The 123,282-nt window shown below is 43.5% G+C and overlaps 2 protein-coding genes and 2 long non-coding RNA genes across 5 annotated transcripts; 1 reads left to right on the forward strand and 3 right to left on the reverse strand.

The window, feature by feature from the left end:
* Window positions 1-53,381: 53,381 nt before the first annotated feature.
* Window positions 53,382-92,345, reverse strand: MTX2 (metaxin 2). The gene is made up of 10 exons (XM_081898958.1): window positions 92,134-92,345; window positions 77,669-77,716; window positions 76,540-76,586; window positions 64,449-64,521; window positions 61,123-61,199; window positions 58,315-58,407; window positions 57,879-57,917; window positions 57,400-57,525; window positions 55,573-55,649; window positions 53,382-53,895 (listed from the first exon to the last, which is right to left on the reverse strand). The coding sequence occupies exons 1-10, from the start codon at window positions 92,171-92,173 to the stop codon at window positions 53,685-53,687; spliced, it is 831 nt and encodes a 276-aa protein (XP_081755084.1). The 5' UTR covers window positions 92,174-92,345; the 3' UTR covers window positions 53,382-53,684.
* LOC309363829 lies at window positions 72,054-73,771 on the reverse strand. The gene is made up of 2 exons (XR_014165603.1): window positions 73,404-73,771; window positions 72,054-72,907 (listed from the first exon to the last, which is right to left on the reverse strand). It is a non-coding gene; the product is annotated as an uncharacterized lncRNA (long non-coding RNA).
* A 14,514-nt stretch (window positions 92,346-106,859) lies between the features above and the next one.
* Window positions 106,860-110,503, forward strand: LOC309363848. Its single transcript, XR_014165609.1, has 2 exons — window positions 106,860-106,917; window positions 110,146-110,503. It is a non-coding gene; the product is annotated as an uncharacterized lncRNA (long non-coding RNA).
* Window positions 110,504-110,586: 83 nt separating this feature from the next.
* On the reverse strand, window positions 110,587-113,417 carry HOXD1 (homeobox D1). Of its 2 annotated transcripts, none has more exons than XM_081898924.1 (2): window positions 112,707-113,417; window positions 110,587-111,725 (listed from the first exon to the last, which is right to left on the reverse strand). In XM_081898924.1, the coding sequence occupies exons 1-2, from the start codon at window positions 113,233-113,235 to the stop codon at window positions 111,394-111,396; spliced, it is 861 nt and encodes a 286-aa protein (XP_081755050.1). In that variant the 5' UTR covers window positions 113,236-113,417; the 3' UTR covers window positions 110,587-111,393. The 2 variants fall into 2 exon arrangements, with proteins under 2 accessions (XP_081755050.1, XP_081755049.1); XM_081898923.1 differs by having other exon boundaries at window positions 110,587-111,728; window positions 112,707-113,410.
* Between the last annotated feature and the right edge of the window lie 9,865 nt (window positions 113,418-123,282).

The raw sequence follows: 123,282 nt of genomic DNA on the forward strand, positions 1-123,282 counted from the left end.
TACTAGAGCTTGGGGCCAGCCCATGAAGCCGAATATTAGAAGATTCAGGGGAGACGAAAGAAAGTCCTCCTTCGCACAGTATGTTGCTAAATTACAGAACTCGCTCCCACAAGATGTAGCGATGGCCACCAGTCTGGATGGCTTTTAAGAAGAATTTACAAAAATTCAGTGGCTGCTGGTCATGATGGTTATGTTCTATCTCAATGGTGTGAGCCAGTATGCCTCTGAAAACAATTTCCTGGGAATCACAACTGAGGAAAGTGCTGCTGCCCTCAGGTTCTGCTTGTCGGCTTCCTGGTTGGCCACTGTGAGAACAGGATGCTGGGCTAGTTGAGTCTTTGGTCTGATCCAGCAGGACGCTCCTTAGGTTACATTGACGACCGATCCACGTAGCAAGCATCAACAAATAGCATATTTGAGTAGCACCTGCCCTGTACACCCACCCCACACACACCTTAATTGGCACTCCAGACTAATGAGTGCCAATGGCTAGGTTGAGGAGCTGCCATTTTAATTTCTCACAATGCCCTCCAATGAAGCATTGCTCCGGATCATTCTATGAAATCAAAATGGCGACAGTTCTGCTGCTGCCAGGTACTGTAAGCCTGTGGCTGCGGGGGTCCTTGACATATTATGTAAAGTGGGCGGGTGTGAAGGGAGATAAACGGAGAAAACCTGTAGCTAAGAGAACTTTGTAAATCCTTTTTTTGCTCAGCAGAAAACCAAACAAGTGAATTTAGCTGTAGATAATGTCAGTTTGCCAACAATATAATTAGCTTGTTCATTTATAGGAACTTTTTTAAAAAAAAACTGTTTTATGATGTGGTTGCAGGTTATCTTTTTTATGGGACATGCATTACTATAAAAACCTTTCTCAATTTAGGGAGCTTTGCATTGGCAAAGCATGTGAGGCATTTTGTTTCCCAGCTTTGTTAACTTTCCCATCAATTACACTTATAAATGCCTGTCATATTAGAATCCAGAGCCCTGGGCCATTCAGCTGAAAGATTTCAGTATCTCTTGAACATGGTTCTTCCTTTTGATCTGATTGTACATTGAGTTCTTCAAACAGGAGGAACGTTCCCACTTTATAGAGCAATCCGGAGACGGAAAGCTTTTACTAATGTGTCTGTGTAAAACAAGAACACCCTTTCTCACCAGCAAACAGTGTTTCAGTCTCTCTTGTGTGACTCTGTTGAAGAGAGCCATTTTCTTGCTACATCCCATAAAGCAGGTGTAGGGAACCTTTAATTCTCCACATGTTGCTGAACTCCAATTCCCATCATCCCCAGCCATTGGCCCTGCTCGCTGGGGTTGATGGCTGTTGTAGTTCGGTAATATCTAGAGCCACATAAAGCTTTATAGGTCAAAACCAGCACTTTGAATTGAGCCTGGAAACCAGGGTTGGAAAATATCTGGTTTTCAACATTGTAATATTTCACCAGCAAAAAATAATGACATACCAATATATCACGATGTCTGAAATAAGGGTGGAGCTGCATAGAGCCATTGGCTGGCTTCACGTTTTTTCCTGCATCGTGATCTTTGCTAGTCTTGTGATTCACTGACTCCTTAGGAGGAAGGGAAGAGCTGAGTCGGCAGTTAACAAGGGCTGCAGGAATCGAAAGAAGCATTGGCTGGATTTTCCCCACATTGTGATTTCTGCGTGGCACATACACACACACACACACACCATGATCCATTATATATCGCCAGGTTAAAAATTATGAAACCGATATAACTCTATGGACCTCAAACTGGTTTTGGGCGATATACCCATTTATTGCCCAGCCCTACTGAAAACTACAGTAGTTGGAGCTGCACCAAAATTGGTATTTATATATTCAGACCATCTTGCCCTGGTCAACGACCTGGCGGCTAAATTCTGCATCAGCTGCGATTTCCTAACCCCTGAGAGAGGAAAGGGGACGTTCCCTCACCCTTCTGCACTTGAATGAAAGTGGGACAAGTCAACATAAAGAATAATGTCTCTGGGTATTTGTAGATTGACTTTCGCTCACTACTTACTAATAAATCTACCCATCGTGGTTTCTCAAGTGCTGATGGAACTGTAACATTTTGAGGGTAGATGTCTTCCGAATAAGAACATTGTGGTATGAGGGCATTTTTATGTGTCATGCTCCTGTGATATGTATGAATTTGACATTTGGGTTCTGTGAACATGGCAAACTCACTAGTCCTCTCTGAGTTTGATAGATTCACATTGTTCCCTGATTGTTGAAGTCTACCTGGTGTGCTCCTCAGTACTGCGCTAGTTGCTCAGAAACTGCTCTCTCAGACTCAGAGTGCCTTTCCACCACATTAACATATCACGATTAATCCATATTTTATTATGTTTTGGTGTGAGAGATCACAATTATTTACAGATCGTAATAAAGACAGCCATCAGCTTAATAGGTGCTTTTGAATAACGGACAATCTTAAAATCAAGATCGAGAAAAGCCACACGATGGGAACAGTAAAAATGAAACTGCTGAACCCAGGAAAAAGGTTTATGCCAGCACTGTAGGAATTGATAGCTTCAGTGAGGGCATAAAGATATCTCTGGCATTTTCCCAAAAAGCACACACATCCTTGCAATGCGGTATTACAATGCCACTATGCCAAGAGTGTCCATACTATTTATATAATCTAGGCTATGAAAGCAATACTCACCAACTGTTGCTATTGATGTATCCAGTTTTCAAAGAGTCACGCATGGCAATGCTTTAATGAACTCTAAAATTACTCTGGCAATGTGAAAGCACAGTGCTTTGGAAAATGACCTTCTTGGCATGCATTTATTACATTTCCAGATGTTCTTCTATGCTAGAGAAAAATTTCGACTACAGTTGTACCTTGGAAGCCAAACACCTTGGCACTTGTATGTTTTGGCTTCCAAACACCGCAAACCCGGAAATGAGTGTTCTGGTTTGCGAATGTTCTTTGGAAGCCAAACGTCCGATGTGGCTTCTGCAGCTTCCAATTGGCTGCAGGAGCTTCCTGCAGCCAATCAGAAGCCATGCATTGGTTTCTGAACATTTTGGAATTATTATTATTATTATTAGTATTAGTAGTAGTAGTGTTTCTACCCCGCCCATCTGGCTGGGTTTCCCCAGTCACTCTGGGCGGCTTCCAACAAAAGATTAAAAATACATTAAAACATCAGTCATTAAAAACTTCCCTAACCAGGGCTGCCTTCAGATGTCAATGGAAGGTCATATAGTTGTTTATTTCTTTGACATCTGATAGGAGGGTGTTCCACAGGGCAGGCGCCACTACTGAGAAGGCCCTCTGCCTGGTTCCCTGCAACCCCACTTTTCGCAGTGAGGGAACCGCCAGAAGGCCCTCAGAGCTGGACCTCAGTGTCCGGGCTGAATGATGGGGGTGGAAATGCTCCTTCAGGTATACTGGGCTGAGGCCATTTAGGTCTTTAAGGGTCAACACCAACACTTTGAATTGTGCTTGGAAACATACTGGAAGTTGAACAGACTTCTAGAACGGATTCCGTTCAGCTTCCAAGGTGCGACTGTACTCCTGACCACTAAGAGATATTGCTACTCTTCTGGCCAGCAAATAATGGTGGTGGTGGTTTGCATTAGCTCTGTGAGTACCCCAAGTTATGAAATGAATTGTGATAATTCAGAGAAGATTCTCCCATTTTCCAGGTACATCGAGCTGCTGTTATATTAAGTATCAGTCAGATCAGGAAGTAATCTTCTTTCTTTGTTATTTATTTTTGCTGAAAAATGGAACCAAGCAGACTAGAAATACCCAGAGCTTAAGAAGGGAAGCAACGGAGAGGTGTTGTTTTGATGGGCACATCTAGATTTTATCATACTGAATGATTACCTCAGTGCACTCCATTCACAGAGATTTGGTAGAGGGGTTAAAAAATGTTTTTTTGCATGAACCTTCGCCTATGCAACTCAAAAGAGAGATATTTATTGCATCCCTACCCCTCAATTTGTAGTTTGAGCAGAATCCTACCCACCAACACAAATCCTTGGAGCAACAGGGTTCTTGCCTGGGGGTGGCATTCCCCACCCCTGGGAATTTTATGCTATATTGCCACCACCCTCTTTCCCTAGGCACATGAATATTGCTGAGGGAGAAGAGGCTGTAGCCAAAAACTCATGGTGGGGGACAGAAGCCTAGTCTCCAACAATGACCCTTGGGAGTAAAAAAAGGTAAAGGTAAAGGACCCCTGGATGGTTAAGTCCAATCAAAGGCAACTATGGGGTTGCGGCGCTCATCTCGCTCTCAGGCCGAAGGAGCCAGTGTTTGTCCACAGACAGCTTTCCATGACCAGCATGATTAAACCGCTTCTGGCACAATGGAACACCGTGATGGAAACCAGAGCACATGGATGGTGATGGAAACCAGAGCACACGTTTACCTTCCCGCTGCAGTGGTACCTATTTATCTACTTGTGCCGGTATGCTTTCGAAGTGCTAGGTTGGCAGAAGCTGGGACACAGCAACGGGAGGTCCCCCCGTTGCGGGGATTCAAACCGCCAACCTTCCGATTGGCAAACCCTAGAGGCTCAGTGGTTTAGACAATAGCACTACCCGTGTCCCTACCCTTGGGAGTAACAGGGTCATTGCTGGAGGATGACATTTCCCCTGCTTCAGTGCTCCTAAGAGATCCATGCACTACTCTCTATGATTCCCACAGGCACTGGGAAGAAAGCAAGGAACAATGGGAGGAGAAACCTTCATGTGGGTGCAGCCTCCATGCAAAGGGCAGGTCTGGCCAGGAAGGCTCTCCTCCATCCCCCTCCATCCCTCCCTCATTTCCCCCCATTTTCTCTTCCTTTATTTTTTTTATTTTTGTTCACCCCCCTTTTTAAAATTTCTATTTCAAATACGTGTGTGTGCATGGGTTTAGCCCGGATTTTTCTTAGGGGGACAGGCTTTTGTTGGGGGAGGGGCAGAACCTCAGATTTGTATTGATTTGTATTTACTCTTATTGGTTTGGGGGGGCAGTTGCCCCTGCCCCCACCCCTTGGCTATACCCGTGTGTCTGTGCTCTTTTTTGCTCTTCAAAATATGGCAACCCTAACAATGATCGACTGTCGTATTTATATATCAATGAGGCACATCTGGTGTGGTTGGAAGTTATTCTCTGGTCCTTATCTCTCCTCTAGTAAAATACCATTAAGAATCAGTGTATTGGGGTGGTAGACCTGGATCCTTTTCCCAACTAAAAAAAAAGGGGGGAGAAATTAGTTCACATCTGGGAACAATTTGACTCCTTGCTTAGCTTTAATCAGGAAGGATTAATGATCGCAGTCTGGAATTTAGTTGGGTTCATTTAATGGAAAAGTTGGTGGTTAGGCTTCTAAAATCAAAGATGTCCTTAGAAGTATTCAGATTAAAGGTGGTGGCAGCGGGAGAGGGAGAAGAGATAGATACCATAAGCTTCATCTAACAGAAACGTCACTATAGTTCAATCATCTATAGATATATATAATATGCTAACTGACCTGATGATCTGAAATGTGTTGCAGCTGGTACATGCGACTCTTCCCATTGTGGCTGCACAAGAGTTGGCAAGCTGCACCTTGCTTCCCCTTACTATGGGATGGGGGGATGCTGTCTGGAGTAGCACACAGTAACTGCAATCCAATGGGTGCTAGCCTGGGCCTCCCTCTTTAGTCACAGCAGGGCCTGATGCTGACATGAGCGAAGGCAGGCGCTATATAACCCAAGGGGAAACAAACAATTTAGGAGAAGAGAACCCTGTCCAATACAAGGTGGACAGAGTCCCCTCACTCTGAGACACTGGTGAGGAGCCTTGAAAGAAAAGTTCAGCTAGCGGGAGCCTGTAAGTCCTCCACACCCAGCATGAAGGCATGTCCCCAGGCCCCACTTTCCTAACCATAGCTGTCAACCGTCCCTTATTTGGCGGGAAACTCCCTTATCCCAGCGCCGTGTCCCGCTGCTGTCCCTTATTGATGATGTCCCTTAAATTTCCTGGGTTTCATGCTCACCCAGCTCGGGAGGGAAGCAGCAGCTCAGGGTTCTCTGCTGCGAGAGAGAGCGTGCGCTGGTGCCGTCGTCCTGGCGCGAGGTGTTCCATCGGCCCTTCCCCGCCCGAGAGAGAGGGGGAGGGAGAGAGACTCTCACCCACACCGCCTGTGAGCCCAGAGGCGGTGGTGGCAGCCGAGGAGGCGGCCTGAGGGAGGAGGAAGAGGAGGGATTGGGGAGGGACGCAGAAGGGCGGCGCTTCAGCAGCCGTGGCGGCGCTGCAACCACCTTATGCCGGATTGACAGTATCTGTCAATCCTACCAATGTATGTAACTCTTTACAATAGCAAAATCCCTTATTTTGGCTGCTGATCCCTTATTTTCGAGGCTGCTGGTCCCTTATTTTCAAATCTGTAAGTTGTTCCTAACTGCTGGTCTGCTTCTCCCGATAGTTGTTTCCTTCTGACTATCAGAGGGAAACAGCCCAGCAGTGGAGACAGCTCCTGCTGAATCAGCTCCCCGTGGAGAAGATGACCCTCTTCCTCCATGTTCAGCTCTCCCAGATGTGTACGTTTTTCAGCATGCAGAATAGAAAGGGGGAGGATTGAGCTCCCCTTTAAGTTTTGTGCACACACACCCATTTCTGAAATGCAGCCCTCCAAAAACCTCCCAAGGGAAAGTGGTCTTCTGCAGGGTGAGGATTCCCTCCCTCTGCTTCAGAAACTGCTAGAGATCCTTGACTTTCTTCCTGCACTCCCCCTTTGGGGCTTTCTAAAGGGTTCTCCCCTGGTGACGCTTGAGGGTGGGGTGCAGCATCTGGACAGAGGAGACGAAAGGCCCCTGTCTCCTGGTGGCCTCTCCCAGCACAGAAACCATCTGACTTTGCTCCAGATGGCACTGGGTTACCATTTCTCAAAAGGAAAGCCATGCTTGTCTTCCTCGTGTTTTCCTAGCTAGGCTGCCTATACTGACAAAGAGACATTAGAAGGGAAGTCCACGCCCTCCTCTTCCTGAAGTCTCCCACAACCTCCATTCATCTTCCGAGCCAAACAGAGTTCAATGGCCAACTCTGACTCTGCACTAAGAGCTGCAAGGCATTCCTCTGAAAGGAATCAGTGGGTCCTATAAGGGTCCTATAGCGGCCTTGATCTGGGTAGTATCAAAGTCCCAATGTCAGGTGTTTGTCACCATGCCACGTCGTATAATCTAAGGCACACTGGAAGAATTTGTACATTTGTACATTTCCCCCACCAAGCAGGGGCGTGAAGCACACCCCAAAATGATTAAACTGCTCTCATACGATCTAAGAAGCTGGTGTTTTGTATATACCAAGCCTGCTTCCGACAACCTGTTTGTTCAGTATTCATACTGATTTGTTTACCCATGGTTTGTGGGGCAGTTAAATGATGCTGCATCAAGCATCTGCTATCCCAAGCTTTCCAGCTCATTTCCCCATCACTTTCCTTACAGCAAAATTGTCCACTTTTTGGGGTGGAAGCATGTTTCTTGTGCAAGGGTGCTAGATCCACTTTAATTTACACAATCTGAATTTGCCAATATGCACTGAATGCCACCCTGAAAACAGTGGCAGTCGAGAAGCACCCAGTGTCAAGAAGAAGAAGAAGAAGAAGAAGAAGAAGAAGAAGAAGAAGAAGAAGAAGAAGAGGAATTTGATATCCCGTTTTATCACTACCCTAAGGAGTCTCAAAGCGACTAACAATCTCCTTTCCCTTCCTCCCTCACAACAAACACTCTGTGAAGTGAGTGGGGCTGAGAGGCTTCTAAGAAGTGTGACTGGCCCAAGGTCACCCAGCAGCTGCATGCATGTGCAGGTCAAGAAGGCTCCCTGATTACTACGAATGTCTGAAAAGAATCAGGGCCTTTGTAGAGTTAATGGTTAAAATGCAGGATGCACTGCAGGGCAGTCTGCCAGCCCATCAAGCCAAGCCATACATGGGAGAGAATGTTGTTGAGCTGTGGGAGTTCCGCTGCTCCTTTGCACATTTGGATTCACCTTTGGGGAATTTCCAGAAGCAGCTGAGGAACGCAGACCGACTCTGTGTTCTTTGCCAGTAGCGATAAAAGTCAGATGCAAATCCTGTGGGAAAATGGATGTTTTGCGAGCCAAATATTAAATGAACAGAGAAGCAAACAAACAAAAAAGGGGATTTTTAAAGATCTCGTGTATTAGAATTCTAAACATTATTCGGTCAGCCTGTTTCAGCAGTTCTGCACTTCCCACCCACCCATATCAATACAAGAAAGCATAGACAGCTGGTACAGATATCTGGGTGGTATTGCACTCTTGCCTCTAGCTCATCCAGCTCTCCATTCACAAAGAGGTTTGCTTTCCATGTTTATTTTTCACATATATATATATATATATATTCTTACTGCTTGATACGTATCAAGAATATAACATCTAGTGTAACAGACAGAACAGAGCAATATACAGATATGATTTAAGATTCATCAGAGAATATGTATTTTTAATCACATTTTTCAACCTCTGCCTTAATAATCAAAATGGATATGGCTATTTGCATTTTTCCACTATAATCATAAATGATTTCCTACTTATTTTAATTTCTATCCTGTCCCATACTGGTGACTATGTTCTAACTCTTTGTGGCACATATTTATATCTACATCTAGGTACCTGCCCACATTTATTTACACATCTCCACACACACACACATATTTGAATATGCAACTGCCTTCTACTTTTATATATTGCTTTCCCTCCAGGAAGTTCACAGCAGTACACTTAGTGTTCATTTACTGACACAACAGCCCTTTGAGGTATATTTGGCTAAAAGGTTATGTCCTGCTCAAAACCAGCCAGCTTCCTAGCTGAGTTGAGACTTGAACCCGTCTTCTAGCCATGAAAGATACTCTAAGAAACCTTCTCTTCTGTCAAGCTCCTTTCTAAAAAAACAAACAAACTAAAAAAACCCCATTGAGCTCATTTGATTTATTGAAACCTGCTAGTATTGTTTGATTTTACATTGTGCCAAGCAGGAGCTGGTCACTGTACAAATATCTTTCTCACATCTAGCCAGCCCACACTCCTTCAAGGGATGTGGAACAGTGGAAACGTTTCCGAAACGTACGTTTCCAAGCACAATTCAAAGTGTTGGTGCTGACCTTTAAAGCCCTAAACAACCTCGGTCCAGTATATCTGAAGGAGCGTCTCCACCCCCATCATTCTGCCTGGACACTGAGGTCCAGCTCTGAGGGCCTTCTGGCAGTTCCCTCACTACGAGAAGCCAAGTTACAGGGAACTAGGCAGAGGGCCTTCTCGGTAGTGGCACCCGCCCTGTGGAATGCCCTCCCACCAGATGTTAAAGAGAACAACTACCAGACTTTTAGAAAACATCTGAAGGCAGCCCTGTTTAGGGAAGCTTTTAATGTTTGATGTATTACAGTATTTTAATATTTTTTTTGGAAGCCGCCCAGAGTGGCTGGGGAAGCCCAGCCAGATGGGCGGGGTATAAATAATAAATTATTATTATTATTCATTACTAAGAAAATGCTAAGTAACCCTGGAATGGATCTACCTTTTATCTGATGTTCTGGGGTACAAAGAGCTGCTGTAAGCAACGATAGCTCTGACCAGGGAGGCAAAGCCAGAGAAGCGATGACTACAAGGAAAGGAACTCTTTATTTCCGACAGGTCTTCTTCAATTGGAGGTGTCCCAGTTTTCACAACCTCCAAGGCCACGTACATCTTGGACGGCTTCCCTACGTTTAAACCCCTCTTTAAGTTAACGACTAATCAGAAATACCCATTTTGAAGTTCTCTTGTAAATCCAAGGTCGGATTTCTCTCCAAGGTTTTAATGAACAGCACCAGAAAAGGTGAGGGAGAACAGTTCATCATTTCTTTTCCAAAGCCCAAGCTAATCACACTGAAGAGCAAAACCTTTTTAATGGCTGCGACCAGAGACTCATTAAATGCGAGGACTATATGATGAACAAACTGCGAGCTGTGTGTGGTTCTTGGCTGCAGTCCACACTCTATTGAAAAGGAACATATATATTCCTTACTCTCCTAACAATCAGCTTTAACATTTGAGTCTTTGGCTCATCTACTTTCTTGAATGGCAAACTCTTTGTTTCCTTAACTTCTGAATTTTAGAAAAGGGAGTAAAAACTTTCTCCAGAGGACCGAGCATCCTTTTGTCTGAAGCAGAATTTTAATAAATACGTACAATGTATAATTGATGCTTCCATGAGAGTCTTCAAGGAATTTAAAACAGTCTTGGATTTAATAGCAACCAACAGAATTGAGACAGAGTGAAACTATTGCAGCTGAGCACAGAGAAAAGGAGGTTTTAAATTGATGCTGTGTATTATTCATTTTGACAACTGCAAACTCGCAGGAAAGATAGCAGAGAGTCAGGAAGCATCAGCTACACAGGGTAATCCTAATTTATGACTAATACAAAAACTGATCTGAAGTTAAGCACATATTGCCCAGCCAAAAAGGAAAGGGAGGGAGAGAGAAAGAACCCAGCAGAGCAGTCTCCACGTAGCAGCGTTGCAGGGACACTGCTAAATGCTTTGGGTGCAGCATAAATTTGCATAAAATTTGCATGGGCTGATTTATACATATAGCCTCTGTGAAATGAACATGGTGATTGGCTTGAGTTTTACTAGCACTGTGCTTGTAGTGCCCTCACTGCAGTGCCCTAAACAATGGGTAAAAAATTAAAAGGGGGAAAGAGATCTGGAGCCCATCGTAAAGCAATTTGGGCTTCCTGGGCCACCTACCATACTTGAAGGAATGCCTCTCCCTGTGTTAAGATCTTTCAAGAGACCCTTTCCAACATAGCACCTCTACCAGGAATGGTGCATTTTACAGTGATGCATGAAAGCACCTTCTCTGTGATGGCTCCTCACTTACGAAATGCCCTCCCCTCTGAAATATGATTGGCACATACCTTACTTTCCTTTTGGGAACCAACTTAAAATGGGATGTTGATAACTGGTTGATGCCCAGGATGGAACCAGCATAGCATGAAGAAGTGTTTCAATATGAATGGTGTTTTTAATGCTGTATTTTAGCTGCTCTGTTTAGCTGTGGTTTTTATCTTACATTTGATATTGTAGCTTGCCCTGGGCTTGGGAACGACAAAATGCGGGTTAGAAATTTCACAAACAACTTTTTAAAAATTCAGTTAACTTACTAGAGAAATGCATTTGCTTTGGGGGTAGGAGTTGTGTGCCATACCCAAATTTCATCAGCCAGCCTCTCCTAATGGCCTGTCAATATGAGATTCCACAATCTCTTAGATTTTCCAGAGGCAGTCCAAACAAAGTTCTAAAAGGGCATGAAGTATGGGTCCTATAATAAGTGTACTGTATTTAAATATGTGTTTTGTTCATGTAGCCCTAGAACTTGGTACCACAGGAGGTTTTTTTAAATTAAACTTTATTAAATCTCAAGGACATACAGTAATTACCAAATAACTCTCTCTCTCTCTCTCTCTCTCTCTCTCTCTCTCTCTCTCTCTCTCTGTGTGTGTGTGTGTGTGTGTGTGTGTGACATGGAGCAGCTATTATATTTGTCAATGTTTGTGTTGCTTTGGACTATAACTCCCATCATGGCTAAACTAGCTGGGGCTGATGGGAATTGTATTCCAAAATGCACCAAATTGGCAAAGGTTGATCCAGCTCTGCTATCTACAGTGGTGCCTCGGGTTAAGTACGGTACTTAATTCGTTCCGGAGGTCTGTACTTAACCTGAAACTGTTCTTAGCCTGAAGCACCACTTTAGCTAATGGGGCCTCCTCTTGCTGATGCTGCGCCGCCGGAGCACGATTTCTGTTCTTATCCTGAATCAAAGTTCTTAACCTGAAGCACTATTTCTGGGTTAATGGAATGTGTAACCTGAAGCGTATGTAACCTGAAGTGTATGTAACCTGAGGTACCACTGTACTTACACTCAGTGGCGTAGCGTGGGGGGTGCCAGGGGTGCCGGCCGCACCGGGCGCAACATCCGGGGGGGCGCGAGTCCAGAGGGAAGGGACAAGTTCCTTCCTCCACCGGGCTCCCCGCCGCCACCGCCAGCCTTGCGCCCTAGCGCGCGCGCGCCCCCCGCCGCCGCCGCGCTCCACTCACTGCTCGCAGGAGGAGCAGCCGCTGCAGCAGCGCAGACGCCGCCACCAACGCCTGGCCGGGCACGGGCAGCCTCCGCACCCCGACGCCGACGCCATCCCCTCGGCCGAGCCACAGGCGGCGGCTGCTTCTGCCGACTGGGAGGGAGGAGAGCTCCGGGGGGCCTCATCGCGCCCTGCGCTCCCCAAAACCCTCCGAGAGGAAGCCGGCGGGCGGGTGAGGGTCTCCCGGCGGAAGGGGGCGCCTCTGGCTCCGGCTCTCAGCGCAAGTCTTAGCCGCGGGGGGGGCGGGCGAGGACGGAGCGCGGCTGGAAGCCCCCGTACCCGGCCGGGAGGAGGTGAGGCGCTCGCCAAGCCCGGATCTGGAGCGCCTCGGAGCGCGGACTCCACCTACAGCCCAAGGACAGGAGGGGGCGGGGAGGCGCCCGAGGGGAGGGGGCTTCGGCTGCCTCGGCTCGCGGGGGCTCCGCAAATAATAAATTTAATAAATTCCTGCTGAGCCTTAAGGGGGGTCCTTGGCTCCTTCGCTCGCCCCCAGCCCCAGTGGCGTAGCGTGGAGGGGGGTGCAGGAGGGCCGGCCGCAACATCTGGGGGGGGCGCGCTCGCACTCGAGTGCTAAAATCCACGGGTTAGGGGGCGCAAATTACTTGCCTTGCCCCGGGTGCTGACAACCCATGCTACGCCACTGCTTACACTGACAGGGTCTCTCCAAAGTCTCCAGGTGAGATTTTTTCAGAGATAACATTTAACTTCACGACAAACAGAAATTCAAGAGTTGATAGGGATAGATGAATCGGTCGATTTCAGTTTCCTGTCAGGTTCCCTCATGGGGAAAAAAATCCTCAAGAAAATACATTAGCATTTTGGTGCAAATTTCTCCCAAGAGACACATCTTTGGATACAGTTTTACCTCATAAACATGTTTTTACAAAGCAATTTTGCCTACCACTGCACATTTTTGTATGTTACATTTGCATATATGTGCATGTTTGTGCAAACTTTAGTATACACGTTTTTGCAAAACACGACACCGCTGGAAAACATGACCACAAAAATTCAGAGAAACGCCAATTTCAAAGGATAGTTGTGTTCCAGTCTGCTTATTGCGCCAGCAAATCCACGTCAACAGATGATGCCCTTCCTACCTTTTACACGACTGTTAGAAAGCTGGAAACAAAAGAGACCACCCTCTACCCTACAGTGTTTAAGGGAAAAGTGCAGTCAGGGTGGGCCAAGATGGAGGTGCAAAACATCAAAGTCGCTGTCCCCCCCCCTCCCCAAGCCACTTTAGAGGTAGAATCGTTCCCTCACTGTAAAAACATCCCTTGGAATATTGCCTCTAGTTGAGAACTTTAATGATCAGAACAGAATGTAGGTGTGTATGTGCGGATTTCTTGTGTGCCTCATCCTTTAACTTCAAAGGGCACAGGGAAACACAGCCAAAGCATCTGCAAACATTAGCAGCCAGCTTTTAGCAGGCACCAGATTACATCCATATAAGCATGTGCCTTTAATTTTATCTGGGGGAAATGTTCTGGCAAAGGGCTGTATTAAGTAAAGACAGTCAGCAGCTGGCCTGAATTGTGTTCTACTCCGTCTCCTTGACCTTGCGATTCACTGAGATACCACTAAGGGGAGCCCTCTTTGCAGTAAACTTGGAAGCCCTTGACTGCGTTGATCAAAAGCTTGGCCATAAAGATAATGTGACATTTTGATTTCCCCCAAATTGTGTTTAATCAGAAGGCAACCAGAGATAAGCAGTTTAAAATGAAATCTGAATCACAATCCCGGGTTTCCACATTTTAATACCTTTTGATTAGACGGAAGGAGAAATGTAAATGGGTCTGAATATCAAAAGCTTGGACGGGCTTAAATAAAAACTAAAAAAATAAATTGGGTTAAAGCTGGAGGTTTGAAAGTAAAATACTGTGTTACAGGGGGAAACTGCCAAACGAATCATCCTGTTAACTTAACCTCTTTTTATTTCACATTTCGAAAAAGGTAAAACCACAGTTCTTGTAAGATAGGCACATAGGAAGAATTTCACCCATAACAAAATCTGTTGCTTTTCATTTAGCGCAAGACACGTGAGTTTGTGAACTTGCAAACAGAACATTTGTGTAATTGATAGCTGGGTAAATAACAATGCAAGCCTCATTAACGGTTATTCCTTTTTTTGGATCTCTTGTTAGTGTAAACTTGGAAATATGAATTTATAAATGTTGAAAATACTTTGGTAATTAATAGCCCTGGGTAAATAAAAAAGATAAGCCTCATTACAAATAGGATTAATTCAGGGTATAAGTTATTATAGTCTAGGGCCCATAATTAACCCCTTTCTTGCACTGTAGATACTTGATTTATTGCTGAAGTTGTTCTCTCTGCGGCTCTAGAATGGTACACTGGACACATTCCAAACTATGAAAGTTTAACACAGTGGAATAGGCATTATATAAATTTTAGTGACCTGAATGTACACAAGGGATGGTGCTTGGGGAGTATAGAGCAGAAGCAATATACAGCAAAGCACATATTGCAGTAAATAATACACTTATAAGCTCAGGCTGTATTCCTGGGCACACAGCTAGGCAACTTAAATCTCACTGAAGTAGATGGGATTTTTGCAGCCTCATGGTTTCAAAATGTGAGTTCTCACAATGGCTACAGCTCCCCAGGGTATCAAGAAAAATCTTTCCCTTAAGAGCAAGGAGGAAGCTCAAGAACGGAGGGGCTAGGTGAGCTCTTAGGAACCCAACCTAGGAGAATTCACATGAAAATGTGACTTGGCCACACTGCATTGTCCCTGAAAATGCTTGCCACTGAGAATAAAGGCAGGCCACAGCCTCGGGGCAACACTGCAACCATGATGCTCCATTCTTGTTCAGATCCATGTGGATCGTGAGAGTCCTCACACAAAGACCAGGGAAGAAATGGTTCCCTAGTACAATGCTCCACATTTGTTGTTGTTGTTTAGTCGTTTAGTTGTGTCCGACTCTTCGTGACCCCATGGATCAGAGCACGCCAGGCACTCCTGTCTTCCACTGCCTCCCGCCATTTGGTCAGACTCACGTTGGTAGCTTTGAGAACACTGTCCAACCATCTCGTCCTCTGTCATCCCCTTCTCCTTGTGTCCTCCATCTTTCCCAACATCAGGGTCTTTTCCAGGGAGTCTTCTCTTCTCATGAGGTGGCCAAAGTATTGGAGCCTCAGCTTCAGGATCTGTCCTTCCAGTGAGCACGCAGGGCTGATTTCCTTCAGAATGGATAGGTTTGATCTTCTTGCAGTCCATGGGACTCTCAAGAGTCTCCTCCAGCACCATAATTCAAAAGTATCAATTCTTTGGCGATCAGCCTTCTTTATGGTCCAGCTCTCATAGCAGAATAAAATTAAATCAGGGGCGAGAACCCTTCAGCTTCCAGCATCCCTAACTACTACCATGCTAATGGGAATTGGAGTCCAACAACAGATGGAGGGCCACTGGTTTTCTGACCCTGATTTAGCAGGTCATGAAGGAGTCCTTAGACTTGTGTGCTTCCCCCCTCCCTTCTACTCTTCTTCCATAAGCTTTTTGTTTCCAGTTTGCTTAACCACAGTCCAATGCTTAGTTCCAACAGACATACTGTGGCTATCATCAATGATGGTTTGTTCGAAGTCAGCCATTTTGACCCCATGGTTTTGTGTGACATACAAATGTGGCTACTTAATACTTAACCTGTCCACAGCTTTACACAGGATCACTGCCAGTTTCATATACAGTGGTACCTCGGTTTATGAACTAAATCCATTCCGTAAGTCTGTTCTTAAACCAAAACCATTCTTAAGGCGCGCTTTCCCTAATGAGACCTCCCGCCGCCGGTGCCCTTCCACTGTTTGGATTCTGTTCTTAGACCGAAGTAAAGTTCGCAAACCGGGACACTACTCCCAGTTTTGCGGAGTTCGTAAACCGAATTGTTCGTAAACAGGACTGTTCTTAAACTGAGGTACCACTGTACTCGCAGGAGGGCCACAAGCTCCCCCCCCCCCCGGCTGAAATTGGTCCTGTCTCAATATTTCAGCACAAAAAGATGTCTTACACCTGACCTGACTGTAGACCAGGGTGGTCCAACATGCAGCCTGCATGTAGCCCTCGAGGCCTTTTTCAGTGGCCCTCAGCCTGCCCCCAGCCCTCACACTCAGTGGCATAGCGTGGTTTGCCAATGCTCGGGGGCCACACAGAGGGTGGGGTGGGAGGGAGGGAAACAGACAGAGTACGCATGTGTATTCCACTGCATAACGGCATCAACATCACCCAGAAGGCTGCAGGCACAGAGATAAGAAGAGTTGTTCCAAATGGAATCACACAGCTGTATTGAGGCAGCACCGGGTGTTGAAATTTTGTGCCCCTAACAATTTTGCGCCCAGGGCAACTGCCCCTGTAGTCACCCCACCGCAGCCCCAATGCTACACTACTACTCATGCTGCCTTCCCAAAGCTACGAAAGTGAGGTGCTGGGCTTTGGGAAAGAGGCAAAGGGGGTCTGACAGGGCCCAAAGCCTAGTTAGCATTTTCCTAGAGGGAGATGCTCCGCGTGCTGCCATCCAGAGTGTTCTTATGTCACCAGGGATGTTGGGATCTGTAACCCCTGTTCATTAGAGAAGACAACACTGCACATCTTGCCTAGGACAGGATCCAAATACCGACCCTGTCATGCCTCCAAGAGCCCCTGAACCCTGCTCCTCTCCCATTCCAATTTACATAGCTGAGGCACGCATTCCCTTCGAAGTTCCACATAACTCCGTAATGGCAGCATTCAAGGCACCAGCAATCCTAGAAGAGGCACATTTTCCCATAGTACATGAGCGCTGGGTGTAAACACAGACACCTTGAAAATTTGGGGGGCATGGGATGATCGAACTAGAGATGTATTGTAGAGGTAAAGGCATGCATATTCTGAACACAGGTGCCAGAGTCACCATTAGCATAGCATAGTTATTCAAGAACCGCCTGCAGCCCTCACTCCTGTTCCTATTCTCAGAGTAGCAACATTCAAACCAAAATGCCCTTACAAAACATTCCAGGATCTCTCTTCTAACAATCCCAAAGGAACATCTCCATTTGTTTAAACAGTTTCACTTGAAAATATATGCTAGCAAAGAGATTCATGATGTTAATAACATCTACATGTGAACATCCCAGTTGATACCTGGAACTCGTGAGTCTACAGCTATTTCTTTGAGCATTCTTCCTTTTGTGTTGTAATGAGGAAAGCAGCCTTGCTTAAGCTTTTGAAGCCACCATCCTATAGACTAACGCTATACTCAGTTCTAGTTACAGGTTGGTCTGCCATAGCCGAAACAAAATATTTTTAAAAATCCTTCCAGTAGCACCTTGTTGTTGTTGTTGTTGTTTAGTAGTTTAGTCATGTCCGACTCTTCATGACCCCATGGACTAGAGCACGCCAGGCACTTCTGTTCTCCACTGCCTCCCACAGTTTGGTCAAACTCATGCTGGTAGCTTCGAGAACACCATCCAACCATCTCGTCCTCTTTCGTTCCCTTCTCCTTGTGCCCTCCATCTTTCCCAACATCAGGGTCTTTTCCAGGGAGTCTTCGCTTCTCATGAGGTGGCCAAAGTATTGGAGCCTCAGCTTCACGATCTGTCCTTCCAGTGACCACTCAGGGCTGATTTGCTTCAGAATGGATAGAGTAGCACCTTAGAGACCAACTAAGTTTGTTATTGGTATGAACTTTTGTGTGCACGCTCATACCAATAACAAACTTAGTTGGTCTGTAAGGTGCTACTGGAAGATATACTCAGTGACCAAGGGTGGATCCTTATGTAGCCACGCAAAAGAGGGTGATGTTAGCAGACTCAAGGTTTGCAAGAATTCTAAACTTAAGGGAGGAAATGCTAAAGTGAGAGGGGCCACAAAAGCCGAGTGTGCTGAATTGGCAGGGATGCTGCGTGACCAGGGTCAAGGGAAAACAGAATGGAGTTGTGTGGAGAAGAGCACGCCTGCCTGTTCAGCACCTTGATCAGGAGCACTTGGCAGTGCAACCTTTTATTGCAACTCCTACTTGTAAATGTTCTGTACACAGACTGATGGTGCATTAATAGCAATTAATAATTCACAACTCTATCTGAATGCCCTCCCAGAAATGAAAAAGGAAACAGAGATTCAGGTTGTTTGGTGTGTGGCTTCCTTTAAAAATAAAAATCGAAGGCTGCTTTTATCTGTTCTTGCAGAATCTGCAAATGTTCGTGAGAGGGGATGATGATCTTGTTCATTATTCTAAGCACTGAGGTGCTACACACACAGAGAGAGTGCAGGTTTGTTCCATAAAACGTACAGTTGCTTTAAACTAAAGCCACCTTTAAAATGAACTGTGTTTTATTGATGAGTAGGTTAAGTAAATGGGCGATTTGTCTTTTAGTCACCATCTGGTCAGGAAGCAGTAAGCCTTCCTATTTTTATTCTTGCATTCCTCCGTTCAAGATGAGACTACTTAAGGAAGAGTATACATAGCATGTGTTCGTAAGCCTGTTGGAACCTCAGGGCAATGTTAGTGCAGAATGTACGCACGCAGACACAAACTGGCCCTACCCCAGTGTGAAACCTCCTCTCCCATCTTAGTACTGCTACAACTGGAGCACCCAGGCCCAATCAGCTATTTTGCTAGGAGTTGCAGGCCTAGGTATATGGTGGTTGCTGGGTAGTCACAGAGTACAATCTCTTTCCCTCAACTATTTTTAGGCCAAGGTTGAGGAGTGCAGTCCCTCCAAGTGTCGCTATTTTCCAGGGACAGTCCTGGATTTACAGAAGCCATCCCAGTTTCTGATTTGATACTAGAATGTCCTGCTTTTCCTTAGGATGTCCCTGGTTTCATCAGAGAAATGTTGGAGGCAGTGCCGGATTTACGCATAAGCTAAACAAGCTATAGCTTAGGACCACACTCTCTTGGGGGCTGCAAAAAAAGGGGAAAAAACTGGATATACATTTCAAAATATAAGATACAAAACAAATAAAATAAAATCTACATACAGCAACAGTGTTTTGTGTTGTGTATGGACCTGTTAGGTCCATGAATGACCATATAGCATATATTCAACACAAAAAACAGCGACAATTTGTTGTTGACAAAGGACAGCGGGACATATAAAGGGCCCCATTACCTTCAGTAGCTTAGGGCCTCATCAAACCTAAATCCAGCCTTGGTTGGAGGGCATGGAGTTATACAACCCAGCCCCCGAACCAAGGAAATAAGTAACTATACAACCTTTAGAAGACTTCTGAAGGCAGCCCTGTTTAGGGTATTTGCATGCCATTCATACAAATAAATCCGCAATCACAAAATAAATTAGAATCATAGATATATAGAATCGCAGAGTTGGAAGGGACACTGGGGTCATCTGGCCCAACCCCCTGCAATGCAGGAATCTCAGCTAAAGCATCCATGACAGATGGCCATCCAGCCTCTGCTTCAAAACCTCCAGTGAAGGAGAGTCCACAATCTCCCGAGGGAGACTGTTCCACTGTCGAACAGCTCTTACTGTCAGAAGGCTTTTTTTCGTATGTTTAGTCAGAATCTCCTTTCTTGTAACTTGAAGCCATTGGTTTGAGTCCTCCCATCCAGAGCAGGAGAAAACAAACTTGCTCCCTCTTCGACGTGACAGCCCTTGAAAGATTTGAAGATGACTATCATATCTCCTCTTTTTCCAAGCTAAACATACCCAGCTCCTTCAAGCATTCCTCGTAATTATAATTAGGCTACTAAAATGTTGCTAAAATGGCGCACGTTTTAAACCAAAGCACTTTCCAAAATTGCGGCAATTTCGAAACCATTTTAGACAGCAGAATGGATGACCCCAATTACAGCGTTTAAAATATAACTTCCTTTCCCAGCTGATCTAAAAAAAATTCGTTTTGGAGGGAGATGCTGACCTTGTAACTGCCCTGGAACCAGTTTTGATGAAGGGCGGTCTAAAAGGTTTTAAACCAGCCTTCCCCCAACTGGTACCTTCCACATAATTTGGACTTCAGCTGTCATCATTTTGGTCATGGGGGCTGGGGTTATGGGAGTTGTAGTTCAAAACATCTGGAGAGCACCATGTTGGGCAAGACTGATTTAAACAAACACATACATATTTATATACATACAATGAATGCTTACCATCTAATGCTGGCAAACATAATATAGCAGTCTACATCCCCTAGGGCAGGCTTCCTCAAATTCGGCCCTCCAGATGTGTTGAGACTACAACTCCCATCATCCTTGTCCACTGATTCTGCTAGCTAGGGATCATGGGAGTTGTAGGCCATAAACATCTGGAGGGCCGAGTTTGAGGAAGCCTGCCCTTTGTTGTTGTTGTTTAGTCGTGTCTGACTCCTTAGGGAACCAGAATTTCATCAGGGAGAAAGTCAGTAATAGCAGAGAAACACCCAAGAAAGGCATTGTAAATGACTCTAGCATGCTTTTACCATATCAACTAACAGCAAGGTCTACTGTGAAATACCAGCTTATGTCAACTATCAAATGTTATCAGATATCTACTGTCAGATAATGGATACTGAAGTCAAATATGTTTGGGTGGCCCAATACCTATATCAGACAGTGGGAGCATATTTGGCAAATATGTGAGCATTCACAGAACATCTGGAAAACACTCAACATCAAAAGCAGCAAAAGAGAATTTTGAGGAGGAAATTCATTTCAGCTCCTCCTGCCACAAATGTGCCATCTGCGGACAGGATGTGGTCTGCTGTGATTGTTGCCCTTGTATTGTAGGCACTCTAATAAGCTTTTAATATTTTTGTCCGAATTGCTCTGGACAGCATATGAAAGCAGAGGACAGAAAGAGTAAGATCAAAGTCGCTTTCATCGTTTTTTTCATGGCTGTTCAGAAAAACGGTGGGTTCTGTGTTGAAGTAAGGGTACTGAAATCGCTGCTAAGAAGCTCAAATCATATATATGACTGACACCCTTCTTTGGAAATTAAACCAATGTCCAGATTTTAACGCACAAAAACTTTACTTGCAGAAACTTATAGATGAATTAAAACATAATATTTACAGTCTCATGCTTATCCAAGCATGGGCTTCCAGTCTCTTCCTCTAACTTCCAAACAGCTATATTTTCCTCTCTTTCCAGAGCTCAGCACTCAGCCTTCTATATCTCAGTTAGGCCATGCCTTGCAGCTCCTATGAGAGATTTCCACTTTTACCTTCTCCTGCAGCTTTGCACTCTTTATTTCAAGCAAAGAAGAAGCACTCAGTCTATTCAACTTAGCAGTGTTCACAGTGGATTCTAAAAACACAGTCATGTTGCTTTGCATGAAATGGAGTCTCTCCTTCATTAGATACTTCCCATGTGACCAACATTAGCCAATTACACAAGAACTACTAGAGGACTCTCTAGAATTCAGTTACCAACCAATCAAATGTAAACGCGTAGTAATACATACAAACAGTTACAATTTCAGTGAATTAAATTACTATACTTAGCATTACATACCGTCACCAACTTTTTATCAGGCAAAATTGGGGGGTGTATGTGTGTGTGTGTGTTGCATTTCTTTATATAGGATGGTTTCTAAGAGCTTATTACCTGCAAACAGACACTCCAGTTGTCTGAGAACATTTGAAGTCCTTCTTGATTCCAGCAAATGTTTTAAACCTTTGCCTGTATAGACCATTCAAATGGTGATTTACATGTACAGCCAGCCCCACCACCCAGCAAAATAGAGTAATCCAGGTGACATCGCTTTCAAGAGTGTCAGTGTCAGTGGCATAGCATGGGTTGTCAGCACCCGGTGCAAGGCAAGTAATTTGCGCCCCCTAACCCGTGGATTTTAGCAGGGGGCAGAGAGCTGCGAGTGCGAGCGCGCCCCCCCCCAGATGTTGCACTCGGTGCGGCCGGCCCCCCCTGCACCCCCCACGCTACGCCACTGGGCAGTGTAGCACCTTGGTTCTGGCAGAAGTGTCCTGTGAGGCAAAACCTGTACAGCATTCGGATACATTGCATGAAGAGGTGGAGGTGAAAGCATTTAGGCAGACTAGGTACTAGCACTGGTAGAAAGCTGAACTGTATGCACCATCACTGAGTCTAGAATTCACACCAGTTTCTGGCCTGGTGGCCCCAGCAGTTCAGAAAGGCCCTTCAATTGCCTTATCTGGCTGTTCTATCACTTATTGCCCTCTTCATGAGGCCCCCAGACTGCCATTTTAATGGCATAACCTCCAATGTTTCTCTGATGAAAATAGTTCTAAGAAAAAGTGGGACATTCTGGGATCAGATCATAAATGATGGTGTTCTCTTCCTGCAAGAAATAAGTTCTTGATTCCATTATACATGGGTGGTGTTTGGTTGTTGTGTTTTTTTGTTTTGTTTTATTGGTTTTTTAAATCCTTTTAATATTATCATGGAATTGGCGATTGACATGATACTTCAAATCATGCCAGATTTGTGTTAAAGATCTCCTTCTTAATGTCTTTATACTATATCCCTGCAGAGCAGTTACCATATATCATGCAAACGTTCCCCATTTAATATTATCTGCGTACTGCAGATTGGCAAGAGACCATACTACAGTTTAAAAGAGGAATTGTGGAATTGCATTTGCGAGGTCGGGCAGAGCTTTTAGGTTAATGGATTGTGTTTCTTTTCCCCTGCCCCACAAACTCCCTCCGATTTCTTCCCTCCCCACTACTCACGTTCTCTAATTGCTTCCTTGCTCTCAGCATCAAATGCCTTCCTAATTTGAAATAAGAACACAAGACTTGTCTTGCTGCATCAGACCAGCCCATGCATCTAGTCCAGAATGTTTTCCCAGGATATCAACTTTCCCCAGCCTGGTGCCCTCCAGGTTATCACTGGACTGCAACTCCCATAACTGTTTATCAGTGGCTATGCTGGGGATGATGGGAGTTGTAGTGCAACAATATCTGGAGTGCCAGATTGGGGAAGGGAGAGTTCAATGTTTCTGGAGTCTTACAGATGGGGATGACCATCTCACGTGGTCACCAGCATTCACACTCAGAGGTATAGACATTCTCTGTATAAAATGCTGTCAGGGGCTGGACTGAGGAGGAATGGTGGGAACCGCCCTCCCCCCTCTCCTGAACCTTCTCCAAAACAGGAGGACAGTATAGATTTAGAACAGTGGTTTGCAGAAGGGCATAGTTCAGAGGCTGCAGAGGGCAGAAGCTAGGAAATATTGGAAGAGGAACAGCAAGAAGAAGAAGAAGAAGCACCAGGGGAGAGACAGCTGACAGATTCAGTGTCCTTGGAAAGCATTCCTGACCTCCCCTCCCCCAAGACCAGGTGGGCAATGAGAGTAGCAGAACAGAGAGCTCAGAGGCAGAAAGCTCAGATTAGCTGATGCACGGGTGATGTTGAATAGGGTAGACGTAGGGGTTGGGACTTTACTTGGAGCAATGCCATTATTTAGGGAAGGCTGCATTCCTTTGTCACTCTCTGTGAATTAGTGAATAAATTGCTTGGTAAGAACTTTTATCATTTCTCTGATTCTTGGCTGCCACCATGGGTGGGATCTGATTCTCCAAAGCTGACAGATGCTTCAGCTTCCTGAACATGGCTAATAATCGCTGATACCTCTATCTTCCATGACACCTCTAACCCAGCACCCTTAACAAACTACAACTCCCAGGATGCCCAGGGAGGACACCATTTTCTGCTTCGCCTCAAGCAGCCAAGAGTCTTGGGCAGGCCCTGAGTGAGATAGTATGAGAGTTCTGGCTGACTGCAGCATTGCTTCTGTCCTAGATTCAAGAGTTTGTTAGAATGCACTGGATTGGAACAGGAGATGTGAAATCTTCTGTCAAAGCAGCTCAAGCCATATTTATATTTAAAGGAACAGATTGCCAGCAAGTAAAAGAGGAAATGAACTCCAATTCCCATCCTCCCCAGTCAGCGTGATCCATGACCAGGGATGATAGGAATTGTAGTCACGGAAAATTCGGAGGGACGCCAGGTTTCTTCTCTCTCTTTTTTGTATATAATTTTTATTAAAATTTCTGTTTTACAATTTAAAATACTCATTTTTACATCCTTAAGATATCAATGACTTCCCTTCTTCTCTTTCCATGTTTCATTTTACATATCATAAACCCCTGCATATTTTACAAAAACTAAATCATTCAGTATTCCATTATTGCATCCATCAAAACTTATTTACACTGTTGAATTTATCTTAATGCTGGCAGCGCTTTCAGCTGTACAAAATTATTTCCCATATATTCAATAAACGTTCTCCAATCTTCTCTAAATGTATGTTCTTCTTGTTCTCTTATTCTATATGTTAAGTCTGCAAGCTGCACATATTCTGCCAACTTAAGCTGCCATTCTTCTTTGGTTGGGACCTCGCTCGTTTTTCATTTTGGGGCTAACAAAGTATGGGCTGCAGTTGTAGCATACATAAATAACCTTTTTTTTTTTGACACCCGGGAATTTCAGTCTGAATTATCCCCAACAGAAAGGACTTTTTTTGGGGGGGAAGTACTTTTAAACATGTTTTTCAATTCATTATAGATCATTTCCCAATACTCTTTTACCCTTTTACAAGTCCACCACACGTGAAGGAACGTTCCCTCCACCTCTTTGTATCTGCGGCACTTAACGGATTCAGTCTTATACATCTTAGGAAGCCTTCTTGGAGTTAAATACCATATGTAAATCATATTCAAGTACAGGTTTCTCACCCCTTATAATGAACTGCCTTTGTGTTAGGAATTAGATGGAACACACATAGCTGAGTCCTCCAAAAATAAAAGGGCTAGAAACCTGAAATATTCAGTCCCCTGGCTCAACTCTTTCTACTTAGGAGTCAGCTAGATTGGTAAATAAAAAGTGTTGTGTATGCATTATTACGCTGTGACACCAAATGGCGCTGTGGAAGTTCCGTTTTTGCCAATGCAATTTCTCATAACAAAGTTTAAAACACATTTAACTGAAATGCTTCTTTGATGTTTCTAGATGCAGCTTTGATGTCATTAAAAAAAACCCTAAGTGCCGCATATTGATGATCTTCATTAACCACATTCTTGTTGCATAATTATGGGTCACATAAGTGCTTTGAGGACTAAGGCACATACTTGAGAATCAGGAAGTAGCCGGCTGTTTTGGTAGAGGTGATCAGGAAGTTGGAAGTGTTTGCTTTGACTGTCACTGCTTCCATTTTTAGTTGGAATAATTCTCTCCGCAATATTGGTGCAGCACAGCACGTTTCCCCGGCCGAATTAATTAGCTACAGACAAATCTGCAATGCTAATGTTGTGTGCTATAAGGACACAGTTGGCAACTAATTCTTAACAGAAAGGAAAGTATTTCTTGGGTGGGGTTTCACAGATAGTATCTATCTGTACTACCTCACTGCTGCTAGCTACCTTATTTTACTTGTCATGTTAGTTTTCAAAATAGTTTGATTGTTTTATGGTATAGTATCTGCTATTGTTGGAAGCTGCCCCATGCTTCAGATTGGAGGAAGCGGGGAATATAAAGCTATTCAATAAATAAATAAAACGTAAGTGTTTGTATAGGATTACAGCCTAAGAATATTTAAGAGACAGCCGCCAAGAGGTACTTATTACACGGAACAGATTCATTTCTGGCCAACAGTATCCCATCAAATGTTAATGCATTGTTTAAAGACAGTTAATATTGTGCTTTTTCTTCTTTCGTCAGTAAATATTCCTCAGCGTAGCTAACTTGGGTTGTGAACACCACATGATGCGCTGAGCATGTCTCCGGCAGCCAGAGGACAGCATCTAAACAAATTCAAGAATTCAAACTCAATGGAAACGTAGATGATGAGGGGAAATTTATATTTTGCCAGTACAAATGTTGTGAGGTTAGGCACTGTTTCACTGGATAGCCATCCGAGACAAAGAAGTGTGCAGGAGATTTCGAAGATCAACAAAAGGAACCTGAGCAAATTAATAATCCTCTCCTTCAGAAAATTAAACTTCACTCTGCTAAATTAGTTGACCTTCAACGTTTGCCCCGAGGGACTGGTGCAAGATTGGAGAGCTTATCTGAACAAAACTAGTCTGAAGCAAGAAGGCTAGTGGACTGGATAGTTCCGGGGATGTTTATTTAGACCTCTTTAATGAGAGCACAATGAACAGTGGAGTTAAAGTCAGCTCTTAACGCTGTGTACTAGCTTTTTTTTGTTTAGCCACGGGCAAGGCAGTGTCTCGGATAAGGACTATGGATTTAAATCGGTGCGAAAGGGAAGGCTAAAGAGCAATGCAAGCCATGCTGCATTGACTTAAAATGCATCAAAGTCATTCTTTATTTTCATTTCAGACAGAAGATTGTTTGCGGGAAACACGGTATTTCCAAAGAAACAGCAGGGTAGGTACAGGATTGCTATGGGTTAGCAGTGTGTGTACACCGCTTCCCAAACCAGTCCTGAGAGTGCACTGGATCTACAGTAAACACTGTGTACACAGCCTGAGAAAACCTCCTGCGTTGACTCAGGGAACCTTTGCTTTACACGGACTTACAGACTTTTGTTTTTAAATAAAGTTGGTATAAAAATTGTCCGGTAAAATCTGAGTTCTGCCTCTTTTTATCCTTAACAAATATTCCAGCACGCTGCTCCAAACTGTACCCACTAACCTGATCCTAAGCATGAGTAACCAGAAATAAGTCACACTAAGTTTGCAACTCTGTGACAGCTTACTTGAGGGTAAGCCTCATAAACGTTTCTGGTTGAAGGCATCTCCCTCTGAAGCTGCTGTTTGCTCTGTTGTAATGGAATACAGGTCCATGGACTGAATCTGCAGCTATCTGTAAAAAGGAAAAGGAAAAGAATGAGACGTAATATGCAATTTGGCCCCACGTGTCTTTAGGACTGCATCATGGCCTTGAACATTTTGCTATGGTGCAAATTTAATTTCAAATTTGTTTGCTTCCGATGAAGGCTGCAACCCTAAGCAATTTTATTCTACTTGTTACCTGGAAATATCACCCAGGTGATCTTGATCTGATGTCACCCTACGGTGGCCACTTAGGCTGCGAAACAAGGAGATGCACCATCAACAAGGCCAAAGTGTCTTTGCATAAAATTTGCATATGGTCCATACATATGGCACCAATTTGGAGTTATCATGTAAATGGAAATACAATGTATTGCAGCATGCGGGGAGGGATGGTGTAACTAGGTGACCTGTCTGCATGCTCCTTCTGCTCTCCGACTGAACTTCCAGACACCTTTCAGGCCCCTGTTGCTCTCCCTTCTTAGGGTTCTGGAACTTAGCATCCTGCCAGATAGGGGACTCCTTCAAGTAGAGGCCTCTCCTCTGTAAAGTAGGACACATGCCTCCCATTGGGAGGGGGGAATTGCTCTGGAAGAGAAATGTAAACATTGGCATACTCTAAAAGCCCATGTCAGTTTCCCCAAGTAGCTCTTAAGGCTCTGGGTATCATATTTCATTTACATGGAGCTGCTGAAAGTTTTATGGATGGGGGGGCAGGAGGCAAGAATATAATGCCCCCAGGGTGCCTGGAAAATGCTATGTGTGAACACATCTCCATGAGATGTGTTGCGGGCATTAACTCCCCATCTTGTAACGAATAACAGGCCTCAAGTGCTTGCCACAAATGGGAAGCTTCATCATTTCATAAATCCTTCACTAGCTTATGTAAATGTGGTTCCCTGGCTTTTGCTGAATGTGCAATAGCAGCCCGTTGTTTTCTAAATAAGAAGCTGCTTCCCCGTCATTTGCTCAGCCTTTAGCAATTATATCAAAGGCAACACACAGGACTAGTAGCCTGCAAGTAATAATGACGACAGTGGGTTGCATTCAATGAAGTTTCACTTAGAGCAGAACCGTTGCAATTCATGGACCTAACTGAGTCTTGTTTGTTAATTTTGGAGGGTCTACTCTGAGTCAGACTTAGCTGAATGGCACCCATGTAGGAATATAAGCCATGTTCCTTGTGCCCCACTGTGTATTGTCATTAACCCTTGAAAGTGCTCCAAGAAGGTCTCTGTACACAGAAAAGCCTTTTGCATATTTTAGTCAACATCAGAGTGCTGGTTAGTCATGACTAAGGCCAAGGCTACCCAACATTGTGCAAGGGGGATTTTCCAGACCCTCCAGTGTCCCTATTTTCAAGGGACAGTCCTGGATTTACAAAAGCCATCCTGGTTTCTGATTTGATCCTGGAATGTACTGCTTTTTCTTAGTATGTCCCTGTTTTCATCAGAGAAATGATGGAGGGTATGGTATGATAGGCTTATTGGGACTGCTTCTGCTGCCCAGCATAGAGTGCTTCTTTCTCTTTTAAATTGCTTTAAATTTTTTTTTATATCCTCTTAATTTTATTTTTTTTACTGTTTTAACCGTTTTTAATTGGGTTGTAAGGGCACTTGGCGGGATGTGCCTGGGAGGAGAGGAGCGGGAGAGAGTAGGGGGAGGTCCAATTACAGTGGTTCTGTGTAGGGGGAGGTATGGCGTGGGAGGTGGGGCAGGCTGGGTAAGGGGCACACGGCACAGGCTGTTAGTGACTGTGTCGTGTGCCAGCCTCTCCTCCAACCTTGGGAATTGTGGTTGTCCTCTCAGCAAGCCCTCGAGTCTGTGACTGCTGCTGTTGAATGCCATGTCAGCCCAGAATAAAATCTCCCTCATCCATGATCTGATTATGGATGAGGAGGCTGATTTGGCGCGTATCACTGAAACCTGGGTGGGTGAACATGCTGGCATTGGGCAATCGGGACAGGGAAGATGTTGAAAGCTAAAGTCAAAACTGAAAGAAGAATGTCAACAGCTCTATGAACTCAAAAACCATCTCACACCCGACACCAGAAGCTGATATTAGCTATCAATTGACATCTGGCAACTTATTCTCTGGTGCCAACCTTGATTCTGAAGGAGGCATAATCCAATATGTCTAGTTACACTTTGTGGCCTCTTCCCTTTGCTCCCAACTGCCATGAGAAATGTGGGAAGAATTGTATTCATTATTCACACCGATAACATGAGAGCTTCCAAAGGCATTGTTTGCGAAATTTCTGAATCAATATGTCAAGTAGCCCTGTTTTGTGTCATGTTATGTGATGTTATGTCCTAATCTGACATGATAAGATTACACGATGCATTTGATCTTGAGGCAAGAATTCCTTTGAAATGTTTGGCATAACTTAACAACCCATCAGGTCTTGTTTTTATTTTATTATGGACACGTAGGTCAAAATCTGTAAGCAATTTAATGGCCATACATCTCTTGTCAACCTAGTCCTCCCAGCAAGAGTGCTACAGGAAGTGCTCTCAATGGTTTAGTTCTTCCAGATGCTGAGCACTCACCATTGGTTTCAGAGGGCTGCCTGGGCGGGTCAGCATCCTGGAGCTTTTAACCTGAACTAGCTTCTGCTTTTTTTTACTCTCTCAAAAACAGGTATAACATCTTTGTTTCTTGTACAAGTGTGCAAGATGAAGCAGAACTTTCAATGATCTATCGTTGAAATCTGAGGTGGACCTATGAAACACAACAGGAAAACAGCTCCAGATGTTCCTCAGCTCTCATTGATTCTTTTATCTGAAAGCGCTGGGCTCCGTTCTCCAGAGAGAAAGAAAATTCAGTTTGCTCATTAGCACTTCGTATGTTTTAGGGATGGGCTAACTGTTAATTTTGGCTTCCCTCCATTTCTCATTTTTCAAGCCTGCATTTCAGTTCTTCACATTTCTATATCAGTTTGCTAAAACACTGATTATATTAAAAAGTCCTCATGAAAATTCTTCAGCCTTTTAGTGCAAAATTCTATGAATATACACATTTTTGCAAAAGAGTGTTCTCTAATAGAGTGCCTTTTTGCAGGTTATTTTCACTAATGTATGCATTTTTATGCAAGCTTTACCTTGGTATATGCACTTATCTATAAATTACTTGGCTGGAAAAAAGCACTACAAAATTCAAAGACGTGCAAATTTCGAAAGATGGCTGTGTTTCAATTTGTATGTTCCTTTGGAAAGTGTGGATTAGGTAGGTTCATCTTGAAATGTGAATAGTTTTGGACCCCCCCCCCATTCTGTGTGTGTGTGTGTGTGTGTGTGAGAGAGAGAGAGAGAGAGAGAGAGAGAGAGAGAGAGAGAGAGAGAGAGAGAGAGAAAGAGAGACAACCCAAGACTGACATTAAGCTCACTAGTAACAAGAAAATGGAATGCAACTAAAGAAACAACAGGAAACCAGACTTGACAGATGAAAAAGACAATGTAAATATATCTTACTGATTAGACAGCTTATTGTGGGGCCAGCCCTATATTTAGTCAAGGTGAGGTGACTGTCTCAGGTGACAAATGCCTTGGAGATGACAGCACAAGCAGCTCTCCATCAGCTTTTTGTGAGGCCCACACACAACCATATGTATCTCTGCTGCCCTCCTGTTCCCCTATAACTAACTTACTGTCCTCAGAGGGGGTGGTTGACAGTATCCCACTGCCTGTAGTGAAGTTGGTACCTGGGTATGGAATTGTTGGAGGAGGCATCCTCTTGTCCTTTACATCTCAGGCATCAAAATGTTTTGGTTAGCAACAAGGTTGAATAAACCCAGGGAGCTTGGTTTTGATGCTACTACCTAGAAAGTCTTCTTGCTCTCTTTATGGGAAAGCGACACAGACTCAGGGATGCAGCTTGCAAAAGGTCCCATCTACAATCTGGAACATCAGGTAGCAAGTAATAAAAGAGGGTTTCAAGTTGCAGGTGGTAGGAAAAGCCTCTGGCTGAGACTCTGGAGTCAATATTAGCTAAAGCAGGTATGGGGCTACCCTTTGTTAAGTATAGTAATTTAATTCACTGACATTGCAAATGCTTTGTATGCATTTACTATGTGTTCGAATTTGATTGGTTGGTAACTAAATTCTAGTGAGTTCTCTAGTAGTTCTCATGTGATTGGCTAATGTTGGTCACATGGGAGGTATCTGTTGAAAGAGAGACTCCATTTTATATGAAGCAAGATGACTTTTTTAGAATCCACTGTGAACACTGCTAAGTTGAATAGAGTGTTGGAGTGTTTCTTCTCTGCCTGAAAGAAAGAGTGCAAAGCTGCAGGAGAAGGTAAAAGTGGAAATCTCTCATAGGAGCTACAAGGCTTAACAGAGATACAGAAGGCTGAGCTCTGGAAAGAGAGGAAAATACAGTTGTTTAGAAGTTAGAAGAAGAGACTGTAAGCCCTTGCTTGGATGAGCATGTGACTGTAAATACCGTATTTTTTGCTCCATATAACACACTTTTTTCTTCCTAAAAAGTAAGGGGAAATGTCTGTGTGTCTTATGGAGCTAATGCGTGATCCCTGGGGCCAAATTGCCCAGGGGCGAAATGCAGATCATGCTCTCTCTTTTTCGAAAGAGGGCATATAACGCACTTTTTTCTTCCTAAAAAGTAAGGGGAAATGTCTGTGTGTCTTATGGAGCTAATGCGTGATCCCTGGGGCCAAATTGCCCAGGGGCGAAAAGCAGATCATGCTCTCTCTTTTTCGAAAGAGGGAAGTGGGTGCTGAAACAAAGCCGCTGATCGCAAGCGATCGGAAGCTAGATAAGGGACACTAGCAATAAAGGAGGCTGCCTGGGAGGGGGGAAGTAAAGACAGCAAACTTGCAAGGAGAGGAGACAGGAAGACTAAATCAATGAGGAGAGAAATTAGAAGAAAAGGAGGAGCAAAAAACTAAGCTAAGGAAAAGACACTAAGGCAAACAAGAGGGAAGGGAGTGTTGAAAGGAAGCAGCTGATCAGTGGAATTGGGAGAGAGATAAGGGACACTAGCAGAGGCTGCCTGGGAGGGGGGAGGTAAAAGCCCATGGATCCTCAGGATTTTTACATTGGGTCACCCCAAATTCACCATCAGATCCCATAGGATGTCCATGGCTACAGCCTGCACCAAAAAAATCACACACCCACTGTTGCGTGGGGCCGCAATGGCATAAAAACGTAGTTACAAAGCATGGATCCACATGGATTCTCAGGATTTTTGCATTGGGCTACCCCAAACTCGCCGTCAAATCACATGTTTGTGGCCGCAGCATGAACCACAAAAATCATACATCCACTTTTTCATTCAGAATATATATTTTTTCTTGTTTTCCTCCTCTAAAAACTAGTTGCGTCTTACGGTCAGGTGCGTCTTATGGAGCGAAAAATACAGTATTATGTTTTAATTCATCTATAACTGTAAGTTTCTGCAAGTAAGATAGTTGTATGTTAAAATATGGACATTGGTTTAATTTCCAAAGAAGGGTGTCAGTCATATATACGTTTTGAGCTTCTTAGCTGTGATTTCGCTGCTCTTACATCAACACCTTTGGCCCTCCAGATGTTACTGAACTACAATTCCCATCAGCCCTTGGAAGCATTGCCAGTGGCCAAGGATTATAGGAGTAACATCTGGAGGCCCAAGGGTTTCCCACACCTCTGGGCTGGATGGACAAATGGTCTGACATGGTAAAAGACAGGTTCCTGTGTCCCTGCAGAACCTGTACAGGACTGGTTGTGCCTAAAAATGAGGTGCCGGCTCCTAGAACACTCCATTCTCACCCCCAGCCATCTGACTTGGTGTTTTTGTGATAGCAAATGCCAATTATTTAAATGCATGATCCACTGATCTCCCATATCTGTGACATTTCCAGGACTGCTCCTCTGGTTATGTTCCCAGATACAGAAGTTGACCTAGCTATCTTGCGAGTCACACTCAAACTTCAATATAGCAAACCATGTGTGCACATTCATCACTTGAACTCTCAAGGTGCATCTGTGCTGCTTTCAGGTCTTCTCTCACAGATAGAACAACAAACGAACAGCGATTGCATAGTTGCCATCCACAGTGAATTTGGCAGAGTGGGTGCGGTATGGGCAAGTCCCACATTGAAAACGTACGTTGTGTTTAAAGAGACTGCCATACTGCTTTGCATTTTTAATAAAACAAAATTAAATGGAGTGCCTGCTGCCACAGGAACTGGCAAACTGTAACCAGGAAAATAACCTCTTGGTGGTATGTTCACATTTTAATCAGTCCATCAATTAGCAAACAAGGGTTTTTGGGAAAACATTTCAGCTGTAAACCTTTTCAGACTCTTCTTTCCCCGTTTCAAGAATATTTGCCTCACAGAAACAAGCTACAATGGGATCCTACATAACAGGATGAGAATGGGGGCACAGTTTTGTCTGATTAGTTAATTCCTGCATCTCATTCTTTGTGTTTCCTGTCTGGTAAACTTTCTGTCATCAATGGTGGCGAGGGGGGTGATGTGTGTCAGTTGACAAGGAAACGGCTAATGAGAAATTTCCTTTTTTTCCAGGGTACCAGAGAGACTCAAAGCAATTAAAAATGGCCGACGGTAATTAAATATGCATGCTGCTTTTGTGTGAGGCAGCTTTCCCCAAGCTGGTGCCCTCCAGGTGCTTGGACAATAGTGCCCATAAGCTGATGAGAGAGATGATGAAAAGTTCCTGGAGTGCTTCAACTCCGGGAAGGGAAGAGTATGGAGGACTCTTCAAAGATTTGCCAGCTAAACAGAGAGAAGATGGCCCATCCTGCTCTCATCCCTTTAAAAACAGCTTGACCTACAACAGGCTCCCTCGGCCCTCCAGATGTTTTGAGACTACAATTCCCATCATCCCTGACCACTGGTCTTGCTAGCTAGGGATCATGGGAGTTGTAGGCCAAAAACATCTGTAGGGCTGAGGTTGAGGAAGCCTGACCTACAATGAAATCAGCATGGTCACACTTTTCTCTAAGGATGATATAAAATCATATTAAATGACACACACATGCACACCAACATACATAAAAACATGCTGTTGATGTCTGACTAGTTGAGCAAGAACTGAGATGAAGATGCATGTTGGAACACACACATTCAGAGACACGAAGAGTCGATGTATTACATTCTCTTTTTCTTTATAATTTTTAATTAAATTTTATAAATATTTTTTGACAAAACATCCATCTTACATATAATATATAAAAACCACTTGGCCATCTTGGCTTGAGACTTCCCTCCTTCTCAACTAATGGTTTTCCTAATTATACTCTGATATTGCATTTTGTTATTATTAAGGTAAAGGTAAAAGTAACCCCTGACCGTACGGGCCAGTCTTGACAGACTCTAGGGTTGTGCGCTCATCTCACTCTAGAGGCCGGGAGCCAGCGCTGTCCGCAGACATTTCTGGGTCACGTGGCCAGCGTGACGAAGCTGCTCCGGCGAACCAGCACCAGAGCAGCACACGGAAACACCGTTTACCTTCCCGCTAGTAAGCGGTCCCTATTTATCTACTTGCACCCGGGGGTGCTTTCGAACTGCTAGGTTGGCAGGCGCTGGGACTGAGCATCGGGAGCGCACCCCGCCGAGGGATTCGAACCGCCAACCATGCGATCGGCAAGTCCTAGGTGCTGAGGTTTTACCCACAGCGCCACCCGCGTCCCAGTTGTTATTATTATTATTATTACCCTTAAATACAAGTCATAAATGCACCATTTAAACATCATATTGATAATAATTGATATCTCTAACCTTACAAAACTTCTTGTAGCCCTACTAACAATGTCAATTGTTTACAATTGTCTCTCAAATACAATGTAAATTTATGCCAGTCTTTCAAAAAGGTCTGGTCCTGCTGGTTCCAAATTTTCCCAGTTAGTTTCGCCAACTCGGCATAGTCCATTAACTTCATCTGCCACTCTTCTTTTGTTGCGATGTATTACATTCTCACTTGGGCTGAGTACACACAAAACGTAATATCCCTCAATCTGGAATAATTCATGCTTGTCCTCAGCATGCTGCTTTCAATCTAGATTAATTCTAGATCCTGCCATCCATAGAGGTGGGCATGGTTATTTGACATGCATTTACGAAAACCCTCCCCATGATCAGGTCGTCTACATCTTTTCTTCCCTGCACATGCCCCAGGTGAATGAAGAAGGAAGTGGTGGTTGTAATCTTAGTACAGGCCCATCCACAACATCATTGGGCAGGTGTGGATACACAACACACACCTTTGCCAAGACCACCTACACCTCTTGTCCTCTGTCCTCAAATGGACACACTGAAGTGCAGGATCAATCTGCAATGAGGTTTTATTTTCAGAAAGAAACTTTTTTTTCCAAGAAGAGTTTTTAGCAGCAAAAAGATACAATAGATCTGGATTGTGTGTGGACTCGGAAGAAGAGACAAGGACTCGGTCTCCATTGACTCTAGAATAAAATGTTGCATAGATGCAGCCGTGGATGCAATTTGGATGTGCATCTAAAGGTGCGTCTGACTGGTGCTCACACTTCCCAGTCCAGAATGAATGGGGAAGCTTGCTTGTGTATGTGAATCTCGTTAACTGGATCAATGAGAGTGGAGGGGAGGGCACAATGAAGAGACGACATTGCCCCTGACAGGGAAACCTGTTTCTTGTGCATTGCATTAATCTGAACACCACATAGCCTTTAAGAAAAACAACAACCCACCCATGGCAAAGTAAGAAAACGTACAGCACAGTGGAAGCATTATGAAGCCGCCTACTAGTAAGGATACAATAATAGCTCATTTCCTGATCATTAATCCAGACATCACGCAATCAGTCAAAGGAATCCATTTTCCTTTGCAGCTATTTTGGAGACTGCTGCCCTATTGTCACCAGTGCAAGGGACCCTTGACTCAGCAGCCCATGTCTTTCTTTAATTAGAGCCTGTGATAACCTGTGGTCAAGCTTGGCTTGCCAATGGCCATCTATCATATTGCCTAAACTCCCTGGCATCAATCTTTGATCCAGAGACAGCTGGAATGGGAGCACCAGTGGGGACAGAGGAGGGCATATTGTGCATAAATGGAAATTGCTGTACAGTGGCCGCTGCCCACTGCAGCCGAGCCAAACGCCCGTGCTATTCCTGCTTCCTAATTTAGTTCTGACCCTGTGTCAAAAACCAAGGGGGTGGCTTGATTGTTAAGGCTCAGCCATCGGATTTTATAACTTTAGAGCCCCCTATTTGCAATAAAATAGAAAGACAAAGAGGGGAAATCAAACTCCACAAATTGGCCAATATCTTTACTGATTCCAAACAAAACGTCACATTTTGTAAACGTCGAGGCCCTTCACAACTCTTTAATGGCGCTGGATCTTTTCAAAAATGAGGACAGGGAAGAAACAACTGTCAGTGTTTGTGGCGCCAACATCAAACCAGTTTTCTCTCCCATTTTGCTCCATCTGAAACCCAATTAAGTGTTTCGCAGAACTCAGAAAATTGCTCGTTGCTTTGTGACGTTTTGTCTGGTTGGTTCATATTTTCTGACATTACAGAATTTGAAATGTTTCCAATGCAATCCAAACGTAACTGAAATCCAAATGTCAATATTGGAAAGGATTCTGTGTTCAGACAAAACAGAGCCATGTTTTTCAGCTATGAATTCATTTCAGCTCCAGTTGTGATGGCCTCTGGTCTCTTTGTGTAACTCTGGCCTTTTATGAAGGGATTTTATGACAGACTGATGAATATAAGTTGTGAACCTTTCAAAGACAAAGGGCAAAAGTGAATCATAAAGTGTCTTCTTCGGACAGTGAACGGATTCTACCAATTCTACTAAAGTCAATAAATGTTGGCAATGACACACACACACAATCGTTTAAATGTAAATACAGACCAATGTTAGTAGGTAGAAACCATAATAGGACTTTAATTAAGGCTTTAATTGTATACATACTGATATAAGACTTTGTCCCATTGAACTCAATAGGTCTTACCTACAAGTAGATGTGCATGAGATTGTGCTGTCAGTAAACAGGCCCGTCACTGAACATCAGCCCACAGAATATGTGATCTGGTTTCACGCAATTGATGCCAGCGTAGCTAGAGACGTCTAGCAACTGTGGTAGTTCTTGACGTTCTTGTGGTTTTGACACCGAACCAGGACGTTTAAAAGTGTAAAGAAATTAATGCTGTAATTTGACACAGTGACACAGTCAGAAAAGAATGAATAGGCTGAAGATGAATGAGAAATGCATTTGGCGGGGGGATGAAACACCTAACAGAAGTCGCCAGTTTTAAAAACAGCAACAACGCAGGCAGCTTTGGGATATAAAGTAGCATTAAAACCATGCTGTCAGTTGCCATTTTGGACTGTTTCCACTATGCCTTGAGCAAACTCTGCAAACTGAAAGTCATCCAGGGCCTGCCGATGCATTCAGAATGATATTGACAACATGGTCTCCAGGCCTCGATGCCCTGGGGCTGCTCTAGCCAGCCAGTGCAACTCCTCTATAGGCATCTGATGAAATCCAAAGAAGAGAAAGATCTTGTAACGGGTTCCCTTCCTCTTTGGGAGCTTCTCACCAACAGCAATGCCCCCTCTCACAGGTCAAATGAGCTTTTGGGGTGGGAAAGGGGAGTTCAAGAAAACATCACTGGTAGTTTCAAGAATCCTACAATGGCGACACTGCAGAGCCCATGCCCAAGATACATTTGCCTGGCACCAACGCCATTGCCATTTACATGCCAGACTAAAACTGACCTGTACTTCACAGTCTTTGATGGCTAATAAATCCAGTTATTTATTTGTTCAAATATTTATATACTGCCATGTTGCAAAAAAATAATCGCAAGAGTGGTTGTGTGTGTGTGTGTAAACATTTAAAATCAGACATCATATGGCAAATAATATGGGCCTCCTTATTTTTTGTTGTTTGTTTCCCTTTGTGAGGAAGGGCAGAATATTAATTAATTGAGGAATTAAACTATATCTATTTACCATGGTGTGAGCCCCAATAAACCCAGTGGGGCTTACTTCTTAGCAGATGTGTAAAACTGCACTGTAAATCAATAATTAGAGGGAGTGGTGATCTGAAAGTCAAAGGCTGGTCTCTGTCAGTTAACCTGTAAGGAAACCTTCTTGCCTGCATTTGGATAAATTGCCTAGAACGCTTGTGGGAAGTACTCCAAGGGTGTTCTTAGGCAGAACTTGGATAAGCATTTGTCAAAGGCTGTGTAAGTCTACCAAGTCCCACCACAGTGCCAAGGTTTGGGTTTGATGACCAGAGAGAAGTCCCTTGCAATCCTACCATTGTTCCAGGCGACAGCCCTTGAATTCAAAGCTATTAATAAGAATCTTGGCTGCTGAAACTGGCGCATGCATTCTTATTCAAGGAGGGGACTTTGGTCTATGTCCCATCTGCTCAAGGATATTAAAAAGAAGAGGCCATCCAACTCGAGCGAAGGTATTTTTCAGCATCTAGGGATGAAGCACTGCAAAAAGGACACTAAAGCTACAGTGAATTACATTTAATAATCCATCCAGCGTTGTCAGATCAGTGAGTATTCTTTATAAATCACCCAGTCCAGGGAGAAATTCTTCCAGCCAGTTTGCCGAACATTTCATATAAGGATATATATCCTTGTGGAGAAAAGAAAACGGGGCTATATACAGGATCTTTACTGAAGCATTTAGCCCAAAAGTTATAGTAACGCTCATGGCAGGAATCTTAACTGGAGATGAAACTGACGTTATAGAAGAATAACCGGGCGGGTAAAAATCCCACAGGCACAACTTTGGGCATGTTTATAAATATTTCAGATTAGATAAATTTGCCAGCTTTCTTTCATGTTTACTTTTTGAATTAAGGAGTTTCTAGATGCAAAGTTCCATATTCTTGACACTTCTTAGTGTCTTGTGCTTGGTCTGACTTTGGCAGACTGCTTTTATTCTGGCAAATGTGTCACCCGTCAAACACTAATTGAACAATGGGGGGGGTGTCTCGGGGAGCCCGACTAATGCAGTCGCACCAGACACAAAACTGGCACGACAACTATGACATCCGGTGGAAGAGGCTGGAGGGGGGCACAGGATTTTCGTGTCTCACAGGAAGCCACGGAAATTTGAAATACTAAAGTCTACCACTGAATTGAAATTGTAGATGTTCTAGAGGTGTGTCCGGGGTCTGTGTGAGAATGAAATAATGAGGCAAAGTAGTATCATCACCCCCCAAAGTTACTTTTAAAAAGTTCAAAGCTTTATTTAAGCTTCTGAATTATATGTTGCTTTCCTTTAAACAAAATAAAAGCCCAAAGCTCTTCAGAATTCTGCAGGCAGCATTCTAGACAGCCTCACATTGTAAGACCTATTGGAGACCTGGAGGGCCCAGCAGAAGACACAAGGAAGTACTAGAAAGGGAAGGGTGCTATGAAGCTGCAATGTTTGAAAAGATGTAGAAGCAGTATGATGCTCCACTTGGCCACCTCTAATTATATTAAGGTAAAACAAAAAAAAATTTTCTTCCAGTAGCACCTTAAAGACCAACTAAGTTAGTTCTTGGTATGAGCTTTCGTGTGCATGCACACTTCTTCAGATACTTCTTCGTGTATCTAAAGAAGTGTGCATGCACACGAAAGCTCATACCAAGAACTAACTTAGTTGGTCTTTAAGGTGCTACTGGAAGAAAAAAAAAATTGTTTTGACTATGGCCGACCAACACGGCTACCTATCTGTATATTAAGGTAAGAAAGAGCATGAGACCACCCACGCCATCATAAAATTCTATGAAAAATAGTTAATCCCTTTTAACTTCCCCCACAAAAATCTCCTGGACCTGTTTGTCTGCAATTTGTCGGCAGGCATAATTCTCACTGGAGGGGTTCCTATGCCTGTAAATTTCATTCACTTTTGCCAAGAGGGAAATGTTCTAGCCATTTTTAGATTGCCCATTATAACGTAAGGAGGATGCAGAGCTTTGTTTCCTATGGAGCCACTCAGAATCCAAATTGCAAATCAAAGTTGAGAGAGCACAAAACAACTCACAAAGAAAGCAGAATATAGATACAGGTTGGAGCCCGTTACATACACCTAACGTGTTCTTTCATTCAAATTCACCAGGAAATGAAACCACATTTCATGAGAAATATCAAATATTAACTAGCCCTATTAAAAATTGCCACACATTAAAGACTATCTTCTTGTGAACCACATATGTGGAAGTATCAGGATTCCTCAATGAGACAGTTTGTTACCAGTCCCATTGTTCCTCTGCATTGTATAACAGGAATTTTGGGTGTGTTCCACACTTTCATTTCACACAAGGAGTGCTGGTGTGAAATGGCACTGCCCCATGAGGCCTAAGTGTAGAACAAGCCCCAGAATCCACTGCAACTTGAATGGGATTCAGCGGTTGCGATTTAGAGATCTCTGGCATATGTGCAGTGCTGGATTTACGTATAAGCTAAACAAGATATAGCCCCACTCTCTTGCCCCCCCCCTCCAAAAAAAAATCACTATTAATATACTTCTTCTTAATTCTATTTCATTTCAACAATTACTTTGATAAAATACATATTTTGTTATGTGCAAATGACTTTAGATACCTATTAGGTTCGTCAGTTACCATATAGCACAGACATCCCCAAACTCAGCCCTCCAGATGTTTTGGGACTACAACTCCCATCATCCCTAGCTAACAGGACCAGGGGTCAGGGATGATGGGAATTGTAGTCCCAAAACATCTGGAGGGCCGAGTTTGGGGGTGCCTGATATAGCATATATTTAATACAAAAAACAGCGACAATTTGTTGTTGACAAAGGACAGCTGGACATATAAAGGGTCCCATTACATTCAATAGCTTAGGGCCTCATCAAACCTAAATCTGGCCCTGCATATGTGCCCAGTTTTCCTTCTAGGTGACAAAATGTGAAAACAACCATGGACACAACCAGTGCATTTGACAGTATTGTCAAGTTCTGGTCCTGCTTGCTTCAAAAGAACTAGCCATAACTCCATTGGCTTTTCTGTATGCCATAGGCAGGTATAAAATGCTGAAGGAATATTGGGGAAATATTTTCAATACAGGACATCTTGGATAATGATTTGACAAAATACAATTAGGAACCCTCTTTAAGCTCCTGATTGTTTCTTCATATGGATGGACTCTTTGAACCCAAACTCTTGGAATCCATTCCAACAAAACAATCCTATGATTCTATGTCCTTACGTGCCCCACACCTGATTTCACGTATGATGTCAAATGTGGGGCAGGTGGGCATGGTTTGTGGGGAATAACTTTGAGGGCCAAACTGGAACTCATGCCAGGCCTGTGTGCTGGACTTTCCTCACTCCAGCTCTACAATGATTGCATTTTTAATTTCCCTTCTTTGGTTAGGTTTACCATTTGAACAAAAAGAGGTATGTTTTGTCTATAAACCGTGTTCTACACCATGTAATTTTCTACTAATTCATGATCTGCAGGGACAAAGCTAAGCAGCTGATTCTTCGCTTAGTACTCATTAATTCCCACCCCACCCCCCTTGCATTTTTAGAAATCTCTGAGGTTTAAAATAGCTATTACTACTAAAGTCTCCCCTCCCCTGGACAGAGCTTCATTATTAGTACGAATATTATTGAAGCATTTCTGGTCGTGTGCAAGGTTCGGTGGCTTGCGCACTTAATTTGCATGCAAGGCATTTATCTGGTTTAGTGCCTGCACTTATCAGGAGGATATAAAGTGGCAATGGTAATAATGACTGCCCGAAACAAAAGACGGTGCTCTTTCAAAGAAACAAACACTATAAAAACCCTTCCAGTTTAAGGTCTGCCAAAAAAGATGAGATTCTTCTCTGCTGACCAGAAACTGCAGGTAATTTCCACACAAACAAAATGGAATGCATGTTTGCCTGTTCCTTGACTACAGTGTAAGGACTGTTCTTTCCTAGATCATCATTTCATGATAGCTACTCTACTCTCTTGAAGATGCCACTTTGTGTGTGTGTGTGTGTGTGTGTGCATTTTGCCACAGCAGCTTACAACATCTAAAATATAAAATATAAACTGCATAAACACAGGCATAAGGAGAGCAGTAAGAACTTTCCATATTACTGTGTCACAACCAGCCAGAAGATTAAAAATGAACACTACAGCCTCTTTAAACCCAGGTGTGGCCTGACCAGAGGGGTGGAGTAATGACAGTAGCCTCTGCCATTTACCGGGGTAGGGTGAGATGGGGGGCAAGGTATATATATATATATATATATATATATATATATATATATATATATATATATATATAAATTTACACTGGTATTTTGTATACAAATGAGGGTTTTGTGCCAGAAATCGGGAGCACCATCATTGCATGAGAAACAAGCGGTAAAAATGAATAAAAACCACCTAGTTTCTGTTGAATGACATGACAAAAAATAAAGAGGGTTATTTTTAGGAAAGTAAAAAGCAGCTGTCTGACATAATGACATTGGTTGGGGCTTCATTACATGGGAGTAATTCTCGCTGAACTCAAGGTGCTTTCTTCCAACTTAGACATGTAGGGGATTGTACCATTCATATTAGTTTAAGATCTGCATCAGAGGCCTTCGTCAACAAAGATCCAATTGATGGGTACTGGGAACAGTGCGGTAGAGTATTTTATGCAAATTAGGTTAATCTGCATGTGCTGATTTGCATCAGTAAATGTTCATCTTGCATCAGAATTTTTCTGATGCCCCCTAGAGAGTGACAAACGTAGAATGTTTATTTTACTTGTATTTTGAAAGCTTAAAAAAAAGTATGCAGTGTTAGCATTCTGTCCTAGTACGCCAGAAATTATGTGATCAGAAATATTTTGGGGGCAGGGATTAACATGCCCTTAATGTCGTGTGACATTATGCAGAATTTTTTATTGGAAGCCTTTCAAGGCAATATCTGTACTTCTCCTACTAGTGTTTAAATTTGTTTAAACGTATTGAAAATTGCTGAGATGTCATTTTTTTTTCTTCTAGATCCCCAACTTACAAATCCAACTCCATTACATAAATGCATTTTCTCTTTTACTTGCTAGCCATAATCACTTGGGGTGGGGGATAATTACAACTTTCAAACTGTCAGGCTTCCCTAATATTGCATTTGGAGTTATCATTATTTATGAAATTATGAAACAGACAATTTTTCACTGTGGAAAAAGTTCTGCATCACTTCACTGCCACCAACAACGCGTGAGCCCCCATTAACACTGCTGTGTACCTGATTCTTCTGAGAGAGTGCAGCCACATCCAGTACAAATTGTCCACCTTCATCCAGCTTTCCCAATCCTTGTGGTTTTCCATATGACTTGGGGTCTAACTTGGGATGTTTACCCTCATCCATCCCAAAACTGCCTCCAGACACCGTACCATAACACAGCACCTTCTAATGCTTAAACATCATCATTGAGGATAGCTAAAGAACACTAAAAACATCTTCACTTTTCTCTGGCCTTGAGAAATATGTAGGCATATTGAATAATATGCATCAGTCTCAAAAAAAGAAAGCATGCTGTGGGCACATGTTTTACCTTCACTGTCAGAGGCATTGGATTGCAGATATTAATACTGTGCAGCTTGAAGGAATAGGATGAATAAAAACTGGCTCCTCTTGGAATAAAAATTGTCCAGTCCATAAATATGGTTCTAACACTTTACTAACAGAACTTTATTCAGTCACAAAAACAAATAATGTTACATCCAAATAGTTGTATAATGTCATGTCCAAGCACATGCTCAGCATCTTAAAAATATAAAATAACATCCAGAACTAAAATCAAAACTCGGTCTCTCCCCCATTCCAGCCTCCATTAGCCTAAGGCTGTTTTCTCCTGAAGAGACTCATTAGCAGATCTCCAGCTGATTGAGAACAAAGACTACTCTCTCAAAATGGAGATTTGCAACTGAATACCCCTCTCATGTGATCTAAAGTTAAACACCATATGAGAGAGCAGCAGAGATATATCAACAGTTAATTATCAACCCATTAGGTACTCAGAGAGCTCTTACTTAGCTTCAATTGAATTCTCCATGTTCCCTTTAGCAATACACACACAGAGCCATTTTCCATTTCAATGTGCAATTAAACAACTATACATGACACATTATGCCTCTAAATAACTGTTACTGGGAATAATAGGTGGGCAGAGTGGTGTTGCACTCCTGTCCAGCTTGCAGGCTTCTCCCACGCATCTCTGGTCAGTCACTGTGAGAACAGGATGCTGTACTAGATGAAACATTAGTCTGATCCAGAACACTTGAATTCTGTTCTTCTGCTAGCACCTATGCTATAAAAACACGTTGAAACTGGTTTCTTTTCAGAAGGCTATGTGAAGGTGGTTGGGAACCTGGTTAGAAAGCCTTGGTGCTTTCATGCAATTACAACCTCCAAAATCCTTTCTGAAAGAGAGCCGTGACAATTAATAATTTTATTAGTTTTCAATTACAATAATAGCTTCATTATAACAATGCCAAATTCTAATACAATTAGATACCATTCAGATACCAAATTATATAATTTAGGTGGCCCCCTGCATGCTAGAATTGATGGTTTGATTATTTTCTTTATTTCTGCATTCCAAAATCTTATTAATTTCAGTTACAGTCCGGTCAAGATTACAATCCCTTATGCAACAACTGCAATATTAGTAACTTTCATTCGTATTGACACATTAAATTATTTATAAAACCACAGATGGGGCACATATTCTTCCTGTGTGTGGCAATTATTCTGTCTGTGATGTTTCTTCCTGTCCTTGTAAAATGCTACGTCTATCTTTTGCTGGTTGTTGCTGTTCTCCATCATGCCTAATTACGGCAATGGGAATCTCCCCATACAAATTACTAGAGCAGGACATAGTTCCAGCTAAAAGAACAGTAACCTGTAAACTAGAGGAGATGGACTTGCAGCAGAAAATGGTCTTGGGCAATGGTACCTGCTCACCTCTAAACCTTGGTTTATTACCCCTCTTAAGGCTCCCAAACTATTTGAATTCCTTAACTTCTTCGGCTCATAGATATGCCTTTGTAAAGGCAAGATTCAACACCTTCCCATCGAACGTGCTGAGAAATAGATTCTCCAATGGACAGATATCGCTCTTATGTGATTGTAATTGTGGGGCACCGGAATCGTTGCATCACATAATTCTTGATTGTGCTTTTCACTTATCGGCCAGGAGCAAGTTTCTTGCTCAATATCTTCAGGGAATTGCCGATGATACGACTGAAGCCAAACTGAGATATCTATTAAATGATGATGACCCCCTAAGATCACTCATGGTTGCCAGATTCTTGATCAGCGTCCTATCCCTAAAGAAGAGAAACGGACTCCTGTGTGGCTCGGATAATCCCTTTAAACCATGATCTATGTTTTAGGATGTAATTAGGTGATATCACCATTGATGTCTTCTATTAATTTATGAGCAGAGGGCGATGTTTATGTTACAAATTTGTTGTAATGTATGATGTTGGTCTTTTGTTTTTGTTTTGCTTTGGTTCTTGTCTGTTTTTTTGTAAGTTTTGGCGGTTTTAAATTTGGAGGTTCAAGTACATTATGGTGGTATGGGAAACTGTCGTATGATGGGCCAATGGCCGTAATAAAGATCAATCCAAATCCAATCCAATCCATCATGCCTTGGGCAGAGCTAATTTCCCATTGTTGTAAGCCATGACAATTAAGCAGTTTTCAAACCAGCTTGAGATTGGCTGTATAGACACGCCTTTAAATGCAGCAGATTCCTCTGAGGTAGTGTGTGCTTAAGGTGTAGTTATGGTGTGTGTGTGTGTGTGTGTGTGTGTGTGTGTGTGTGTGTGATGAATCACCTCCAAGTTTCAGCAATGCACAGCAAGTGGTATTTTGACTAAAGATAATACACTCAGATAGGTGTTTCACTGGTTCTCAGAAGAACAAATACTTAAAACCAGCCCAGGTGAAAGCTTGATACAAAATGGTCGTGGCAAAGTTCATACCTTAAGTTGACAGAGCGGTGCGGATTATTGCAAGGACAATGGCCTGCGTACGACAACCAATTTGCAAAATAATTTATGTCACCTTCTCCTCCATTATTATTATTATTTTGCAAAGGACATACACTGTGTCACCACTACGAAGCTGCCTCTCCCTTGAAAGCCTAGCTCAGCCTTTTTTTTTTTTGCCTTCCTTCCTTCCCCTCCCACCAGGCCAAGGCTGAAGAGCCATCTGTGTAGAGACAAACATGCATATGGCCATCATTTGTCCAACGCTTTACACAATGTGAAGGTTTTTTTTACAATTCCCCCCCCCCCAACTTGAAACGCCAGCCCATGTGGCAGATGATGTATGTGTTTCTTCAGGCCTGTGATTACCAGCGCAGGAATGCTGTGCAGTACTCTTCACCTCATCAGTTCCACAAGCTGCACTCCAAGGTGTGTGAAGCATTTGTAGCAAGATGGCTTCTGACATGTAGCCAGGCAGAAGCGTTCTGCTGTGAATATTTGACTCGATAGATTTTCTTCCAATCAAGGTCAGATTTTGACCCGCTGGAATTAGTGTGCGGCTGCGCATGTGTGTGCATACGGCCTGCGTGTGTATGTGGGTGGATTGGCAGCGAGATGAGATTTAGTGCAGCAAAACAGCAATTTGAAACCCAGGATGAATGAATTTGAAGGGAAAGGTAGCAAAGGGCACCAGGGGTTGTCTGGCGCCTCTTAAAACACCCTTAACGCTATAAGGAGAAAAGGAAGATTAATCCAGTGTGATGCACAACTTTTTAAAGTGGAAGGACAACCAAGGGGAGATGGGGGGAGGGAAATCAATCTGGTTCCGATCAAGTGATTTACCTACTGGCTTTCCAAACACAAAAACGTTTTTTTTAATGTCTTATTAGATGTTGTGTTCTGACACAAACCTGCATAAACTTCCTTTTTGTAGGTTTCCTTACTGTAGCTTGAATGTTGGCCAAAACTCAACAGTAAGAGAAGACTGTCTGGCAACTGTGGGCTATTCATTGCCGATTTAAGACATTCCAGTAGCGTGTTGGTATGGGTTGGCAGGTCAACTTTTAAAGCAACTCTTCAGTGATAGTAAGGAGGAATGAATAAAATAATGTTCTTTGAATCTTTGGAATCAGGTTAAAAAACCCAGCTGTATTGCACAGATGTAACCCACCAAGCAAATCCAGCTGTAGTGCTGCAGTAGTTTCCCTACCAACTGGTGGAAAACCTATGGCCCTTCAGAGATTGTTGAATTTCAATTCCCATCAGGCCAAAAGCCCATCTTGTCCACCATTCTGTCTCACAGTGGCTAACACTGGATGCCCACAAGCAGTAGAGTTGCATCATGAATTTGGGCTTTGATACATGAGTTTTGTATGTGCTCTTGCCACTTGTAGCAGCTTCTACTAAACTCCTTTTAATATTATGTATTTTGATTTTATAGCATTTTATCTTAAGTTTTGTACCATCCACTTGAGGGGTCACATTGCTGGGACAGACAGGCAGGGTATTTTTGATAACCACATAGAAATCCTAAAATATTTCAGCTCTTATCGAAACTGCTCTTTTGTGTGTCAGAATAAAACGATCTGTTCTATTGCAGGCCCACAGCCTTTTATTTAGCTTAAGTAGCCTAAAACCTATGAGGACATTTTGTCTCTCCACACATATACAGTGGCCATGTGTCTCAAGGCATCTGTTCAAAAAAACAAAACCCCATTCTTTACCGGAGAATTTCCCACCCAAACTTGCCTTTGGAATGCAAGTGACACGTTTCTCCCCTTTTTCTCGTAAGTAGGTGGGTCTGCCATTTAAGCCATAGTGGCAGCAGAGATGTACTCAGTGCAGTGTAGGTGGGTTCCCATGAGGCAAGACACAGTGATAACAACAAGAAGCTTTATTGAACTAACAGAACTGGACAACAGGGACAAAGCAACTGCTTATATACATTTCTGAAGGCCTGGGCTACTCCCACTCCCAACGTGATTGGCTGTCTAAACTTCCAAGCTGCAAATCATAACTCACAAGTTTAAGGGCCAATGGCAGAGGCCCAAATCCTGAAATGTTCTGTGATTGGATATCATGTATCAAATCAGAGCACAGGGGCTCAGAATCCTTATTCCAGACTCAAGCAAACACAGACCACTGAATACACAACACTCAGGAAGGTGCAAGAGTGTTGCTTTAGCAGTGCACTGCTCCCAAGTATATTTGCCTGTGAACAGGAATACTGGCACACATCTATCAGGATTTTTCTTTGCGCATGCATCCTGTAAAGATGGATAGATACATATGTAAATAGAACAGCACCAGAGCAATTGAAAAAAGCCCAAACTGCAGCAGAAGTTGACTCTGATGCTGACATAGGTTACGGCTTGGGCCCTAAGCATAGTTGCTTTCTTGACAACCGGCAGAATGGTTATGAAGCCCTTTGGAATAAGTAATATGCAAATACTTAATTATCATTAACATGCTTAGAGGCCCATTCATTGCTTTCAAGACAACATCCATCTATTCAAGGCAAGTTGCTCAGATGCCCCCTAATTAACTATTAATCATGATGCAATTTGCTACCAAGGGAACTGGTACCCATGCAAGTGTTTCCTTTAGGTGATGTCTATGCAGCAAAGTAGCCATGATGGAGACACATCCCATGGGCTAGAATGAGGACCATGCCTAATTCCTATAAAGCAGAGGATGGACAGAAAGGGGGAAAACAATGCCTGTTCTCTCTTTCTCCTCCCACCCCACCCCCCAGCCAAAAATGCTTTTTTCTAGCTTAAAGGTTTTGCCTAAGACCTCAAAGCTGCATTAGGAGAAAAAGGATCTAGGTCAGGCATAGGCAAAGTTGGCCCTCCAGATGTATTGGGACTACAATTTCCATCATCCCTGACCACTGGTCCTGCTAGCTAGGGATGATGGGAGTTGTAGTCCCAAAACATCTGGAGGGCCAAGTTTGCCTATGCCTGATCTAGGTAGATGTAGTTTAAGCAAGGGAAGAGTTCAGGATTGCCATTCCATCTTCCCATGCTAAACTTTACTCTCTCGCACCACCATCCCTCCTTCTTTATCAGAAGTTGAGACAACCTGCATTCTGCCTACCAGCATTTCTTGTCCCTACCATGCTGAGTTTGCCACTCTGGCTTATTCATGCAAACTTCAGAACAGGCTTCCTCAACCTCGGCCCTCCAGATGTTTTGAGACTACAATTCCCATCATCCCTGACCACTGGTCCTGCTAGCTAGGCATCATGGGAGTTGTAGGCCAAAAACATCTGGACGACTGAGGTTGAGGAAGCCTGCTTCAGAGCAACCTCTAAACAACAGGATTTTTTCCTCCATGTGATGACTGTAACATTTATTTTACTCTATCTATGCATGTTTATTTTTTTCAAAAAAATCTACATGTTGTTGGGCTGTAGAAAACCTCAAAGCTTTCTTATTGAATTTTTCAGTAAGAAAAATTCGCAACCATACTTTAAAACAGGCACAGGCAAACTCGGCCCTCCAGATGTTTTGAGATTACAATTCCCATCACCCCTGACCACTGGTCCTGTTGGCTAGGATGATGGAAGTTGTGGTCCCAAAACATCTGGAGGGCCGAGTTTGCCTGTGCCTGCTTTAAAACATACAAAAATTAAAATGCTAAAAACTTATCCAAATCAAACGCACACACCGCTTGATTGTAAATGAACCTCTAAGCAGTTTACAAACTACGAAGTCAGCATGGATCAAAGAGCTTCACTTGACATGCTCCAGCAATGTCCATGCAGAAGGACACAAAAGGGTCAAACTGAAGGAGGGAAGAGGCAAGAATGACTCCAGGACCTTGTACCAGTACAGAAACCTTTTCAGAGTATCTGAAATGAGATCCCCATTATCTCCAGGCTGGTTGCCAAATGCTAGTTCAAAGAAGAATGTTTCAGCTAAATCAGAGGAATAGACCCAAAGGGAGCCTAAGAAAGCCTTTAAATTAAGCTGTTCCGCTGTACCACAAAACATAAATTCAACATATATTGTAATGTAGACATGAGTTTTTTATATTACCTCTTAGAACTCCCTGTCTGTTGACATCAGACGGCCTCCTTCACTGTACTCTGTACACTGTATTTTAATATTTTGTTGGAAGCTGCCCAGAGTGGCTGGGGAAACCCAGCCAGATGGGTGGGGTATAAATTAATTATTATTATTCTATTTGGTGCCTGCTAAAAATATTTTTGTTTAGACAGGTCTATCCAGATATCTAGAATGTTGGTGTATCTTTCAATCTATTTTTAGTTTATTGCTGATTTTAATTTTTGGGGTGTTTAAAACTGTTGTTTGTAACTATTTTTACCAATAATTATATTGTTTTACTCTTTCTGTAAACTGTGGGGTTTTTTTTAAAACACAACAACAATCAAGTGTTATAGAAATTTTATGCAATGAGATAATAAATAGATAATATTGATGAAATTAATGGACCTAACTTACTCATGCACACTAATTTCTTCAATTTTACTCCAAGTAAATCTTAGTTGAATATCACTCATGGACATTGTATACGCTCATACCAGATAAGTGAATTGGTTCTGTATAGGGTTACTTCTGGAGGTATTTTCAAGAAGTATGCAACGGGTGCAGAACACTGAATTTGAGCAGGGTAGACCACTGACCATCGCACTGCTTTGCAATTGCCCCGCCTCCTCCTCTAATTCCACTCCAGGGCTTTTTTCCAAGCAATCGGAGACTGTACCTGTGTGTAGCCTGCCACTGCTCCACCCTATTCAGCCCTCTTCTGGTTCTGGGAGATGTGGGGAGGGAAGCTGGTTGCAACAGGACAGGGAGACGCCTGTGACTCTTCACCAGCCTAACTCATCTCTGCCTATTGGCCTCCTTCCTCCTGCTCACCTGCTTCAGTTTCTAACTCTGGACGACTCTCCTCCACACTCTGTCCCAAATTCAGCTTCCAACAGCTCCTCTTCCCCATCTTCTCCCTCTGACCACTTGTCACCCCACCACCGTTCCCCTGACTCCGTGAGCCTTCTTCCCTTACTGGTTCCCCAGCTAGTTCCTCTCATCATTCATCTACATCCAACCAGCCCATGACACCGTCGAGTAGCCTACTTCCACCCCTTCCTCAGCACAATTTAAGCTGCCAAGGGAACCAGGACGGAGCACAAGTATTGTCCTCAAGTGAGGGGAGCAGTCTCCCACATGGGGACACTGCTTTAGGAATCAGGCAAGTCTTCAAGGAAAGGAATGAAGTCCATGCAGGCCTTTTCCCCAATGTTCACAGGAACATGGACAAGCTGGGGACGGGGAATCATAGAGTCATAGAATCATAGAGTTGGAAGAGAACACAAGGGCCATCGAGTCCAACCCCCTGCCAAGCAGGAAACACCATCAGAGCACTCCTGACATATGTTGTCAAGCCTCTGCTTAAAGACCTCCAAAGAAGGAGACTCCACCCCACTCCTTGGCAGCAAATTCCATTGTCGAACAGCTCTTACTGTCAGGAAGTTCTTCCTAATGTTTAGGTGGAATCTTCTTTCTTGTAGTTTGGATCCATTGCTCCGTGTCTGCTTCTCTGGAGCAGCAGAAAACAACCTTTCACCCTCCTCTATGTGACATCCTTTTATATATTTGAACATGGCTATCATATCACCCCTTAACCTCCTCTTCTCCAGGCTAAACATGCCCAGCTCCCTTAGCCGTTCCTCATAGGGCATCGTTTCCAGGCCTTTGACCATTTTGGTTGCCCTCCTCTGGACACGTTCCAGTTTGTCAGTGTCCTTCTTGAACTGTGGTGCCCAGAACTGGACACAGTACTCCAGGTGAGGTCTGACCAGAGCAGAATACAGTGGCACTATTACTTCCCTTGATCTAGATGCTATACTCCTATTGATGCAGCCCAGAATTGCATTGGCTTTTTTAGCTGCCGCGTCACACTGTTGGCTCATGTCAAGTTTGTGGTCAACCAAGACTCCTAGATCCTTTTCACATGTAAGGGAAGGGGTATTAGCAAGTGCCGGGGGGGCATGTTGGGCAGCAGAGTACGGGAAGCCTTTCCTGCAGTGCAAGTAACAACCTGATTAATCAATTGTTGGTCTAAACTGCAGCCTAAACCTTTAATGGATTAATTACACTGATTAAAGATTACAATTCTAACTATCAGTGGTATGAAGTGTGCACAGCTTCCATTCCTTGCTGCTGTAAGAATACACTGCAATTCAATGGCGCTTCCGAACTTCGTTATACGGCAGTTTGATTAGCTTTCAAAATTAATTTTCCAAACTTCGAAATGCTAAGCTTTTTAAACAAGGCATACACTCAAGGCAACATGATTGCATTAGTTATTGGAATGCCACTTCCTCCGAATTAAAAGAGCGTAGGAAGTACTTAGTCCTATATCCTTTGAACAAGCGTTCCTGATTCTTAACCTAATTCAAATGGAGTGTTCTGATAACTCAATTAGAGCAACGGAAAATGGGGTGATACGGGGGACTGAGAAGAAGACAGCTTAGTTTACAAAAAAATATTTATCTGCAATAGTCTTACAGCCTTGCAGCTCATCTTCCTTTAGTTATTGAGTTTGCAACATAATTCACTCATCTCCATATCCTTAAGTGCAGTCTGAGTGGCTCAAATAGATTTGTGCATGCTTTATTTGCTTATAATAGATCAGTATTCTCTTGCTAAATCGTTTCTAGATAGCTGGGATTTCTAATCTGAAAGACATTTCCAAACCGAGTTAATGCATAGTGTCAGACTTTAAGAAGAAGTTAAAAGGTTGATGGGGTGCTGCTGAACAAGACATGCAGTCATTTTCTGCTGCAAATTGGCATCCAAGAGATTACTGGTGATTCAAACAAGAAACACATCTGAACAACACCAACACAAGAAAAATAACAACAAAGAGAGCCACCATGTTACATAAAGAATAAAATCAACTGGACACGGGAAGCACAGGCAAGAACCTATGGTGGTTGTTCCATATTTGAATAATTATTTTTCTATGAAGAACTCAAATCTGAGCACTTTTTTTAAAAACCCACGGAAAACACCTTTGATTTTGAGTGACAAAGCTGAGTTAGCTGGGTTTATCAATCTGAGAAGGGCAAAAATGAGGCAAGGAAGACAGTGCTCTGAATGGGATTTGATGGTTCTATTTTGATTAAGTTTTTGAGAGTTTGTTTGTTTTTAATCTAATAATCCTGAAGCAGGGCAAAGCCTAAATGATCAGCTAAACCCAGCATGTAATAAACAAGATTTAGAGGAAAGGTTAGCAAACTCTTATTTGCATACTGTGCTTATTTACAGAAATATACAAAAAATAAGGCAGAGCAGAAACTTTCATGGTACTTCAAGCCATGGAGGAGAAGAGATGAGGCTAGGGTGTTTATTAAATCTGGCCTGTAAGAAATTTCTTCTTAATCCTTCTTAATGATGACTGGTTAGATATAGAAGCCCAAATATTTTATTCTGGGCGAATCTGAATCATGTATTCAACTTTTAACTCTACAGAATAAAATGAAAATTGCAGTAAGAATCTGAAGACCCCAAGAGAATGCAAAAGGAAAGATTACAGAAAGGTTTTTGCAGAGTTGTCATAAATTTTATTGTTGAATTCTGATACAACGTTGTTTTTCAAGGACACTTTAGAGTTACGTTAAAACAGCATGCAGGCTAATATTACAAATCCCACTCTTAATTATTTCATCGTAATGTGTGTTTGTAGAATTAGTCACAAGGACATACTCTTGGGCTACAACAGTTTGGGCAGTTTTCAAACAGAAGGTGTGCAGTGCATCCCATTTTCCAAAGCCGTTACTAGTCTCTTTTAAACAATGCACAAATCAAAGATCCGTTTGCCAAATTTATGCCACCAAAGAACATTCAGGTCATCAATGACTGCCTCAACGTCGGAGACGGAACAGTTGCCAAGCTGTCTTTGTCACGCCCCTCAAAGTAGTGCTGCTCTATTCTTCTGCAAAATGCAATGAGGTTGCTGTAGCCTTTCACTTTCTCCGATAGTTCGTCACTGATCAGCTGGGTAGTAAGGATTGTAAACAGGTGCCCAAACACCAAAGCATCTAATTCAGTTGGCCTAGGAGTAAAGGGGAAAACAATATTCTGAAAAGAGACAAATAAACCATTGCATTTCATACTAAGCGTCAGTAGAAGCTCCACATATAGACCACAGAGTGTGCTGAACTGTCATTTTAAAGGACAAAATTCTACCAGACACCATCAGGGAGGGGATTCATAACAACAACCCTCAGGGAAGGGTGATTGCTCAGTAGTAGTGTATATACTTTGCATTCAAAGATCCCCACGTCCAGCGCTTGGTGTTTCAAGGTAGGGGTGGAAATTTCTCCTGCCCCAAACCATGGAGAACCACTAGAAATCAGTGCCACCAGTCCTGAGCTCTATGGACCAGTGATCTGACTTGGTAGAAGACATTTTCCTATGTTGTCTACTACCTCTCCTGGTTCCTCTGGCATCCACAAAATAAAAATATGAACCCATTTCTACTCTTTGCTTGGTTGTCAAAGCAATTCCACAGCGTAGGAAATAACGGAAGCAGTGGCAACAGCACATCCACTCCGGGATTACTCCACACACGTCACATTTTATCATCAATGTAACTTGGGCTTCCTAGTACTGGAATCATTTTTGCATTTTAAAAGGCGGCTGTACCATTCTCGAAAGCAATATTTGAACTTCAAACCTACCAATGTATGGGCAGAGCAATCCTAAGCCCAGCCAGGGAGTAAAAGTAAAGGTAAAGGGACCCCTAACAATTAGGTCCAATCATGGCTGATTCTGGGGTTGCGGCACTCATCTCGCTTTATTGGCTGAGGGAGCCAGCGTACAGCTTCCGGGTCATGTGGTCAGCATGACTAAGCCGCTTCTGGCGAACCAGAGCAGCGCACGGAAACACCGTTTACCTTCCCGCCGGAGTGGTACCTATTTATCTACTTCCACTTTGACGTGCTTTCGAACTGCTAGGTTGGCAGGAGCAGGGACCGAGCGACGGGAGCTCACCCCGTCGTGGGGATTCGAACCACCGACCCTCTGATCAGCAAGTCCTAGGTTATGTGGTTTAACCCACAGCACCACCCACGTCCCTAAAGCCAGGGAGTAGCAGGGCTCAAATTAAACTAGCCGTACATACCGCAGAGCTATACAGCAGAGCTTCCTTTTGTGGCTTGCGGGGGCTATCTGCAGTAAACACTGCCAGTGTTGGGCTGATAAACTATGGCACCCTTTAGATCAGGCTTCCTCAACCTCAACCCTTCAGATGTTTTTGGCCTACAACTCCCATGATCCCTAGCTAGGAGGATGGCAATTGTAGTCTCAAAACATCTGGAGGGCCGAGGTTGAGGAAGCCTGCTTTAGATGTTGTTGGACTACCAGCTGCCCTCAGCCCCAGTCAGAAGAGCAAATACAAGATGATGAGAGCTGTACATCTGAAGGGTCACCATGCTGGCTGCCACCGAGCTATAGGGTAAGAAAGTCTTTTCCCCAGCCTAAGCACAGTCCTAGTTCCAGCAGTGCAAACAACGCCTGGCTTGCCCTTGGATGTGGCTCAGATAAGAGAGGGTGGGGTGGGGGGAAAGATGGGAAAGACGTGGCAGAACAGACTCCACACATCCATTCATTTGGGAAAGGAGGTGCAGGTTTTTTTGGAGGGGAGAGGGATTGCCTTCCTAGGCTCAAGAAGCACTCCACAACCGTCAACGACTAAAAACTCCTTAATATAAATATGAAAGCAACTTACTTCTTATTGAAGAAATACTGCTGCGTTCCAAGCCTTTGAGAAAGGGCTTGGCAACACTGATCTACGTCTTCTAGCACCTAAAATGGCAAACATAAACAGAAAGCAGAATGCAATTTTTATTTTTTTGCCAGGTGGCTACAGGACCATACAAAACTAGCTGTGTGGTTAGAACAGATTGTAGATACCGGAGTAATTTGGACTTCAAATAGAAGAGCGTTGCAGGTGGAAGCTGAAGTGAAACGCAAAACAGCTTCAGGTATGCAGAGATTCGTTTTTGTGCCCAACGTGGTTCAGGGAAGGGAATCGCTTTTTATTCTGGTACAAACACTGCATGTGCAACATGAAGCAGCTCTTGGGGATTTCTCAGCATACACTGCTTTTGTAAAATTAAAAAAAACCAAACCAAAGAAACAATAGAACGAACAGGAACGACTAATACAATTGGCACGTTTCTATAGCTGTAGCTAGTCTTTAACCAAGATGCACAGGGTCACATCTCTGCACATTGGGACTTTCCAGTTCTAGTTTTGATGCCCTCCCCTCTCCGAACCTCTTCAGTCCGGAGGGGAGCAGCAGTTGATCAACTTCTGCCACCAGAAAGAAAAGATCCCGGTTGCACACACTGAAGAACTTCATGAGCAGGTCTCTCTCCAACCACATTTTTATGCTAGCTCTTTAGGCGGCTTTTAATTATTAAAATAGGGGAAACAGGCAAAATTCCTAATTCAGCTGAAACACGCCGTGGGGAGGATACGGAGGACATCACCATGGGAATCCCCATGGACAATGCCATTTCCTTTGCAGGATTTTTTGGGAGAAGCCATGTGCTTCAGATGGGACCTCTATTTCCAATGAGTGGCCTTTCTGTTCTTTTTTCTTTTTGCAAGCACAGAAGAAGCTTCCTTCTTAAGAACAATTAGGACGGATCTAGAAGAGGAAGCTCCTCTGGATTCAACCCAACCATTTCATATACATGCAGATGTATATCAGCTGACCAAGCAGCGCTATCCTGCGCATGCTTAATAAATTATTATAATTAATAATAAATTAATAAATTATTATAATTAATAATAAATTAATAAATTATTATAAATAATAATAAATTAATAAATTATTATTATTATTATTATTATTATTATTATTATTAATAATAATAATAATAATAATAATTTATTTATACCCCGTCCATCTGGCTGGGTTTCCCCAGCCACTCTGGGCAACTCCCAACAGAAAAAAAAACCCACAATAAAATATCAAACATTAAAAACTTCCCTAAACAGGGCTGGCTTCAGGTATCTTCTAAAAGTCAGATAGTTATTTATTTCCTTCACATCTGGTGGGAGGGCGTTCCACAGGGCAGGCGCTACTACCGAGAAGGCCCTCTGCCTGGTTCCCTGTAACCTCGCAGCGAGGGAACCGCCAGAAGGCCCTCGGAGCTGGACCTCAGTGTCTGGGCTGAACGATGGGGGTGGAGACGCTCCTTCAGGTATACTGGACCGAGGCAGTTTAGGGCTTTAAAGGTCAGCACCAACACTTTGAATTGTGCTAGGAAATGTACTGGGAGCTAATGCAGGTCTCTCAGAGGTTAAGACCCACTGTGCTCAAATCCGGCTTATTTCGCAAGAATTCTGTTTAGGGTTGCAGCCTGAAACTCATACGATTTATTGACAAAATTTATTTAATCATGTGGCAACTGCTCTAAGATTATGGATTGCATATGTGTATGTGTGTGCACATGTACTAAGAAACCAACACGTCCTTGAAGCCTTGTTTTTAAATATTTCATTACTATATGACCCATTCAGGTTTGGCGCAGGACCGACTGACCTGATCAAGCGACTTGCTGCCCCAGCCAATAGCTTTCATTTTACGTCGGACTTCCCATTGTTTCTGATAGGCCAGAATACGATTCAAGGGCCAAGGATAAGGAGATCCATATCTTGAATGGGTAATCTTTAAAGTGGAAAAGAAATGTCACTTTTACAAAGAAAAAAAGATGCTATGGTTTTTCTTGCCACGACACTGCTTTCATACACCATTTTATGCAATTATTTATAACTTGCAGCTAAAAAAAAAAAAGCTTTTAAAATTATATTAAAAACATTTTCACTTTGAAACCAGTGTATCCAGTAATGACATAGAGCTCCCCCCAAAATGTGTATGCAAGCAAAATTAAAGTGAAAAAAATATGGTATCATTAGTGGTATAAACCTCTATGTTTCATTTATGAGTAGGGACTTGCAATTGTGAGCAAAAGTGTTTTCTCATTAAAATTTAATTAAGATAAATGTTGCAGAATCACTCACCTCCTGGACTGTAGCATCATCACACCACTGAAGATACAGCTAGGAAACCAAGGAATACTAAAATTTCATAACATGTAAGGTTACACAGACAGCTTATTCCTTACAGCTTTGTCTTCCCTCCCTACCAAGCAAGCCATTAATAATCATATTTAGAACACAGAAAGGTGGTTGCCAGTTCTGTCATGGAGCAGGCACAAAATCCCATTTGACAGAGAAAACGGAATTGAGATTGCAATATGTAAATTAGCGGCGTGCTGCTTTTTGAACCTAGCTGGAACCGTAAGCCCACCCGTGTGTTTTATTAAAAAATAAAGTAGGTAGCAACTCGCTTGCAGCATCACAAAGAAAACAGCATTCTATTTCCCCCCACCCCACCCTCCAATCCCCAATATCATTCATTTCACAAGACTGACAAATTACTAGTGTTTTGCCATACCTCTGCTGTCAAAAGCATATTATTGACTAATTCCATGTAGGCTTTCATCTCAGCTTTTTGGACTTCATCCAACCCATCACTAAGTGAATGGCCCTTAGGCAAGGGGAGAGAGAGAGAAAAGAGGGGGGTGAGAAAAGGAAGGGCAGGGAAAACGATCCGTTTGGGTCCTTTCCAAAGCCCACTCAAGTCGAGGGCTCTGGCTCACTCCAAAAGCTCCCTGCATTGCAACATTACACGTTAGAATGCTGCTTTGTAGACCATAAAGGCATTTGAAGTTTCACAGAGAAAAATGAAATGAACACTGCAATGTTCCTAATACAGTGGTACCTTGGAAGTCGAACGGAATCTGTTCCGGAAGTTCGTTCGACTTAAACGTTTGGGAACCAAGGCGCGGCTTCCAATTGGCTGCAGGAAGCTCCTGCAGCCAATCGGAGGCCACGTCGGACGTTCGGGTTCTAAAGAATGTTTGCAAACCGGAACACTCACTTCCGGGTTTGCAGCGTTCGGGAGCCAAAACGTTTGACTTGCAAGGCGTTCGGGATCCAAGGTACGACTGTATATATACAGCTCTATAATAAATCTTATATATTTACAAAATACCCAATTATTGTGTCCTGCTTGCTCAAAGGGGTCTTTCCACCTCTTTCCACCCACCTTGAAAACCCCGTGCACCCCAAAAATCTGATCCAGGGAGTTGGGGAGTTGAGGTTGAAGACAAGAGGGAAGCGAAATGAAATCCTGTCACATCTGCTAGTGCAATGTTGGATCCTATAGTTTGAAATGCAATCTTTTAAAGCTGAAAAGCACAAGGTACACCAGTATGCAGGATTTCCAACTATCCGCCTGTTTTGCTTCTGCTTCCAAGCCAAGCAGCCTTTCTAAATACCACAGCCTCCTTGTAAATAAACCTAAGTAAATTATGATGATGCAGATGCCTTATAAAAACGCACCGGCATTGATCCACAGGGCTAAAGAAAGAAAGCAGGAATCAACGTGAACATTGATTACGTGGAATTTTAAGATTCAAACGAAGTGAATCTCTGTTCCGTAAGAACTAGTGTGTGGAAGCCAAGGCGTAAGTGCAAGTTCCAGGCCTGCCAAAATGGCAGGAGCCCACATGCAGCAATCTTCTAGACAAGAGCGCAGGATCAGAAGGGCTACTGGGACTTCAAAGGCTCCCATCTTCAAATAACTGCAGCACTGGAAGGGAACCAGGCTGTCTGATGAATGGGGAAGCCCAGCCAAATGGGCAGGGTATAAATAATAAATTATTATTATTATTATTACCTTGCAAAAAATATTTTTTGGGTGGGGGGCTTCAGAATGCAGCTATAGTTGGAAGAATAATTCATAAATATGTGGAAGAGCTAAAACCCCACCTAAACCAATTAATATTTTTAGGTGGAGACTGTGGAAGGCCTGGTATATGTGCGGACACATACAGGAAGACTGCCATTGTTCAAGGAATTTTCCCATTCAGACAACATTCCAACACATTCCTTTGATAAAAACAGCAGCGTTCAAGTTTTTTTATATATAGAATTGTCAACCTATAGTATCTCAACTAAAAAGACAGACAAGTAACTACTGGAATAAACCATGATGAAATTTGGCCACAGGGACAGAATTAGCCAAAAGACTCCAGAAAAAGGACAGGAGACATCAAAGACATATGCTCGTCTACTAGATGCTTAAATGACTCTGTGATTAGCTGAAATAAAAGCACTTCAAAGTAACAGGAAGGAAATAAAACATTTTATTTTATTGTTTCTTGCATCTGGCTCACAGCCCCCTGATGCCCATCCATGGACCCTCTAGGGATCAATGGACCATAGGTAAGAAACAAGGATACATATGTTAAATAGCATTCGGGACAAGGTGGAACTCTGTAGGACACCACAGGACAACTCCCATGGTGCCAAACAGCAGTCCCCCATAATGACTTTCTGGAAATGGAAGTAGAAGGAGAGTCACTGAAGCACGGTACCCCCAACCCCTTTTCCCTCTCTCTACAGTATCAACAGGCTCCAAAAGCTCAAGGAGAATGAACAGGGTGACACTCCCCGCATACCTGTCCTAACTAATGTTATTAACCAGGGTTAACCAAGATGGTTTCAGTGCCGTGACCAGGTCTGGAGAAAGACTGGGATGAGTCCAAGTGATCAGCTTCCTCTAAGCATGCCTGAAGCTGTACCACCTGTGGGTACCTCTTTCTGAGAAGGAAGCACTCAGAAAAAATACAGGTGCACACGTGAATGATATATCCATGCCCCTCTAGTCCACAGAAAGGACAAAAACAAAAGCATTTCATGTTACCTACTTTGTATTCATACACACAAACACACACACACACACACACACTCACACAATCTCTCCCTGTCAATGTCTCTCTCGCACAGGCAATATTTCGCACCAAGAAAAGATTCTGTCCTGGATTTTAAGGGCACCAGTTTTACTCAGCTGACGAGAAAAGAATAAGGGACATGACAGAGGAGTCAAATCTTGCCCTCAAGTGTTAAAAAGTTTAAATGAACAGCTACAAAAATATCCTTCTGCAGATGTGAGCCTGGAAAGCTCTCCCTCCTTTCCCCTCCTCTCTCTGCTAAACTGGAACCTTTCCTAAAGCTTGTTAATAAATTATTTTTGTTATGAGCCATTAGAAGAAGCCTTACTATGCAAAATAAATGATGCTATCCTGTCTTCTAGACCTCTGGTTCTCAGGATAATTTTATCAACACAAACTTAATTAGCCCAACTGCTAAAACAAGAATTTGCTGAGGAAAAATAGGTTTCGTATATGCACCTTACCTTGGCTTTTACAAACTGGACAATGGGGCCAAGTTCAGAAACAACTTGATTTCCTACGTGAATAAAGGGCACTTTCCCTGCGAGTGAAAGAAGAAAAAAACAGAACACTTTAAACTCATTGATCTAATTAAATCTGAGAGGTTGCTAGATGAAATCAGCAAAAGTTCAACAAATGCCATGTTAAAGGCTTCTGTGCCTTTATAGCTAGTATGGACATTATACTTCTGGCATTTGTTCCAGGCAGTGATTGTTGATCCCATCCTAAATACAAAGCCCCATGAAACGCAAACGCTTGGAAGCAATTTAAACATGTGGATCAGTGTTGGATATCTGAATCCCTTTGTGTCCTTTTGCAATGAGATGCTCTTCATCACACTCATCTGCACAGCCCACCCTGACCCTCTGCACACCTGATAAGTAGAATCAAGGAACTCTGGACTGAACACCCTTAGCCACATACACAAGAAGTAGATGGGCATCTCCCTGCAAAAGCTTCCCATGCTTACTTCTGGTTAAGTGCCAAAATCACAGCAGAGAAATGTGCGGGGTGTTTGCTGCAGCGCACCTTAAAAGAGTCTTCAGATATAGCACACAACTGACCCCGAGAGCTGCCCATCTTCCAATATATCTGCCTCATTTTTGTGCTGTAAGCCTGCTGTGACAACTGACTGCCACCCTTCGACTCCGTCAACTAGTTGTCAGCGTATTCTTCAAGGCATTTCAAAACCGATTAGACTCAGTAGAGTAACAATTGATCAAAGACTGCTAGGACACCTATGTCATATCTGCTGCAAGCGTGGAAGTGAAACGTCCACTGAAGTAGATTCTACACTTGGTCAGCTTTCACAATGTGTGCCAGTTTTTTAAAATTCTTATTATTTATGCATTTTTTTACAACTTTTATACATACTTCATACATTGTCCATCACTTATCTTTCCTTAAGACTTCCAAATCCATCTCTCCATGGCATTCAATGCCAACCTTGATCTTCTACATCTCCTGATATCCCACCCATTTTTGTCTCTAATCTTCCTTTATTTATAATATTATCTGCTGCTCATACGTTAACTCCTACTTGCAGGTTAAATTGAATATTGTAGCCTTGAATATTGTTGCGTGTCAGTTTTGTCAAGGTATCACCACTTAATCAGGCGAACTACACCCGTTAGGTGTGTGTATTATATACTTTTTAATTTTGTTTATTGCATTTATAGGCCACCTTTATCTTCCAAGGATCTCAAGGTGGTGTACATGCTTCTCCTCCACATTTCAGCCTCACAATAACCCTAAGAGGTAGGCTGGCAAAGAGATGGTGACTGGCCCAAGGTGACCCACTGAGCTTCATGGCTGAGGGAGGATTCGAACCCTGGTCTGACTGTGAGAGCTGTAAAACAGAAATGGCCGTCCTGTACCAACAAGGGCTTGGCTTTAGTTTCATGTTCAACCTTTGGTGCTGCTCAGCTGGAGAAAACTGAGCGCAGAAAGGAACTTCATAGATATCTGAGGTTGAGATAGTATGTAATCCTGACACTCCTTCAGTAATCAGTCTATTTGGTGAGGGATTTCATTCCTTGTTCTATTTTTTTATTGCTGCTGAGAAAGAAGATTTAATGTTTTTAAGGCATAATTGTCACATTTGCACTTCACACTAAACCAAGGGTAGTAGTTCCCTCCAAACAATGATAGACCACAACTCCCATCATCCCTAACCATTGGCCTTGCTGGCTGGGGCTCATGGGAATTGGAGTCCAGTGCTATTCATGTTCCCCACTCATTTGGTGAAACATGAATGAACCTAGACAACTCTTGGACTTGTCTGCTTCCCCCTGCTCCTCCCAGGCAGAGGAGTTAGTAAGCTTTTGGTTTCTGGTTTTGCTTAGCCACAGCTTGTCTTTCAGTCCCAGCAGAAACATTGTAGCTAACATTAAACTATGGCTTGTTTGAAACAAACGAACTTGAAAATGTGGTTTTGCATGACATGCAAACACAGCCCCTGAATAGTTAATACTGTCTAGTTGTCTATAGAGCTTTACTCAGGTTCAAAGTAGCAGTCACAAGAATCGATGCATCTGCACTATGGCATGCACTGCAAAAAGAATGCTGGGTCTTTTTGAGCTTACAGACCTCTCAATGGTTTTATCGATCCAGACTTTCACTTCCACAAAGCTACTATATAAAGAATGGTCTTTTGGTGTTTCTGCGGCAGGAGTCAGCATTTCAGTGCTCTCAGAAGGCTCTTAACAGATGGACAGAACGAAAGCAGAGCCAACCATGAAACCCTCAGGAACAGAATCCCATAAAAGGGAAGAGGGTTTCACAGCCAAAAGGTGATAATACAAGTAATTTTTACTCAGAGTAGACCCACTGAAATGAATGAACATTACTGAGTTAAGTCTGTTAAGCAACAGAGACTCCCCTCTTGATTTCAGGTCCTAAGGAAAGAAAACCCCCATGTGATAAATTTAGGGGGTTGGGCACACTGTTTCATCGAGTCCACTCTTACAATACTTCTAATCAACTCAACTGATAAAGACCCAACTCAGACGTTGCAGTTGGCATAGCTGGTTTACTACAATCGATGCACACAAGTGTGCAACTATGTTTGCCTCGGTCTGGCCACTTCCAGGCTGCTAGCTCTGTAATAAAACTCCAGCAATATGGGAAACTCCTCTCTGATAATAAACAATATCACACATGGGTCCTCCCTCTATAAATTAATTTTTATCATTATATCGCCCTCTGCAAGAGATGAAGTCTGCGTCCGGAAACAGGGTCAATTTCCAATCAGTTGTCAAAGCTCTGGTTGTCTATGAAGGATGAAGCAAATGATATTCAGACAAGTCAGAAAAGCTGGTAGGAAGAGTGAAGTCCTTTGCAGTAATTTGGAGCCGTGAATGTAATAAAACTGCACCAAACCACCACAAAAGGGTCCATGCATGTCAATTCCCAAGCCAGCTTCAGAGGCTGGCCTGTTTTTCATCAAATTCTAGCTGCCATAACTTCTTTCACTGGTTTGTCAGAGAGGCGCCTTCTAAGTTTTTCCAATATCTAGCTCTCCACGGGCTCCTTTTGAAGTTAAAAATCAAACTCTCGCAACCCCATTCACTATGATTTGAATCATTTGGTACTTAAACACATGGAACTGTCTGCCTTGGCCCTAAACCTACTGTTACAATGCAAGCAAATAAAAAGGTAGAAACACATTGTTTTCATTCCTTTCCAGCAGAACAAGATGCAAGCTCACATGCATTCATGGTCTGCGTGATGAGATACTGTTGCCATAGTTTCCAACCACAGGTGTAATGCAAATGAGTGTTGCACTTACCAGATGGGGACATATATTCAGCATTTGCCCTACAAACCACCTGGACTGGCAGGTTGCACATTTGCAAAAAGGCCTGGAAAGAAAAGCAGAGCAAATGAAAAGATTGCACTGGTTATCTGAAGGCAAAATTAAAAAAAAAAAATTGTCAGGAGTTTTAACCTACAATATAGGTTTTTCTAAAAGCTGGTTGCCAAAGCAGGTAAATATGGGACTTGTCAGTATAAGGTTCCAACATTTAGCACATCAAAATCCCCATTTTTACTACTCTAGTTGCTGTTACAGCAAATACGTTAGTATCAAAGATGGTCTGTATTCTTTATTCAATTACTTTGGCATAACCAAGACAGCCTGATGCTTTAATTGCCTTTGAGTAAGTTTAACTGGTTTAAATTGTAACGCTTCAAAATTAATGCATTTTTTTATTGCTGATACCTTAGTGATTTGGATGAATTTGTGAATAAATTTGTTAGCTAAATGCAGATATCGGCAACTGTTCTCATTTTCGACAGGAGTACTTTTCATATGTTTAGGAAATTTTGTAATTATTACGCTTCTGCTAGCTTGCAAGTAAGGATTTCGATATAATGAAATATATTTTACATACTTGAGCTCTTTTTTAACACTTGCATATACTGTTTTGGTCATCTGCTTTGAGCATAATCCGGAGGAGCAGCATGCAAATAAATTTTTGGCGACAATTATATTCCCTTTCGCTATACCATACTGAAAATGAGAAAATTTTTACAAGAAGTGTGTTTTCGCTTACTGTCTTTCATTTATTGTTTCATGGTTCAGAAGTAATGATTCCTGCAGCTTTAAAATGAATGAATGAGAACACAACCAGTGCAAACACTGCTGCTTTTAGCTATCCTTCCAGGCTTAAATCTATTTGCAAACAATGGTGATTTTTTTCATCCAACTCTACCCACAAGCTAAATGGCAGACCACTATGCATTTAAACTTATGAAGCACAGAGAAATGTGCTCTTTCCCCATCACCAACTCCAGTGGTCAAGCATGAAGGTCAAGCATGATAGGTCAGCCTATAGAATAGGAAGGTGACATGCACCTGTGTCCCCTAACGTTAGTCAGCTGTGCTGCCTAAAGGCTAAATCCTGGCTCTACAAATGGATTAGAATCATTAAGATCTGAACTGTGGACTGGGGGACCCCGGACTGTCAGACATCTGTTTGGCCTCTTCTAGCCACATCTGAAGCAAAGTCCCAGAGAGGGCTCTTTTGCCACAATAGAAAATTAAAGGTAAAGGTAAAGGGATCCCTGACCATTAGGTCCAGTCGTGGCAGACTCTGGGGTTGCGGCACTCATCTCACTTTATTGGCCGAGCGAGCCGGCATACAGCTTCCAGGTCATGAGGCCAGCGTGACTAAGCCACTTCTGGAAAACCAGAGCAGCGCATGGAAACACCGTTTACCTTCCTGCCAGAGCGGTACCTATTTATCTACTTGCACTTTGACGTGCTTTCGAACTGCTAGGTTGGCAGGAGCAGGGACTGAGCAATGGGAGCTCACCCCACCACGGGGATTCGAACCACCAACCTTCTGATCAGCAAGTCCTAGGCCCTGTGGTTCAACCCACAGCGCCACCTGCATTAGGGAGACACAAATGAAGAGAAAGGTGGCAGTGAAGCACTTTGGCTAACACACCCTTTGTACCCTGGTCCACAGATTCATGCACAGTAACAAAGCATAAAGATCTCCACAAACATTCAAACATGCGTTGGGCAATGATAGGAGAGAATGTGCTCCTAAAGCAGTGATGGTCAAACTTGGCCCTCCAGCTGTTTTTGGACTACAACTCCCATCATCCCTAGCTAACAGGACCAATGGTCAGGGATGATGGGAATTGTAGTCCCAAAACAGCTGTAGGGAGGGCTGAGTTTGGCCATCACTACCCTAAAGGAGGGACGCGGGTGGCGCTGTGGGTTAAACCACAGAACCTAGGACTTGCCGACCAGAAGGTTGGCAGTTCGAATCCCCGCGACGGGGTGAGCTCCCATTGCTCAGTCCCTGCTCCTGCCAACCTAGCAGTTCGAAAACACGTCAAAGTAGAAGTAGATAAATAGGTACCACTCTGGTGGGAAGGTAAACGGTGTTTCTGTGCGCTGCTCTGGTTCGCCAGAAGCAGCTTAGTCATGCTGGCCACATAACCCGGAAGCTGTACACCGGCTCCCTCGGCCAATAAAGCGAGATGAGTGCCGCAACCTCAGAGTCGGCCACGACTGGACCTAATGGTCAGGGGTCCCTTTACCTTTACCCTAAAGGAACAAGGGTACATGGGTGCCCATGTACCAAGCAGTTTTTTTGTTTTTTTAAGCTGCACACTATTGATCTTACAAATATATTGAAACAGATTCAAGTTAAATCACAATGAGTAATATTTTAAATGCGGCTCCAGAAAATGCCAGCGTGACGGGGAGAAAAAAAGGGGATTTGCTTTTCCCTCTTGTTCTCCTTCATGAACAGCACAACAAAGGGGAAGATGGGTAATGACAATTGAGGGATTATTCTCCAATTTATCTGGGGTGGAAAAACGTGTCTGAATTTTAAAACAAAAAAACCCTGGACAAATGTACGAAATATTCCAGCTTTCCTATCAAGCAGTAGCAGACCCTGTAAAGTGAAAAGTCTGTCTGCAATTATAAATGAAAACTGTTCAGTATCGTACTTGGAGTGACAGATTATATTCCTAATCCAGTTATGGTAATAGCCACATTTGTAGTTTAACATAAATTAAGAGTTTAATTGTATTTGTGACTACTTTAAACAAAGTAACAAATTCCTTTGTACCTGTAAATGTAATTTATTGCAAAGCCAGGTTCATTTTCCAAAACAATTTATTTTACACTGCACTGGAATGCTGCTATAATGGTATAATGTAATTCCTGCTGCAGAATGTGAGAAGGGTAGACTCACTGGTAACACAGAGGAGGTTTTGAAGATAAATGAAGATGCTATTCATTCAGGGGTAATTTCATCTTAGAACCATATGAAAGATGTTTCGCTCAGACACAGTGGATGCCTGGCTAGGGATTTCAGTCTATTTTCAGCTACAATGTAATGTTGTTAAATCGATTATGTTGATACTGTATTTCTAATCATGAAGAATTCCAGCTATTATTCTGGTTAAAGAATAGATTGTCAGGCTTTCATTATACTGTTCAGACCCTCTCTCCTTCTCTCTCTCTCTCTCTCTCTCTCTCTCTCTCTCTCTCTCTCTCCATGGCGAAGAGCAACAAGCACAGTTTCAGGTCACAAAGTTGAAATCATAAATTCACATTACAAGTCACAAATCAGTAAAACCAAGACCAGGTTGCCTGCAGAGTTGTCTTTTTTTCTGCATAGTAATATATAAAACAGTCTTCTTTTTCATTGTTGACAAAAAGCAAGCTGCTGACCTTCAAATGCGTCCTGAGACTTCCTCTTACATGGCAACATTTTCCTCAATCATGTTTCTGTTGCGGGGGAACAGAGGGATCCATTCCTACTCCCTCAACTCTGGGAAACACAATGCAGTTTGGAACACTGCATAGAATACGGTTGTGCTAATAACATGGTCTCCTATTGGGTAGTGCCCATGCCATCCTGTTGCAATGACTTTTAGAAATGTTCTGGCCCACCTTTGAGAGGACAGGGATGGCAGGTGACATACAGAGCTGGTTAGAAGGGCCTCTCAGCTGGCTAGTGGTAGGGTGACATACAGTGGAACCTTGTGTTATGTACCGTCCTCCTTGCGAACGCTGCAGGTTACGAGCTCCGCTGACCTGGAAGTAGATGCCCCTTGTTGCAAACTTTGCTCCAGGATGTGAGCAGAAGTCGCACGCCGGCAGCACAGTAGCAGCGGGAGGCCGCCATTAGCAAAAGCGCGTCTTGTGTTACAAGCAGTTTCGGCTTAAGAACGGAACCCCGGAACGAATTACTCGGAAACATCTCAATTTACTGCACTGCCAGTTGCAAATTACCATATTTTTTGCTCCATAAGACACACTTTTTCCTTCCTAAAAAGTAAGGGGAAATGTGTGTGCATCTTATGGAGCGAATGCAGCGGGGAGGCAGGCAGGAAAAGCCCCCAAGAGCCACACACAAGCTCCGCGTGGCTCTTGCGGGCTTTTCCCCAGGAGGGAGAAGGGACTGACGCAGCCAGTCAGTCCCTTCTCCCTCCTCGTAGAAAAGCCCGCAGGAACCGCACACTCCTTAAAGGGAGCTCCTTAAACCGGAGAGGCTGCGCGGGGCTAAAGCGGAAGCTCACTGTCTTGGCTTCTTTGCTCTTTGGGGCTGGGGGGGGGGGAATAATATTTTTTTCCTTGATTTCCCCCTCTAAAAACTAGGTGCGCCTTATGACCCGGTGCGCCTTATGGAGCGAAAAATACGGTATCTCAGGTAGAAGGGGCTACAAGGGACTTCTGTCCAGGCCTGTGGGATGTGACTGCCTGTGCTAGGTGAGACTCACTATAAGGAAGCCCCTGACAAGAGATCGCTCCCTTCAAACCCATACACACTGCCCAGGCTTGCACCCCCGGGAAGTCACTTTGGTGCTGCTAACACAGCAGTTTGACTTCACCCCCGGGGGCACACTCCATTGTCCCTCAATGGAGGTTTGGCAAATACAGTGGTACCTCAGGTTAAGAACTTAATTCGTTCTGGAGGTCTGTTCTTAACCTGAAACTATTCTTAACCTGAAGCACAACTTTATCTAACAGGGCCTCCTGCTGCCGCTGTGTCACCACTGCATGATTTCTGTTCTCATCCTGAAGCAAAGTCCTTAACCCAAGGTACTACTTCTGGGTTAGCATAGTCTGTAACCTGAAGCGTATGTAACCTGAGGTACCACTGTAGATGCCAACAATGTTATTACAGAGTGTTCCTAGTTCATGGTGCAAAAAAAGACAAAAGGTTGTATCCAATTAAATTCTACTCAGAAACAGGGCCAATAATTTTAATCATGTAAGTTAGCCACGTCCATTAATTTCAGTGCTTCTACTCTGAGTATGACTAACATGGGATACAACCCACAGAAAGCTAAGTGACAAGAGCCTGACTTCTCCAGTGTTTGAAAACCCCTGCACTTTGGCAAGAAAAAGAGAGGCTGGGAATTATTTTTCAAGATGCTCTTCTACCCTTGATTTCAAGCAGGAAGAACATATGGAAAAAGAACAGCTGAAACAATACTAATAGTGCAATGTCTACTCAGAAGCCAGCCCAGCTGATTAGGATTGCAGTCTAAAACTTTCACACTGTCAAGCATATCCCATTTTTTAAACAGCAAGAAATCAGAATGAGAAAAAAGACCACCTAAAGTAGACTCATGCAGCCTTCCTTAACTGTTAGCTATTCGCACAGTAAGGCAAAAGTGGATCATATTGAATTGGTACTAAATATATTCGCCCTCACATACAAAGAAACAGCTTCTAAATGGAAGCTATTCAAAATTCAACCCTTTTAATTGGTGTCCCCCCCCCCTTTTGCAATTCCTCATATTCAACAGTGATAAAACTGAACTTCGGTAGTAAATGAATGGTATCTGGGGCATATATCAAACCACTATAGTAAATTCTAATGAAGCTGGCTTTCAACTGAAATCTTCTGGGGGTAGGAATAAAAAAACAGAATGGAATGGTTAACTTTGGGTAACTTTAGACTCAGTATGAAATGGCTGCAGCTTTTGCTATTGAGCTAGCTCAAAGTTTGGACCCCAAGGACTAATATGGCTGCAATGGAGTTACAGGCAGAGTATGAGCTTTTGCAATCCTGGATCATTTAAACTCCAGTATTTGGATGTAAGGTAAAGGTAAAAGGTAAAAGACCCCTGGACGGTTAAGTCCTGTCAAAGGTGACTATGGAGTTGTGGCGCTCATCTCATTTTCAGGTCAAGGAAGCTGGCATTTGTCCACAGACAGCTTTCTGGGTCATGTGACCAGCATGACTAAACCACTTTTGTCGCAACTGAACACTGTGACAGAAACCAGAGTGCACAGAAATGCCATTTACTTTCCTGCCACAGTGGTACCTATTTATCTAATTGCACTGGCATGCTTTCAAACTGCTAGGTTGGCAGGAGCTGGGACAGAGCAATGGGAGTTCACCCCGTTGCGGAGATTCAAACCACCGATCTTCTGATTGGCAAGCCCAAGAAGCTCAGTGGTTTAGACCACAGCACCACCTGCGTCCCAGTATTTGAACGTACAGCATTTCCGCCCCCGCCCCTATTCACTCTAAAGTGCAACAGAACTTATTTACCTTTGTAGTGAAACTCACAAATTAACAGACACACACACACGCAGAGAGAGAAGAGTTGAAACAGCACAGATTAATCAATGTCCTGAGACCCTTTCAGATGCTCAGATGTACAGTGGTACCTCGGGTTAAGTACTTAATTTGTTCCAGAGGTCCGTTCTTCACCTGAAAGTGTTCTTAACCTGAGGTACCACTTTAGCTAATGGGGCCTCCTGCTGCTGCTGCGCCGCTGGATCACGATTTCTGTTCTCATCCTGAAGCAATGTTCTTAACCCGAGGTACTATTTCTGGGTTAGCAGAGTCTGCAACCTGAAGTGTATGTAACCTGAAGCGTATGTAACCCGAGGTACCACTGTATAGGTGCCTTGCAGATGTATGACAAAACGTGTCGAGGGGTGGGGAGACAAAAGCCTGCCACACTCTTCCTAAATACTTTCAGAAACTCCCACCTTCCAAATGTCTGAAAGGGACTCTTGTTGTAAATGATGACCTTCCCAACCAGCGGCCTCCACATGTTATTGGACTGCAGCTCCCAGAATCCCCGACAACTGACCCTCCTAGCTGGGGATCCATGGATACCCAGGAGACATCAGGAGCCATTCTGGTGTCCAAGCATCTTAACTTGATAGCCAGGTGCAAAATGCGCCTTGGCACCTGGCAATTTTTGTATGGCCAGGCCATACATCAAGCAGCTCCACAAGAAACACATTCCACATTATGGGTGGTACGCGGGTGGCGCTGTGGGTTAAACCACAGAGCCTAGGACTTGCTGATCAGAAGGTCAGCGGTTCAAATCCCCGTGACGGGGTGAGCTCCCATTGCTCAGTCCCTGGTCCTGCCAACCTAGCAGTTCGAAAGCACTTCAAAGTGCAAGTAGATAAATAGGTACCACTCTGGCGGGAAGGTAAACGGCATTTCCGTGCGCTGCTCTGGTTCGCCAGAAGCGGCTTAGTCATCCTGGCCACATGACCCGGAAGCTGTACGCCGGCTCCCTTGGCCAATAAAGCGAGATGAGCGCCGCAATCCCAGAGTCGTTCATGACTGGACCTAATGGCCAGGGCTCCCTTTACCTTTACCTTTTTACCACAACTAAGTTTCACATCAATCTAACCAAGATGTAAGAAGAATGGATTGTTTTGTTCTGTGAACTGCCCTGAGACCTCCAGGTATAGGATGGTATATAAATTCAGTAAATAATAATTACCATTTTTTCCACCACAACATGCAAGTCTGAACATCAGAAAGAGATAACCAGACTGATATTTTCATTAGTCATTGCTTAAAAATAGCTAGTAAACTAACCTTAACAGATTGGAGCAATATTATTATTTAGAAAAAATAAGTATGCTAAAAAAAAAAAAAGGAATCAGCAGTGTATTCTTAATACAGATTCTTAAAACAGATACCATCCCCTTACATCAAAGAAAATTGTTCCATAAAGTTTAAAATCAGATATCTGTTGAAATCATATTTATAGTCATGGCTACTATCAGCTGTCAGACCAAAGAATATTGAAGATAAAGAAGTTCTTTTAATATATTATGGTTAATTTATCATCTAAGTGACATGTGTAGAACAACAAAATGGAAATAATCAAACAATATGCTCCTTCGGGGGGGGGGAACCTTGTTTTAAAAAGATTATTATCCTGATGAAGGTAATTATTAACACTTGCTTTATATGCACATGTGTATTCCAAAAACTATAATATAGGGTTTAAAACTTTTAATGGTGTTATCTACCGTACTTCTTTATCCAAGGATTAGCTAAAATGATTATACATTACACTAATATTTGCTTATCAAAATAACAGCGCTTTCCACATTAGTGGAAATCAATATTATTAGCTACAATTGTGCCCCATAACTGGGGGTTCTTGCGATCAGTGTCACCCATCAAAATTAGTATTATTTATGTACTTTATTCACTTCCCCCATCTAACAACCCTTTTTGAATTAAAAGTTGAAAAACACTTTTTAAAAAGATTGCAGCATAGTTTTACTAACATGTAAATTTCTTGCTTTTTTCAAACATTTCTCTGAATGTGACTTTTTACATTTTGGGCTTATCATTATGTATTACTTTTAATAAACCTTTACATCTTTGTATGCCTTCTGATAAGCACAATGCTGTACATGTTTACTCAGAAGTAACTCTCATTCAGACACAGTAGGTCATATATGTGCCTAGGATTCCTGCCTCTGTGGGACTTACCGTATTTTTCGCCCTATAGGACGCACTTTTTCCCCTCCAAAAATGGAGGGGAAATGTGTGTGCGTCCTATGGGGCGAATGCAGGCTTTCGCTGAAGCCTGGAGAGCGAGAGGCATCGGTGCACACCGACCCCTCTCCAGGCTTCAGGAAGCTATCTGCAAGCCTTGCAAGCCCGATGGGAGTTCCCGTGGGCTCTCCAGGCTTGTGGGTAGCAGCCTGCAGCCCGAAGCACGGGGCGCCCTCCGGAGGATGCCCCGTGCTTCGCGCAGGTGTCCACAAGCCTTAGGCGCCCGGGGGGGGGTTGCCGCCGGGCTCGCAAGGCTTGCGGATAGCAGCCTGTTCTGGGGGCTGGGGTCGGGGGAAGCTCGGGCTTCCCCCACCCCAGCCCCGCGGCTGGGGGGGAAATAATTTTTTTTTTATTCATTTCCCCCCCAAAGAAACGAGGTGCGTCCTATGGGCCTGGGCCAGTGCACCCTATAAGGCAAAAAATACGGTACTTCTGAGTAGTCATGTATAGGATTGAGCTGTAAATTTCACTTAGTTCTAATTTACTTGTCCTAGATCAATGTCCAGTGAGTGGACCTATTAAAATCAACAGATTTTCAAGTCCATTGACTTCATGAAGTCTACTCTTGAGTATAACTAAGACTGGCTATCACCCTCGGTTTTTGGTCTTTTTTACATTTCACGTAGTTTGCTTACGTTTTAAGAGTGTCATTTTAATACAGAACATGGAAACATTTCAAAACGATTATGAACTTTGTTTTTTCAACACTGCAAACAATTATGTCACTGTTCCCTCTCCCCCCCCCATTTATAAACGAGAAAAGAGAAAACGAAATACCTTTTTAACAGCGCTGTTCAGCTCTGAAGACATTACTATTATTATTATTTACTGAATTTATATACCACCCTATACACAGAGGTCTCAGGGTGGTTCACATCTGTTTGTCTTCTGAGAAACCCGTTTCAAATTCCAAGCACAGTGGTACCTCAGAAGTCAAATGGAATCCGTTCCGGAAGTCCGTTCAACTTCCAAAATGTTTGGAAGCCAAGGCGAGGCTTCTGATTGGCTGCAGCCAATTGATTGAAGCTCCTGCAGCCAATCGGAAGCCGTGAAAGCTGCAAAAGCCGCATTGGACATTCGTGTTCCAAAGAACGTTCGCAAACACTCACTTCCGCGTTTGCGGCATTCGGGAGCCAAAACGTTCGAGTCGCAAGGCGTTCGTCAACCAAGGTACAACTGTAGTACAACTCCAAGTAGTATTAAGTTTGTATCTGCCCTCTATGGCACATAAAATATCCTTTTTCACTTCAACTTTGGCTCAGTTTGCATGTAATGCTAATCCAAACCACTTCTTCAGCAAATGCTTATGGAAAAACTGGGCATCCTACCCAATTTTAATTCTGAATAAGGCACCAGAGGCTGCTAGTTCTTGCATATAAACTTTTACAGAGTATAAAGGTTTAATTTTGTATACAAATACTCCTCTGACTTGGGGGGGGGGGTCAGCTATAAAATATAGCAGAGGATAAATATCCAAATGACATCAGTGGGAAGCCTACAGATATGGAAGGGGTGTGTGTACAGTGGTACCTCGGGTTAGATACACTTCAGGTTACAAACGCTTCAGGTTACAGACTCCGCTAACCCAGAAATAATACCTCGGGTTAAGAACTTTGCTTCAGGATGAGAACAGAAATCATGCTCCAGCAGCGTGGCAGCAGTGGGAGGCCCCATTAGCTAAAGTGGTGCTTCAAGTTAAGAACAGTTTCACGTTAAGTATGGACTTCCGGAACGAATTAAGTACTTAACCCGAGGTACCACTGTATATGGATATATTATTGTCTATTTATCTCCTTGCACACACATCCCAAGGCAATGGGCAGAGGGCAATAAAAACAGCTAAAAATAGTTTAAAACTATACGCAAAATAGCAGCAGATTTTTAAAAAACACACACCAATAGTAAACAGGCACTCATAGCAGAGACCTATTCATCCAGCTAGGAAGGCTGGGGTTAGTGGGTGCCTGTTGTATTTTGGCAGAAATGTTCCACAGAACAAGGTTGGGCGAAAGATTCCTGCATTGCAGATGGCTGGACTAGATCAGGGGTACACAACCTAAGGCCTGTGGGCTGGATCCAGCCCAATCGCCTTCTCAATCCTGCCTGCGGACGGTCCAGGAATCAGCGTGTTTTTACATGAGTAGAACGTGTCCTTGTATTTAAAATGCATGTCTGGGTTATTTGTGGGGCATAGGAATTCGTTCATTTCCCCCCAAAAAATATAGTCTGGCCGACCACATGGTCTGAGGGACGGTGGACTGGCCCACAGCTGAAAAAGATTGCTGAACCCTGGACTAGATGATCCTTGGGGTCACTTCCAACACTACAATTCTATGAGTCTATGAGGGGCAGCTACACTTAAGGCCCTGCTTTGAGTCAGTGCAGATTGCAAGACATCTAATGCTGTACTCGTATGGTTCTGGATAAAATACATGAGCTCATGCTGTGTTAGGGACAATATTGCCACTTGCTACCTTGTGTCCTGGGACGCGGGTGGCGCTGTGGGTTAAACCACAGAGCCTAGGACTGGCTGATCAGAAGGTCGGCGGTTCAAATCCCTGCGACGGGGTAAGCACCCGTTGCTCGGTCCCTGCTCCTGCCAACCTAGCAGTTCGAAAGCACGTCAAAGTGCAAGTAGATAAATAGGTGCCATTCCAGCGGGAAGGTAAATGGCGTTTCCATGTGCTGCTCTGGTTCGCCAGAAGCGGCTTAGTCATGCTGGCCACATGACCTGGAAGCTGTCCGCCGGCTCCCTCAGCCAATAAAGCGAGATGAGCACCACAACCCCAGAGTCGGCCACGACTGGACCTAATGGTCAGGGGTCACTTTACCTTTACTACCTTGTGTCCTGCTGCTCCTCTCTCAAAAAGTACATCTTGTCATGGATGACTGGCCCAAATGTCACTGACAACGCCTAAGGTGGGGACAGCAGTCCCCTTTGGATGCCGTGGCGAGCCATAAACCATGGCTTGCCATGACAGAATGGCATCTGAGTTCATGCTACCCAAACATCCATCAGTGCGTTCCTCCCCTAATGCAAGAGGAAGCAGCAAACCATTAGCCAGGACTTAATGTGATGCACAGCAATAGTGACATTTCTTTTCAAAGAAACCGCAATCTGAATCCAAGGTTTGTTCTTGGCTTCCGGGTCATAGCACGCTTAGAGAGAAACAAACCACAAGGGCTGGTTCGGACCTCACGGAACGCCAAGGCTCGTGGTTTGTTATTCCTACTCATGCTAACACAATCACGGTGGGAACAATCCGGAAGCATGTATTGGCATGCTACTCTTTCACAGTAAGCCCTGGTTTGTGGCTTACCACGTTGTCTAGACACAGCTGAAGTGCGATAAAATATTTCGCTTCACATTTTTGCTCCGCCTCCAGAGAGAAAAGAGCATTGCCCGTGAACATCCAACGAGAACACAATACAACACAATGGTGCAAAAGTCCTTTTTCATTTCAGTAGGGCATGCATTAATGAAATGTTCAGTGGATGGGGCCAGTTGTTCTCGGATACATTAAACACGTGCCAAGTAGGAAAGTAGAACGATGCCTTTACCTGAACAGCAAGACAAGCAGCATTATCAGAAAGCAAAACTTGTTCCTCTGTAAAATAAATAAATAAAGTGCAGGACAATTATTGGAAATAATGACTCCTTCCCCAATGGATAATTGCAGATCATTTGGGGGTGCAAAAATAAATGGTGTACAAACATAAGGAGACAAACTGATTTAACACGAATCACATGCCCCATTACATTAATGTAGCTTTAGGAAGCCTGTGGTCTCAGAAATATTTCCTTTAGCTCTGCCCTGCAATTTATCGTATGGTCCCAACAGTTAAAATCCCTAACCGATATGCATGTGTCTCGTGTGTGTGTGTGTGTGTGTGTGTGTGTAAGTTCTTGTGTGTGCGCATGCCTTGGGCTTTTTCTTTTAAAAAAAATAAAATAAACGGGCAATTATTCATTTCCTAATAGAAATAAAAACAAACAACTTCATAATTCCTCTTGCTAAAAAGTAAAAGCATACAGAAATCTATCTATCTATATATATATATATAAAACCAGCTTGCAGTTAATATTGCGCACTGTGTCTAGGTCTGTCACACAAAAGAAAGATGACAAGTACACAGCAATAAAAATCCCATGCTTAGAAGACTAGGGCTGCTACCTATTAGTCTTCATTACTTTGCAGTCTTCTGACAACTGTAGCAGGCTGCTGAGCCCCAAATGGGGGCCATAATGTGATCTGATGATATATGAAGAGCTGCTAAAGGGAGCCTGAACCATCCTAGCCTATACATTTTAACAGTTCCTTTTTACCGGGAGCCCACTTTACCACAAGACTTCAAAAATCTGCTGCCTCAGCTATTGGCGCAGTAAATCTGCCAACTGGGCCTGCAAACCACATCATTTTACACTGCCTACAGCAGCCAATATAATGAGTCAATAATAAACCAAGGACCTTATAAGGCCATGAATAGCTGGCTTATATTGGCAGGTACCAGTTTAGCAAAAACCTATGGCCGGACGACCACCACAAAGGATGCTCGTTTTAACAAGGTTCTTTCTCCCCACTTACCCACCCACCCCTTCGCACCCGCCAGGCTCCAGTTAATTACATCGCTGCATATTTAATGAAGCCCACCCCCCCCCCCGGTTAAGTGCAAAAAATAAAGTACTCACCTTTCAGCGGCTGATACAACGCTGCATTCTGAGGCCAAGGTTCTGCAGCTGCAGAAGGAGAAAGAAAAGAATTGGATTCATTCAGAATTTAAAGAAGCCAAAATGAGCATTAGTCATAGGGGTTTTATTATTAAAAACAAAAACAAAAAACACCAGAACCCTCTCTGTTTAGATCAGGCTTCCTCAACCTCGGCCCTCTAGACATTTTGAGACTACAATTCCCATCATCCCTGACCACTGGTCCTGATAGCGAGGGATGATGGGAGTTGTAGTCCAAAAAACCAGCAGGAGACCCAAGTCTGGGAAACCCTGTCCTAGACAGGCGAGGCGTCAAGATCTGCACCTTAATAAACATTTACCAATATAAGCACCATAACATGCCTATTATACGACACACATCAAATCACACATCTGCCAAACCATTAGAGTACGTTACTGTTATAATATATTTATATACCACTTTGGGGCCCAAGGACCCCAAAGCGTTGAACAAAAGAAAGATACAATGGGTGGTATCCAGCTAAACAGATCTGTTAGTACCACGGAACTTCTCCTCCCTATCCTCAGTCACTTTTGGGGATTTCCCCCAATCATCCAGAGCAGATTTGGAAAGGTGTGGGGCAGGGAAGAGGAGAGGGAAAGTTGCCTTTCACAAGCAGAAATCCTTTCACAAGCAGATCCTTTCACAAGCAGATCCAGTAGTGGATCTGTTTAGCTGGATACTGACTGTTAAACACAATAAATCAATATAAAATGGCCAAACCACAAAATACCTACCAATCACGACAACATGTGGTCATGAGCTTCTCTACCCTCCCACTACAGGTAAGCCCATCTACATCCAATTGCCCTAACCCCTTTATTCTCCTTTCTGCAAACAGCTTCAGAAGAGGGATTGGGTCCAATATGCCAGCAGGACAAAATGGTTAAGATTCCACCCTTCTCTGACCCTGTCAGTTACCAGCTCCCCACTCAGCTGACGCCATTTGCATTTAAAAACAACAACAACCCTGCAAAAGTTTGATGCATTTATGCCAAATTCAGTTTCGACCTCAATGAAGTGGGAAAGGCCTGGCAAACTAGTGCTGCAAAATTAAAACCCAGATAATATAAAGATGAAGCCTAGATAAAATGGCAAAGAGGTTACTGGCGAAGATGACATGTTTTAGAAGAGTTAATCAAATTGATATTGACATGGTTAAGAAAAGGATGAAGGGGGGGAGGAAGCGTCAAAATACACACTTAAGTTTTGAATGAAACACCATCAAGCATTAAAGAAATGGAAGAATATGCTGAAGGAGGATGCACTCATGCGCGAGGGAGTACACCTTCTGAAGAAGGTGCCAAAATATTCTTAACAAGCTCTCGCCTTTCAAGTGAAGCAGCAGGAGAATAATGTTTGAAGAACAACTGAGAATTTGGGAGTGGAAGAAAAGTTTGGGGTGTGTGCTTTGCTTTGCTTTGTTGTTTTGTTTTAAACCAGCTTTACTTTAAAAAGTTATCTGGAAAGCTAAACACATGAATGGAGCCATTCATAAAGATAAAATTCACATGAAATATATGTGGGAGGAACATCACAGGAGGTGCGTTTACGGGACCAAACTAAAACTGTCAAGCTCCCTTGTTGTTTCTGCTGTTGCCAGGATGTGTAATGTATACTGTTGATATATTTGCTATTAAGCTGCTGTCTCATTATTCCTGTTATGATGAAATTGCTCCTCCGATTGTTGATTTTGAGATGTGTTGCTGTTCTTTTTCTGGTAAGCCACTTTTAGCACGTTTGATTGTTTATTGTTTGTTTGTGTGTGTGCAGAAAGGCAACATAAAGATAAAATTATGTTGAAATGACTTAACCAATGAAAACTGTGGGAGTGGGGAAATATGCCTTTTTAGAACCCACCGTGAAAAACCGTTACGTACAACATTTCTTCGCTGCGCTATATTAAAAGGGGAAACAAGGGAGTATAAATTGTCTTTACTCTTGAGAATTTGCGTCTCACCAATTCATCATGCACCATGGGAATGCATATCACTGAACAACTCATCAGCAGTACCGATATGCTAACACTGCCAGCCGCCGTACACTTTGCAGTGTGTGGTTAAAAGGCATGGTGGCCTGAATGCCCGAATTGCACACTGAACTAATCCGCATTCAAATGTGTTGTCTATGAGTAAAAATTAAGATACTGTTCAATTTAGCTGCTTTAGATACCACTTGGCTGGATACACAGGATACAAATCATTTTCATATATAAAATAAACTTTAAATGATTGGCTCAACTTAATCACCACAACTAATGCTTTTGCTGCAGTCGGAAACATTACTCTCTACATGATCCGGAAACCAGAATACTAACAAAACCACTCTAGTGTATAATTATTTGCCCCTTCCACTTTTTGCAATATACTAACCTGTCTTTTCAGAAAAGTTGGACGGGACCGTAAAGCATCTAGTATCGGAAATGCAACCTGACCTTTAATATTAAATACATTCACACGCATCTGTAACTCTATGCGCCTGGAAAAAAAACTAATCATATCCAAGTGTTATAGCGAAACTTTCTTTCGTTACAACATTTATTACTTTAACACCAAAGCTTGCACCCTGGAGAAATAAATTCTGGAGATGAGAAAGGCAACACAAATGTATTGTATAAAGATTTCTACGGAGTACTGAACAGGAAAAATTAGTTTTAGAAGCTTGTTTTTAATAAGTACAGTTAATAATAATATAAACAATTCCTGTGCCCCTTGGAAGAAGAGAGGTTGGGGGATCCTTCTGAACAGCATAGGAGTCATGGAAGGGAAAATCAACTGAAATCTTTTCCTTCCCCCTTCCTTGGGAAGCCTCTACAGGATCCCTGTTTTCACCATGAACTGAAAGACTTCTCTTGTCTATGGAAGGACCACTCTAGATTCCACCCATACAAATAGATAGCATCATTGAGTTGCCAGTCCATAAAGCTGATGGAAGTATTAATGCATTCAGAAGATTTTCATGACCGGTTTTTAGAATAGCCTCTGAGGGTCAGGATTAAACAGAAGAAGCATAGAGAAACTTCAGCGAATTCCATTATTATTTTTCTTCGGGGAGGGGGTTGCTTTTGTTGCCCATTCTGAGCTTTTGGAATGGGGGTTGGCTATAAACCCAAATAAAAGCAATCAATTCATTTTAAACGAAGGACAGCTCACCAGTATTACTCATGCTTTTTCTTAGATCTTTGGATTTAAGGCAATAGCCTCCAAATTAGCAAGAGCAAGAAAAACAATGAGAACTGTGAAGAGGTGGGAGGTATCTTAACAAGAGAAGGGAAAATGTGCACACAACATTTTTTAATATACAGCATGACTCTTGCCTTGCGAACAATAGGTGAAGGCATAATTTGTAGAATAATAGGCACTAATATTACACGCTGCTTCAGTTCTGTCATATTTCCAATCCATCAGGTTGATTAATGTTATAATAAGTCCACACAAACTTATCATTTGTCTAATAATGAAGTCAAACCAAGTTTATCCTTCAGCAACTAGATTCTTTCGGTCTTTAGCTGTTATTTGCCCATCTCGCCTAAATCACACTAATGCCAGGGGAAGGGAGGGGTGAAAGCCAAGCACATGGCTGATGTCTCAAGAAATGAAAACTGGTTTTAGTTTGAAGGGGGAAGCGTCAAGAATGACTTGCAATGATGCTCATTGCTCCAAGCAATGAGAAGCTTCAGGAGTAGCGCTGGCTTGGATATGGATTCCTTTGGAAGCCTGGAGACTTAGAGCATTTTGTAGTATTTGGTTTTATTCGCAAATGTAAAGATTGAATGTAGATCTCCACAAAGACACCTCAGCACCCCTGTAAGCTTTGCAGCATTTCACCAAGGTCCTTCCTTTTCCTGTTTCCACCACAAAAACATGTCTATGTTTCCCAAACATGCATACCTGATGCAAGCACAATATTCTTGTTATTTTGCCTGTACAGGTTGCCTGCTTTGCGGCACGAAGGTGGACAACACATAAAAGTTTGACCTCTGGCCATCCTAGCTAGTAGAAATTAAGACTTGAGAGAAAAGAAGTCCTTTGCTAGCAAAATATATCAATGCCTTATTCACAGGAGAGAGGAGAACTTTATGGACTGATCTGTGTGTTCTTTCTCCACAGCTAGGAAGTCTGGGTTGGCATCCATCTGTCTCATGAGACGATGGAGGAGTGCATGTTTGGGGGTGAAATCAAACCTTTGGAGAGTTACAGCACCTGCTGTGGCTGTAGAGACCAATATAGGGGAGACGTGTTTTGTTGCAAATGGGGCAGATGAAGGCATCTGGTTGTGCTGCTGCAGATGCACCATGCCTTTTCTTCTCTCTGCCCTCCTCCCACCAGTCATTCCTCCTCTGGTCACTGCTATGGGAACGCAACTTAGATTGTCTGTCTCGAGGCATTGCAGTTCTCTGCAAGGAATTCCCACAGGGCAGGGCTGATCTTGCCAGCCTCCATGTCTCATTTGCAGACATAGTGCCAGGTTGGTCTGCCAACAGGCCTGGTGCCTGAAGGCAACTCCCCATAGAGCACATCCTTGGGGAACCTGCCATCTTCCATTCTGTGGACATGACCGAGCCAGCATGGACATCGCTGAGACAGGAGTGCAAACATGATGGGAATGTAGGCTTGGGAGAGCACATCTTTGTCCTGCCATATGATGCCCCAAATCATCCAGACACAGTGCATGTGGAAGGCATTGAGGCTTTGCTCCTGGCAGTTGTAAGTTGCCCACAACTCACTTAGGGCAACGTGCTCAACGCACAAGCCTGGTAAACCTTCGTCTTGGCATTGATCGTTGGCATCACGTTTGTCCATACCCTTTTGACGAGGCAAGCCATTGCTGTAGCTGCTTTGCCAATACGCTTGTCCAGTTCAGCATCAGCTAGGAAGACTTACAGCACAATCCATACCCAAAATCAGTCAGGATGAGTAAGTTTGGAATGGACGGATATTGGGCTGTCCTCAGTGAGCCTGGACCACACCAACAATACATCTTCATCCTGGCTCAGCCAGAGATCGCCCAGCATAACTTTCACAACCCAACTGAGCAGGGGTTATGCTGTGTCAGCAGGAGGAACTTGTACCAGTAGGACTTACATTGGCAGGGATGTGGAACCTGTGGAACATCTCCAGATGTTCCTAGACCACAACTGATGTCACCTGTGGCCATTAGAGATGGCCATATCTGCAACTGTGAGGGTTTTTCAATCAAACAGTGTGTAAATTTTATGAAATAAAGAAATAAATGATGATGGTGATGACGATGATAATAAATAATAATAATAATAATAATAATAATAATAATAATAATAAACAATGCTGGAGGTTGGAGTCCAACAACATCTGGAAGGCTATGGATTCCGCAGGAGATTTTTTTCAAAAATAACCAGTTTCCTAGAAAGATGTATAGGCAAATTTACCACCTATTTGCTATCCTTTAAAAATAGAAAAGTTAATTTTAAACCATACTTCTACTGCCTCACAGGCACATGAAAATGCTGATAATTTTAAACTAGCCTTTATTACTTCAATAAGCCTGCAGTCAGTTTGGAACAACAGTTAAGAAGAACTCTCATCCATTAGGAGTGATCAATAAAGAATGCACAAACACATCCCTTTATGAATTAGCTGCCTCATCATCGTCATCCAACGTAAATACCTATATGAAGGCACGATCAATTTCAAGATGTACTCAGACCTTTCGCCAGAAAGGGTCAAGAAAACAAGTTCATTGAGAAGGCTCTTAAAAATGTAGCAAACCCCTCCCCCACACATACACTTTATTTTGAAAATGAAAAATATTCCTGGGTTCAGAAGTAGGTGAACACATCTATCATCTTTCCTCGCCCTAACTGAGGCTGCAATCCTATACACACTTAGAGAGAGTAAGTGCCACTGAACTTTACTTCTGAGTAATTACCGAGAATAGCACAGTAAATCAGTTGCTAGCCCAATGACAAATTCTAGTTAAAATCCATAGTTTGGATCCAAAGGCAGCTTCCCACATAAGAAAGGAGAACTTCAGCTCATGGAAGTACATCTTTCACAAACGATTTTTTTACATTTTTCACTCAACAAAATCCCAAAATGCTATTCTGCTTGCAGAGCATAATACAGAACCTATCTATTAGAGTGTTCTTCTCGTGCAAGCATTTGCAAACGGAAGCAGCAGAAATTTCCCTCCTGCTCAGTTCTCTGGATGCAACCCCATGCCCAAAACTCAACTGGGATCATGGTACAGTGATACCTCTGGTTAAGTACTTAATTCATTCTGGAGGTCCGTTCTTAACCTGAAACTGTTCTTAACCTGAGGTACCCCTTTAGCTAATGGGGCCTCCCGCTGCCGCCGCCACGCGATTTCTGTTCTCATCCTGAAGCAAAGTTCTTAACCCGAGGTACTATTTCTGGGTTAGCAGAGTCTGTAACCTGAAGTGTCTGTAACCTGAAGCATCTGTAACCCGAGGTACCACTGTACAAGAAAAAACATGGCACAGGATCCAGAGTTCACCTTCTGCAGATAGAATGGGAAGGCTTTTGATACAGGTGAGGACTCAAGCTGGCAGAGGCAATGCGACTTTTGCAGGTTCCCCCTCCACCTGCAACCCCCAGTCACTCAACCCTCTATGGCACTGGGGGCTTCCGGGGGTAGGGGAAAACTAGCAAAAAGTAACCTCCCATCCCACTAGCAGGGGCATCCTCTGAATGAAACTGCCCTTGGGGGTGCTGTCACTGACAGGAGTGAATTCTGGATCCAACACATGGCCTTTTAAAAAACAACAACGGGTAACAACCTGGTCGCCTACTCGACAAGATAAGTGTTCAATTATTCTTAAGAGTATTCCACTGGCTCACATGAGTTCGTTTTCTCTGCTCTTTCCCTCTCCTCATAAACCTAAGAGCCAGTTTGTTAATATACGTCTGATAACATAATTCCAAAACCAGAGTACAGTCGTACCTTGGAAGTCCGTTCCACTTCCAAAATGGTCGGAAACCAAAGCACGGCTTCTGATTGGCTGCAGGAAGCTCCTGCAGCCAATCGGAAGCCACGGAAGCCCCGTCGGACGTTTGGGTTCCAAATAACGTTCGCAAACCAGAACACTCACTTCCAGGTTTGCGGCGTTCAGGAGCCAAAATGTTCAAGTACCAAGGCGTTCAGGATCCAAGGTACGACTGTACTTGTTTATATGCTGCTGTCAGGTATCTGATATTATGGCCCAGTATGCAGCTCAAGATGTGCTCTTCATACTGCCAGTTGCCCTCTTGGACAGATATAGGGAGGATACCTGGCTCTATAGGCTATAATCTGGCTTGCAATTCTACTTGCCTTCCTATGCCATGCTGTTGATCATTCTGCAACTCAGGCTTTGGGTTGGGCAATATATAATATACCACACAAAACCAGTTTGAAGCCCATTATGTGATATTGGTTTCATAATTTTTAACCTGGTAACACATCATGAATCATGACACATGTTAGGGTTGGCCTATATATCACTCAAAACCAGTTTGAAGTCTATATTGTGATATCAGTTTCTCATTTTTGACCTGGCAACATATATGTGTTTGTGTGTGTGTGCGTGCTATGCAAAAATCACAATGCAGGAAAAACTGTGAAGCCAGCCAGTGCCTCTACATAGCTCTATCCTTATTTCAGACATCATGGTATATCAGTATATCACAAAGCTTAGCTGGTGATATATCGCAATGTTGAAAAACATATATCGCCCAGCCCTACTGTTCAGCTCTACATAGTTCCATATTTATTTCAGACAGTGTGATATATTGGTATATCGCAATGTTTAGCTGGTGATGTATCATGAAGTGGAAAACCAGATATTACTCAGCCCTATTTGGGTTACAATCCTACAAAAGTTCAAGAGAGGAAGCCCCACTAAACTCCATGGGATTTAGTTCTGTGTAGGCATGCATAGGATTGTACAGTTAATAGACTGTTAATAGACAGTTAATAGCAAACCTCCACCAAATGATGGGTATGTACTGGAGCGTACATCACAGAGGCACTCTCAAATTTTGAGTATGGTTTGTGACAGACACTTGCCAAAGATTTGTTCAAGGTAGGCTGTCTTTACTGAATCTGATAGAATTGGTTTATCAATGAAAACCCATTTCAGCCTTGGAGAAGTTATATAAATTAGAAACGTTGGAAATGCAGCTTACATAACTGGTTAAATGAAAAGCTTTCCAACATATCTGTGTATATGAGGGATTGCCTTTTATATCCAAATTTTCTCAACACTTTGGTCGCAGACATTGTACAACATGTCAATTTAATATTGTGTTTTTTTAGTTTAACATAGGCACATTTGTTATCCTGTCTGCTTTGTTACTTGAGGCCTTATTGGAGAGAGGTAGCTTTTTGTCTACAAAAGCACTTTGTGTGGCATTCTACATATTTATTATGAGTGCAATCAGGGTTCAACCTCATACATCAAAATTACATGGAAGAGATTTATTTTTAAACAACTCTGTGATGCTCGGAAGGTGAACGTCTGGCAAATATAAGGGATCAGCCAGCATGCAGTGAATGTCTGGCTTTTGTTTTCATTTTAAGTCATTTCTCACAGTATAAGATTAGAAAGGAAATCTCTCAACTTTGGTAAATAAATATGTCCCTTTTCCCCACCCACTGCAGCAACCACAGAAAAGAAAATCCCCTCATTTTCTTTTTCATTTACAAAGAGCGAATGAGAGCTTAGGAAAATTCTCTCTTCTTTGCATCCACTAATCTATCACATCTGCAACAGTTTTTTTTTTCTGGCCTAACACTATCGAGCTGATATTTCAGCAAAGTTGCCGCTTTAAGAAAGATTAAGGTCTGATACCATCTGAAAACCAAGATGTTCACTTTCCAAGTGGCATGGGAAATTCATTTTCTTATCCTGAGAGTGATACATATACGATTAATCTCTATAAATCGCCACGTGTCTATGGGAGAACAGGTTACACTAGACGTCTCCACAAAACAGAACACGGCACTGGCTTGTGTGACAACCAGTTTGAAATAAAGGCATACGATTACCATTTATAACATTACAGAGGAAAATACGTTGCTTCCCTGGTGTGAGAAAGCAGTGTTATGCTGATCCGCAGCTAAAACCCGTAAGATTTTGCAGAAAGAAATGCAAGCAAATGATTTCTTCATTATCCAGTCAACATAGTCGCGAAAAGCCTCTTATCGCTTCATAAATGATTTGGTCATCATTTTATATTTAATCATTAGTGCATTAGAGCAACAGACTCTGCTCAGCATGTTCAAACAAACGCAACTTCCCAAGTGGAGGGGGCAATGTTTTAGAAAACTAACATTCTCTGTGCTTTTAAAGGAGTCCAGATGAACAAGCACGAAAAGCAAAGCTATTAAGACCGGGAGAGACTGTATACACTTTCTCCAGAGACGATGAAGGCCATTAAAGAAGGGGGGGCGGGAAGTCAACATCCAGACAGAAGTCATGACCCAATGTTGGGCCAAGAAAAATCTCCTAAATACATTTCAAAAAATTAAAATATAATATAATCACCCTAGAGCAGTTTTATTGCACATGCAGTGAAGATCAATGTTTTATAGCTGCTATATCACCACAGCAGTTTCAGTTAATTGGAACTGCATGACAAAGTGATTGTTTTCACGAACAGGACCTTCTATTACTAGCCAATCAAATTTCATTTTTATTACCGATATAAAAACTTTCTCAATTATGACTGCACCACCATGCATACAAAATAAGGTATTACAGAAAACAGAGAAACAGAAAATAAATCCGTTATCCTTTTAAGAGGTACTTATTCAGATTCTCATTTATTTCTATTCCTGAATGACATCTGTGTGAACACTAAAGCCCCATTGGGTTAGAGTGATGAATACATGAACTTCAACTATTGTAATAATAAATAATAAAATTATTATTAATAATAATAATAATAATAATTTATACCCCACCCATCTGGCTGGGTTTCCCCAGCCACTCTGGGTGGCTTCCAACAAAAGATTAAAACACAATAATTCATCAAATATTAAAAACTTCCCTAAACAGGGCTGCCTTCAGATGTTCAATGCAGTATATATGAAGGAGTACTGGATATCCAATTATTTTATTACATTTGTATCCTGCCTTTCCTTCAAAGGAGCACAGTGTGGTGTATACAAGGTTCTTCTCATCCATCCCCATTATATTCTCACAACAATAGACCTTACGCCAGGACAGCTCAGTCAGCAGAGCATGAGACTCTCAGTTTAAGGGTTGTGGGTTTGAGCCCCACGTTGGGGGAAATGTTCCTGCATTGCAGGGAGCTAGACTAAACAACCCTCGTGGTCACTTCCAACTGTACAATTCTATGATCCTGAAACACCTTTGGAGGAAGGTCAAGCAAAGAAAAAGGGACTTATCTAAGGCCATCCAGAGAGCCTTATGGCTCAGCAAAAGTTTGAACCACTGTATCTATAACCAATATTACAGATTGGCTCTTATATTTTTCATTCCACTCACTTCTGAAACACTAGATTATGACGGGCCATATGGTGAACATGCCCTTGCAGTGCAACAGGATTTTGCAGATTTATGTAACAATCCAGGAGATGGTCTTCCGGAGGATTTGGTGGGATCCATTTTAATCTTCTAACAGTAGCTATCAACAGCAAAAGGATTATTATTTTGCTGATATTTCCAAAGTATACAAAACATTTATCAGCTTCTAAGCAAAGCAACTGCCTTGCATTGTGCTGAGTACCCTACAAGAAAAGAATTTACAAACATTTAACAGAAATAGTCACTTATTCTAAGGTAAGGCAATTTTCTGAGCAGTGGCAATAACTTTCCCGTGGACTGCTATCATATATGCAATCACGCAAAGCAACCTCTGAGACCTGAGTGGGCCAACTAAGTCCCCTTCACGTCACTGCACTACTGTACATTGTAAATTACAAAACTAACCAAACTACCTATTTAAGTATTTATCCATGTATTTCACAGGGAATCAACTATATGTTTTAGCAAGTTGTTTGATCGTATGCAGTTGGAGACCCAAGCTCAAGGAGCAGGAGTTCTTCTATGTTTGGATACAGTTGGATGCCATTTTGAATTAAGATGGTGGACTGAACCTTCAAAACTGCCCTCATCTTTTGGATTCTTAAAATTATTGAGCAAAGCCATGTACATGATTGCTAGTATTTAATGAGTCTTATTAATCCAGGGAACTATTGGCTGATTATGAATGTATTAACAACCAGAGCCAGCCCAAGACATTTTTGCACCTGAGGCAAACCACAAAATGGCACAACCAGCCCCACCAGGGAAGAAGGGATGAGTGACAATCTAGATCAGGAACAAGGGCGGAATAAAAATATACATTGGGATCTGCTGCTGTTGTGGTTCCTGCTACCTGAGGCGGTCCCCTCACCTTGCCTCATGAGTTGGCCAGCCCTGTTAACAACCAGTAAACTGGCTCACACTTATTAGCAATCCTAGGCTAAATTAGCAATCCTAGGTTAAAAAGAAAGTTGTGATAATCCATTATTATTATTATTTATACCCCACCCATATGGCTAGGTTTCCCCAACAGAATATTAAAAACACGATAAAACATCAAACAGGGCTGCCTTCAGATGTCTTCTAAAAGTCAGATGTTTATTACCTTGACATCTGATGGGAGGGCATTCCACAGGGCGGGTGCCACTACTGAGAAGGCCCTCTGCCTGGTTCTTTGTAGCTTCACGTCTTGCAGCTGGATCTCAGTATCCAGGCTGAACGATGGGGGTGGAGATGCTCCTTCAGCACTTTTCAAAGGAGATGTCTCATATATTTTGCCAGATATCCGCATGGTAACAAATCATGCACACATGTTATGTGTGAACTAGCCGTGTGTGGATACCTCTTTAAAAACTGTAATCCTATGGAAGTATATCAACACACCCCAAAATAATGTTCTTCACAAATTCAGTGAAGTAAAGAAGCCTTATTTTCCAAACAGCAAACTGCAATCTTACACCTGGGAGTAAAGTCCCACTGAACTCAATGGGACTTGCTCCTCTTCACATCCTCACTGTGCACAATATGAATGACGGAGCCTTGCGAGGATTTATCAACTAAGCAGAAAATGAGATTAACATCCTGGTTTTGGGTGAGAGGTAGAGACACCTGTCATAGGCTGCCACAAGGGATTATTTTTGTTGGCAAATGTGGCTGTGAGCTGATGCAGCAGTCACATAGTGTGAAAAAGCAACATGCTGTAGTCAACTATGACGCCTCTACTGGCAAACACTTGGTGAAGGATTTAGACAGTTCAAATGAAAAAAGTTGTGAATTATATCCAGATTCAAGAACACAACATACTTGATGATTAACTGAGATTTGGATAACATATTCTTGGTGTAATTTCTGGCTAGGTTCTTTTTTTTACAAAAAATAAAAAATAAAGAAACTGGATTTAAGTGTAACATTATCAAAACAATAATATCTGGCTATGTACATAAATTCACATATAAAATTTTTTATTCATGAATATTCTTTTTTTATAGTTGCTCTGGGTACATGGACATAAACCCTAAATCATCAGCTGCTGGAGCAGTATTTGCTAGTTAGCGTGGAGGACAGGTTTGGCCTGGCAAAATTTCCCTTTGTTAGATTTACAGGAAAAAATAATTAAAACATACAATGAAAAGCATATAAAAAAGTTAAAAACAGACATCAGTTAACCATTGTGGTACGGTAATATGCTTTCTTAATTGCCTCTGTAGGCAATAAAAAAGTTTTCGGCAGGCCATTTGTTCCAGCTTTTTGGATTCGTTCATTCAACTTACAATATATTCCACCCTTCCTCCCAAAGAAGCCCAGGGCAGAAAACACACCAAGACCAAAAACATTATTAAAAGCATTTTAAAAACACTTTATCAACCAGTGATTTCAAGGTTGCCAAGAACAGTGCCTTTCAGCCATCAAACACGTGGGTAAACAAGAAACGTTTTTTGGATTCCTCTTGAAAGCCGGAAACGAAGGAGGCTGATGTACCTCACCAGGGAGGGCATTTCACAAACAGGAAGCTACCCCTGTAAAGGTCCTGTCACAGGCTGATAAACGTGGCAACAGCACTAGCAAGATCTCACCTGCCGATCGTAGTTCAAGATGGGAAAGGCGTTATTTTAGGTACTTGGGCCCTAAGTCATTTAGAGCATTGTATTCCAGGGACGCGGGTGGCGCTGTGGTCTAAACCACAGAGCCTAGGGCTTGCCGATCAGAAGGTCGGCGGTTCGAATCCCCGCAACAGGGTGAGGTCCCATTGCTCAGTCCCTGCTCCTGCCAACCTAGCAGTTCGAAAGCATGTCAAAGTGCAAGTAGATAAATAGGTACTGCTCCAGTGGGAAGGTAAACGCCGTTTCCGTGCGCTGCTCTGGTTCACCAGAAGCGGCTTAGTCATGCTGGCCACATGAGCCAGAAGCTGTACGCCGGCTCCCTCGGCCAATAAAGTGAAATGAGCGCCACAACCCCAGAGTCGGCCATGACTGGACCTAATGGTCATGGGTCCCTTTACCTTTACCTTATTCCAGTACTGAATTGGGCCCAATAGCTCACTGGCAAAAAGTGCAGGGCTTTCAGATGGCCCCGCCGGGCTGCCAGAGCTCACCAGCCTAGCAGTCACATTCCACACTAGCCGCAGCCTCCAGATTGTCTTCAAGGGCAGTCCCACATGCAGCACACTATGTAGTCTAGACGTGAGGTCACTGTGGCCAGGCTATCCCACACCTGGCAAATCAGCCTAAACTGGGCCTTAGCACTCCTAGTCCCAGAAGCCACAGGCAGGGCTGGATTTAACAGGTCTTACTTACATCATAGGAGCCTACACAACACCAAACACTGTTGCTGTATGTAGGTTTATTTTGTTTTTAATTATATTTTGGAAATGTACATCCAGTTGTTCTTGTTTTTCCTTTAAAAGAATTTTGGGCCCCCAAGAGAGTGGGGCCCTAAGCTATAGCTTGTTTAGCTTATACTGTATGTAAATCCAGCACTGTCACAGGAGACCCTAGCCACAAACTGGGACTCCAGATATGACTTTACTCCAGGGAACATCCACAAAGTAGCCAAAGCAGAGGCTCCTGCTGATGCTATGGCAACCAAACCATGAAAACAGTTCTTAAGGCCTATTAGATTTCCTATGGAGTCCCTACGGTTGCTTTATTTACTTTTTAGAGAGGCAGGCAGGTTTTCAAGCAATATCCCTCAAAGTAGCCCGACCAGGTGGGAGCAAGCAAGACCCCAAGAAACATAGGGGGTCCACTTTGCCTTTCACAGCCCAGCCACTCCACCAGGTCAAAGCGCCTTTTTGGAAGGACGCGCGCAACGCACCTCTATCCTGCCCGGGCGCTGCTCCACGGCCCCTGCTGCTCCACTCCGGCCCCCGCTACGGCCGTTTCTTCCCCTCCTCACCTGCTATCTGCGTAACGAAAGCTTCCGCCACCAGAGACATGCTTCCAGGCGGGAGGCGGGCAGGCGGGCGCAGCTCCCCCGCGAGCGTCGCCTTCTCCTTCTCCTCTCTTTCTCGCGCGCGCACACACCGTGCGCCGGATCCTCGGGCCGCGCCGCAAACCGCGCAAGGTTAAGGGCACCCACCGGAGCACTGCGGCTGCGCCGACAACCCTGGGAAGTGCATCCGGGGCCTGCTCCACCCCTTCGCCCGGCTGACGGCGTCGGTGCCCTGGAGAAAGAGAGAGGGAGCGAGGCAAGAGCGCGCACGGCTGCCTGGGGAGACTTCAGGCGCTTTAGCAGTAAAGCGCAATGCTCCCTCTGTGCCACCGCGCCTGAGCCCCCTCTGCCCGCAAAACCTGCCTGAAACACCGGGATGATGATGATGATTAGCTATTATTTCTGGAACTCCAAGGCTGAGAGTGAAACCTAGGAATAATAATAATAATAATAATACATCCCCACTGTTTTCCTTGCACGCTCCAAGTATTTGTTCAGCTGTTCCAAGTATTTGCTCATGAATTTGAATTCAAGTATTTGCTCAGCTGAGAACAATTCATACATCTGAATTTATTCCTGCATTGCAGGGGGTTGGACTAGATGACCCTTGGAGCCCGTTCCAACTCTACAATTTTATGATTCTATGAAGACCATGAAATCTTACGTCTTTTTTTTTTTTTTTAAGTTGCTAAGGTGCCACGAGATGCTGGATTTTGCTGTGATAGACTAATTCAGCTACCTCTCTGGGAAGGACGGTGATTACAGTATTAGCAAGCTTCCAGGATGAAAAGCAAAGTTTTGCATCCTGGTTTCAACTCTCTCTCTCTCTCTCTCTCTCTCTCTCTCTCTCTCTCACACACACACACACACACACACACACACACACACACTTTTTTGGAACAGATAGGTAGCCATGTTGGTCTGCCATAGTCAAAACAAAAAAAAATTCCTTCCAGTAGCACCTTAAAGACCAACTAAGTTAGTTCTTCGTATGAGCTTTCGTGTGCATGAGCTTGCTCATACCAAGAACTAGCTTAGTTGGTCTTTAAGGTGCTACTGGAAGGAATTTTTTTTGTTTCGTGGTATCTGAGGAAGTGTGCATGCACACGAAAGCTCATACCAAGAACTAACTTAGTTGGTCTTTAAGGTGCTACTGGAAGGATTTTTTTTTTGTTTTGACTTTTTTGGAAATTAAGCATTGAAAAGGCAAGCCTGGAGTTGAGTTTTAGTCCTGGATATGCTGCTCAAGGTAGCATGCAGAGCACTCCATGAGAATGTAACCCAGAAATAAAAACTTCATAACAAAATAGCATTGATCTGAAGCATGTAACTGCCATTAAGCAAAGCGAGAATAAAGGGGGTACTGAAGAAATAACACCACATTGAATCACAACTTTGACGGTCTTACATTACTTCTTTAAAATATGAAAGCTGATGCTAAGGTCAGGAGTGGGGAACCTACAGTCCACAGGCCAACTGCAGACCTCAGGACCTCTCAGGACTCTTCCCAGTCCATGCCACCTTCCCCAGGTTGCAGTCCTCACTGGCACTGCTACATCCCCTCCTCAAGTGCTTTTTGCCTGGCATGATTTTGTCCTTGGAATTGTAATAATGCCATTTGCTTGCCTAGATGGAGAAATGAGGGGAGTTAGAAAACTCTGCGTTTTTTGTGGCTAGAATGTAGCCTACTGTACAAAGTTAAGAATCACATTGCCCCACTGCTTTTGGGTCTGGACCCACCCACCACGGACATGTTGTACTGGGAAAGCTGTTCTCTAGGGAATGCAGCCCTCAGGGTGAAAATAATTGCTCACCCCTGTTTTAGGTAATGAGTTCCAATATATATCCCAGCTCAGCAACTTCACTCCCCATGCCCCATAGGTGCATTTAGTTTGTAGTAGAAACAGGGTTTTTAGTGTTGTCACTCCAGCCCTCTGGAATGAACAAAAATTAGACACCCGGTGCCATGATGTTTAGACACCTACTGAAGATGCTTTTGCCTAAGAAGGCTTTTCCTGAGGTGTGATCATGTCATTTATGAAATATCAACTGTACCTCTGTAGCAATGGTTTTCTTCTTTTTAGAGTCTGTAGAAATGATTTAAATTGTTCTTTGAAGTTTCTTTTTCAATTTTATCTTGGTCGCCTTGGGCTGTAAAACAGTTCGTAAATTTGTAAAATAAATAAAATAATAACCCTATGGGGCTACCACTGAGTAGAACCGTCCTGCTCATGCCCTACACACTCACTGACGTAGATCAAAACTTTCTTAGAAGAAAAAAGAATAGGTCTCACAGCTAAAGTCAGTGGCTGAAGTCAGTGCAAACAGGAACAGAAAAGTGGCTCACATTTTCTGTTCCCCCGCGTATCTTTATAATGTCTGAATCATTGCTGCATTGAGAACTTGATCACTGCCAATGAGGGCCAAAGATAAATGTGAGCCACTTTTCTGTTCCCATTTGCACTGTGAGACATCCAAAGCCATTGACTTCAGCTGTGAGAGGCCATACACACCTATTCTTTCTTGAATTTGTGCTGTTAAGTGATTATCTGGAAAGGCTTTTACTCAAATTATATTCATATCATGACACAATTTAGTAATTTTAGGCTTCTTTCTTCTTTGGCGATCGCTCGTATCTTCCATGAATATGGTCTTAATAGTGAGTCACTCTGGAGGCCAATTCTGGATCCACACATCCTTCCACATAGGTTTCCAGGCAAGAGTTGATCACGGTGAGGATTTGCCAAACATGCCTTCCTCTTAGTATGTTTCTCCCTTTCGTTTTGAGTTCAAGCGTCTTCAAAGTCCATGACAACTTTGGTAAAGGCTGTTCTCCAGCTGAAGCGCTCACAGGCCAGTGTTTCCCAGTTGTCGGTGTTTATACTACTTTTTTTTTAGATTTGCCTTGAGAAACCTAGTGTCTTATGGGGTGAGGCTCTTTAGCTGGTAATGTTATTTTCAGTTCCTTAAAAAACTGATGAGGCCCTGCGACTTTTGACCCAAAGTCCTGCGCTGATGAGACCACTGGTGCATGACTGAACTTTAAGAATATACAGTTTGCTGTTCTGTATCTTTATGAAAATCTGCTCCTGCATAATTATTTTATGGGATCCTTCCACATTATGGAACAACCACAATACTGGAGCCCTACAATTCCGTATGATTTAGCTGTATACATCAAGTCACCTTGATTCCTGAGTACCTCTCATGCATCTGACTTTGACCAGCATTGACTAACGGCATGGCTGACGCTGTATACCCCAATAATTCCAATGTCCGCAGGCTTTCTATCCCTCTTACTTCATATTTCATTTTAATAGCAGAAGCAGAATTAAACTGTCAGCAATATTTGAGAAGCCAACACTGTTTATGTTACTAACGGGTTTTACATCCGTCATGACTTATGTTGTAAATGTCATCACCTTCAAACATATGCTTTGCCTCCATTTGTTGGATAGTTATGTGGCTAATCCTCAAACCAACAATCCATCATAATGAACAGAATTATGATAAATATCCCCATCCGTTACAATATTGGCCAGTGCTTTTCATTACTACATTGTCTAGATCTAATTTCAACATGGCTCTTTCTCACTATATTTTCACAGTGAGCTAGTCATTATCTCCGGCCTAATCTTGCAGCTCTCAATGAAGGAGAGAGGGAGGAAGCAATTTAATGAGAGATTTTTATGGGGATTTCACCTCAGGTTGTTTCTACCACGAAGAGTGGTATGTGACCTTATGGAGAGTAGCTATTTATATATTAAATAAAGGTTTGTTCTCCACTCAGTATTTATATCTGAGTTTTTTTAAAGACAAAGGTGTCACTTGGTGGAATAAAGTGCAATCTGTGGGCTGTATAAATTATGCCATTTCTGTTGAAGCTTTTATGTCATGGTGCACAGTGGAACTCTAAGGCACTTCTGTGAAAGCGGGGGCTGGTCCATGCACATCTATGTTCAGGGAAGCTCTGTGCCCACAGTATTTATTGTTGCTTAATTGCATTACATAAAACGTGGGTAGCAATAGTAGCAGCAGCCGCCGCAACATTGCTTAGTACAGTATTGAATGTGTAATTATGGAGTTTTGTGAAGCAGGCATTATCTTGCTTCTCCCTCACCACAGGCCTGCTTTTCACAGAAGGCAATTCTATCTGTGACCATATAACACCAGTCCTGAAAGACCTACGTTGGTTCCCAGTATGTTTCTAAGCACAATTCAAAGTGTTGGTGCTGACCTTTAAAGTCCTAAACGGCCTTGGCCCAGTATACCTGAAGGAGTGTCTCCACCCCCATCGTTCAGCCCAGACACTGAGGTCCAGCTCCAAGGACCTTTGGACACTTCCCTCATTGCAAGAAGTGAAGCTACAGGGAACCAGGCAGAGGGCCTTCTCGGGAGTGGCGCCTGCCCTGTGAAATGCTCTCCCATCAGATGTCAAGGAAATAAACAAAACAAAAAAAATTCCTTCCAGTAGCACCTTAAAGACCAACTAAGTTAGTTCTTGGTATGAGCTTTCGTGTGCATGCACACTTCTTCAGATACACTGAAACAGAAGTTTCCAGACCCTTCTATATAGTGAGAAGGTGGGGAGGGGTATTACTCAGAAGGGTGGTGGGAATGGGTGATTGGCAGATAGCTGTGATGAGCCTGCTGACGAGTCTGACTAGGTTGTCTTCTAACAATTTAAACATGACTTCCAACAATTTAAAAAACCACAGTAAAACATCAAACATTTAAAAACTTCCCTATACAGGGCTGCCTTCAGATATCTTCTGAAAGTCAGATAGTTGTTTTTCTCTTTGACATCTGGTGGAAGGACGTTCCACAGGACGGGCGCCACTACCGAGAAGGCCCTCTGCCTGGTTCCCCATAACCTCGCCATGAGGTAACTGCCAGAAGGCCCTCGGAGCTGGACCTCGGTGTCTGGGCTGAACGATGGGGGTGGAAATGCTCCTTCAGATATACAGGGCTAGAAAAGCAAGGTGCAAGGCTGATCCACCCTCCCTGACCTCTTTTTAAGTCTGCACACAACATAGATGAATATTATTGTTACATTAATATCTCACCTTTCCTCCAAGGAGCTCAAGGTGACATGCATGCTAATTGTAGGCTGAAATACGGTGACTGGCTCAAGGTCACCAAGTGAACTTCATGACTGTTCGGGGATTTGAATCCTAGTCTCTGAGGTACTCTCACCACTACACCACACCACATATTTTGCGCTGAGCTCTATCCTTTCCTCAACTTACCAAAAAGCACTGGTTTTTATCTGTATTCCCAGACCCTCTTTGGGCTCTACCCTTCCACCCATAACAGAATTGTTGACTTCTAACAATTGACAGCACTTACTTCAGCCTGTGTGATTTCTGCCTCTCTGTTTGCCGCTTGCCCCGAGGCCTGGGTGCCTGACACCAAGCTCTATCCCAGATTGGCACTCAGAATTCAATCACATAAATTAAATGTTCGCCCTTTCAGATCAGGCATGAATAAAAAGGACTTTTCCCCCAGCTGATAATATCTTGTGTCCAGTTTCCTACTGCAACTGACAAAAAAAAGAAGACATAATAAAAGGCCCCGCATTGTCCATGTGACAGGAATCTCGTGTCAAGATCTTCATCATCAGCATCTGCCTTTTCAGCCAACTGCTCATCTCTTCTAATTTAAATCTTGGATTGTGATCAATGGTGAGGGGAGGCCCTGGGGAGTTGCAATAACTTCTCATAGATGGTAGATATAGTTTATACTGGAAATATCAAATTAATCTGACACGTTACCTCATTTCAGTTCTTTTTCAGGCATTTCTGGCAATAATGAAATATGCCACTTCATGTGAAGCAGTGCACATTCAGCAGTCAGAATCTGATCATGACATGCATTGAATCCAGTACTACAGAGCTGCAGGATTCACTGCTGTGCCAATAATTACAGTTAACCTGTTAAATCCATAGTAATCTACAATGGTTCCTAACAATTCCCGCACTACCATTTAACTGTACAGTGGTACCTTAAGTACTTAATTCATTCCAGAGGTCCGTACTTAGCCCAAAGGATAGGGTGAGCCCAGCAAGTCTTCTTACATTCTGTGTAGTAGGCTAGGCTGAGATAATGAAATTAGCCCAGGGTCACCCAGTGTGCTTCATAGCTGAGTGGGGCTTTAACTCCCCCCCCCCCCATCTTCCCAGCCTGACACTCTTAACTTTTATGCTATACGGATTTTCACTAATAATAGCTTGAGTTTGGAAGATGGAAGCAATCTGGAGTCATGTTGTGCCTTTAAAGAAGAAGAATTTTGATTGTGATTAGAAGAAGAAGAAAATATTTTCATTAAAAAATAATGTATACATAAATATAATTAAAGAGCATCCTACACATATATAATTATACTAATGCAAAAGTGCTGTGTCATCCTGAAATGTATTGCTCCAATACATCACAAATAAAGTCAATCGCTCTAAAAATCCATTTAGCTGATCATAAATTGTTCTTCTATAATATGTTAATTTAGACATTGTTGCAACAATCCATATTCTGACTATGGCATGTGTCGATTTAGCATTACAGGACTGCTGGTGGCTGATTTCACATAATTTCGGTTCTCCAAAATTTCATCCGTCTGTTCAGCATGTATCTGAAGCTACATCACAATAATATACAAAGTTGTTTGCAATGGGTATTTTTAGAAAAAGCCACCCTGAATAACATTAAATTGTTTGTGTTTGTTTGTGATGTGTGGCCATTTGGCTGGCCTTATGGGTGTTTATTCCCTTTGCTGTCACTATGGAACTTCTCCCCACTGAGTTATCCACCATTGGCCTGTCAAATGTGTCTTTTAAGTCTGACTGCCACATGGGAACAATGCAAAGGAACAACAAATGATTTAATAGTTTGGCAATCTGCTTATTGCTTGTCCATCCTCCTCCTCCTCCAAGGATATCCGAATGTGTGCAAGAAATAGTCATTATTCTGGATCATCTGAATGTGTATGAAAACAAACATGCCTTTAAGCCCCCTTCCTTTTATCTGGCACATCTTCAGTCGTTGCAATCTCAAAAGCAGTTGCACAATAAAACCTAGCCCACCCTTTTACAGGAGGAGTAAAGCCACCATAGGGTCACCATGTGTTTTTACAGGGATGATGTGTAGCAGCTGCCTATTATTTCACTGTGTGTTCACTGCTCAAAGATGCTTCAGGCAGTTGGGGAATCGTTGCTAAGTGTTCTTGCGGAGAAATAAATGTGATGGGTTTCACTTACAAACAGGGGTGACAACTTGAATAAATATGGGGGGGCGGATTAGCCCCACTCTGCATAATCTATCACATGACACAGTACACACACAATTTGAATGGCAATGCCTATCAACCTTTTAGGTGGGGCCCTCAAATATTTTATGGGTTGGGTCAAAGACCCCTCATTCCCTAATAATAATAATAATAATAATAATAATAATAATAATAATAATGTGTTTGTTTATTTATACCCCACCCATCTGGCTGGGTTTCCCCAGTCACTCAGGGCGGCTGCCAACAGAAATATTAAAAATACATTAAAACATCAGACATTAAAAACTTCCCTAAACAGGCCTGCCTTCAGATGTCTTCTAAAAGCTAGATACAGTAATACCTCGGGATAAATACGCTTCAGGTTGAGCACTTTTGGGTTGCACTCTGCAGTGACCCGGAAGTAATGGAGCGCGTTACCTCTGGGTTTCGCCGCTCGCGCATGCGCAGGTGCTCAAAATGACGTCACGCACATGCGCGGAAGTGGCAAAACGCGGCCCACTCACACACAGACGTGCAGTCACGTCTTATGTTCTGTTCCGGATGCGAACGGGGCTCTGGAACAGATCCCGTTCGCATCCCGAGGTACCACTGTAGTTGTTTATTTCCTTGACATCTGATGGGAGGGCGTTCCACAGGGTGGGTGCCACTACCAAGAAGGCCCTCCACCTGGTTCCCTGTAACTTTGCTTCTTGCAGCAGGGATGTTAAATTGTTAATATGTGAAAGTAGCAGTGATGAAACTTTCTTCACTAGGCACCTTGACGTATTTTGAGCCATTTTGGGGTACCACCTGATAGCGGCACACTTATTTGTTAGTAAGCGCCGTTGAAGTCAGTGGGGATAAGTGTACATTGAATTGAGGTGCACACACTGTGTTTAATCCAGTTTACCGGTTTAATCAATGTATGTCACAATCAATGTTCAGATATTACTTGCCCTGGAAACTATTTGAGCCAATCAGCTGAGGAACTTGAATGTTTCACTTAATTTTCCCAGCTAAAATGACAAATTTGTAACAATTAAGTGTCCAGATGGGATAAATTCAAGTGCTTTAGTTTAACTGGACTTTAGAGCAGGCTGCCCTTTTCATTAATAACTCTGCACCAATCTATCATGGCTTAAAGAATCTTGAAAAGACTAGTTTGCTGCAGAGAAATTTATTTTAGGATGCTTCCAGATGACCTGTTTATTGAGCATTCATTTCAATTTGTTTGCAGGGAGGTTTGTTTCACTTGCCGGGAGGTTAGACAACGTTGTGTCAAAGCACGTGTCATCCCACACTTCACAGTGGTTTCCCATCATTTTCCTTGTCTCAAAAAGTCTGATTTTGGAGGGAAGTGGAATTGTTGTACAAAAGCTACAAAAAATATTAACAGTCTGGAAACAGCTGTAATCCTAGTGACCCTCAACATACGACTATGTACACACTATACCTTTAAACTATATTTGTTAAGTTCTCATTCCACTTTGCTTTGGAAGGAATCTCATTAAATACTGCTCCATATTCTGTAGTTGTTGATTTTTTTAATGATGGCCAATAAATAATTTCCAGTTAATCTCATTCTGGAGATTGGTCCTTGTGAATCCAGATTTGACTCGTCCAGGCAAGAATCTCTTTAGCTGGTGAGCTGCCAGACACTACAACTCACTGGGTACACACTGTGTCACTGAGTTCTTCATTCACAATCATTTCACAAAGGCAGAAACTAAGGTAAGGAAGGGAACAACTGATTAGGGCAGTGGAGGAGGTAATTGATTGCATTTTACTAAGATACTCAGAGTAGAGCCATTAAAGTCATGGCTAACTTAAATCCATTGTTTACAGTGAGTCTACTCTGCGTATGACTTAGATGCAAATATACCTTTGTCATCTTGTTACTTATATAGTGTTACATTATAGAGTACTCTAATGTAGCACTAAGTAACAAGTCTCAACTTGTTGGTCAAGTGTCTCTGGAGAACCTCAGACCTCTATCACGGGAAACCCCAAGATTCTAGTCATCCTATCTATCTCTCTGTTTTCATCTCTCTCTCCTTCTACCTTTGTTATGTACTGAGCTGAATCCTAGAACAATAGGATCCAGAATGCAGCAGTCTGATTGGTCCACAGGAGCCACCCAATCCAGCTCCTGGTGGAAGTGAATCAGCGACCTGATTGGCCTGCAGGAGCAGCCCATCAGGCTCCTGGATGAAGTGAATCAGCAACCTGATTGGCCTGCAGGAGCAGCCTGGAAATAGCCAATCATGCGGGGCCCATTGTGTAAATAATGTATATATAGCTAGACGTTTTGGGGAATGTTTCAACCATTGCTACTATGAGCTGAATAAAGAGCATGAAATTCACACTCAACTCTGAGTACAGTGGTACCTCGGGTTAAGAACTTAATTCGTTCTGGAGATCCGTTCTTAACCTGAAACTGTTCTTAACCTGAGGTGCCACTTTAGCTAATGGGGCCTCCCGCTGCCACCGCCACACAATTTCTGTTCTCATCCTGAAGCAAAGTTCTTCACCCGAGGTACTATTTCTGGGTTAGCAGAGTCTGTAACCTGAAGCGTCTGTAACCTGAAGCTTCTGTAACCCGAGCTACCACTGTATATTTCAACCTTCTTTTTTCTTTGTCTGCTGTCCATCAGTCCATCCATTTGCTTGTTCTATCTCTCCCTGTTTTTGCTCATAAGTTTATTGCTGAAGCAAATTACGACAACTCTCAGAGAATGGTCCTCACTCTAGCCGGTGTCGTGGTAGAAAGGACCTTCTACTTCTGTACTAAAAAGAAAGGCAGTTCTCTGCATGTGGACTGGTTTGTTCAGATGTGATACGTGGTTTTATATAAGGCTGCTTCAGTGTTTATGCAAGTGGAAACTTACAGTATATTCCCATCATTGGAAAAGTGTTGCAGTTAGAAGAGGTACTTAGTCCTACGATTCAGTACTCTTGTGCTGGCAAAACATCTAGGAGGGAAGGGGTATTTCTTTATCTTGATAAGCTCAATTGCCACTGATATTTCCTAAACCCTGGAAGCTCACATATCACTGGGTTGTTTCGGGGTGTTCTAAATGTTTTGTTGTCTTTTAATGTGAAAATATATGCACTTCTCCATACCTAAAATGTTCCCCTCGTATTCAGAAACCACAGCCTCATTTCTTATTTGCCCTGTTACATTTCCATACCAATAGGCACTCAGTCACTCAAATTTGCTATTAAAGCACATTATGTTTGGAGGTAAGATCTATTGATACAAATGGAACGTACTTTTGCAGGAGCTTGCTTATTGTTTCTATGCTCCTGGCCTGCGTTTCTCACTTCATCTAGTGGTCAGATTGCTTTACTAAATTATCTACAATCTTCAGGCATCCCTAATTATCATTTTGAGTCTTTTCTTATCTAGAGTGTCCTTGATTCTGTATAACATTGGAGAGTGATCTGGTAAGATATAAGAAAGCTGTAACATAAAATAGCTTTTTTTAAAAAAGAGCTTCTGGGGAGGGGAAGTAAGACCAAACAACTAGACGTTATAGACTTATAAACATGAGAATCAAGAGGTGTTAAGAACTCACAGAGATGATGGCAGAAGCCTTTTCTGTGAGTTCCGATTCCATTGAGAATTCTGAGCCAGGCTTTCATTCCTTGCAGCATAACCTACAACCGGCTTCCAATTGTTTGGCATCCGTAGAACATATGCGGCACCCAACTGCTGGGCTTAATGTTGTATGAATTGAATGCTAGACCCTTATCTATCATTTATTTGTCTCATGTGTATATGCCCATATATATTACAGACATTTTTAATTTAATTATTCAGGAATTGGCACGTGAGTTGCATTATCTCATTCCTCTGGGTCCCCCTCACTGACAGAATAATGCAAAGGAGCAGTAGCTAACACTTATACACTTTGGGTTGTTCATCAGGAAATAAGGCCTCATTAAACTGCCTGTATCACACAGCAAGAAATTATCCTTAAGGAGTGCCTGGCATCGAAAGCCTCTCTCATCCCTTATCCCTTCACCGGCTGCTGTAAGAAAAGTTGCGTGGCTCAGTCATAATTTACAGGCAAGTCTCAATATTTGGGCTGTGTCATTTTGATGGATATAGAGCTGTCCCCACTACAAGGTCAACATGTGTATCTGTTTATTCGGGGAAATATATGGCACGAGGGGGGGAGAGCGGCATGTCAGAAGGCTCTTTCTCAGTTTGAGGCTTCCTTCTCTGCTTACTGGGTGGCCTTTGGCAAATTCCTGTATTACAGCTTTCCCTTCTTTCTCCAAAATGTAAAATGGGAATAATGGCAACCTTTCTCTAGGAAGATGTACAAAATGAAGTCTGTGCAACAGTCTCAGTAAAGGTGGTACAGTGGTACCTCAGGTTACAGGCGCTTCAGGTTACAGACTCCGCTAACCCAGAAATAGTACCTCGGGTTAAGAACTTTGCTTCAGGATGAGAACAGAAATCGTGCGGCGGCGGCAGCTAAAGTGGTACCTCAGGTTAAGAACAGACCTCCAGAATGAATTAAGTTCTTAACCCGAGGTACCACTGTATATAATAGTCACAGTCAAGAAATAGGCCCTTCTGCACAAAACAACTGAAATGAACAGGAACTCCAAGGAAGAACTGTCTGAGCTCACCAAGTTTTACGAGCTATCAGTTCTCAGTTTTGTCCACTTTATTTCACCATAAGGGAAAGTGGAAGGCTGCAGTCCTATACATATTTACTTTGAAGTGAGCCCAACGGAGGGACTTCCTTCAGTGTAGAAATGAATGGGTTTCCACTCTTGATCTGAGAGCTGGCCCATGACAGCCCACTATTGATAACGTGTCTACTATGTTCTTGCGCTATTTCCATTCAATGGTGCTTGTGCAAAAGAATAGCCATGCTAGGTAAAGGTAAAGGGACCTCTGGCCATTAACTCCAGTTGTGGCCGACTCTGGGGTTGCGGCACTCATCTCGCTTTATTGGCCGAGGGAGCCGGCATACAGCTCCAGGGTCATGTGGCCAGCATGACTAAGCAGCTTCTGGCAAACCAGAGCAGCGCACGGAAATGCCGTTTACCTTCCCGCCGGAGCGGTACCTATTTATCAACTTGCACTTTGACGTGCTTTTGAACTGCTAAGTTGGCAGGAGCAGGGACCGAGCAACGGGAGCTCACCCTGTCACAGGGATTCGAACCGCCAACCTTCTAATCAGCAAGCCCTGGGCTCTGTGATTTAACCCACAGGGCCACCCGTGTCCCAATAGCCATGCTAGTAAGTGATAATTTGTAGTTATTAGACTCCAGCAGCATCTGAATGGTACCACATTAGCTTCCCCACTTTATATTATTTCTACAGTTCTGTTAATTATTTATTTTTTAAGCTTCTTTGATTAGAAATTATAATATTGATTTCATGATACATCCTTTTTTCATTATTATTACTACTATTATTATTGATGATGATGACATTAATCACAGAGTAAAACCCAGTGAAATCAATGAGCTTGAATAACTTGGGTTTACTCTGAATATGACTAATGTTGGAGATCATCCTTTTTTGTATTTAAATTGCCTGTCGCTGTTTCACTATGTTCTTGTTCATTTGATATGTTCATATGGATATATTGACTAACCTGTCATTTACCTCTCTTGTGCTTTATTATTGTTGTGACCTGCTTTGAACTCAACTTTCTTCTTGGAAGAACAGCACACAAAAATCAAAACAAATCATCATTTGGCAAAAGATGTATATATGAGCCATAAAAGTGGCGAGATAAGAGCATCCCAATGGATCTTCGAAGCTTAAAGCAATCATTTTCAAAGAATATTGTTAGAATGTTTATAATACATGAATTTCTGAGTGGTTTTGGAGACTTGAGACTGGTCTATAGAAAAGCAGAGAGGAAGCAACACAGAGATTTCCCAATGCTCCCCAACCATTATCTCTAGATACCAGGAAGGCAGAAGAGCATCATTCTGTCCTTAGATCTATTCGCTATTCATCAATTCAATAGAAACTCAACAGATTCCAATTATAATAATTCTCTTACTGTGTGGAAGTTACCTAACAATGTCACTCAGCAACTGTCAATGACTCCTGGACTCTAGAACCTACAATGACTTCTAGCCATTCTCTGGCTGAAAGCCAATCGTTACCTGATTGTGACTTCCACAACAGCCTGTCCACTGCTGGAAACAAGACACTGGGCTGCACGGTCCATTAATCTGATCCAACACAGCTCTTCTGTTTGAGGGATGTCAAATTTTCCAGCTAACCTAACACTAAGCTAGTTGAAACACATTTACAAAGCACTAATGAAGCACTTCTCTGTGGGCCACAACACTTAGCATAAAGAAATTCCCCTTATTTCACTGGGACTTGTTCCAACATGTGTGCTTATGACTGTAGCCTTAGTGTGGGGTGGGGGTTAAGTGCTTCAGAGCTTCTGGAAGCAAAGTGCTTCAGTGGGCACTCTGGAGAACCATCTCTCCCATCCTGCCTTGAGGTCAAAGAGTGAAGAAAGATACCCTCAGGGTAATAGGAAATAGCCTAGAGTCTAGAGTGGCTGTAGGCAACTGTGAGCAGCTGATCAGGTGGGCACTTTGTAGGGAGCTACAGTGCTGCATGCCACCCTCCCGTTCTCATAACCATCTTTGTGCCTATGTGTCTTCCACTTGGGAACCATAAAGGCAAAAAACAGTAAGGTGAATCAAATGGGGAAAAACCAAGCAAGGAATTCATTGAGCCACTGGGCAAATAGCAAACCAAAAATAATCCAGGGTATTTTGCCAGCCCAAAGGGGACGCGGGTGGTGCTGTGGGTTAAACCACTGAGCCTCTTGGGCTTGCCGATCAGAAGGTTGGCGGTTCGAATCCCCATGATGGGGTGAGCTCCCGTTGTTCGGTCTCTGCTCCTGCCAACCTAGCAGTTCGAAAGCACCTCAAAGTGCAAGTAGATAAATAGGTACCACTCCGACAGGAAGGTAAATGGTGTTTCCGTGTGCTGCTCTGGTTCGCCAGAGGCGGCTTAGTCATGCTGGCCACATGAAGCTGTCTGCGAACAAACGCTGGCTCCCTCAGCCTACAGAGAGAGATGAGCGCGCAACCCCAGAGTCAGTCATGACTGGACCTAATGGTCAGGGGTCCCTTTACCTTTAAAGATGTGCCATGTATGAACATATGAAGCTGTCAGGCCATTGGTCCATATAGTTCAGTGTTGTCGATGCTGACTGGAAGCAGCTTTCTGGGCTTTCAGAATGGGGTCTTTCCCAGCCTCACCTGGTGCTACTAAGAATTCTACCCTGAGCTCCATAAACTCCCAAGACCCCTCTCAGTTCTTCAGAGTGCATCGCGCTACATCAGCATTCCTAACAATATTGCCACCCTAAGCAACTGCTTGAGCTCTTTATGCAGTTAGGCTTGGCCCTGGCCAAGGAGTATTGAAGTGAATCCAAACATCTCAGCACTCCCCTGCTTTGTCAGTGTTCCATTGTGAGGTACCTACCAAGCCATTTTCAATAGGTCTGCTGTAGCATTGTGGTAACAGGGCTATTAAGCAGCTGCAGAGAAACAAAATGAGGAATGTGCTGGCTGTACAGCCTGTCACACGGTGAACCCCTTTTGATTACATACCCTCCAACATTTCTGCGATGAAAACAGGGACATCCCATTCCATAATGATAGCTTTACTATTTATACCCCACACATCTTACTGGGTTGCCCTAGCCACTCTGAGCAGTACAATACTTAACTAACTGAGGTTCTGCCCCCAACATAAATCCTGGCTATGCCTATGTCACAGAATCCTATATTTGTAGAGTGGGAAGAGTTAACCTTTAAAGTAGCACAAGACACTTCATTTGTGTAGCAACTTTATTTTATTTCATCAGTTTTATATCCCACAATGTAAATACAATCATAAAACTTTTTTAAAAACAAAAAAACAAACAGCATTATCATCCACAGTTTGAAGACAAGAAGCAGCAGAGTCAGTAATAATACCCACTATATCCCAAAGTCCTGAGCAAATAAAATAGTTTTCAGATTACACCTCTATACTGCTAGTACAGGGCACAGTTGGATTTCACTCCTACTGGGGGAGTCAGAGACACCCCATCGTTGTCATCATGGCCATGAAGTCCTGCCCTGGACAAAGCAAGGCCGTCCCAACACGGACAGTGAAGTCTCCTAATAGGATCCTCCAAAACCACATTGTAAACTACCTCCTGTGGGGGCAGTGGGAGGGGGAGTACATTAACAGCACCATTGTTTTCTTACCCAGCACCAAATGCAGACCCTCACACCCAGCTCCCAAGTCGGCAGATTTCCTAATGAAGAAGATGGAAGCTCTATGTATTGATTGCAATATCCCACCTCCCAGCCCTCCAGTCTGCACAGATGGGGTACTGAATATCAAGCTGGGCAAAGCTGGGTGAAGTCCACACACACGCCCCAAAAAAGTTGGCCACCCAAGTTTCTGTAATGCAGCCAAATCGGCCCTTTAACCCCCTGTCATCTTGCAACTAACTGAGATCTTATTGTGGACTGGCCTGGAGACACCAGAAGCAATGACAGAGAGAAAGGCAGGATGAGATTTCGACTAAACATTAGGAAGAACTTTAGGGTGGCCTCTTTGAAAGTGGAATGGACAACCTCAGAAGGTCTTGGTGGATGCTCCTTAAATGGTGGTTATTTTTTAAAAAACAGAGGTAGATGGTCACCTGCCAGCAACTTTTGCATTGTAGGGGGTTGGATGAGCCTTGGTGCCCCCTATCAGTGCTATGGTTTTATGTGGGGCAAGATAGAGAGGGCAACAGGCTTAGCCCTTCACTTCTTGACATCTGAGCTCAAGCCAGCACCTTTACTCCCGAGGTTCCACGATTGGGCTTATACTCCAATGCCTTTTCCACCTGTGCTCCTCTCATAGGAAACACTGGCAGGAGAGGGAGCCCACCCTCTCGCATGAACTCTGTTTGACCCCTCTTCCTTCAAGGGCCTAAGACGGCATGAAAGCAGTCGTATATTTTACAATATATTTCCCTGCACATAAAAGCCCTTTTCCCTGCTGCATTTAGGCAGACATCGCGCGGGCTCTTTGTCTGCTCTTTGCCTCTCCCAGCGATCAGAATGATCAGGTTGTGCTCCAGGATTTTCCCTAAATTAAAACAAAGCCAACGGTATACGGTGTCTGTAATTTCAAATTTGAAGCTGAAGTCCTAAGCTAGAGGCAACGCGAACCTAAACGAGGTTTCTCAGAAGCAATTATTTAATTTAATAAATAATAAATAATAAAAATAATAAAAAATCTGGCGGGGTTGCTCCAGACACTCTGTGAGGCTCCCAACACGTATAAAAACATAATATAACATCAAGCACTGAAAATTAAGTTAAATGGGTACGTTTAGGATTGCAACCGTACTCGATGATGTCCCCTCCGAACACAGTAAGACAAACCTCTCCATAATTTGCTTAGGATCGTGCTGTGCGTGTGACTATAAGTAGCAGTCAGATCATCCCACCTCTTTCTAGAAAAGGTTGTGCGCCAGCTTTTGCTTGCTAGAGTTTTGCTTGCTATAGAAAAGGTTCCAACGAACTAAGGCAATGGGGTGTGAAAGATCGAAGAGCTTCTTCCAGGTGTGACTGGCCTCCAGCCATGGGCGTACCTACCCATGATTTTTGAGGGGGGGGCAGAACCTCAATTGGTTTTGATTGATTTGGGGGCGGCAGCTGCCCCTGCCCGCCCCCCGGCTACGCCCATGCCTTCAGCAGCAGCGGAGGAACGGATTCCCCTCTGGTGCCCCCAGATGCTGCGAGTCTGCTCAAGTTTACTCGGAAGTAAGTGCCAAACGGATCCGCTTGGACCTACTTCCGCTGCGACTGCAAGCCTGTGCCAAAATACTTGGATTTGAGATTTTTTTCCCCCTAATGGTTTGGAAATAGGTTAGTGATAGTCAGCGTTAATATCCAAGGATTTGGACTTCCTTACACGAGGCATGAGTCGTGCCGCTCTATAGAACCCTTCCCTTGGGGGCAGACCTTAGTGCCCCTCCAAAGGAACATTGCCATCTCCAAAAGCCCTGGAATGGGAACCCAGAGACCCCTTGAAAACCTGAGTCTGGCATGGCTCCTTCTTTTAAAAAATGACTAGCATTCAGTTGTTGATGCACAGATGCCTTTAGAAATCATCATCATCAACAACAACAACAACAACGGTATAACTAAACGACATATGGGGTTCCCAGTCAAACTTTATTCTTAAATTTCACTTTTTTCTTAAAGTCATGGTCTTCATTTAAAACAGGATCCGATCCCCACCCCCACTTTGCATGTTTACCTGAGACACAATGTTTTATTCCCGTACATCAGTCATGGGTTGCTTCCCCCAAAATATTAAGGCAGGATACATTATTTAACTGACACCGCCCTATATTCATACACAAAGAGAAGTGGGGGGGAGGGAGAGGCTGCAGATCCTAACCCCGTTACCTGGTAGTAACCTCCATTGAATCCAATAAGACTTACTTCTGAGTAGACATGGTTAGGATTACTCTGCGATTTATCTTCGAATTCCTAAGGGGCAATGTCGAAGACTTTGTACTAAATCAAGTGGCCAATATCGTAACTAGAAGGTCTTTACCAGGACACCAGTTTAAGATTATCCAAGTCTAGGAGTTACCTGGAAGTTATAATCAGAAGTGACCTTTTCTTGCCTCCTTACTCCTCAGCTCCCCGTGCCAACTTTGGTTGTTATTCCACAACCTTCTTTTCCACTTCTTTTTATCACATGAAGGATCGCCATGAAAAACTAAAATAGGCCTCGCGAGGAGTTAAAGGAATGGAAGAAAAAACCTCGCGGGCTATTTGAGGAACTATAAAGAGAAGTTCTTTGTTTTGAGAAACCAGCTGAAAACTTAATTAAGAGAAGCATTTTGCTGAGCCAACACAAAACCAAAACCAAAAGCAAAGAGTGACAATCAATGGAAAGGGAGTCCATCCATCTCAGAATCTCTTTGCTTTGCTACATAACATTCAAGAAATTGCATTTATTAATGAATAATTAAAACCAGTATTTATATTAAAAAAAACCGGCACATTAATTACACTGGAAACCCCCTCTTAAGCCAACGTGCTTATTGAAAGCCTCACTTGGTTGCGCCGGATGTTTCCGGAGAGCACAGATTTGTTTAGAACCACAGCCGAGCCCTCCAAAGCAAAAGGAATTCAAGTCCCGCACCACTGCTTTCTAGCTAATGATTGCGTTTACATGCAGGCACCTCGAAGCAGCAGCAATGGGAAGCCCTGGAGTATTTCAAAAGACATTTCGAACCAAGGCCTAACGTTTGAAAAGGAAAGTTTTTCAAAGGCGAGAGAGCAGCCCTTTTATGAAGCACATGGGTCTCTATCTTTGGTTTCTTTTGTACCACACACACACATACACACACACACACTCACTTGGGTTCTTTCCAAAACACATACAAAAAAAGGAAAACACACAAAGATTCAAAACAATCAGAGGTCTAGCTGAGCAAGCCTAAGGTCTTCTGCCCGTAGTATTTCCCACGAGACTTCCTCGTGAGTAAGCAAGCCTAAGGTCAAATAAACTCAGCAAGGCCAATCACAAAGTTTAGCAGCACACAGCGGCCTAAGAGCAGCTTTCCCTGAACTGCAAATAAATAAAATGTAAACAAGTCAGACGGTGCCATTTGTGCCTTGAGCGAGTTCTGCGTAAAAGCAGCAAACGTCCTTCATTCTACACGTGATAAAGCCAGCCTTTTCCCCAAGGGGAGTGCAACTACGTCAGTGCAATGATTGTCTTTCTAAATAAAACAAAGCAATCCCCTCGTCTTAGAATGTGCACGATTTAACACCATTCAGAGCTTTCGAATTTATCTGGAGTTTTTGTTGTTGCTTAATTCTCTTGAGTCTTTTCAGCCTCCTGCTGTTCCTAACGCCTCTCTGTGTTTCCACAGCCGTCAGGGCGAGCCCTTGGCTGGAGAAGAGGGAGCAGAACGCATCGCTGGCTGTGTCGGGCTCGACTCGGAGGTGGGGCTGTGAAAAGGCACCGCAGCGCAAGGGACGACCATCCCTTCCCGCTCCCTTTTCTTCTGTTTCATCCTCCGATTCTGGAACCAGATCTTCACCTGAGTGTCATTGAGGCCCAGGGATTTGGCGATCTCCACGCGTCGGGCCCGGGTGAGGTACTTGTTGAAGTGAAACTCTTTCTCCAGCTCCGTGAGTTGCTTGGTGCTGAAATTGGTCCGGACAGCACTGGGAGGGCTGGGAGATCCATAGGTGGAGAGCTTGCCTGCTATGGGGTAAGAAGAGAGTTAGGGAACTGTTAGGGAATTAATGCCCAAATCATGGGACCTGGCGCTGGTTCTAACCACACAGCGTCTGAACGCACCCAGGTCTGTTGATTAGAGCGTAGTGCTGATAACGCCAAAGTTTGCAGGTTTGATCCCCGTATGGGACAGCTGCATATTCCTGCATTGCAGGGGGGTGGACTAGATGATCCTCAGGGTCCCTTCCAACTCTACAGTTCTATGAAACCCGGATTGGCTTATGCTGAAGAACCGCCACGTGTGCTTGTTTTAACTTCAAAGTCAATGTGGCTTGACAAAGTGGGGATGCGCACCGTGCGCCACGTCAGTTGAACATGAATTATGTTAAGCAGTAAGAACCCCCCACCCCAAACGCGTTTCCTGGCTTTCAACCAGCTGCTCTTCCAAAGATATGCGCTTAGGGTCACAGCCTTAGAAGCAGGTAGATGGAAGCGATCCAAGTTCAGGAAAGGCTCTTTTACATCGGGGAAAAAGAAAGCCCCAGGTCCATGAGGTTCAAACGAGGGTTTGAACAAGTTTCCTTTCATTTCCCGCCAGATCTTAAAACCCTTTCCCATTGAATGGAAGAAAAGTACCGTCATCATCAGCAGAACTTGTTTCCAGAATGGAAGATTGCACAGGTACTAGGGAGTAAGCCCCACGAAGTTCAGTGGCGCTCACTTCCGAGTTAACCAGCGCAGAAGCAGGAGGGAGGTGGGACATGTTGGTTTCAGGCTCAGAACCCAGGACCCAAGGATGCCAACTTGAATAAAATATTGGGGGCCCAGGTAAGCCCTGCCCCGCATAATAGATCACAAAACGTGGCGCGCATACACTATTTTAATAGCAATGCCCATTAACTTTGGGGGGCGAAGGGACTCTTAAGAGTTGCCTCCTACGCTAGGACCCGAGTATTGGACAGCCCACAGCTCACTTGGCGCGCCCACCCAAGGCGCGACACTTACTTTTCGGGGGCGCGTTCCTCTTGACTTTCATCCACTCGAAGGTGCTGAGCGCGATCCGGGAGCCGGCCTTGACGCAGAAGTCCGAGGAAGGGGGCGGCGGGGGCGGCGCATCCTTGGCGCAAGGCTGGAAGGTGTCGCTGAGCGCGCCGTATTCCACTTGGAGGTAAGCGCCGCCGCCGCCGCCGCCACCCGCAAAGATAGACGTGGTGGCGTAGTGGAGGGGAGCGCCGGCCTCGTTTGGGCCGCCGGGGGCCGCGTAAGGCGCCTCGGGCCGGAGCAAGCTGTACTCTGCCGCCGCGAAAGCGCTGCGCGCCAGGGCGCAAGGCGCCAGCTGTTGCTGCGGTTGCGCCGAGCGCGGGGAGAAGTCCGGCAAGCTTCCTGCCGCCGGCGTGGGGTAGGCGCCTTCCCCGCCCGCGGACAGGGGACAGGGCGGCCGCAGAGCCACGCCACCGGGCTCGGAGCTCCCGAATTTGGTCGCCAAGCTCAAGCCATCTCCGCCCCGCGCGAGATACTCCAGGAAGGAGTTCATGGCGGGTCCCTGAGCAAGCGGAGAGCGCGCCGGAGAAGGGGCAGCAGGGCGACTACGAGGCAGCCACCGCGCCCGCTGCGCTCTCTGGACCACCTCCTCCTCCCTCAACCATGGTAAAGCCGGCTGGGAGGGTAAATAAGTGCCCTAATATAGAGCCAGGGGAGCTGGCACGTGCTCGCCGGCTGGCCAATGGGAGCCGCGAGTTAGGCGCGCGACCTGGGATGCAGCCGGCCCGTCCCGGGCATCACCAGCCACAACTTTGCCAACGGAGAAGATGATGCAGGAAGCAGCAGCAGCAGTAGCAGCGATGTGGGCGGGGGCACAGGGAGGTGCCTAGTCATGCCTAAGCCTCCGAGAAGGGTTAGGGACCCAGAGAGAGAGAGAGAGAGAGACCCCGGTAAGTGTGGTAAGAGATCCGTTTCTCTCATTAGCGCTGGAATGAGGTTGCTTTTACGGAGAGGGGACTCTGACCAAAGTTTGACTTTGTGCAAACGAGTCCATCGGGCGAGCCTTCTCAGCAAGGGATAAGCCGCTGGGACAAGGGATAAGGCGCGCGCGGAGGGCAAGGAGGGCTGGGAAGCAGCTGGGAGGGAGGGTAACTAACTAGTCCGCTTCCATTAAGCATCTCGCCCACCCCACCCCAAGAATGAATGGAAGAGTGCTCGTGTTCAGGCTCCAAGTCAGAGGTTATGCTAGGCTGGAAAATAAGTGAGAACTAGTCTGGTGTTAAGTTTAGGCGCGGGGAGAGAGAGGTCCCCTTGACCTGAAAGTAGATGTCAGTGAACTCTACAGAACTTGCTTTCAGAGTTAGGACGGGATTACCAGACAGAATCCTCTCTTTATCCGCTTGCCTTGACCCAATCTAATAGGAATGGTTATGAAATGAAATATTAATTTTAAAAGTGGGACTTTAATCCTGTTTAATGCTCACTGATGAATTTAGGTGCACCTAATAGGGTCGAAGCTCTAAGAATTGCTATAGCAATCATTTATCTTCTCCACCTCATAGGAGCCAACTCTTAGAGGCTGAGGTCCCTTCGTGTCCGTCCCCCCAATAAAATAGTTGAGGGACCCGAGCCCCCAAAGTTGATGGGCATTGCCATTCATGTGCGAGCGCCCCATGATGAATGCCGTGATTATGCAGGGCGGGGCTTACCGGACCCACCCCCGCAATATTTTATTCAAGTTGGCACCGCTGCCCCAGCTACACACACACATCCTTTGACACTGTTCTCTCTTAGGCAGTCCTCTATGCTAACTGATGAGCGAAAGGCTGAATAGTTAGTTCGGTTCCACCTCTGGCTTCGCTTCCCAAAGAGCGGATATCAAATAACCTCGGCTCGGGGTTCCTCCACCTCCAGGCTGACGAGCCTACAGTCTTCTTTGGGTTGACTTGGGAGTCAACCTGAACTTCTTGGAATTGCTTTCCTCGCGGAGCCTGAACAGGGCTGCGCTGAGCCAATTCTTCAGCAATCGCTCCCTCACTCCAGTTTGGGGCGGGGAGCTCCAAACCTTGGCGCGCTTCCGCACCGCTGCCGCCTTCCATCCTGCCCTGCCCGGCCAAAGACGGGTAAGCTCTCGTCCTGCCAGACTGGACATTAAGAAGGGACTCGAGGTTCTTCCGGAACATAATATAGCAGGTGCTTCCACTCTGCAGCAGCTGTAGTTCAAAGGGGAGTAGGGTGGGAGAAGTTCTCCACTCAGTCTAAAGTCCTGGGTCCTCCCTGTCGTGATGTGAACGGAAGCACTGTGGTTTCCAGTGAAACTAAGTTATTGGAGTGAGGGTGGTTCGCTGCAACCTTTTCCTTCTGTCTTTGCTCAGAGAACTGAAGCACATCATATCTCTCCCTCCCCCCCCCCACCCCCGCCGCCCCCGCGTGCGCTTTCGAATGCCTCTTTGAGCTAGGCTAAAAAGCATCCGGAAGCCAAAACAGACCAGGATGGTGTCAACAATGCGCGCTACTGTACGGAGCAGCTATTAATGGTCCTCGGCCAGCCAGTAAGTGCTCTGTGGGTCTTTGCAAGTGAATCTGAGGCCTCGCGATGTTAATGGGATTTCTTGTTTCCCTTGATAATAATAACAGCCTTGTTGCTTTAATGACTGCTTTCAGTTGGCATAGTAGAAAAGAAAGGAAGTGGGCTTACAAATGGCGAATTTTTTCCTCCCTCCCTGTTCTATTTGCGGGGGGGGGGGGCAGGCGGGGGTATTTTCCTGCTGCAGCAGAAAATTACTCCCTTCCCACCCAAAGTTTCAGATGATCATACTGTTACTAAACAGTAACAAAGTACTGGCTTTTCAAAGCATAATTCTGATGATGTCTAACTTCTACTTTGGAGTTGTGTTTGAATCCAGGCGTCTATGCAAGAAGTGTGGGAATGTTCAGGGAGGCAGGAGAGGATATATTGTTTATTAATATTCTTCCTAACTTACGCTAGCAAGTTCTATAATTTAACAAAGTAACATTCCCTTTTTAAACTTACACAGCAGATAACTTGTTGCTAGGCTTGCTTAAGTCTCTAAAATAAGTTTCCTGGTAATTCTCTTTTATTCCCTCCTAAAAAGAATAGACACGACACAGTCTTGGTATAAAATAGTTTACTCACACATTCTGTTCACAGATGGATCCCAGAAGTCAGACTTAAGTTACAAAATATATACGCTTGGAATCTATCCCATAAGGAGATAGTTCTTTTGTCCTCACTTGGCTGGAGGCCAAGAGAGCATCTCAGGCTGAGCAGCTGATGCTTCTACAATGAAAGCAAGATGGAGGAGAGAGAGAGAGATTATGGCCAGCCCTGTGCTTATGTTACCTGCGCAGGTAAGGTCACGCCCACCTCTGGTCACATGTGGAGGAAGTTTGTCCCAGCCTAGGAGGAAACAGGAAGTTCCAACTGGCTGGTACAAACATGGCCATTCTAGGAATGTTGTATTTGACTGCTCTGTGTTTCACATCCCACAAGAAGGACCCCCCCCCCTCAGTCTTTTGTATTTAAAATCAGTAGTTTCAGAAAAAGAAGAGCTGCCATTCACACCTGATTGAAAACCATGTCTTGGACCCTGCATAGAAGGCCTTCCCTGGAGAGGGATGTCTGCTTCAGTAGTAAGGGATATCACCCAGAACTTTACGGAACAATCTTACATTTACAGAGCAAAATATCTTCTTGAATTATATACCCAGCACATGGAACCCTACAAAAAGGCAATACAAGTGGACTCTTCGTGCCCTGGCTACAGCAAAAAGACTGATACTGATGAATTGGAAGAATAAACACAGACTTGCCATGGACAAATTCAATGATATTTGGAATCCATTCTTACAAATACTGCGATAGGTTAAGACAGTGCATTTTCTTTTTTAAAAAATGTTTAGGGGTACTCTCATTAGATTCACAAAATGTTTAGGGGTATGCGCCCCCTGCGCCCCGCCCCACCCCCGAATAAAAGCACTGGGTTAAGATCTGGTGAAGTACAATAACAACCTTGTAAAGTATACATTTTGGGAGTTTTCCCCCTCCCCACTTTATTTTCCCTTCTACATGGGATCTGTTTCTCTTTTTCTTACTCTCTTCTTTTATTTACGTCTCACAATGTTTAGTGCACATATAATTATGTACTTTTTGAACTTTCAATATATATATTTTTTTTAAAAAAGAAACAAAGAAAATATTAAACTGCATCTCAACGAAGCTTCCCAGGTTGATATCCAGTATCAACAATAAAACCTTAAAATCATCAATAAACATAAATAATTGGTCCAACAATTTTTAGCAGTACATAATTCTGTGGGAGTGTTCAGGGTGGCAGGAGAGGATTTATTGTTTATTAATATTCTTCCTAACTTATGCTGGCAAGTTCCTTTATGTAGGAGAGTTACATTCCCCTTTATATATACACAGCAGATACAGTATGTGGTTGCAGGCTCGTGTGAGCCTCTCACTATTATACAATTCAATCTGTCTCAGACTGAATTGTACGTTCCTGGCAAATTTCCTTTAATCCCTCTTAAAAGAATATAGACACAACAACCTTATTTAAAGTCAATAAAAGAAGTTTACTCACATCAGTTCACAGCTGGATTCCTGAAGGCAGACTTAGTTACAAATATGCACATGTGGAACTACCCCAAATGGGGGAATAATCCCAGTGTTTCTGCTAGCTGAGAGCTAGCAGAGCAGTCCTAGCTAGAAGCTGGTCAAACAAAGAAGGAAGTCAAAAAGAGGGAGGTGTGCTGCGTGACTTGTCCTTTTGTTACCTGGGCAGGTTAGGTCACGCCCACCTTCTATCACATGCAAAAGGAAGGATGCTCCAGCCAGGAGGAACAGGAAGTTTCGACTGGCTGGACCAAACATTCCCTCGCATGTCTTCTCTAGCATTACAAGGAATGCTGTACTTGTCTGCCTCTCATGGATCACATCCCACAAATTCCACAGCTAACGAAATAGCTAGCCATTTCACCAGTCCCTGAAGGCCAGGGGGAAAAGTGATATCAGTGAGGGAGTAGGCCATACCTCTAATGTAAGCAAGGTCTTCAATTGGGGTGCCATAACAGATAAAACCCTGCAGTGCCCCGCTGCAAAGGGAGCCGTGTCTATGAATGGAATAACCAGCAGAGCATGCTCAAAACCTCTCCGCCATAACTTCACATATGCTTGGCTGAGTGTACATATTGCAAAGTTCCGCTGTTGAGCACTGGTGAACTCTGTTTCTGATCAGTACTGCTATTTTATGAATGCAAACTTGGGATCAAGTCCTACTGAACACATTTCCTTTGGTGTAAACAATAAGATCAGACTATCAGTTAACAGAGCTTCTAAATCATAGAGGCATCACTTGTTTTTATAGTTTCTTGGCCTCTGTGGGTGCTCCTGCAGGGTAAGGAGCCAGCCTTATGCTGCAAGCCAATCACAGCTTTCAACTTGTTGCCGTACAAATAAGGCTGCAATCATAGGCAACCCTAGAGCCTAGCATGTATGGCTTGGGTTGAAAGCATGCTCCTCTCTAGATAGGCCTGGCCCACCCATGAGGTGGAATGAAGCAGCCACCTTAGGTGGCAGAAACCTGAGACAGCACCCACACGGGTGGCAGAGCAGGTGGCGTGGTGCAGCGGAGGCAGCGCCAGGGCAGGGTGGCACTTCCCATTTCACCTCAAGCAGCAAAATGGGACACACCTGTCCTGCCTCCAGAACTTATTGGACTTCAACTCAAGATGTCTTTGGATCATAGAAGCCAGCCTGGTCAGGGATGAAGGAAGTTCTAGCCCAGCAACAACTGGAGGGCCGCAGGTTCCCCCTCCCTGTTTTAGAGCAGGCATAGGCAAACTCTGCCCTCCAGATGTTTTGGGACTACAACTCCCATCATCCCTAGCTAACAGGACCAATGGTCAGGGATGATGGGAGTTGTAGTCCCAAAACATCTGGAGGGCCGAGTTTACCTATTGCAGTTTTAGAGTATTCACGTCAATGTAATTGCATTGCTATCTTTCCAACAACCTGTTATAAGGTCAGTATTATTATCCCCACGTGGAGCTGAGGTGGAGAGAAACTGGATTGTTTGAAGCCACCCAGTGAAATCATAGCAAACATGGGCATAGCCAGGATTTATGTTAGGGATGGCAGGAAACCCACCTGTCACCATCCTCTGTCTGGCTCATTTTCTTTTGACCCAAGGGCTCAGAAAAATCTGTCAAAATCTTCAGTCATTTGAAAACTAGCAAGTTAAATAAGAAACGAACAACAGGGAGTACCTTTCATGTGGTTAACGAGTGTATTTTGCAAAATTACAAAGAACTTGCTTTTTTATTTTTAAAAAAATATAAATTAAAACGAGATTTCTTGGATTTGCTGAAAGCCTTTTCAGCACTTCCTTCTCAAAATTCCTCTTTTCCCCAATGCAGCTTTTCTGTGCGCATTCAGTAAGCAAAGTCCATTGTCAGGTCTTTACTATCCAGAAGGTTCTGAATGACCATTCAATGGTACAAGTGACCTCAGTGAGCATTTCAGTTTCAAATATTATAATTATAATAATTTTAGTTAAGTGTTTTTATTTATTTACTTGATGGGGGGCAGCTCGCCCCCCTCCCGGGTACACCATGATAGCAAACATGAGATCTGAACCAATGATTCATTGAACTGCTGCTCAGACTCTTAGCCACTAAGCTATACCAGCTTCCTACTAAAGAGTGCAGCCCATTGAGCTTGGTTGGGAAATATTTCTGAATAATATGATTATGCCAAAAAGTCAATATAATGTGCGCACCCAGCAGCTTGTTTGTAAGTAGGGTCTGTAGCTTCGGGTGTGATACCATTTACTTCTAAAGCATTCCCAGTAGGCCCAGTTGAATGAAGGGGTTTTACGACTGTGGTCTGAAGTTTTGCAAAACTCTTCTGTCATTTCAGGCATTGGTGTCATTCTAGTGCCGAGGGGGATTGTTTTTCAAAGAAGTATATTCCAGCTGTCGTGGAAGTAAAAGAAACAAAAGGCCACATGATAGAGAGCACTTAGGTAGAGAAGTCGCTTGCAGCGTGTATTGAAGAAGACTTGGCTCCGCAAAGGACCCTTCCCATTTACAGAAAGGTAGCCTCCATCCTTGTTGCAAACCCGGCCCTACCATGAGGAAAGTGATGCTGCCTCAGGCAGCTGATTCTGGGTGTCATGAAAGGGAAGCAAATTGCTAGTTGTTTAATTCTCTTCCTATTGTACTTGTACTGCCTGAGGACTTCTGGGATTTTCCACCTCCAGTGCCAAAATAACTCAACTACTCTTGGGTCCCTTGCATCTTGTGGTGGGCCGAATTTGTTCCTCTGCGTGAGACACACAATGTCTTGGTCCAGCCTTGAAGAGCAGGGTGGGTGAAAATGCGAGCAAAGCTGCAAAATGAGTCTAGAAACAACCATTCATGTTGGGGGGAACTCCATATTGAATGCTGGTAGAGGCTAGGTGAAACCACACTGCATTCTATTGCCATGGTGACTGATACCCATTGGGACTGGTAGGGCAGAAGACAGAGAGCCCAACAGTAGGTGAAGACAGAGAGCCAACATCAGACAGAGCCTACTAACTCTAGGCTGGCCCCCATCCTCCTCTTTTCATGAGTTCTACAGGGGACAACTCCTACTGGTTTCTCTGTCTTGTGATTCCTGATAGCAAAAGAATTTCAGAAATAGACTTAGTTGGTCTCTAAGGCGCTACTGGAAGGAATTTCTTTATTTTATTTTATTTAGTTTCAATCTAATGCATGTTTGCTTAAAACTTCCCACAGCTCATTCGCACCCGTGTCTGCTTAAAACTGAACCCCGTTTTGTTCAGTGGAGTTTACTCCCAGGTGAGTGATTATAGAGTTGAAGCCTCACTGTGTAAATGGGGCTTACTTATAGGTAAATGTGCATGGATTGCAGCCTTACAATGTGATCCCACTCAGTAGTAATCCCACTATGGGTTACAGTGCTAAATACACTTACATGCAAGTAAACCTCACTGAACTCCATGGGACTTATTTCTGAGTAAGCATAAATAACATTAGCAAGTTGGGTCCCTTTGTGTCCCATCCAGCCAGAGCTGGCCCAATGCAATTTGGCACCTGCAGCAAACCACAAAATGCCGTCTCCCTCCCCACCAGAAAGAAGGGGTGAGCGAAAATTGACATTGGGAACAAGGGAGGAATAAGGATCTACCTTGGGATCTGCTGCCCCTGGGGATCCTGCTGCCTGAGACGGTCACCTCACATTGTCTCTCATGGGCGGACTGTCCCTGCTTCCAATTCTGTGATTTTAAGCTAAGAAGATATAAACTAGCTGACTTAACTAACTTAACTAATTTATCATTCAAATTGTTCAAAAGGAGACACACACACACACACACACACACATTTGTAACTTAGTGTGGGGGTACATTATTATTATTTATTTTATAATGCATACAAAGCACGTAAACACTTCTAAGTGCTGTACATATATTGGAAGATAAGCCATTAGTCCTATAAAAAAAGAGGTAAAGGACCCCTGGATAGTTAAGTCCAGTCAAAGGCGACTATGGGGTTGTAGCACTTATATCTTTTTCAGGCCGAGGGAGCCAGATTTTGTCCACAGACAGCTTTTCCGGGTTGGTGTGGCCAGCATGGCACAACAGAACACCATGACAGAAACCAGAGCACACGAAAACGCCATTTACCTTCCCACTGCAGCGGTACCTATTTATCTACTTGCACTGGCATGCTTTCGAACTGCTAGATTGGCAGAAGCTGGGACAGAGCAATGGCAGCTCACTCCATCGCAGGGATTCAAACCGCTGAGGTTCTGATCGGCAAGGCCAAGAAGTTCAGTGGTTTAGATCACAGTGCCACCCACGTCCCTAGTCAAAGTAGTAGGTGAAATTTGTGTCCATATTCCTACTTGTGCTATGAAATTCGCTGGATGACCTTGTCTCTCACAGAGTTGTTCTGAGGGTAAGATGAGGTAGCCTTATACTCATTTGAGAATGAGGGACATAAATATGATTAAAGCACTGAAAAATAAAGATGGCATCTCAGACCGGATCATTTTTCAAGCTGCCCATTCTTACTACTTTATAGCGTTGCCTGTTACCATTGCCTAACTGTAGGGAAATGAACACCAGGGTGCAGCTCTCTTTGAAAACAATGCCCTACTATATAATCCTTGACTGCTCTGTGACTCATTAGTGAGGAAGACGAACCCTTCACCTGGAGCATTTTTTAAAATGCTGGCAATCCAGTCTATGCTTTTTCTAAGCCATTCTGTTGAGGTTTGTCCTGTTTGGCGGCTGAATCCTGACAATAGTTCAATTGCATTCATGTCCTGTTTACAGGCTTCTTATTTATTCATGTACTTTATTGCAGTTATATCTCACTTTTTTCTCCTAGGAGCTCAGTGTGACATACGTGGTTCTCCCCCCTTCTTATTTATTCGTCACAATAGCCCTATGAGATAGGCTAGATTGAGTGCTGTGATCTCACAGACCCCAGTCCAGCACTCTAAACATTATGCCACACTGGTATCTGGTTGGCCACTGTAAGAATAGGATGCTGGAACAGATTATTTTCATACATTCTTACGGTGAAAATAATTTCTGAAGCTGAATCCTGTGGAAATGTTCAGGGTTCCAGGAGAGGATATATTGTTTATTAATATCCTTCCTAACTTGCACCAGCAAGTTCCTTTACTTAGCAAAGTTTACATTCCCCTTTTTACATCCACAGCAGATAGCTGGTTGCAGGCTTGTGTAAGCCTCTCACTATTATACAATTCAATCTGTCTCAGACTGAATTGTACGTTCCTGGTAAGTTCCCTTGAATCCCTCTTAAAAGAATAAAGACACCACAATCTCATTCAAAGTCAATAAAAGAAGTTTGCTTCAGTGTGATCCCTGAAGGCAGACTTAGTTACAAATATGTACATGTGGATCTACCCCAAATGGGGGAATAATCCCAGTGCTTCTGCTAGCTGAAAGCAGAGCAGTCCTAGCTAGAAGCTGGTCAAACGAAAAAGGACGTGAAAAAGAGGGAGGTCTGCTGCGTGACTCATCCTTTTGCTACTTGGACAGGTTAGGTCACACCCACCTTCTATCACATGCATAAGGAAGGATGCTCCAGGAAGGAGGAACAGGAAGTTTTGACTGGCTGGACGAAATATCCCTAATCATGTCCACTCTATTAAAACAAGGAATGTTGTATTTGACTGCTCCCAGTGGATTACATCCCACAAATCCTAGAAAGTCCTGGCTAAAAGAAAAGCACCCAAATGATAGTTTTCACATCCTGTGCAATATTTCTAGTAAAACATGAGGCTTTAAAAAAGAGCAAGGAAAAATAATAATGCTTTGGGAGAATATAAAACGGTGGCTGTAGTTATAAAGAGGAAGGCTTTATTACAACTTTCTGTGGTCTTTGTGGTTCATAGGGGAACAGTAATGTGGCCAGAAGCCACTTCTGACATATTTTAGGCAAAGAAAATGACATATCCTAAATCACACACCAATGGTTGATGGTTTACTTTGCTATTGTGTGTGTTGAAAATGTGTGTTTTGTGTTTGTG

Source organism: Podarcis melisellensis, assembly GCF_964234715.1.
Source record: "Podarcis melisellensis genome assembly, chromosome: 1".
Taxonomy (NCBI): Eukaryota; Metazoa; Chordata; class Lepidosauria; order Squamata; family Lacertidae; genus Podarcis; species Podarcis melisellensis.

Excerpts from the sequence above, each read along its gene's own strand:
- MTX2 (XM_081898958.1), bottom strand. The coding sequence starts at position 92,173 with ATGTCTCTGGTGGCGGAAGCTTTCGTTACGCAGATAGCAG. Across the intron at positions 61,200-64,448 it reads TGAATATATGTCCCCATCTG|GGAAAGTGCCCTTTATTCAC; the intron begins GTAAGTGCAACA and ends TTTCACTCGCAG. Across the intron at positions 58,408-61,122 it reads TCCAGTTTGTAAAAGCCAAG|GGCCATTCACTTAGTGATGG; the intron begins GTAAGGTGCATA and ends CCCTTGCCTAAG.
- HOXD1 (XM_081898923.1), bottom strand. The coding sequence starts at position 113,235 with ATGAACTCCTTCCTGGAGTATCTCGCGCGGGGCGGAGATGGCTTGAGC. Across the intron at positions 111,729-112,706 it reads GAGGAACGCGCCCCCGAAAA|CAGGCAAGCTCTCCACCTAT; the intron begins GTAAGTGTCGCG and ends CTTACCCCATAG.